The 130512-nt window shown below is 39.6% G+C and overlaps 1 protein-coding gene across 1 annotated transcript; it reads right to left on the reverse strand.

Annotated features, from left to right (window-relative positions):
• Window positions 1–22902: 22902 nt before the first annotated feature.
• On the reverse strand, window positions 22903–118655 carry LOC128744337 (regulating synaptic membrane exocytosis protein 1). The gene is made up of 21 exons (XM_053841245.1): window positions 118231–118655; window positions 107642–108410; window positions 99838–100042; window positions 98612–98731; window positions 98126–98548; window positions 97826–98066; window positions 69108–69673; window positions 59137–59329; window positions 58293–58564; window positions 48659–48796; window positions 48451–48588; window positions 46668–46865; window positions 45739–45873; window positions 39328–39694; window positions 39063–39267; window positions 36188–36387; window positions 35964–36122; window positions 33971–34130; window positions 24061–24247; window positions 23829–23996; window positions 22903–23763 (listed from the first exon to the last, which is right to left on the reverse strand). Exons 2-21 carry the CDS (start codon window positions 107749–107751, stop codon window positions 23557–23559), a joined length of 4392 nt encoding a protein of 1463 aa, XP_053697220.1. The 5' UTR covers window positions 107752–108410; window positions 118231–118655; the 3' UTR covers window positions 22903–23556.
• Window positions 118656–130512: the final 11857 nt, after the last annotated feature.

Consider the following 130512-nt stretch of genomic DNA (forward strand, 5'->3'; position numbering starts at 1 on the left):
CGTGCCACTAAGCATAGACCCTTGTACTTTTTCCACCTCTTTTTCATATCAGATGGTATTTTGATTGTTTTGTCATACTTCTTCATTTTACGCTTGACAATTGGCGAATATTTTTCGATACGAAAATTCGGACAATGTGATGAATTCATATTTTTATCAATAAAATTCTTATTATTCTGCTTATACAACATCCCATAACATAACATAACATAACACAATGGCTTTACAACATCCCTATAATGTTGGTGAATGACCCTCTGGGTTAAAACCACTCTAATAAAAAAACATCCCTATAATGACAAATAATGGCTATAGTGGCAGCTGTCTAAGTCGGACCAAAACTATCCGGGACCTTCGCGTGATTTTGAAGACACTTCCCCTTGTAAAGTTGCCCATCCATACATAGTTGCTCCAGCAATGAAAACCTTCCCTTTCTATTTCTACAAATACAGATGCCTTGCCAAATCATTTGCTCGACAACAAACACATGTCGCTAAAATTGAAACCGTGTCGAAATCGAGACACTTTTTCAAACTGGAGTAATTGAGCATAAATGTGACCAAAATAAACTAATTTTCATTAATTTTCCCACTATTGCATATTTGAAAAGTCCAACAAGAGCAGTTGCCTTTTGACACCTTATGGTGAGGCGTAGTCATACATCAATAAATAGTAATATCCCAGTGTATCTACTTCACGAATGCTTCGTACACAATATATTCACTACAAAATACACACTCTAAACACTCGATTTTCAGCGTAGAATAATTTAGCAAATTTCACAAAATCATTCCGGCATTTTCGCAACGTGGCCGGCTCACCGTAGCTTCGCGACTTTCGCCAGATGTAAGATGGGAACCTTTCCAAGTAGTGCTTGCAACTTATGGTTCATTCGCCTATGCCATTCTCCACTATGCATTTGTAGTCTGCCAAAAATAGTCCGCAACAACTTTCGTTCAAATAAGGCAAGTGCACGAATGTCTTCTATAAGCAAAGTTACCGTCCCAAGTCCGTAGAGAACTACCGTCATCATCATCATCATCATCATCATCATCATCATCATCATCATCATCATCATCATCATCATCATCATCATCATCATCATCATCATCATCATCATCATCATCATCATCATCATCATCATCATCATCATCATCATCATCATCATCATCATCATCATCATCATCATCATCATCATCATCATCATCATCATCATCATCATCATCATCATCATCATCATCATCATCATCATCATCATCATCATCATCATCATCATCATCATCATCATCATCATCATCATCATCATCATCATCATCATCATCATCATCATCATCATCATCATCATCATCATCATCATCATCATCATCATCATCATCATCATCATCATCATCATCATCATCATCATCATCATCATCATCATCATCATCATCATCATCATCATCATCATCATCATCATCATCATCATCATCATCATCATCATCATCATCATCATCATCATCATCATCATCATCATCATCATCATCATCATCATCATCATCATCATCATCATCATCATCATCATCATCATCATCATCATCATCATCATCATCATCATCATCATCATCATCATCATCATCATCATCATCATCATCATCATCATCATCATCATCATCATCATCATCATCATCATCATCATCATCATCATCATCATCATCATCATCATCATCATCATCATCATCATCATCATCATCATCATCATCATCATCATCATCATCATCATCATCATCATCATCATCATCATCATCATCAGTTTTGATCACTGAGCATATGTTTCGTGCCCAAAAACTGCTTCTGTGTTTCGAAAAGTTAATGACCACTCATATCCCCTTAAAGACTCGAAAACAATAAAATCAAAAACGCGTGTCTGAGCCTTGTTTCATAAAATTTGACTCCAATAGGTTGAATGAACTTTTCTGATCGCCGTAATATTTCTTGAAACAGTATGTCAATTCTAAAGCTTTTTCAAATCCATGATAATTCACAGTATCTATTAAAATTCTTTGGCTTAGCACTAATTCGTGAAAATCACGTTCTTAATCAAACTAGTGATTATAATTGAGTAAACTTAGCTATCGCTTTGAAGTATTATGAATGTGGTGTCCGTTGTGGGATTAACACAACTGTACACCTCACCACAAAACCGCAGAGACCACAAACTATCCCGTAACGCTTTTGTCTCCTTTTGTACCGAAACATGAAAACTACGTTTCGTACAAATATCCCTATTAAAGCTATACAAAGTTCAGTCTTTACCTATCAAAAATATGTAAAATCTGCAAAAAATGATAAGTGAATGATAATAAAATCGTAATTTTACCATTAAACTGTCGGTATGTGTAGTAGCATAGCTGCAAAAAAATTGATTTTGTTTTCGTTAAACCACCCAACATCGATTAAAACTACTTCTACGTTTGTTTCACACCGAGAGTGCTTCTACAGTGTTATCAGTTCGATGAACGATGTGATAGACATAAATAGCGATCAACAAAAACAAATGGATATAGGTACGTAGGTAGAGATATTCGACGAAATGAAACGGCTAAGTTTAGTGCTAAAATTGCCGTTTCAAAACCGCTCAATCGAAACATAAACCTTAGAAAGCATAGCCTTCCAGTACCCTTCACATGCTTTCCCACAAAGTTTTCTCTCACACAATCGGCAACGATATGAAATAGCTAACAATGTGGATGGTTCTATTTTCGACATAGCACATATTTATGTGGTTCCGCTGACCAAAACTTGTTAATAAAATATGTATCTAATAGAAATTTTCTAATTGCAGACTCAGATAATCGACAAATTATTGCTTATTTCAGCTACAACAGTCGAAAATATGGCAACTAACACCGCTTTTCCTATAGGGTAAGAAGGGGTAAGAAGGCCCGGCGGGGTAAGAGGGACCACATCGATTTCGTCAAGAAATCCTCAAATTTTCTACAAATGCCCCAGTATGTTTTGTTTATTAGCCTATCTAAACACTTTCGAGACAACCTGTGGCACTCGGCCGTATCCAACGTCAAAACTAGAATCAAAACAAACTTTTCGTTCGCAGTGTCTTCATGCGATATAATTTCAGCAGCAACAAATTTAAGGTTTTTCAGCAAAAAAAAAGCTAAGTATTTTGACGTTTCTCTTACCACTGACTTTAATTGGGCAATTCTTGTTCTGCGTGTGGCGAAAAATGTATATAAAATAGTACGGATTGAGAGATAAATGCAAAATAATGTAAATTGTTAGGTAGGGGTAAGACGGGCCATTTTTCACGGGGTAAAAGGGCCATACGTCATAGTGCTCATAATTGCCTAAAGTTTTTCTGTTTAGTATCTTAATAGATTTTAGAAATATTGAATGAAAAAACCAACCTTTTTCCTGTTAAATTTGACTAACTATTTTATTATTCTGATGGATACGCATTTCGTTTACGACTTGCAGGCTTCATCAGTGTCTTTTTCGACATAGAGTACACCTGTAATAAAAATTATCCCTGAATCTGAGATCTGTCTAACACAGAGCCTCTCACGTCAAAAGAAGCCAACAAGTGCCATTCGAATGACATAATCAATGTAAATTTAGATCTAACGAAATCAAAATTCGATGATTCCAATTCACTTAACGTTGCCTTCTTTACCTTCACCTAAAGTTAATGGTATTCGAAGAGTAAACGTCCTGCTGACAAATCAACAAAAATAACGCCAAGAAAAGAGTAAATAAAAACCAGTAGAGTAAAATAACGTCTACTCTTATTTTCTTAAATTGAACTAGTAGTAAAGTTCCTTCTTTTAGCAGGTGTCTAAATGAAACTATACCTTCTTTTAGCATGTACCTAAAAACCCCTTAAGAACTTGTTCTTACTTAGTTAATAATATTGAAATTGTGTTTACAACTCAAAGAAACCTTCAAATCTGCCACAATCCGCCTTATTCCGCCATGGTCCGTCTTACCCCTTTGGTGGTCCTTCTTACCCCGCCTGATTGTGAACGAGTAATTTTTAGACGTTTCGAAAATTGATGAAAAATCACGGAAAAATAAACTAATTAATTCTTTATATAATTTTTAATGGTAGATAAATGAATGCTTTTCCATGTGTGGAACAAGAAAATGTGAATTTTCGTACACATTTTATGCTAGCAATTTATTCGCTTAGGGGGGCCGTCTTACCCCGTCTTCCCCTAAACGCTTTGCTCAGTTCAAACACACGAGCCAATGTTTGTAACCAACCATGAATTATGTTGCTATGGTAGCGAAATTATAGAGTCGATTATCAATATGTTGAAGCGGAAAAAAGTGTGTACCCACCTATACAAGCCAAAGCGTCTAGTAATTTTGTACTGTTTAATGGAGCATGGCAATATTGTGTCGACATGGAAGCGGGGGTATCGGAACTTTGGACCATTAATCGATAGAAGGCACAATTCGAAAATAGCTATAATGTTAGTTGAACGACCGACTATATTACCCCCAATAATCCGCGTGGTCTCCGAAAAAGGTATTGCTCAGCTTCAAAGCTTCTTCCTCTATATACGGAGTTATTCCCCCTGGAGAACTGGATAGAAAAAAATAAAACCATCCACGCTTCGTTCTAATGTACGAATCGATAAAATTCAATTAATATAAATTGACGGCAAACGAATGCCCTGCTCCTCGTCACACGGAAAAAGGCAACCGCGATTGGGGTCTCGTAGAAAGTGGCACGCCGAATTGACATTATCAATAATTTAATTGAATTAAGTTTCATAATTTAAAAAGAATTTTGTGTTAAGTAAGTCATTCGAATGGCGGTTATTATAATAACCATATCTTACTGATAGCAGGAATATTAAACAGTAAAAGCTACGGGAGGCATGAAATTGCTTTGACTAAACCGTGAGTCACGACTGCGAAAACAGACACTGATGACGCCTGAAGGACGCAGGCGGAATTCGCATCTGATAGAATAAAATAAATAATCAGTAGAATTCTATCGGAACAGGTTTCGAGTTTTCTTTTCTTAAAGCCGTGACTCTTACAGTAACTAGCTCAACTGTGAAGTAAATTATGCATAAAACTGTGGTTTGCAAAAATAGCTACTAATTAACTATTAATAAAACTATCATGACTGTCCTCGTTATCAAAGGTATATGATTAGATTACATTACTGTTGTTATAATAACATTATTTATTCAAAAACTATATTTGCTAGGAAAATCAATGTTTCCACATATGTTGTACATAACTTTCAATGCTGAATTCTATAAATAATATGACATACCGTCATCCGGGGATACTTGCAACACCGGGGTTACTTGCAATACTTCTACGCATCGCGCTTTTGACAGATCTAACGCATTCGTTTGTCAACATAACCATTTATAGCCAATGCCGTTTTAAAGAACGGACGTTTACCTATTGTTTAGATAAGTTTAATCCATTATATCATTGTTTTGCTTGTTTTTATACGATTGGAAAGTAATTCCGGAGTGATTCGCGATAAGGGCGCAACTAACAAAGTGTAAACAATGAGGAATATCACTGTGATAATTTGCCAGTACATTTTCAAGTCTTAATTTAAATAAAAGTTACAAAAACCAAGTTTAAAGACTTAAATTGGTGTAGTTTAAATCAATCTTATAATTTCACAACAATACTGCATAAAATTTGTGCATTCAAGCTCAAAATTTAAGTTTTAAAGTTGAGCCCCTTGGAATAAGCCTCAAGGCATTTTGACAACGAGATTCGCCCAGCCCTGTTTCGCCTTGTTTTGATTTCTTTATTTAGTTTCGCCTGTTTACAATGCGCCTGTGTTTTGAAAACAACGCAGTTTCGCTCTTTACTATCGCCTGTTTACAAAATGATTTGCAAATAAGCCTGTCACTTCATAACAATGCAAGGGGCTAAACTGCAAATTGTCTTTTGTTTTGATTAAACACTTCTATTGCCCATCACTAAAAACTTGTTTCAAATAATTCTAACGATTAAAACCACAATAGACCACAATAGATCTAAATGCTGGTCGCAGTGGTCTAGTCTTCTATAATCAAAAAAAAAACGCCCCAATCGCGAGTCACTCCGGAATTTCACTTTCAGAGTAGGAAAAATGGATGTGCAAAGTTGCATCAATTCATTGACATGAAATTATTTTTTATCGTTCGGTTCCTGTGCACAATTAGTGCATCATATAAGGTAGCAAATAGCAACTTCCAGCGGTGTTTATATTTCGAACTTGGAGAAGAAACGATGAATTCGAGTTGTTACTTCCAATATGACGCGACTTGCAGCACTTGTAAAATAGATAATTATCGTATTAGACAGTATGTACAAAATAAGTTTGCATCGAGCCTTGAAACGGCCATTTGGAGTTCGCCGATGAACGAAATTGGGAAAAAACATGCCTCCAGTATCTCTTGTTTTACTACAAATACACTCAAAATAATCAGAACTGATAAAAATCAGAACAGTGTTGCAAGTAACCCCATTGGCGTAGCTAGAGGGGGTGCCTGGGGTACCAGGGGACAAAAGAGAGACTCCGCTAAGCGCGTTATTAAGCGTGCGACGTATTGCTGTACCTCAAAGGATCATTACCGGCGAGCCACATGTCCTGTGAAGAGGAGTGTGTTCGAATCCGGATGTTTATGCTCTGTTTACCGCTTGGTTCGATCCATGGAATCTGCCAGCTTGGATAAAAGATTGCGGTACACAACTTCTTAAGCATTGCATCATAGACCCTCCCTTACCCCTCATCTAAAACGTGCAGCCTGAGCCACTGATACCCCTTATCTTGCACTCTTTCCCCTTCGCGCCTGATCTTAATCTGTTAGACCCTATCGACTGTGTGTTTCAATACTTATTTCTACAGTTCCCCCCGTTAATTGTAATAAACTACCATTAAACAAAAATCTTAATTTTGAATGTCTGACCTCATTTCAAGGTCAAGACAAAAATCTCGAGGTTGGTCTATGCAAAATAAGAATCAATCGACCCTGATAATTTTATTTTCAACCGGCAAAATGCATTTCTTAAAATATTATAGGTGTATTTTATTGTTAGTGGAATATTTTGTTTCTGTGTAAGTGAGTAATTTATTTTTTTAATTAGTTTACCAGTTGTCGGCGATTTTTTAGTCACCGTGTACTCGCCGTTAACTACTCAGTTAGTTTCGGGGTACGATGCTGATCTAACAAGCCAGTTGTGGTATGTTCGAATCTCGAAAGGCGGTGCTGCTGAGACAGTTGGATCGTTGAACTAGCTACTTAATTTTCCTGTACTCTAATATCCGGTTGCGAAGTCTGTCGCTAAAGGAGGGATCCGGTCAAGTTCTAAAGAGGACGATTATAACCATGGCTTTGCTTTTTTATACTCACCGCTGGATCTCGCTCCATCTGGTCTAACTATCTTACTCGCTGTGTTCGATGCTATCTTGATACTTCCAAATTTTAAAACAAACACAAAGTATAACTATCCGGCATACTTGGAATATGCCCTATCACAAGTTTTAGCGGTTTTTGAAAGTGGGGTTCGTTGTAGAGCTGCGCGGCTTCATCCTCCGTCTTCATCCTCGGGTTCATCCTCCATCTACATACTTTAGGTACTCGTCTATCGCACTCCTGGCTAATCCTCCTCCAGCATTATTCAGTTTCATACCCATAAAGAGCAACCTGCCACTTGCATCTTGTAGAGGCGCTCTAAAGAACCCCTTTTTACCGTCAGCGTACGATATGGGTTTTCACCGAGGTTGGTTACCCGATTGTCACTAAGATTTCTCGAATCCTGGCTGATACCACGAGAAGGGTAGGAAGTTGGTGGATTAGAGGCTGTGAACCACTGTCGTAACTACCCATAGCCAATTTATTTGGGGGTTCAAGTTGAAGTCCAATTTTGAGTTCTAGCCCTAGGCCAAGTTCAAATCAAATCCTTGTTGGGCCCAGCTCAAGTGCAACTTCAAAACCAAGTCCAAAACTAAATCTAAGTTCAAATCCAAGCCCTAGCTCAACGTTCCCACGCCTACTCCCAAAGTCAAGGCCAAGTCCAAGTCCAACCTCAAGCTCATGGCCTGCCCTAGTCCAAGTCGAAACCCAAGCCCAAGCCCAAGCCTAAGCCTAATCCCAAAAAGCCCAAGCACAACCCTATGTCCAAGTCCGAATCTCGGAAAGCACCAAGCCCAAGCCCAAAACCCAAAAATTACCGAAGGAGGAACAAAAGACAGAGAACTGGTTGAAATGTATATACAAAACGGATCATTGAATCTAGCCTAGCAATTACTGACATATAGAGTAAGGAGGGGTAAAAGTGCGATGCGGGTAAAAGTGCGATTCAATGATTTATCGGTGCAGATTCCGAGTAAATTTTCTACATTGGCATGGATGGGTGACTACTTTGGCAGCTTGAATCTAACGTAAATTTTGGTTGCTTACGAAGCATAGTTGCTGAGTTATGTGCAAATGTTATTTTAGGGCGGTTTTGATGTAATTTTTCGTTATACGGCAAATACGATATTAACAGGAGGATATTACTTGTTGAAAATTTGTAGCAGCGTTTTACATTACTCAGATATCTGTTTTGAAAATACGGCGAAAATAATTTACAAAATATATTTCGCTTTTCCGTAATTTAATCCAACCCCGTTAAGCGCCTAGCGGGGTAAAAGTTTGATTCACGGGCGGGGCAAAAGTACGATTCATGGACGAGGCAAAAATGTATAGCTTATTATATACAGCTTTAGGCACTATATTACAGATACTAGAAATGAAAGATCTGCAGAAAACTGTGTGCTCTACAGATGTTGGCCGAAGAAAAACAATGATTTTCCGCTGATGAAACAAAAAACAAACGTTTGGAAAAGTTTCGATCTAACGGAGGCTGCAATACACCAGCGCAAAATAGAAAAGGTGCAAATTGAGAATATTCCTTACCAAAACATAACGCAGATTGAAGATAATATGGTTTTGTTAGCTACTACTGGGCTAATTTCATGGATTCTAGTTTCGAACTTTTGCCCCGCTAGTGGGGTAAAAGTGCGAATCTGCACTTGATCAGAAGAAAGAAGAATTTATTTTGCAAAACACTATTACCGCAGATGATTTATAGTTGAATGTGAAGACATCGAGTTACTGCATCACTATAAAATATATTATGTTGTTGTTCTTCTTTATATCTCACGAAAATTGATGACAACTTCAAACATCGCACTTATGCCCCGCCCTACTCTACTTTGCTCAATTCCACATACGAAGTAGGTTCTCTTGTGTACCTTGTCCATAAAATTAAGACCATCAGCGCAATCCTTTATCGGCGGCAAGTACCGAGCTAAATAAATAAACCCTAGATAAATACTGAGATAAATCCTAGACAAGTTTGGGGAGTACACCGTGTGGTAGTTTACAAATTCACGCTAAATTGACGTTAAAAAATTAATCTTTTTTTCCTCAGGCGATGTTTCGTTTACAAAGCAAAACAGTTACAAAAGTTTTCTCCAAACCAATATAAACAAAACAAAAAATTGACGCTGGACAACGAAAATTTTATTTTAAATCTTGAAATATAAACCAAATAGTTTACCTATCGTTAGGAATGGTTGAGAGGCACATTGTGTTATTTGGTAAAACATTTGAATCTATTTTTTCTTGTTTCAACGAAAGTTTCTCGTGATGATTTTGATATAGGGCAAGGAACCAATTTTAAGCAGTCTAGTCGAATCACTGAGTATTTTACCTTATTATAAGCTGATGGGTTGACAAAGTGTGGGTATCAGCATACCAATCTTCTTGTTAACTTTAATTCTTCAAGCAGTTACCACTAAAAGTCACTTTTCTTAAGTTAAACTTTTGATATTTTGCATTAAAAATTGAGGCGCTGGAACTAATTTTCATAACCCGAACGCATTTTAATCACCAAGCTAGTTTCTTAAGCTGTTCTGAAATTTACTGACATGTTCCAAATTATCACGTTTATAGGCTTTTGGCCATGGCATCAAATGACACAAGCGCTCACATTTCTACCACAATATGGTATTTTAAAATTGAATGTTTGAATTTTAGAAATGCTGTAATCAGTGCTCAAAGTAGCGAGGTGGAGATCCTTTTCAGCAGTAGCGAGGTGGCAATTCGCTTCAACAGGTGAAAAAATGCTGGTTTTTGAAAATAATTTTTAAATCATCATATGTCTTGTCGTAAATACAGTAAATTGTGTTTGTATGAATTACATCTATGGTTAAGTGATTCAAATGATTCTCGAAATATAAGCAAAATACTACATTTTAAGTTCAATTGTGTTCAACTGATTAAAATAGGCGACCCCTGATTAATTGGTTCCTTAGCCTAATACAGTTAAGCCGGTAGATTCCTGTATTGGTAATCCACAGATCGCACAACAGAGCGTGACATAACTAGCATTCTAAGCTCGTATCTATATCAACCTTGGTTTTTGGTTCAGAGTGGCAGTCCACTTCACAGTTTTTCTCCTCTCTTTTTAGTATAACATCAATCAATAGCTGAATGTTGAAATAAGCATTATTGAAATCAAGTCAAAAATACTACAAAATATGAGATTAAACATCTAATTACTATCTTCACTTACCTTCGTAACAATTGCTTTCATTAAATAGAACTGTTCAACTTTAGTAGGTTCTAGACTCGGAAAGTTCACACTGTTCACATTATTTCAATTAAAGTTTTTCCCCACAAACTGTGCTTCTTACATAAACATAAACTCAAATCTTCCAGGTTATTTTCTGCATTTTTCGTCGAACTTAGATGTCCAATACAAACCAGCCGGATACCGATAGTGTCACATATACATTGAAATTCAACCACAATTGCATAAATCTCTAGGATACCTGTCTTAACTATGAATGCGTAATTGGGAAACCAGTCACTATCATTTAAGTTTTTTTTTCGTTCAATAACTTCACCTCAACCACTGTTGGTGACTTGGGTAATAATATGTATCAGATATTCAGATATTGGAAAACTTCAATTTCCCATGTATAGATCAGCATTAACGTAAAACTTTGCCCGTACACCACTTTTAGACGAACGTTCGCAAATGCTGTTTACAATAATTATTTTATAACACTACTTTCTTAACATTCTTATTCTAATGATATGTATCAATTTCACTGTTTTACTTCACAAGTAGTAAGATTTAATTTCGATAATAATGATATGTATCGTTTCGAGAAATTGCAAAAATTTCCCAACAATCCACCGAAGCCCGCTGTCCTGTGTACAGTTTTCTACGATTTGTATGCGAAGGGAGCAGGAGAATTGAGTGATAAAATGGATGAAAGAATACGCGCAGGCTCCGTAGGTGCCGAAATGTCACCTACTCTACCGTTGCTGTCAGGATAATGGGCACACGAGCAACCTGCCCTTCTATCGCATAGCTGTACCCCTCGAGCTATTGATAAGGGGAAGCACGGTGTTTCGATTTTACGTTGAAATTGAAAACAATGTAAGCCGATTAATTTTCTATTACAGTATGGAAATGAATTTTAACCAAAATAAAAAGTTTTGTATAATGTCTGAGATTTTCAGTCTAATATCTTTAGCTTTGCCTACGTCCCTTAAATAGAGATGAGAAAACAGTTTTAAAACCAACTTTGATGCCAATTACATTACATTTACACTTTTTACTAAGCATCAATATTCCTGGATTGTATATTCGTTATCGACAAAAGAAAACTTAAAACCTACTATTTTTGATTATTTTTCCAACAAATGACGACTTCATGCTATGATTTTCCTACCAGTATTGAATATGACGTAGAGAGTCTTCTAATAATAGTTGAAATTTGATGTGAATCAAACTACTTCCATAGTTTTTGTGGAAGTTGGATAGCTCGTGCACACGATTCAACAAATAAATACATAGCTTTTTGTAATCGATTGCCGTCCGTCCATAATAGACGAAAGAAATCTTGCATTTGACAAAAGAAGGATTCGCTGAAACAAAACATAACAAATTAGTATTCATCTCGTGCTTAAAAATTGATAAGTTGCAGGTACGATTTCTTTGAAAAGTCAAAATAAAGTATGTAACTTGTTTAGCTATGACGAAGGGGGACATTACTTTACTTTTCCCTATTATTTATAGATACCGTCATCCGGGGATACTTGCAACACTTTTGAAATTTGACTTAGTATAACTTTCGAAGTATACCGTTTAGGTCCAAGTGTAAGTAGCCAAAACTTGTATAGTGGTGAGTACTTTTGATTTATGATTATGAGAAAAAATATAAACTAAATGAATCTGTATAATGAACCGAAAATAGGGGTGTTGCAAGTTACCCAGTAAACGGGGTTACTTGCAACACTTTTCTGATTTATATCTGATTTCAAACCGCGAATGACTACTTTTAAGATATTTTAAATGAATTTGTAAAACAAGAAATACTGGAGGCGTTTTTTGTTTCCCAATTTCGTTTATCGCTTTTTTAAAGATATTCAGTGAAAACGCAGCATGTCGGCGAACTGCAAATTGCCGTTTCAAGGCACGTGGAATTTTTCACAATTTTAATTTTTCTGGAGATGGTGGTAAACAAAATAACATCGTACAGATGCAAATTTACTTTGTACATACATACATACGTACATTGTCTATTACGATAATTTTCATTTTTTCAAGTGCTGCAAGCCGCGCCATATTGGAAGTAACAACACAAATTCATCGTTTCTTCTCCAAGTTCAAAATATAAACAAAGCTCAAAGTTGCTATTTGTTAGCTTATATGATGCACTTATTGTGAACAGGAATCAAACAATAAAAAATAATTCCATGTCAATGAACTGACGCAACTTTGCGCATCCATTTTTTCTACTCTGAAAGTGTACTTTCCAATCGTATAAAAACAAACAAAACAATGATATAATGAATTAAACTTAACTAAACAATAGGTAAACGTCCCTTCTTTAAAATGGCATTGGGTACAAATGGTTGTGTTAACAAACAAATGCGTTAGAGCTGTCAAAAGCGCGATGCGCCAAAGTGTTGCAAGTATCCCCGGATGACGGTATATAAAACGCATGTTGCATTATTAAGTATATATTAACCCTAATTAGCTTAAATCTATTTTCAAATGAAGTACTCTGCAGTTTGAAAGAGAAGTTGGCCAAGTATCGACGAGCTCGGAATGAGTTGACCACGATCCTGAGGAGAAAAGAGCGCCAAAAAGGAGGACAGAGATTGAGAGGAGCTGGAACAACTATTCCGGGCTAATGACACGCGCAAGTTTTACGATAAAGTTAATCAAACTCGTAAGAGCTACACACCCAGGGTCAACGCCGCCTACAAGGTGCTCTCCCATCTGTACTCTCCGACAAATCCTCCAGAAATGTCGAGAGTACAGCGTGCCCATGCATAATATTTTCGTGGATTTCAGGGCAGCATACGATACAGTTGAACGAGAACAGCAATGGCAGATAATGCACGAGTACGGTTTTCCGGACAAACTGACGCGCTACTCAAAGCTACTCTGGAGGGAGTGATATGCTACGTGCGCGTTTCGGGGATACTCTCGAGCCCTTTCGAATTGCGCAGTGGGTTGCGGCAAGGGATGGACTGTCCTGTATGTTATTCAATATCGCTGTTGAAGGTGTGATCCGGCGAATGGGCATTGAAAGGAGAGAAACGATTTTCAGCAAGAGTAGCCAACTCCTAGCCTTCGCAGACGACCTCGACATCATTACTAGAAACCTTGGGACGGGGGAGACGATTTACGCCAGACTACAAACGGAGGCTAGGAGGGTAGGGTTATATGGTAGGAAGAGGCTCCAGAGAAAGCATCGTTTGCCTCCCACGGACAATAACTATTCATTGATGAGTTCGTATATTTGGGATCTCTGGTCACTGCCGTCAATAATACGAGCAAGACACATTCTAGCGTTACGGGACACTATCCCAATTATGCAGATCGGTTCCTGTTTAATCAAATTCTTGGCATTCTAGTGAAAAATGAAGTACTCTTTAAACAACTATCTTACAAGGTATTTGCCAAAAAATTGGTGAAACGGGAGATGATTAACCCGATAACAATGGGTGCTAATTGTGTCCCGTAACGCTGGAATGTGTCGTAAGGAGATTCAACGATGCATTCAAGCTGAAAATCAAGCCTACTTTTCCCTCCGCAAGCTGCTTCGATCTGGGAGCATACGCCGCCGCACAAAGCTGATAATATACAAAACGCTAATAAAACCCGTTGTCCTCTAAGGGCTTGAGACAGTAACTTTGCTTACGGAGGACATCCCAAGTAACACTTGCAACATGTTTTTTAAAAAAATATTCAGAAAACAGTTGCATTTAAATTATAAATAAGTTTCATGGAAAACAAGATGTTATAAAAATGTTTTATTTCTAACGCCGATGTTTTCAGCCAGAATGACAGGTTAAAGTTGCATTTCGGTTGTAAAGCTAAGTTTTTATTGAACATTTACAACTGAGTATTCGCGACTACGAAAGTAAAAGAGATTTCTAAGTCTGTTCGCACTCACACGAAACCCCGTGCCGAATTGTCAAAACTTACGTGAAAACAAAAGCAAAAATACTTCCTTCTCTTTTTTTCTCACACAAAAATCAAACCAATATCAGCAACTTCGTAGTGGCGAATTGCCGGCATTGAACAGCGGCGAAGCGATGACAATGAGTACAGCACAGATCCATAATTTTGACACATTTTCGCAACATTGCAATATTTTATTGAGCTTAAATGCTCCAGTTTATGAGTATTCTGGGTATTTTTTGAGCGCAATTTAAGTTCTTTCACAAATAAAAATTAACTGTGAATCAGTTGTAAGTTAACGCGAAACAAAATGCATACTGTAAAGCTTTTTATTGGTTTCGAATTTTTCGGTTATCGGTGTGCTCATTTGAACGCAATCTTGTACATGGCCGATGACTGCGCCAAAATATAATGTAATAGATCATTATTTTTGTTTCGTAGAATGATTTTATATATACAAGGGACATATAACATAATTAATATAAAATATCCCGCCGGTTTTCAAAGAGATTAGCATGTTTTGTGAGATTGTCAAAAAATGATATTTATTTCGATTCCACTCAACTTTTGCTTATAAAAGTAAATCTTGAGCGCATCAATTTTTCGGAAGTAGCATGGCAAAGTTCACGATAAATTTAAAATTGCACTTTAGTTTGGGTTATTTGAAGGCTACAATGTTGCTTTGAGTGATTGATGAATTACCGAAATATAACTTTAGCCATTTTATCTTGCGAAAAATGTCTGTCATTATTTGCTTGTAAATGTAAATATAACTTCAGGGAAATATCAGAAAAAAAATTCCTGTCAACAGCGCGATTACGCTTTTCAGTTGGTAGTACAAATACCATGCAACGCATAGGCGTCACTTTGAAATATTTCACAAACATGTTACATTTTAGCTCGTTTCTTGCGCTGTTTCAGTGTTAATCCGGTCGTAATTAAGTATGTGGAAACGAAAGGTTAGCAATTCGATTTGTTTTAAATCCGTTGTCAATTCTTATTTAAAACCAAGTGTGTTACTTGGGATACGTGCACTAGCCGTATTTGAACGAAAAGTGTTACGGACTATTTTTGGCGAAGTACAAACGGAAAGCGGAGAGTGGCGAAGGCGTATGAATCACGAGCCACAGGCACTGCTTGGAGAGATTTCCATCGTACATCTGGCGAAAGTTGGGAGACTATGGTGAGCCGGTCGCGTTGCAAGGATGCTGTACGACTGTGCAGTGAAATCCGTCCTTGAGACGTTTTTCAAAAGAATCACACGCGGCACGCACCTGGTCCATGGGCATTGGTCCATAGTGCTCACTTTATGTTCGCTCTGCTTGGTCTGCATATACGACCATACATAAAAGTCCAGGGGATTAAGATCTGGGAGACCACAAAGTCTTATCGAGAAAATCAGTCAAATTCTCCCGACACCACGCTTGGACGATATTCGCCGTGTAAGCCGTTGCGCCGTCCTGTTGAAAGACGTAATGATCTTTCCCGTAGAGGTCACGAAGAGCCGGGGCCACAACCTTCTCCAGAACCTCGGTCTTATAGTACGCGGCATTGATTTTCACGTTTTTCTCGATAAACATCAGTGGAAGCTTCCCAGGCTTGGATACAGCCCCCAAACCATCACTGCTCTGAAGCCGCGGGATGTTTATGTGGGATGGGGGCATGCTGGCCTACGTCGGCGCCCACAGCCGATCATTTTGTACATTGCTGTTGCAAGATGAAGAATTTCTCATCAGAAAACACGAACCCTGACCAGCGTGCCGCGAAAGCATCAGTTTTGCTCTGTCCAGCCTCTTCTTCGTTGTAGTTTCCGTTACCCTGTGAACCTTGCGTGATGGTGTTGGCAGTCCCGATCGACACATCGAGGTCAACAGCGGTCTACCGGATCGAGCGGTTCATTTTTCGACGAACCCGCTCGACGAACGCGGTCGCTCGGATCTAGCACGGTCCTTGGCCGAGCCCGGCTCCCGGTACCGACGGATGCTGTTATAGATGAAATTCCGCGTCAACCCGTGGGATTTCAACCGCCGAAATATGTCGCCAGGTCGCTCACCTCTCGCATACAACTTTACTACGACGTTACGGTACTCCTTCATCGCGCGCGGTAAACAAATAACAAATGACATTAAGTCGACACCTTACGCGTCGGTTAACCTATATAAAAGGCTAAAGCTGACACCAATACCATAACACAGAATGCACATGATGCGCACTTACACATGAAAAGTTGTATTCGAACTTATTGAACACCCTGTATAACTACTCCATCGGTAGAGAATTCTAGAGCAATTTTTGATTTAGCCTATTGTCAATAAAGTCAATAAAGAAACGCCACTTTTCGCAGCTTCAATCGTCAGTAAAGTGGCTGCTGACGGCAAGAGGGTATACTAACCTGTCATAGTGTTCGTTAAGCATTCTCATGTTTGACTATATCAACTGCCACTAACACTTGTGTAAAATGAGATGGCGACACACAGACTATGATAGTCTAATAAACCCTGTCGCCAGAAGATTGTACTGACGGCATACTTTTTACCTATATATGAGGAAATCAAACGTTGGCATGTCTGGTTCCTTTAATAATCTAAGGTTCCAATTAGTATCTGTTAAATCAGTTGAATCAGTTAGCAGCCTGGGCATTCTGAGATAATCCTGCGAAATCCGGACGTGATTTGGCGAAAAGGTTCACTGCGGCGGCGCACAATACAGCAAAGCGATTCTGTATGCGAAAAGGATTTCGGATGTACCATGCCAGCAAATATACTAACAGGATATGGAAACAGAACTTGGTTGCTAAAAACCATTCAAGGAAACTGTACGACCAAGTACGATGGATGTATTTTGATGGAAGACGGAACATATGTAAAAATGCACTTTCGACAAATTTCGGGTCAAAAATATTACCTTTCTAAACGTAAGAGGGGTTCTCCGGGCAAGTTCGAATTTGTCTTCGTAGATAAATTCACTCGCAAGTTAATGATTTGGGGAGGCATCTGCATTTGTGGAAAGAAATCAAAGATTTTCTTCACTAGCGCTAATTTTTCGAATCATTCGATCACACAAAGATTCAGTGAAGTTTTTCGACCGATTTAGCCAGTTGTCAATACAACAGGGATGTCGTAGAATGGTATAAGCATTAAAATTTTGATTTTATTGAACAAATTCCGTCAAAAAATATTGGGTAATTGTCAAGCGTAAAACATCACCCGATATGGAAAAGCGGTGGAAAAGATGCCAAATCGGGCTGACAATATCACTGTGAAGAAAATGATGGAAGGTATTTCGCTAAAAGTTCGAAAGTTTATCAGAAAAGACGAAGCATAATTTTTCTTGTATTTTTTCCTTAAAACTTAATAATAAAAATTAAAATTGAAAAAATGTGTACTTTATATCGTCATGATGAAATTAAAGCTTTTGTGCGGTCAAATTCTAAATGGAACAGACTTTATTATCCGATATTTTCCTAAGTAGCTCGCAGCTGTTAGTACAACGAGTACTCGTAAGTTATTAGTCATAGAGTCAAATTTCTCGTGTCCAATATCAGACGACAGTGCGTTGAAAAATATAATAAAAAAGGATTGGTTTTCGTGCCGGTACAATATAATAATAAAACAAACATTGATTCATCACTATTCGCCAAAGTCTAAAAGAGCATCACCCAAGTAGACACAAGAAGATGTAAGCCGATCAAAGAGTCGGTAGATACAGCAATTACCAGACTCGATCTTGACTTCTGGATTTTGGAACTCATACAAATCCTTAATCAAACAACGACTTTTCGTTTTTCAATTTTCACAGTTTTATTGTCGTTTCTCGACATTTCCTTAGCCGAGAGGGGATACATTTTTAATATATATTTTCAGTATATTTATATATGGTTTAATAATAATAGAAATTTTAATTTACAATATTCTCTTAAATTATGTTCATTTTTGTTTTTGTTTTTCTTCTTTTTGTTTGACGCTTCTCTCTTCAACTCTAGTTTGAATTATCTTTGTAGTCGCGCATTGTTTCAATTTTTCTGACCATTTTCGTATGTATAAATTATATTCTATTAAATTAATATATTTTGGTTTACTGTCCCCCATTTCTTGCCTTTGTCTGGATTACCATTGCGGTTGAATAGTTGCTTAGTAATACGTATCCCTTACAAAATAAATAAAACTTATCGTTTCCAATTTATACAAATATTTTCACGGAGTTTCCACATGAACTTGCTCCTTACGCTCTCCACCCGGCTAGTTTGTTTTCGTTTGATTTTAGTAACAATCCTAAAAGTGTACAGCATTTCCAGATGTTTTGACATGTTCAACGAGTAAATAGTCGCTCCACTATATGCGTAGAAACTGGAGCTGATTTGCAGTCGAATCTAAGTTTGATAGTCATTTAACAACTTTGCTGGTAGAGTGAAGTGAAATGGTATTGGTTGATGTGCGCGAGATACAGGATAGTGACAAGAAACGTTGAAGGTTTTACTGTTGGGAAAGCAATCCAGCTTAGTAGTCATGCTTCTCGTTCATTTTCCGCTACATTTCCTCAGCCAAAGCTGCGAAATTATATCCCGTTCAAGGTTTAGAAACTAAATTATCTACAATCAATAGGCCATTTGTTATCCGTATATTTCGAATGTTTGTCATCAATACATTTTGCTTCCGTTTCCCCTTCTGTCAACTTCATAACAAGCATACATTCCTCTCTAGTTGTAATTCTAATGAAATCTTTGATTAAAATTATAGTTCAATAACAATAGAGCTAAACATTCAAAGCGAAGTGTGCGCCGTCTCTGAAAAGTGCTGGAACAAATTCGTTTTTATCGTAAATGGTGAACTTTATCTTAAAGCTGGAAATGAACCAAAACAAAGTTTTGTTCTGTAACAGTTTGCGAGAATCAATGGACGGATCCAAAATGCGCATAAATGTTTCCATTTGAAAAGTAACTGATTTTCACATATATGTAAGGATTTCTCTCTAATCTGGTAACAAATTGTTTTCAATTGTAATTTGTTGAGAAGCAATTAGCGAACTTTCGTTGTTTTGATACACACGCACGAGAAGTCTAAACAAAACCACACATTTGTTTCTAAAGGAAATTTCATGTTTCCTGTTTTAAGCCTTTCGATTGTCAATGTGGGTGAGCGTCAAATGTTGTAACCAATTAATTTATTGAATATTGCAAACAGTGTATGTCTGTTTCTGGTCATCCGGTTGATCGGTCGAAACGAGTTTGTTCACGTTTGTTGCGATATGGTCTAGTATAAGTGTTGCAGCAATAATTTGAAATGGTATCTAAAAGATAATTCTAATTGGATGAATATTTTGTTCTTGTTTCAAATTTGTAAACGTTTTATGTTTTATGTTTTTTTTCCTTTTTCCGTCAATGTGTTGTTTGAGATGGTACAGAAAACGTCCACGTTTCGTCGAAACCTTCCTAGAGCGCAATCGCTTGTCGATAATAAAATTCTGTGTCAATTCCCAATAAGCTTTCGTTTAATTAATTACTCAAATTATTGTTGATTACGTTTAAGTTGTGTTGCTATTTTTCAATTTATTTATGTCAATTAATCGTTAAAGATTTCTTATATTAAAGATATGGTTTTGGCTTGTGTTTTGTTTAAAGATAAATATTTTACTTTAAAGTTGTTCGTTTTTTCGTCATTTGTGGAATGCCATTTCGCCCCCCGATCGCAGTTCAATATAATTTTTATAAGTGAGTACTCATGAGATTTGATACTGTTGCCCATAGAATCCTTCAAGTGAGTGTTGGATCACTTTTGGAAAATCTGCTTACGAAGTTCCATCATCAATTGAGTAATATCAACTTGAAATTATTCTATATCGAAGCAATCGATGCATAAAACTAATGGACATGAGCAATTTCATGACTCACTAGAACACTAAACATTTAACGCGTCTGGTTAATTCAAACTTCAGTTAAAGACATCCCATCGAGAAAACTGGGAGCACTTCCTTGAGCCCATATAAATGACAAGCGCCACTAAAAACAGCAGCACATCTCTGCCGACAAAAGAAAGTTGTGAATGTAATAGTGGAAAAAGATGCGCGCGAGCGCAACAATTTATTGCATACAAGTTTGCATGCATTCATATGTTAATACACACAAGCACACAAACACACACACACTACCGTTCGTTAATTTCACTTTCGATCAGCAGATAGCATTGTTACTGTTGACACTCGACTTTCAGCAATGTTTCCAGTCTTCTTGGTGGAATGTTTTGTGATAAAAGTTAGATTAAATTGTAAACTTTGCAAGAAAAAGCAAGAGAAATGAAATATGCGGATCAAACCAGCTTTACTTTCCTTCCTCACGTAGAATGAAAAGTAAAGCAATATTTAAGCTCAAAGAAGCTAAATATTTATCAAGTTCATCCAAATTGTAATGTTCATTATTCAGACGAATCCACGGGGTTCTAATTTTTTTCGGGAAATATTTCGATATCGACCGGATCTCCTGTTCGGTACACCTCAGATCACCAACTATCAATGGGTATTCGTGTACGATGAGTTCCAATAGTTTTTTCAGCTACTCTGGCATTTCTCTCATGCACTCTTCCCTAGAGATTTTATTTTATATTTTTGTAGGAGTCTAAGGCAAAAATCATGTGTATCGATTTTTCAATTTTGTTTTCCCCTCTTTACGATAAATGAGTTAATGAGTGGTTTTGTTTTTTTTTGTTTGCTTTATTTGTTTTTCTTCTCTCATTTGTTTGATTTGATCTATAGATATAAGTACTATTTACAGTTTTCCTTCTCGGTTAGCTGTCGTAATAGATTTACAAATTTGCTTGCTTCATGAGTTTGCTTGCATCTTGTTCGTGAAAAAGTTATGTTTTCCTGTCCTACGCCATCAGCTACATTTGGTGGCTTTCGATTTTCCTCTTTTTTTTTGAATTCTAGTCTTATGAGATTAATGGGAAATAGGAAAGAGAAAATTACATGAAATGCGTGTCAATTTGGCGAAAATTATTTTTGAGTGAACGTATTTGTTTTGTTATATTTGTTTTGTTGGAACTTGAATAAAATGAGTAAGAATGACGTATTTGTAGGAGCATGTGCATTCACAATGTCAAGAGTTTTGTTTCAATAAATTGATTAATAATAATTAAACGTTCCTTGTTTCATAAATATAATGGAAGGCTTGATTATTTGTTTCATTTTTTACAAAGTAGTTGTGACTTTCTTTGTCGTGAATTTTCTGATGCTGCAAGTTAATTTATGAATTGTATCATTACTGCTTTATATATTATTTTTAATAAATTCACAGATTTGAGTTTCATTTTTCCTTAGATGTACGTTTTACTGATAAATACGCGAATCAGAATCTGAAAATTGCTCTCGCTCTTCGTTTTCCTGTGTGTATGTGTCTGTGTTAGTTGATGATTTTTTGTGGTTTTTTGTTTCCTTTCCTTCACTGAATTTTAATAGTAATGTATTACTCTAGTCTCCTATACTGGAACATTTTGCAGTTACGATCTGTTGTTGGCTTCTTAGAACTAACTAACGTGGTTTGGATTGTACTTAAAACAAGGATACGGATCTTGTAAACCAGAAAGTAGGTACGCCGATGAAAATCATTTTGAGGTTTTTCGAGGTTATTATTACTGCAATAGAACGGAGAAGGTGTCAAATATTTTCATTAGGATTTTAACTTGAAAAGAGATAATCAAACTCAGAGTAAACCGGCAATTATTTACAAATAAAGCAAGATATTTTGGCTCAATAGTAAGGTATACAAGGCAATGTTTGGCAAATATAACTGGGACAAATAAAGCAAGTTTATCAAATAGCTTGACAGTGTATACACGACTGATTTAAAATATTTTGGCACAGCCAAAATTTTTATTCGCCGAACTAAAAAAACATGCAGGAATGTTTTTATTAATCAAAATTTGCTCAAACTTAGTTCGTATGGCTGGCACTAAAAGAATGACTTTTAAATTTTATAGACAAACTAGCAAATACAAATTTATCTTGCTTCGTATTACATGTAAATAATTGCCATTATTTACTGTGAACAGACATTTCAAGCTATGAAAGAGCCAACGTAATCTAACCCTACTTAAAGCAGTAATGGACAGAATGAAAAATGTCTGAAGAAAATAAATCAACTTTTCATAAACTAACTCGAAACAATCACCGAGCATAATAACTAAAAGCGCAGCTAGAAAGCGTTATGTTTTGAGCAAACAAATTCGGTTGGAATAATAATGAACAATATGCATAAAAATATCAGTTCGAGAAACGAGAAAATCAGAAAAATATCGAAGGAAATTAGATGAATATGAGATATAGAAACATGCATACGAATGTAACGTACCTATGGTCAACTAAAACACATTTAGTTTTTGTTTTATCTCATTGCATTGCTCTAGCTCATTTTCGTTCTTGGAATGTCAAAATTAATTCAACTATCAGATTTATTTACTCTAATTTCCTTTTTCTGTCGAAAAAGGTAACTAAGACCGGTCGATTATAACACAATTACAATATAGGTTAACAAAACAAAACTCTAGGGAACCGTATAACTAATAGGGATTATATTTGGTCGTACAGTGGTGGTAAAGGTTACACACGTTATAAGTTTTGCCAAATTGTTTTTGACAGTTACTACTATTATGGGTGCACTCTGTAGCACATCATTAGTGACATCGTGATACAGAATTGCTGGATCAAAAACAGTATTTTACTACTATTTTGTATCCTGTTTTGTTAATCATCATCCGTTGTAAAAATCTAAATTGGTTCCGCATGTTTGGTGAAAACATACTCTAAAACTGCATATTGCTGCCAGTGGAGAATTGGACATTAGAAATACTTAACCATTGCAATATACCGTATCCTGCTATAAAACCAATTCGATCTACATCAACTATTTTCCTATACAAAATCAACAATCACTGTAACTAAACTAGCTGTCTAATCAAAACGATAACGAGAACAGAAGGGATACGGTTCCGAAAACTAAACGACGAAATGAGGAAGGAAAACGATACCGAAGGAGAAAAATAAACATAGTGATGTCAATGAGTTTTACAGCTTAAGTGAATCGAGTGATGCAATTGAGGATCGCCTAGATAGACCCAAACTAGGTGGTCCACTGACCAGTGATGTGGTTCCAAACAGTTTGTACCATCCGATGACTATGTGTGATAAGTTTAGGTTGTCCAGCATTATTTGAGCTACACCCATGAACACTTTTTTGCCCTCCATTCGCCCGTAGTCACCCCACACCGTCACCTGGAAGTAAATGCACGTGCAAAATTAGAAGCTGAGCGTTTATAAGACCATTAACCCGATCTTACTTGTAGTATGCAGCCAGCAAATGGTTCTCTAAACACTAATTGTTGTTGATATAATGGATCAAACGTTTTCCTAGCAGTCGTTGTTTTAGCTTTTTCTATACATTTTTTACCGGAAACTAAATACACTTTAACATAAGGCGCTGGAAGTACTTTTGAGCCAGGACGTGCCTACAAATGAAAGTCCATTATTATCTCCTGCCACTGGAATCCGGTTTTTAACTTGCAAACTAACCTGCAATCCTCTCGCTCTTATCACTTCAACTTCTAAGGAACCCTTTTGATAGCACATAGAAAGTTGAATATCACCTAAGGCAGGAGCACCCAGTACCTGGCGTCCAACGAGTTGTCCTGGTCCCAAGCCCTCGATGAAGTCCGATAAAGGTCCCGTATCAGCGGCCACCCGTAGCAATGGTGACCACCTTAGGTTACGGCAAAGCAGATAAAAACAAATGGCTATTAATTGAACTCGATGGCTATAAAATGACAAACATGTGTTGAATTACATTAACACGACAATAAAACAACAGACCAAACAAAGCAAAACGTGCATGCTGGCAGTAAGATGCAATATTCATTTAGCGTTTGATAGGTTGATGGGAATTGAGAATAAAATGCTTCAACAGTGCAGTGAGAACATAGGAGTCATAATATATTTTAGAAATAAAATTCAAGCATAAATGAAGTGCATGAACAATACATAATATTTTAAAAACTTTCGTTTATTGTCTAATTTCCCGCCAATGACATTATGATGATCAGGGCTACTAACTAGCCCTTTCAAATCAGACAAAAATACATTAAGATGAGTACTTTTTACATTGACAATGGTCATCAAATAAATGAAAAAGTGTGAGATCTATAGAACACCAACAAAAATGATCATGATCATGATCAAAGAGCTTTGAGTATGTACATGTTCGATGTAGTAAGTCTAACTAGGTATAACTGAACCCATGGTTTTCGGAGTGCTCGCAAAGGAAGTGTAATCCGTCCTTAGTCGCTGTCGCTACTCGCTATTCGCTAGTTTGGACCCAACTGAACGGAAAGTACTAGAGGACAGTTGGGTAAAGTGGTGCAGAATGCACCGCTTAAGCAAAACATAATTTTGAAGAGCAACGGCGTGTTTGTTCCATGTTTTTCAACTTCTAGAAGACTTTGGGATCTTTCTTACACTTAATCCTGGTGAAATTTCCTAACAGAAACCAGTATTTTTTGTTATTTTTGACGATTTTTGGCAAGAGTCAAAATCATTAGGGTAAGACTGTCCAGAACGCACCGGGGGGGGGTAGAATGGCCTATGCTATTAATTGTTTAAAAACGCGGAAATTATTTGGTAAAATTATGAATATTTTTTTGAAACGATGATTGTACAATTGATGAATTGTACAATTGGGAAAGTAATGAAGAAGGATTTTTGAGAATGGGGGGTAATAGGTAGCTACGCTTAACAAGTTGTCGTTGTGACTCCTATCTTTTGTCCAATGCTGGAAGGTGCATGGGTCGAACCAAGCTATAATCAGAGATTATAACCGGATTTGAACCCACAACACCTGTCAGGGCGTGTGGCTCGCTGGTACCCGTGTACCTTTGAACCATAGAGGCGCTAGACAAAAGAAGTCTGCATAACCCCCCTTATTAACCGTAGCGACATGGGTTGGGCTATTTTTAGACACAAATTGTGCCTCTTCCTCCACCTACTGTAGAAACCACCGACCGAGAAGTTTTAATCTAACTTGTTTTTATTTTCAAGACGACGACACTATGCAGGCCCTTACGCCTCACATTACGTTCTGCCTCACATAATGATTTCGACTCTTGCCAAAAATCATCAAAAATAATAAAAAATACTGGTTTTTGTTAGGAAATTTAACCAGGAGTAAGTGTAAAAAAGATCCCAAAGTCTTCTAGAAGTTGAAAAACACGCCGTTGCTCTGCAAAATGATGTTTTGCTTAAGCGGTGCATTCTGCACCACTTTACCCTATGTGAGGCAGAACGCCAAAGCCCGTGGACAAAACGCACCAAGTTTGCCCAGCTAGGCGTTAAACGCAACCAACAAATTTACATTCAATAACGTGTTGTATAAACTCCTAAAACTAGGCTGCCGAAATGGCGGAAGCATTCGTTATAGCGTTTGTTACAAACGCTTGTTTGCTGGGATACAATGGGTTCATATCTCAACATAATTGGCAATAAAATTTAATCATCTACTTTTCTCCAACTGATGTGTGATAAAATATTGTAAGCTAAACAATGTACAATTAGGCTTAAGACAAATTCTAAGTCCCAATACATAATATTGCTACATTTTTAGTCAATAATCCGAAACAAAATATGTACTGCAAATTAAAAATATTTTATAACTGTTCGATCCCGATGTGATGCATTCTACCCCTGTTTTGTATTTTAAAGTGTTTTGCAATATATGTGAAAAACATGCCTAGTTAATGCCGTTTTTGTGATGAATCATCGAGTATGACAGTATATCAATTAGATAGACTGTATTTATTATGAAATTTGCATACCGACTAGTGGTAAAAGCTTAAGAGGAAACCGTGATTTCTTACATGTGGAATGAGATCGCGGATAATCGCTTGATTTTATAGGATGTGGCTATGTTTGATGCTTTTACATTCTACACAATTATGAATTAACTTGTTTTACACCAAAATAAAATTCGCATTCATAATTTTACCAAATAGTTTCCGCGTTTTTAAACAATTAATAGCATGGGCTATTCTACCCCCCGGGTGCGTTCTGGACAGTCTTACCCTAAACCTAGGAAAACAAATAAACTAAGACAGAGGTGATTTATGCAGGGGTCGACGGTGGATCGTCGGCAACACCCGCGGCCCGCGGCCGTCTCTTCCTAAATCATCTTAAAGACGTTTACACCATATTGCGCGATTTGCTATAGATGGTAGCTTACACCGCCAACAGTTTTTCGCAAAATGGTACTTTCCGCGAGAGGGGTTTCACCGTTGCAATGCTTTCCACTAAATAGTACTTTCCGCGAAATAGTAGGGAGAAGTCCTGTATGACCTTAACAAGCCTCTATGCCCGGACACTAACGATTTCTAAAAAACAAAGAATGATAAAATTATTTGGAAAGAATAGGACAATAGTACCATTAAAGTACTACACCTGTTAAGCAGTTGTCCGGCAATTCTCTTTAAAAGATTAAGGTTCTTCGAAAGAGGGCTGTTAGAACCCTCTGATATTTAGAGAACAACTCCCAACGCAGTAGTGCACTTCATTCGAAGTGCGTCACCGTGCTGGACAAATGCTATTAGTTGAACAATGACGATCACTTCTGATAGTGGTGCGTCATCTTGACAACATAGCTATAATAAAACGGAGGATATATCACAGTAGATCAAACAAATAGTCGCAGTGATAAAAATACCCAATATGAAAAAGTGGTGGAAGCTGTGACGCTACTCACGGAGGAAATATGCGCCCTTGTCACGAAGGAATATGCCCCCCGAGCTACAGACACTGTTTGAAAAGATTCCCGGAAAGATTCGTACATCTAGCGAAAGTCAGAAGGATGTCAGACGAAAGTGCGGCGAAAAAGGTTCTCTTCAACATCCTCACTTGTACCAGGAACAGAGTGCCCTAACGTGCAACAGTGGTCGACCAGGTCGAAAGGGATTTGCGACTTCTGGGACTTCTGAGAATAGAGACAACTGCTCAAAACAGAGCTAGCCCGGTTCTATGCTGATGACATCTGGCACATTCATTTAGCACGAAATTACGCAATTACTTTCCGGGACGCTTGATAAACCGGTACACGCTATCCAAATCCGGGACGTTTGGTCAGCCTACAGTAGAACAAATCGAGGATTATCGTAGAATCCTCTAACGATGAAGTAGCTAAGTGACTTCGACATTTCCTTGGCGACAAAATGCCGAAACAATATACAAAGAAAGCTAGATAACCTCTCTGAGAGCTGGTAGGCAGCAGGTCTTACTAAGACTAATATAATCACGAAGATGAAGAAGGTCAGGGGTGCCTTTGCAGGTTTGCGGCTGCCTGCGATATATCATTCGTGCCTAGTGGTCTGACAACTGGATATCGAACAAAGAACTCCATCGTCGATGTAATTAACGGGAAATTAGCAGTCATTAACTTTTCGTCGAAAAGCCCAATTTCGGAAGCAGTTTTTGGGCCCAAAACAGGGATTCTGTTTAAAAAATATAGATTCTGCAATCTTTTTGCCAATCTGCACACAGCGAATATATTTTCATGAACAGAATTTTTGTTTCAAACAAAAAAACTGCTTTTGAAATTTGCAGAATCGATGACAACTAATTTCACCTTAACAGCCGATAGCAACAGAAATCCGAGAACGTAGGTTGAAGTGGATCGAACACACCTTGAAGAAAGGATCGAACGAGATCTGCAGTGAAGCATTCGCTTTGCAAGGACAACGGAGAAGAGGCAGACGCCGAGACTCATGGCGACGAAGCTTATTAAGGATAGGAAAACTATCATCAACTACGGATAGTTATCAGTAAGCAATAATATCTCTAAGTATCACTATTATTGATAGAAAAATCAGTTAGATTAAACTTATTGGTCGGTAGTTGCGTACGCTAGACGAGGATGACATACCGAATAAAGGGAGTCCCACATCAAATTGCAACACGAAAGAAACGCTGTAGAAAATTACACATTGGGTATTTTCTCTTGACAATTTGGGTAGAAGTAGTTTAGAGTGTATTGTTTACACTGTGTGTTTATCGCGGTCAGTTTTTCGAAAATTGCGGAAAATGGCGTCACCCGAAAAGCAACGCTGCGAATTTATTTTGCGCAAGCACCTGGAAAATTCTCAACTCTCTCATCATGGATGATGAGACTTACGTCAAGGCGGACTTCCGGCATCTTCCGGGGCTACTGATGTTCCGGAGGTAGTAAGGATGTAGAAACTTTCAAAGTTTGCCAAGAAATACATGATTTAGTAAGCGATCTGCTCATGTGGCAAACGGGGAGCACCGTTCGTGACTACCGGGATTGTAAACGGGCAATTCTACTTCAAGAAGTGTCTACAGAAGCGTCTGCTTCCCCTGTTGAAGCAACACGAGGGCCTAATATACTGGCCTATTATGAAACAGGCTCTACATATCGCTTGCTGATGTTCGGTGTACATATTCAAATGCGAATTCTTCAACCTCTTACTAATAAAAATTATGATGGTAAAACTCAACTTTTCTACAAAGCAGAATACAATATTAATCGTATTGATTACAAAACGTAACTCGCTTCGTACTTTATCCACATATTTGTATAAATGCATTATTGACGAAATACACGCACTTGGTATGCGTGTAGGGCGCTATATCTCTGCATATTAGCGTTGGAATGAGGAAATGCTTATCAACTTAGGGAATATATTGGCATGTTTCATTATCCCTGATTGTTACTTTCAGGTACAAGTTCAAGTAGCCCCGTAGTTTTCGATATTAATTAAATTATGGTTGTATATGAGTGATTGGCACCATTGGCATTAGGGTACGGGTGGGTATTTCCAGCCCATTAAGCGATAGCCTGAACAATATTCAGGAATTACGTTGAAACTATATTTATTCGAGACAAGATTTTTATACCAGTTGATAGAATAATATTTACTGAATATCGGCGTGTGTTTTGGTGTTAATAAAACGCTACTAAATTTGAGTTATAGTCGCGAGAAATGGTGAAGTCGCTGCGGCTAAATTGAGCCCATTTTCTATAGTGGTGTCTGTGTTTTTTAAATCCGACAGGCCGACAGGGAGCACAGCGATTAAATGCTTTTCAAAAACAGATCCAAAGAGACTAGAAAAGAGAGACCGATGGATAACTTGTCGCTATTGCCTACATTCCGGGCTCATTGAAGATAATTAGTTTTGCAGTGACAGCTTGCTGCTGGCGCTAGTGTATCATTGAATCGTTCATATATATTAGCACCAGTTGTCACTCAAATACCAGCTATGTCAACACGATAGAAGGCGTTTCAGGCCTCATATATTGGTAGTAGTCTAAATAACGCACCATATGCTGGAATTAAAAACAAAATGCTGCTAATGGCTAGTGAATGAAAATTGATTTCTTTTTTCATATCAGAGGGGAATTTTTGTGTTCTTCCGTGATGAAAAGAAGTCGAATTGTTCTGTGACATCTTATTCACAGCGGTTTAGTTGCTAGAATAAGTAAACGTGATCATAATTGTGTGTTTTCCAAACCATCATCAAGAGCGGATACGCGTAAGCGATTGCTGCTGGTTTTTTCAGCCTGGTTACGGGCTAGTGGAAAAACAGTGGTTTATTGAATAAAATTGAGCGAATTACTTACATTTTTATGAAAATAGTTATAACACATTAAAGCCTATGAGTGCCACATTCGTTTCTGTATTGTTATATAGCGGCAAAGTTTTTATTTGGGAAAGTGTAGCCAAAAAAGGTAATGTATGCCGAAATTAGTAGGGTAGTGGGAATACCCTCCCGTACCCTATATTAAATTTGTTAAAAAGGTTTTTTTCTATATCTTAATTTTCTTAATTACTGTCTTTACAAAAAATTTTTCGAATGTCCAGGTTAGTCTCATATAACTGGTGCTTACATACTTACAATATCCATCTAGCTCCCCCCATCTACTAACAACAATTCCTTTCTCGAAATACTTGTGAAAATGCAGAGGATTCCCTGGTTTTTAGTAGCAACAAGTATTGGACTAACATTCCATCTGTTCCTGGAGATTTGTATGGAGAGAAGCTGTTTACGGCCCCCTCAATCGCTTTACTTGTGACAAGTCTCCGAGCAAAAGCCCATGAGTCTAAGCCACCTAAAACGATTACTGGATTGTTTCGAACTTCAAGTTCCACACAGCCTGGAATAAGGCTGTGCGAGATTTCGCGAAATTTCGTGTTTACCGAAATTTAACGAAATCGTTCGAAATTTACCCTATATTTCATGGTAGATCACCATTAAACAAAAGGTAAATTTCGCACAGTTTCGTTTGATTTCGGCAATGACGAAATTTCGCGAGATCTCGCACAGCCTTAGCCTGGAAAGTAACTATAAAAGAGGCATTCCAGGATTTCATTGTCATTCGAACAGTATTCGCCGTTCGAACTTCGAATGTTATTAACCTGATAATCTTTCGATTTTGACAGTATTTCATTAAGTCGTCTTGCCTCGCCGAAACTGGAAACGTTTCTGCAGAATCTGTGCCAGTTCGTGCGTGCTGAAGATCGTAGAGCCTTTCCTTAGGTTTTTCGAGCCTGCTTGAAAGGCTCCACGCCATCCCTACGACATCTATTCCAGGCTCTTCTGCATCGCTTCCCCGAGCAAGGTTGGATAACAAAATTATACCAAAATTATAATATATTCTGCTGCTGCTGCTGCTGCTGCTGCTGTAAAATGCGTTGACACATTCTCTTTATGATGTAAACAAACCTACAATATTTAAATTAATCTATTTTCACATAAATTTTTTCCTAGTAAAATGTTCAATCCAAATTATATGATGATAGCAATGCGAAGATGATAGCAAAATGACAACTAATGCAGCTTTCCCATTACTATTGTGAAACAGCAAGATTAGCATTCCGTTTGATATTTTCGATAGCAAGAGTAGTATTCAATTTAATTTCATGGTGTGAAATTTTTGCAATTAATTTTGATATTTCAATCACAAAGTCGACCAAAATGAAATTACACTGAGTAATCAAAATCCGTCATATCATGGTATAAAATTTTGTATTCAATTTGCTCTAAAACTTTGCTCGGGTCTTTAGTTCCGCGAGATGAGAGTTTCACCATGGTTCCACCTCTAAATGATTCAAGATGTGACATCTACAACCACATCCAAGTCGATCGATGACTCAATCGCCGGTTCGAATCCTTGAAATTTCGTCGCCAGTTCCTCCTTAAAGAGTTCCCAGTTGGAAAATCTCGGATTGCGAAATGTTGCAGCGTTCAAGGAGACACCCAAATGATCAAAGTATATAATGCGGAACTAAACATATGGATAATTTATTGAATATTGGATATCTATAGGTGTCAAGGAGTTTACTATCGAAGAGCGCATAGTTTCAATAGATGCGACTTGTTTCGCAAGCAAAATCCTTTCACTCCGGATTACATTCCTCATAACGATAAATTCTCATATGAAGTTTAATAAAAAAACTGTCCCTCTTATGTCTCGCCAGTGGTTTGCGGTGTTAATTTCCAGTAACGATTTGAACTGCGAATGTATGCGGGTCGCTCGTTTCGATGTTCGTGAAAGTATAACGTTAACGTAATAATATTCGATTCAACTATTCAAATAGTGAATTTTCCAATGATTATCCCAAATTGAAGAATAAAGTTAATGAACAATGAAATGATTAAACTACTGAAGAAATTTGTATAATTAATGGTATAGAACATTTTTAATTTGTTCAAATTCCAAATAAAACACATAAACCAAAATCCTGTCAAAAAACTAAAATATTGCATGCAAAATTCCAATACTTCTTTGTTTTTATAATGAAATTCTGATCGATATTATAAAGCACTTAGTTTTCTCGTAAAAATCAATTGCATTTTCCAGATGATAATATCCAAAAACAGTACATATTTGCTATATGTATTTCATGAAAAATAAAACAAACGTGACTGTTCCAGTGTTACATGCATTTTACTACTACATACTGCTATTATTTACAGTGCATGCCAGGTTTGATCATGATCACATCCGAAAAGCTAAATGAAGAGCTAAATGATAACCGAAAATGGCTGAATGTATTGTATGTGGGATCGCAATTCAACCAGGGGTGCAGGGGTTTCCATCCCAGAGAGAGGTTTAACAGTCCACAAGTATAGGTCAGTATGTGAAAAATTCCAGCAAAGGCACGGTCCTAACGATAACGATTTAGTTCGAGAACCAGATTCGTAGTAACGGGTTGCCTTATTTTTTCGGAGGAAATTTTCCTTTTTTACAGACTGAGTCCATGTACAAAGATAGTGTAGCATAAAACTGATACCAAACATTTTGTACACACTAGTTTTTTTAATACAGACATGGTGCACTACTTTGGTGGTAGAATATATTCACTTAGATATGCATTGATCCGGGAGTTACAGATAAATTTTTGTTCGATTTCTTAAACTTTTGGATTACAGGGAGAAATAGACAGATTTGCTTTTTGAGAAATTTGCTTTAGTCAGCTTACTATGCGATATTACTACCTATTAGCTGTGATGCATGCAATAGAGTGAGAGAAAGAGTTACTCAAGAACGATACTGAATAGAATTTACAAAAAAAAAAATAACACGGCAGGTTTGAAGTTTAGCTATACAATAAATGAATTAAATCAACAAAATGCGATGGAACTAAATCTTTGTTGTGAAGTTTATAATTATTCGAAAATCTAATCTGTAGCACTCGCGACTTAGCGGTTATATGGTTTTTGATTGAAATTTGTTAATGAAATATTAAAATTGCAATAAAAAAGAGCTAGAAACTGTTAGTTATATTATTCAACAAATTACGAATCATGAAAAAAATGCTTGAACAATATCCTATGCTATAGCTAAAAGTCAAGCAAATAATTCTGTTCCAGATGTGACTGAGCTGAGTTTATTTTAATTTGTCAAAGAAACCAACGTTAGTCCTAATCTAGAATGTATATTAAAAGTAATCCTAATCTAGAAAGGAAATTTTGAAATATTCTTTTCACAAAAAGGAAGAAAATTAAGAAGCACAACACAGTAGGTAAGGACTTGGACAGGAAAATTTTTAGTGATAAAATCGAAGCTGCAAATTCGGACAATCACAATTAAAATTACAGCGGATAGTGTCGTAAACTCTTCCAGTACCGTTCGGTTGGTTCGGCATAATAATGAAGCATGAAGCAATAATGTGAGATTACGACAATATTCCGCGAAAGTATTCGTTGGAAGCGATTTCACACAGAAAGATTGGGCAAAAACACAATTTCAAGAAAGTTCAAACTTTGAAACAGAGTTTTAATATGGTTAGTAGATGCGAAGAGTGAGCCACAAGATACAACATACAAATAAGGGAACACACATCATGTGAGTCGATGGAACAGAGGAAACGATAATAAATGGAAGGCAACACTGATTTAGAGCACCACGATAGCAGCGGGAACTTACGAGGAACCCTCGGAGCTAGAGATTGAATGTAAACTTCCGGCGCCATAGGCCGACGACTGTGATGGAATCGGCGTCACCTCGACCGATCGTTGGATCGAGCCGGCTGAAGACCGCTTGCGTTGCGATGTTGACGACGAGGATGATGGCGATATTCCTTGGTCTGTGAGTGATTAGGCGGTGTATTTACAGGCTTTTGCGACAGAAATGATACGAATGCTTCTTTATGGTTCAATTTAAATAGGCTGCCATGGTTGGCAATCCCTGGAAACATACATTACTGTGGTCACATGTGTCACTGACTTTTCTTTGCAGAGAGGATTTGTTTTAGGATTTTGATTCAATAATGTAAAATATGAGTAACATCATGAAAGACATAAATGGCTATTTAGTGGTCTTTTCGGCAGATTGAAATCTGTTGAATCTGAACGAATCCACATTATGATCGAGGGTCAAACCCGACATTGATTTTAAATGCAAGATTAATGTTAGCATTTTAGCATACAAGCAATTATGTACAAGCGTAAAATCTAAAGTTATACAATCTTTTCATTATTCCAAAGCTATAATATATAATGCACAATAACAGTTTTAGAATAATTTTCAATAAAATTTGACCATTTCACAGATTCTGAAATTAAATGATCCAAAATCATATCAACAACTTAAAAATAAGGTAGTCACTTTAAATGCTTTTGCGTGTACGCTTAAGATTGACTTCAAGTGAATGTCAGTTTCGATTTCAGTTGTTTGAGTGAAATCCACCTTAAAATAGTTTTACATATAGAATCGAATTATTGAAACATTTCAGACTGATGGCCTTTACTTAAAAGATGCAATTTTTTCCAAAAACATAACAATAATTCAAAAAGTAGGCATCTACGATGGAAGAAATAAATAATGGACAAACGATAGACCAATTTTGCCATGTTATAGAACTATCAAATTGTTCAATTTATTTCGTTTAAAACCATTGTATAGCATGACAAAATAAACGGAAATGTTAGAAAGGATTATCCTAAAAACTTATTGAAGCAGAGAGACGTAAAATTAAAATATAATATACAAAAAACACTATTTGATTCCAACCATGAAAATCATTCGCAACTATAAAGCATCTCGAGAAAAATTACATTTCTTTTTCGATAAATTAAAAATTTATTCTTGAGCTCTATATCTCCCCGTAAAACGTCGTTACACAATCAAACGTGCACACCTTCGATTGTCTGCAAATCGTTCTATCTCTGAGACCGATGAAAAGCTATAGGAATGATACGGAAAACAAAATATAATTGAAGTAGAAAAATGCATGAAGAAAACCAAAGCCAAACTGATGAAACTCTACTGGTCCGACTACAGCAACAGTACAAGATGATGATTTTCAACACAAAATAAACTATCTCTAGTGCACACTGAACGGTGGTATATCGCTAATGTAAATGTCGAACAGAGCAAACTAAATGACGACGGAAATAAGTTTTTAGTTCTAAATTATAAGATAGTGGCTAGAGCCGAACCTGTCACCATCAGCGCTTCCTTCACCATCGCTAGACGCTGAAGAACCACGCGAAAGACCTCCGCGAACTTCCCCCGGTAAGACCTCTTCGCTTCGATGCACGGTGAAGGAGTTTTTGCCTCGCTTACCAAACCCCATTCGACGCTTGCGACCTTTTTCATATGTTGGAATAAATTGATTATCAAAATATGATCAGTTCAAAAGGTTTCATGATGGGATTCTTGAACATCGATGCGACACATGGAGCTACTTTCTTCTTCTTCTTCTCTGGTTACCCAATATTTCTTGACATTTAAATCTACGGTTATCTTCCAGCCGATTACCACAAATCAAAATAACATTCGCAGTTTGATATCCTGTTACCTCTCACCTATGCGCATGAAGCGCAGAATCTTACATGATATTTTAAAGTAAAATTAACACAAACTAATAAGATAATACGATTCCATCACGAGAAAAACAAACTTTTAAGCAAGTTACCTGTTGCCGACAACTGCGAAGTAGAGTTACTTTTCTTGCCCATACCGGCACCGAAGCGTTCGCGGTCCCTCGTAGGGGTTTCACTTTTGGGCGATCGTTGATCCAGTTTGCGCCGCGAGTCCAAGCTCTGTATCACGGCCGTATCGCTTAGGCTACCGTCTGCGGAGTAGTTAGCGAAATCTGGGTGAATCGACAATGACACACATTCACGCATACCAGCTTACCTATTTTATCCTCGGGCGTGCCCTCATTGTTAGAAAGACTTCGATCCATATCGGTACGCTCGCGCGATTCTCGTTGTTCTCGGTCACTCAGATCACGGTCCCGCTCATGATCACTACTGTTACGATCGCGCTCACGCCGTCGATACGCGTCTCGTCCTCCGTTGTGCCCGTATCGACCTCGATCTCTCATGTCGTAATCGCTGTTCGCAAGATCGTGCGTTGGCAAGGATTTCGTAGAACACGACGCATTAGGCGAGCGATGTTTCAACGAGGTCCGTTTCGGTTCGGTTTGCAGCAGGGCAATGCCGTTGGAGGATTTGGAAATAGCACAAGTGTTATTAGCGTTTCTACTACTAGACCGGGAGCGAGAAGACGAGGAGGACTTGCTGTATTCAAAATATTCGGGCTTATCATTGATACTAACTGAGCTATGCCTAGTGGTATCACCTTTAGCTTGCGGATTGTCGGACTCAAACTGACTGACATCTTCTAAGCTACTAGCACGGCGACCCACGCCAGATTTTCTATCAGCAAATGTTGAGTTTTCCCAAGGAACGGAACTTTCGAACACGTCATTGTCAGAGGCATCATCTTCATAATCAGTGTAACAAACATTTCTGAGATGCGTCGTTTTAGGGTTCCGTTCAAACGGATGACTTCTACACGTATCTTCTGAATAATAGCCACGTTCACGAGTAGCTTCATCCCTTCTGCTTCTTCGAGATCTTTCGTTATCTACGTATTCTCTTTTGTCTCTGGATATGTACTTTTTATTGTTCTCATTATTCTCATACCCACCATACCGTGTATGACGCCGACTGTAACGACTCAGCTCGCCATCACTAGATGAACGGCTACGAGTTAAACCCAGAGTAGGACTTTCGTCACTTAAATATTTTTGATTGGTTGGTCTATCTAACAACTCTTGGCGAACTTCTTCAATAATTGATTTGATTGATTCGTTACTACTATATAAAGCACCAGTTTCATGTTTTATTCTACTAACATTTGTTTTACCTATCTTTGATTCATCTAAAGTCGAATCAGTATCCTTACTATTCAACCTCTCACCGGATCTGCTGTCACTCTTTTCGCTTCTCGTGGATGCACTACGTTTCCCAGATGCAGCTCTCTCACCACTTTTATGCGATTTACCGCTACCGACCCCATCAGTCTCGTTAGGAATCTTATTTTTACCCGAAACTTTCATTCTTCGGGAACGTTCGAATTGTTCATGTTCTGCCTCTCTCATTTCGTCCAATTTTTTGACAATATCCAACGTCATGCTACCTTTATCCAAACTGGATTTTGACCCAAAAGCGCTGTAGTCACACGCTCGTCGATCCTCCAAATTCAACGATTTAGTTCTTTTGTGATAATTCTTTTCTACACCTCTACCATCAACCATACTCTTACGAGCACTTTGAGTTTTGTACCCCGTATCGGAGTCATACTCAATATCGATAATATGGTCACTAGCAATCAACGAATGTGATCGACCAAATCGGTTCTTCGGTTTGGTCGGTGAACAACGAGTCTTATAACCAGTATCCGAGTCGTACTCAATATCAATAAAATGATCCCGGGAAACCAACGAACGTGAGCGACCAAGGCTGTTCTTCGCTTTGGATGGTGAACTTCCAGCGTATGGATCTTTAAAACCGATTTCGGTTCGACCATAGAAGGGAGGCTCACTGGGTGAATTCAGCACCTCCGCAGGCTTCTTTAGTATTACCACTGGATCCATTTCCAAATCACTAACGTCGTACTCATCAATAACTGCGCCGGCAGTATTGGGTGCTGGCACAGGAACCGGCACAATTTTTGGAAATGAAGATTGTAAATCCGTTCGACTTCCAATGGAGGATCGAAACTGTAAATCTGGGGCCGAAAATTCGCACACCGTACCGGTCTGTGTACTGGCATAGAGAATATTGCTTTCACCTAAATTTTCCGTGCTGCTTCGAATGCAGGTAATTGTTTGATTTTTCATTCCACTATTTGGAACGTATACATTTGAAATGCAAATGTTACCGGCATGACCTGGTAAATTTTGATCCGAGAATGCAGATTTGAGAACAATTTGTTGACTCGAAGAAGAAGTATTGACATTATTCTCGTGAGGTATTGAACGGTTGGATATGGAAATTGATTGATTTCGCGTCTTATTTCTATGCATTCGACGAACTACGTCAATGCTATCGAGACTTGGTTCTGATGTGTTAGATCGTGCAATTCGTTGCGGGTGACGAAATCTGTTTTGTTCATAAGGAGTTGGATTATCGTAAAACGCATCTTCCTGTAGTGATGTGGACATTTGATTGTCGAAGTAGTTTTCGAATGGGACTGATTGTGATTTGAATTCAAGGGATGGTGCTTCAATCGCTGACGTGTTCGAAAGGTTTAGGGATGTAGTCATTGCATTGTCACTACCGGGCTTTACTACGAAGCTCTGGATAGTACTCTGCTCAGGGTTGATTGTGATACATTGCTCACTAAAATATTTAGCCTTTGGAATCTCAGGAAGGGATTTCATGGTTTTGAGACAGGGTTTCAACGGAATTTCTTCTTTAGCAACAGGGGGAATACCAGAAGATTGTTCGTTTGACAATGAAATATTAGCACTAGAAACTACATCGGGCTTGGGGAGCATAACTTTAGATTGAGGAATTACAGGAAGTTTGGCGACATTTTGCTTTTTGCTCTCAGATGGTCCCAACGGATTCTCGCTAGGAAGTGCACCCAAAGAAGTGGTTGCCCAGCCTTTCGGAAGACTTCTATATTGACGACGCCTATCACGAAAATTCCTTACAATTTTAAATATTCAATTTTAAAAGTTATGTTAGCAATTTATGGTAAAAAGTCCCGGTCATACCTTATTCCTTTTGATCCACGTGGTCGTTCCGATTGAGTTGAAAAAGCACTTGAAGAAACACTAACTACCGACTCCATATCAGAGTCGCCAAAATCACCCATGAAATCTTTATCCGGAGATAACGAATTTCTAGGTCTAATTCTACTGTCTAATGAGTGTGTCGTTAGATCGCTGTCAGAAAGTCCGGAATAGTGGCGCTCCCATCCTGAAATTGAAGCAACAGTATCGATTAAGGTTCTCTAGAAAAACGAGATCGGACCGGTACCTCCCATTCCCGTACTCCGATACGTTGGTTGATGGTGGCCCTGACGACCCCGGTGCCGAGCATAACGTCCTCCACTACGCTCCTCAAAGTCCTGTATAAATCGTTCTCGCATTGCCGCATTTCGTGACACGTGAGGTACTTGTGGTAATTGTCGTTTCTTCGGTGAACCAGTTGGTGTCGCTGTAGCTGACCGCGATTGAAATCTTGGCGCGTACTGGTGTAATGGAAGAACTGGATATTCGGTATATCTATCATCTTGTGGCGATAGCGAACCCCGACGATCGTCCCGATAGTTTTCGCTTGGTGCCGCAGACTGACTCCGTTGATTCAGTGCCATTGTCCCGTTCCGCCGGTAGGAAGATGATGTCTAATTAAAAAAAAACAAGCGGAAAATCTTTCTTGAAGAATGTATTTCCAGCGACATGTTTAACAAACACTACATACAAATACTTGGAAGCTTTTCCTGTGGGAAGAAATTGTGTAGAATCTTTTTAAGATAACTGTATTTTTACACCCCAAAAGGTTGTGGGCTCAGCACTGTGAAAGTAAAAAGTGTAGTTATCGGAACAGAAGTCGGTTGTTTTGAAAATTAAAAAAAAAACACGTGGATTTTTTCATCCAGGTAAGTGGCGGATATTTTAATTGGCTATGCAGAATGTCGAGCCTTTTTTTCCCTCCGTAAGATCCGTAGCTTCGATCAAGGAGTATAAACCGCTGTACAAAGCAGACGTAGAAAACGCTAATCAGACTGATAGTCCTCTACGGACTTGAGACAGTAACTTTGCTTACGGAAAACATTCGTGCACTTGCCGTATTTGAACGAAAGGTATTACGGACTATTTTGGTTGAGTACAAACGGATAGCGGAGAGTAGCGGAGGCGTATGAATTACGAGCTACAGGCACTGCTTGGAGAAATTCCCATCGTACATCTGGCTAAAGCACCAGCGGCCACATCGTAAGGATACCGGACGACTGTGCGGTGAAATCCGTTCTCTTCAAGAACCTCACCGCCACCAGGAATAGAGGGACCCGAGGCGCTAGATGGCTCGACCAGGTTGAAGCCGACTTGCGTGTGTCGAGACGCACAGCGAATTGGCAGCCCAGAAGGGAAGTCAAAGCTTGAAGAACTAAGCTTTCCTCTTTCAGGTAGCTTTCAAGAAGCCTGATCGACTCAGTTTAATAAAAAAAATTAAATCCTTCCTTCGTTGTCGATTTGTATTCGAAATACATTCAATTGGTCTATGCAACGACAGCCCATTAGCCATATATACGTTTGCCATACATCTGAATGCCACAAAAGCAAATGCTATAATATATGTTCACCAGAATGAACATGAGCCATAATGTACGTTTGCCATACTTCATATTTTCTATAGATCAGATTTCACATCATCTAAAGAATGGTTTGCAGAACCAATGGATCTTAAACCATAGGATTACTTTGCATGATGTTATGTGTTCTGTAAGATAGGCAGTACTAAACTAAAGAGATCAATTTGGATTTATTCAAAGCATTGACACATATGTCAAAAGACGTCATGCGTGCCGCTACGATGCCCTCATTAAAGGTTTGTGTCTAAGTCAAAGTCTGTCTGTCTGTAGTCTGTTGTCATTGGCGTAGCTAGAATGGGTACCTGGGGGACCAGGCCCTCTCCAGAAACGCGCAGTCGCAGGGGTAAATTAAGCTGGAATCACACTAACCGTCAGCGAACACCAACGGAACGTAACGGAACAGAATGTTAGTGATGGTCGCAAGCATTTTCCAATGTGCGCATTTACACGAGTACCTTGACATTACGTAATGTGGTGTTCGGGACGCGTGTTAAAACCAGGGGACTGGCAACCCTATCTCTATCAACGTCAACTGACGCACAGCTTTTTCTGTGATCAACAGACATTTGGAATAAATAACTTTTATAGAATCCAGATATGTAATTCCTTGTCATGTTAATTTTGCCGACTTGCATGTGTCGAGACGCGCAACGAATTGGCAGCCCAGAAGGGAAGTCAAAGCTTGAAGAACTAAGCTTTCCTCTTTCAGGTAGCTTTCAAAAAGCCGGATCGACTCAGTTTAATAAATGGTTAATGGTCGAACTGTAAATAGTTATGCTGTTATTGTCGATTTATTGCTGGTCCTTTTGAGAACCAGCGATTTAAATTAGAGATTTTGAGTTTCACGATGCTACATTTAATAATAAGGCACTCAAGGAACCTTCGCTGAAGCTTTCATTACGAATGATTCATAAAAAGCCGCTAAAGATTTAAAAAAATTGACAAAAAATTTATCGGTTTGAGATGGCGTCTCTATCTATTACAGTCTCTCTAGTCGTTACTCTATAGACCATTTTATATGACAAGCGACAAGGTAACGTGCTGATATTGATATTGTGCTTTCCCGTGCTGATACTTTGACAATCCACAGATGACCCCACGGGAAAGCAATATCAATATCAGCAATGTTAAAATGGTCTATTGCAGACTCTCCAATCGGTTTTTTGACAAGTCTCCTGTTCGGACTTACTTTTGATAACTGATTCTGTTCGATTGGAATTTTCGGTTTAGGATGGCGACTCTCTAAGGCTCTCTTATCGCTACTACAAAGTTATTGAGATTCGTTTGGTTTTGGCGCGAGAAAAATAAAGAGACAGACATTTTTGCTTTTGTGACGTTGACAGTACATAGTGAGCTGAAAAAATAATATTATTAGGTCTTTAATTCATAAAAGCAGTGGTGAAAAGTTACAACAAAACGCAAGAAGTAAGTAGTGTTTTTACGATATTTAATTTTCTACCCTTTTTCAGAATTTCAGAATCTCCAACACAATAATGAAGACCCAACTCATAATAGCTCCACTGTAACTGATGTTTGTGTGTGTCCTCCATCAGTATCCAGATCTGGTTGATAGAGGCTAGTAAAAGTGAACATTCTGATCTTGGTATACCTGAATGTGGATCGGCTCAACCTCGCATCAACTTTCGAAAAACTTATGCTGGGAGAAAACAGTGGTCATTCTCATCTGCGTTCTACAAAACGTACATTTGGTTGAGAAGATAATTAAGCATTTTGTTTTGTTTGTCGTATGTTTTCGTGAATTTACGAAAACAAAATGAAAAGTTTGCTTGTACAGGATTTTAAAACTGGAGACAACTGGGCGAGAAATTAAGAGCGCATGAGGACACTTCAATACATAAACAATGTATTGAATTTTATTTGTTTCATAACCAATCGCTGAGATCCGGAACTGACCACGATAAATTTTTAACGGTAAATGAAGAACAAAAACAGGATAACAGATTATAGCTAACAAAGCTTATAGGCGTCATGCACTTCGTGTTTGGCGCGGCATGGCTCGCCGCTGCCAGGCCGCTGATAAAGTGAAAATTTCGAAAACCATGGAAATCTTTTGGAGTTTGCTAAACTTCTTGCTAAATATGACGAGCATTTCTCAAGCTACTTGAACTAAAACATCAACTAGTGCAGCTCAACCATCCAAAATAGTTGAAAACGGTTTTTGCTTAGTCAATAGGATCGTAGTACTAGCTTCCCAATTGTCCTGTACTCTAACAACTGGCTACAACGTCTGTCGGTTTTGGCTTTCACGTGAAGATGTGGTCTTGGTAATTTGTCGTTAATTGCCTAATAATACGATGGAGCATCCGTTATGTCTGGTAAGCATCGCGGTGTACAGACGATCCTCAGAGAAAGTCATCCTCAGGTGGTTTATATACATTGCCTTGCGCTTCCACTAAACTTAGCAATTGTGGATTGATGTGCTGTAAGTACTAAGTTGTTCAGCACACTTGACACTGTACATGTATTTTTATCCCAACCTGGACATCATACAGCGTTTAGAAGAGCACTAGGAACAAGAAACACTAACTTACTCAAGCTAGGTGGTGCTGCCGCTACGAAAATTGTCGGGCAGTGTTGCGAAATTATGCGCCAATAAACGAAGCACTCCAAGCAAAAATCGACGATGTAGAACACAAAGAATGTGTACAAGCTCTCGGGATAATAGCACACATGTGTACACCAGAATTTATTGTGTCAATCATTATTTTTCATTGGATGTTGGCAGAGCTCAATGTACCCGGTGCGTAACGAATTTTTGTAGTAAATTTTCAAATAACAATTTCTCATGCTTGCGAAACAATATTCAGATATATCTGGCAGCACTGAATAGCTTATATTGTTAGGTGTCAGTTGTAAACAAACAGTGTTGAGTAAACTGAAAGATATCGAAACAAGAACATAATCAGGCAGCTCTCGTCGTTTTATTGCACGACGGAGCAAGCGTAAAGGAGATAGTTTCGTCGGTAAAGTGTCGGAAAGAACAGTGCACTACCCAATTTTTGTTTACGGGAAGAGTAAATGTATAATGTGACAAATCAAAAATAAGATGAAATGAAAATCATGATCTTAGACTAAAAATATCGACTAAGCGAGGGTGAGAGTGGAACTTACAGCTCTCAATCTCTAGTTGAGCGTGTTGTTTAACCAATTACACTACTAGGCCGTCTGGTATCTTACATTCTAACATCAAGTTTTGCTGCGTTATCAAACTTTGTGATTTTATCACGCATTTACACAACGGGAATATACTGCGGCGATTTTTGACGTAGGACTACGTCTTACGGCAAGTTTTGAGATAGGGTGTCATTCCAAAAAATCAAAAAATTTATCGGTTCAACCTAGACCGTTTTGATGTCCCTGCTTGGGAAGTACGCCAGAGAGAGTGACAAAAACCCCTCGTGCCAACAGATTTCTTACGAACGCGATTAAACCTAGTCCAATCTGATGTCTGTGTTAGGCAAGTGTGCCAGAAAAAATGACACAAGTTCGTTGTCCTAACAGATCGCAAATTCTTTACTGCGTGACGATTAAACCTCGGCGAATTTGATATCTGTGTTGGAAAAATGTGCTACAGCTGTAGTGTTCGGTTATAGTACGGCTCTGTATGAATACGCATGCTTGCCGTTTCATTAGAAGTGTAGTGAAAAGATGTGCTGTTGATAAAATAAGATTGAATTGGTAAAATCCTTTCAACGTGGGAAACCATGGATAATAAAAACAATCTTTAATTTCAGTAAGGTAGAGGGTTGCCAAGTGGCCGGTTTTTCACTTGCAAAGCCGGTGGCCGGTCAATCCAGCAAAAAGGCCGGTTTTCCGACGTATGAAGCCGGATTTGTACTTTTTGCCTGGTTTGTTAAATTTTCTGATAAATTTATTACCAATCCTGAACAGTGGATTATTGAAGATAACTAGTTTTGCAGTGATAATACCTTGCTTTTGGCGGTAATATACATTAAATTGTCCACTAGCGCCAGAAGCAAGTAATTGTCACTCAAAAACTAACTATCTTCAATAATTTACATAGGAAACTGTCTAACGCACGTTACACGTTACAGACAAATCCTCTAATATGCTGCCACAACCACCCCCCCCCCCCCCCGCATTTTTTGAAGGCAGGACCGACCGGCCGGTTTTTGTAATTTTCAGACTTGGCATCCCTACAGGAAAGTAATAGTTTGTGTTCTTGATTTTGTTAAATTGTTTTCAAATGCACAATCTTTTGAGAATTGAACATATGCAATGTAACTACTTTGATAAATGTTACATACAACGCATGTAGCATGTATATATGTTGCATATAGCACGTATACATGAAGAATCGAATGATTACAAGCATGAATACATGCTACTATCACTACAAAGTCTCTCGTCACTCGTCACTCGTCACTCGTAAGTCTCTTACGTAGTCCTGCGTCACCTATATATGCAGTCGTGTCTTGTACACAACCCCTCTGATTTTTTTATAAAATCCAACATGGCGGCCAAATCCAAGATGGTCTCAATGTTTGCTCAAAATTCAACTTTTTTTAAACTATTAGGCCCCTTGGCGAACGAGGGGTCCACTATTTCGAGATATCAAACATGTAATTCTTATTTTTTAACCATTTTCAACCAATTAAGCACAAAAGTTCCAATATTTGAAGACCTCGTGTTAGTAGTGGCCCCGTTTCAGCGAGAATTACTCACTAATTTTTTTCAACAATGGATAATTAATCTCTAATTTCGGTAAATCAGATCTTCTTCGTGTATCTTTGTCTTTTTTGACAGCTTGAGAAAAAAAATTCCAAAATTTTAGTTGCCACCCGTTAGTCTCTGTACACAAGATATCACACAGAAATGAAATGATAATCAAGATATTATCACACAGGTTAATCGGAATGCTAATCCATAAAAAGCTGCGCTGTAAACTGTACAATGAAATCCTTTTTCGTAACAATCAAGAAGCTCATTTTGTTATGAATTTCAACTCCAATTTTTTGTAAAGTATAACCAAATTAATTTTGAACACTGGTTAACAACGTTTTGGAAATACAAAAAACACTTAAGCATTTAGTTACCTCATTACTCATTTGATTGTGAAAACCTTGCCCGACTCCAGACACCGTTCGATAATCCTTTGCTACCATACCAGCCGCACGTTTCCGCCCCTGTGGCGACATATCACGGCGAGATCTTCGCTCCTGTAGGTCAACCTGCAAACAAGCGAGAGTCCGAATAGAAGCTTATTAATTTATAATATTTCACAGCATCTCGAAAGTTTGCTTGCTTTCATAGCATGTTTACTAAGTTTTTCATATATTCGGATAGTACTTGGATGCTGTAGCTACTATTAAAACGTTAGGTAAACAAAACTTTACTGGTGGTTAAAAAAGCTTAGCTGTAAAAAACTTTAACTTTAATGTAAATAGTAACTATAGTGTTGAAGTATGGCGAAAACTATATAACTTAAGCATGTTATTGAAGGAGAACAATCAAAAAGCTGTTAGGTATGTATATATATATTGGCTACAATGTTAAAAGCATTTATCTAAGGAAATAAACCTGCGTTCTTGCGTCATATACAACTCCGTTCACCGTTTCAAGAGAAAATATTGTCAGTTTGACTTTGTACTTTTGTTTTTGTAAAACGTAACAAAATATCAAAAGAAATAATATTTTATTTTTAGCGTGCTGTCCATGAAATTCAAATACGATGTACATATTCCTTCAACTAAAGGAAAATACGTTAGACAGCCTAAGAGTCTGTCTGGGTTGAAAACTGGAAAATAAAATAGTGTTAATTGTTTTCACGAACAAAATTACACAGTTGGAAATTAAATCGATGTGTTTTGAAGTGCATGTGTAAAGAAAAATAATGAACGTGTAGTGATTGTGTGTACTATTACAAGTATGCGTTTTCCTATTTGTGAGAAATGTTTATTATCAGTAAATTATTCCTTTCGATGTGGTATGGAAACAGGGGAAAAAGATGGATGACCAATTTTACCTCTGGTGGAGGACTTGATGAGCTTCCTAGTGATGATACGCTAGCGCCGTCACGTCCAGTCATCAGACCATCTATATCGCATTCGGAAGTCGTGTCTGAGTCACTCAACCTTGAAGTGGTGCTCGGTGGCGATAAATGATCGGTCGGGGTTAAAATCATATCCAATTCGTTGCCTGGTTCTCTATCGTCTCTACGCAACTACGGATAGATTACGAAAAAATGTATGATTGGCATTCTTAGAAATGAAACACATGTAGTTAACGTATCTGGAAAATTATTGGAAAGAATAGTTATTAATGATCGACAGGAACAACATTAAGGGAGAGTAAAACCGATAAATGACCATATAGTGTAAACGATTCACGGAACTAACCCTGGGAGGTTTTTGAAAAGTAAATGCATTTTTACCGGACAATTTATATTGCTTATACAAAGCGTTCATCACATTTTCTGAATAATTTAATAAGAAATTCGACTAGAAATCTATCTAACTTCTACGGAAAATATAAATGCTGCAAAGAAGAGTTATAAGTTACGATTGAAAACAGCTGATCGTAGAAACTTGGGATAAAAGAAATATCATCTAGAACTAAAACAATTCAAATTATCTTCCACTGCTTGTCAATTTAGTAAAAAGTATAACATAGTTTTTCTGTGCTGAAATACCAGCTAGAAGAAAAAAACAAAATTGAAGAAAAAATATGCAATATTTGTCTTCGTATTAGTTGGTTAAACTAACTTCAAACCATTTATATTATATCATGGTTTAAAGCATGTATAATTTCAATTGTAGATTTGCCACTTATAAAAAGAAATAATGGTTACAATTTAACAAACTAAGATGATGTCCGAGATAAAAAGCAATTTACTCAAGAAATTACCTTTATTATGGGCTATAATACAAGTTAGAGGCGAATCAGCTAACCTATCTATCGATAAAGCACTGTTTCAGTACAGTAGGATTTCGAATTTGGCATAGTTCGATTTTGGCATGCCTCGATTTTAGTAACACAAAATATTTTACTTCCGAAAATATGCTTAAATATCAATAAGTTTCCGCATACATACTTTAAATGATGAAAAAATATTGCCCTAAGTGTGTTCATGAAAAAAGATTGCAATCGTTGATTAATAACATTTAGTCATTTTCTAACGCACTTACATTCAATTTTTTTATATCAAAAAAGGGTCTCGATTTAGCACGGTTTCGATTTTGGTAACATAGGTGAAACGCATTTGTTGCGAAATTCGAAAGCCTACTGTACTTAAAAGTGGAAGAAGATGAAACTTCCGATTATTGCATCTGATTAAAATTTCTCCTTGTTAGTTACTAAAAATTTGCAATGCAAGTACGAAGCTAATTTCCAGTTTTAAAACCAATTATTGATTTTTAACTGGAGGAATCGGATCAAATCGTGAAACTCAAATAAATCCGAAAAATAAGTTGTTAAATGTTTACATCAACTTGTTTTAGTTCAAAAGCCGATTTTGGTCGTTTCCATGGAAATAATTATGCAGAAATCATAAAATGGAACTAGCAATTCAACTAGGAAGACTAAAGGATGAACAATGAGATAAACCGTGACAAGAGCGGACAGCTTACGAGCACGTCGAACTTTATATAGGAACAAAGAATATTGGAATTGTGTAGAACTAATAGGAAAGTCGGCAATCTCCGAGAAACGACTCTAAGATACTAGCGTACTACAAACATGTTATAGGCCAAGGTAAAATAATTGCGTTTTGGATTCAAGCAGCTTGAATACGATACCATACTACTTACAGTTTCTCGTATAGACTCCTGGTGCGGCTGCAGTATGTACCATTCTGGTTCATCGTCCAGTGGATGCGTGGCCAAATCGATTATCACTTCTCCCAAAAAGTCGTTAGCACCGTAACGCACGTAGTCCCATAATGTAACCTGAACAGGCGTAACAGAGCGTATGATTCGCTTGCGTAACACACAAAACACAGCAGAAAAAAATACCCACCTCGAAAAGACGATTCTGTAGATCAGCCCTTCGCAGGCCTTCGTAAACAAAGGTTTGGCCCCAGCGAGGATCGTTAGTTAAAGCTAGTGTCTTCGTCCGCCGTTTGGATTTCTCACTTCGATCAGGAAGCAAACAAATCTGCAAAAATCGGAAACAATTTAGTCGGCACATATTGTTACAATGTGTTAATCAAGAATGAGTTTTAATTCCCCGCCTTGGCTTAGTGTCTTATTGAGAATTCAAACTGCAGATCGGAAACCCAATTTATGTGCCGCCCATTGTGAATTATTTTGAACGATGTAATTTCTCGGTAGTTGTCTACACCTCGCTTGTTCCCTTTTTTGTGCGCAGGAAAGGTTTCCAGCAAGACGAAAAAATACCGCTGGAGATGAACTTCTGGAATACGAGCTGCAATGGTCTGTGCAAACAAGACTTAATCAGTTCAAGATCTGGTGCCCGGTTGCCACTCTGGTAGAACTGGGCCTTTTCGCAACGGATTTTCCACATTTTCTCTCCCTTGCGTCAGATTTTCTGTAGCATCTATAATGCAGAAAGATTGGGCACCAGAAGGCTATGCTTTTTAAGACAAAACTTCAATATTGATGATACATATTTTTCTTCGTAAAACTGCAGGTTTCAATTTCTGAGACTTGAATTGGCATATGGGCTATTCCAAGCTAAGTGCCCGAGACCCGTGTAATCGACCGATTTGAACCAAATTTTGAATCGACGGATTTGAACCAAATTTTGCCAGATTGTTTGTTTTCGGTCAGAAAGTAAAAATCCAAAATTTGGTACCGATCGGACATTCCCTCGATTGATGGGAGCACCTCCATTTTTAGGAAAATACCCATTTTTAAGAAAAACTTTGTTATATACTATATAAATGCTTTCCCGATATGCCAAGCTATTTTTACATTGTGTAGAGAATCACTGATTCAAGAAAAAGTTATTTTGCTCTTAATTTTTCATTAAAAATAGGGGATTGCTTGCTTTAAAACGCTGTATCTCGGAATCGCCAAAGAATACCTCGGGACGATGAGTGAGTCTTATTTAAAAAATCTGTGAAACACAGTGGAGTTTTTGAGATAAAATTGTCCTCAATGAAAGAAAAATGTAAATTTAGTTTTCAAATTGAATTTAAAAATATTTGGCAGCACTAGGCTCAAAAATAATATCTTTTTTGAATTCCCTGGGTAGTTTCTTTTTTTGAAAACGTGAAAATAGTGTCTCTTTAAACCTAATATTTCCGGAGATATAAGCAAAAGAAAATAAGAGGTTTTGACAAAAACGGGTATTTTCCTTAAAAATTGAGGTGCTCCCATCAATCGACGGAATGTCCGATCGGTACCAAATTTTGGATTTTTACTTTCTGACCGAAAACGAACAATTTGGCAAAATTTGGTTCAAATCCGTGAAGGTCGATTACACGTTTGAACTTTTTCTCGGTCACTTGACGTGGAATGACCCATATTGCCATACCGGAATATTGGGATACGGGGACATTGGGGTACCGAAAAGTTAGGATGTTGGGATTGGGAACCGGGTTCGGACTGGGATTCGGATTGAGATTCGGGTTGGGAATTGGATTCTGATTCGTATTGGGATTCGGATTGGAATTCGGATTCGGATTGCGATTCGGATTGGGATTCGGATTGGGATGCGGATTGAGATTCGGATAGCGAATCGGATTGAGATACGGATTGGGAATCTGATCCTGATTCGGATAGGGAATCGGACTGGGTATCCGATTTGGTTCCGATTGCGATTTGGATTGGGATTCGGATTGGGATGCGGATTGGGATTCGGATTCGGATTGAGATTCGGATTAGGATTTGGATTGCGATTCGGATTGGGATGCAGATTCGGATTGCGAATCGGATTGAGATTCGGATTAGGATTCGGATTGGGAATCGAATCCCGATTGTGACCGCAATTCGGCATGGGATTTGGATTGGAATTAGAATTGAGATTCAGATTGCGAATTGGGATTCGGATTGGGATTCGAATTAGGACACGAACTGGGAATTGGATAAACCAGTGTACCAGAAATATAATGAATAATATGATGGGTGGTGCTGTGCGCCCACAAAAGCTCAGTTACCAGACTACAAATGAAGCTCTGTGGCTCTGTAGCCGCAAGGTTACCGAGTCTGCTTTGACAAGTGATAAGGTCATGGGTTCGAATCTTAGTAGAATCATGCCATTCGATGTCAAAGTGACTTTAGCATGGGTTTATTCTCTGGCCCCTCATCACCCTTCCTTCATGCTGAGTCCTACATTATCCCGAAGACGCTTCTTATGGTTAGTATACTGGTATGAGCACCTAATGAGGAAATGGTTTTGAACCTCAGGAGGACCCAGCAAACCAGATATCGTATATTCATGTCGAGATTTAATCTTATATAAATAGATATCACATCGGACTCGTATAAACGTACACATGTTGTAAGCACAATGTGTAAATTTCATCGTATGTAATGCACACGATGATTGATATACGAATTAATAGTAAAAATCGTAAATAGGTCGAAAGATAATCGGGTTATGCTTAGCGAATATCGCATATGACGATTTCTTAGATTTAGTTACCAACAATGGCTATCATGAAGATGTAATCGTAGTTAGTAACAGTTTTCATCGGATTATGTTTTGCAAAATGTCTGATATGACATCGTTTTAGATTTATATACAAGCAGTGATAATAATGAGATTCTAGGTGCATTAAAATAAGATTTGCATCAATCACGTTCAAATTTGTTGTTATTTCTTTACAACAAAAACAACAAAATAGAGAGATTTCAATGAACGTATCAGATTAATTAATGCAGATTTGTCAACCAAAAAAATTAACGGTTTCTTCGCTTTTATTTTAAATTTAAATATCTATATTTCTTTTGTTAAAATTGAACTCATTTTTATTGTGGCGGAATATTCAAAAAATATTGTCTGGTTTGAAAAACTTTTACAATTACCTTATTAACTATTACAAAAATGTTAATAATTCAAGTAAGCCCGCCTAAGTATCAAGCAGCAAGCATATAATGATTAAGTCATACTGACAAGATAATAAAAGATCTTATGAAAAAGCACTCTTTGAGGAGTTTGATTGTTTTTTTGGCGTATTAGAACCACGTAACGTAACGTTTTAAAAATTAAAAATGTTAAAAGTCGAAACTCATATTTTTTAGATATTTCTCTGATAGGTAAGTGAACGAACGGAAATCCTAAAATTTACCAAGGAGAGCATTTCTCAGAACTGGGCAAGTCAAGATTATAATCCATTCCGCCAATCTAAATGCCTTAATATCAGTGCATCTTATGGCTTTTCAGAAGAAATGCAAATGTTAAGTGGAATTGGAAAAAGACATTCAGCATTAAACTGGTACAGTAAAAAATAATGTTTGATGTTTATTGTTGTAAGCAATTTTGAGCTGTCCTACAGCATCTAAATGCTCAGCATTCTATTTTAAATAACTTTTAATTTCTTTTTAAGAGTTTCTGAAATAACAGACAACATTTTTGTACTTGAGCTTTAATAATATTATCTCCATGTAATCAAATATGAATATGCATATAATGTATATTTAGAACAATCTGTACCACGGAATGCTAGCAAAGGTACTGCATATCATTCCATGAAGTCAGCATTTTAATTTAATTTTAATGATATTAACGATCAAATGCAAACTTATGTACGACACTGTAATTCAGTCACAATTGACACAAACTCGTATGTCGGATGAGAATAAATCAAATCCGCACTTACATGTTCAATGCATCAGATAAGATCTCATTGCTTACATGTACGATGACTGCGGTTTAAGATGTGCAAAAATATCATTGAGGTACTGATGTACCAGTAGCTAAAAGGTAATGAACAAATACTGCGGTACGGGTGGTTCTTGGTTCTAAACCAGGTGAGTACAGCTTTGTTTTAAATTGATATAGACGAAAAAGTTGAATATTGTGACAGGTCGATAATATCTGGAAGCTTACGAAAAAAAGCTTTCAGCAAAGCTTTTACTTTTTTGTCTCATTAACTTGCAGGGCGAATATTTAGCTATAAATAGCCTTGACCAAACTCGTGACTTTAGTCATGACCTTGAAATGCGGTCAGGCATATATAAATATTTATTTTGAAACGATGATTCTACAATTGATGAAGGGACGGTAAGGGAAAGTAATGAAGAAGGATTTTTTCGGGAATGAAGGGGAAGGGTGGAAAGGAAGGGGGGGGGGGTAATAGGTAGCTATGGTTAACAAGTTGTCGCTGTGACTCCTATCTTTTGTCCAATGCTGGAAGGTGCATGGGTCGAACCAAGCTGTACAGCTGATTACAGCTTGGTTCGACCCATGCACCTTCCAGCATTGGACAAAAGATAGGAGTCACAGCGACAACTTGTTAACCATAGCTACCTATTACCCCCCCCCCCCCCCCTTCCTTTCCACCCTTCCCCTTCATTCCCGAAAAAATCCTTCTTCATTACTTTCCCTTACCGTCCCTTCATCAATTGTAGAATCATCGTGTCAAAATAAATATTTATAAATAGCCTGCTCTGTATGCAATTTTTGACACTTGCCATTTACCATATGGGGAAAGGCGAAGGGTAGAGTAGAAATATTATCGTAACTGTGTCGAAATGCAATCCAGTCAATCGGCTCAGTCGTATAAACTGGTTTGTTTTGTCGGCATTTCAATTATTCTGAAGAACTAAATCATGTATATCGCCTCCACTTTTGAATGTATATGCCGTTTCTGCGCATGATATATGATTTGATAGACCTTATATGCTGACGTTTATCTCATTTAGAATTAAGTTATACAGACCAAAATGTTTGCTGGGGACCCACCAGTGCTAACTATAACGAGGCGAAACAGGTTTGGTATAGTAGGACATGCATGGGTAAAACCCTCAACACATAAGCACGCATAAAAAAAATATAAGCTTATCGTTTACTCAATAACGATAAAGCACAGATATGCAGTGCAGAATACAGCATACACCCGGGCAACATTACAATAGATCAATAATGTTGTGGTCAAAGTGATAAGCCCATACAAAAAAAAATGAAGCTGAGTTTTTGTGTCTTGTGGTTTTGGGGCTTGTGTTTTTGCGGCTTGTCATGTATCAAAAACTAGCACACGCACACGCTCACGCACACGCTCACACACACACACACACACACACACACACACACACACACACACACACACACACACACACACACACACACACACACACACACACACACACACACACACACACACACACACACACACACACACACACACACACACACACACAGAAATTTTTCTTTGAGGAACTTCGTCGTAGTGGTAACGCGTATCCTTGGGGAGATGCATACAGAGTTGCCATTGTCAAAAATTAAAGGCCCTTCCGTACCACCCGAAAGGTGTCCGAAGAAGATGAAAGCCATTATCGACGGGTTGTTTCCGCAACATGAAATAACACCCTGGCCAAGCCCACCGTATGGCGAGGAGGCGGAGCACGTAGAGGAAGCTCGAATCACCAACGAGGAGCTAATCGAGCTGGCGAAAGCCATGAAGGGAAAGAAAGCCCCAGGTTCAGACGGAATTCCGAACCTGGCTTTGAAAGAAGCAATCATGGAGAATTGAGATATGTTTAGGACCACACTGCAGAAATGCGTTGACGAAGGTAACTTCCCCGATACCTGGAAGCACCAGAAGCTGGTGTTACTGCCGAAGCCAGGAAAACCCCCCGGTGATCCCTCAGCGTGTAGGCCTATATGCCTATTGGGTACGGTTGGCAAGCTGCTAAAAAGAGTAATCCTGAATAGACTCACCAAGTACACGGAGAGTGAAAACGGCCTGTCAAACAAGCAGTTCGACTTCCGGAAAGTCAGGTCTACAATAGATGCCATACAAATGGTAGTGGATGCTGCGGAAAAGTCCCAAAAACAACAGAGAAGAGGAAATCGCTACTGTGCGGTGGTCACCTTAGACGTGAGGAATACTTTCAATAGCGCCAGCTGGCAAGCAATCGCCCGTTCGCTGGTTAGCATGACGGTTCCTGTGTATATCTGCAGGATTTTGAAAAGTTACTGATATACGAGACAGACAGAGGGGAGAGAAGGATTGCCATCACGGTAGGCGTTCCTCAGGGCTCCATTCTTGACCCGACGCTGTGGAACGCGATGTACGATGGAGTATTAAAGCTGAACCTTGCCAGGGGTGTGGAGATTGTCGGCTTCGCTGATGATGTGGCGTTGATAGTAACTGGCGAATCAAGAGAAGAGGTGGAGGTACTCGCCATGGAATCCATACATATGGTGGAAGATTGGATGGGAGAGAATAGAGAATGGCAATAGCTCATCATAAGTAGAGGTGGTAGTGATTAGCAACCGAAAGGCAGTGCAGCACGCAAAGATCATAGTCGGGGAATGCATCATCGAATCTAAGCGTGACGTGCAGCAGGTGGGCGTGATCATCGACGACTGACTAAATTTGAATAGTCACGTAGATTATGCCTGTCAGAAGGCAGCAAAAGCGATCACAGCGCTAACCAGAATCTTGCCGAATAATTCGGCGATAAATAGTAGCAGGAGGAGGCTCCTGGCTAGTGTAACCACGCCAATACTTAGGTTTGGCAGCCCTGCATGGATCTCGGCATTAAGAACGAAAAGAAATCTATCGCGTTTGAATAGCACGTACAGACATGAGAGTAGTGAGCGACTACCGCACCATATCCCGAATGTGTCCACGTGGATGAACAGGAAACACGGGGAAATCAACTTCCACCTGACTTAATTCTGTCAGGCCAAGGTTGCTTCAGGAAATACCTGCATAGATTCGGTCACGCGGAGTCACCTCTCTGTCCGGAGTGCGCTGAAGTAGAAGAAACACCGGAGCACGTGGTGTTTGACTGCCCACGATTCGGGGCAATGCGAAACGCAATGTTTGCCACCAGCGGTGAGGACTCCAGCCCAGATAATGTAGTCCAAAAAATGTGTCGTGACATTCACACGTGGAATGTAATCAGCCGAACCATCACACAAATCATATCGGCGCTGCAGCGAAAATGGCGCGAGGATCAACAGTCGAGTCCTTAAATAGAGTCTCGTGTAATCGGTCTCGGGGAATGTGTCACCGCTGGGGAACTTCTCGGCGGAGTAGGGTAGTTTCACCGCCGGGGACTACTCGAGTCGACGATAGCAGAGTGAAAGTTGACAAAATAACAAGAAAAGAAATCCTGTGAGGGTGGCCGTGAAGGGATGGACGTTAAGTTGGTTGCCGTCCCAGCATCAGTGCACGTCTCGACAGGTATCACAGGAGCAGTCAGTGTACAGACACAGTGTACAGGTTATGTTTCAACTGCAACGCCAGTGGAGAAACGACCAGCGAACTATCCATCCCGATTAGCATTGTCTCGATAGACGCATCGGTGAAGTGACGAGCGGGACGGAGCAAACCAAGCTTGGACAGAAACATTACGAGGGCGGCCGTGAGTGGTTACATGTTATGTTGGACGCTCGGTCCTTGGATCGGTGCGCTTCTCGACAGGTGAAGGGGAAGTGCAGTGGCGAACTCGACGGAGTAGTGCTGAGCCCAACAAGAAAGCCTGGGAGGGTGGCCATGAGAAGATGGAAATCATGACGGGTCGCCATCTCTGGATCGGTACACGTCTCGGACAGATGCAAGGAAAGTGGACGGTGAAGGAACAAGAGTAGCATCAAGGATGGCAGAACCCTGAGAGGATGGCTGTGAAGTAGTGGACGTTATGACAGTCGCCATCTCCGGATCGCGACAGGTGTACAGAGCAGTGTACAAACACAGCCTACCGCCGAAGTAATACTCAACGGTAGTTCCGGTGGGGGGGTTGAGGTCAGACGCAACACAGGTCGAAAACGCCCACCAACCCACCCAAACACACACACACACACACACACACACACACACACACACACACACACACACACACACACACACACACACACACACACACACACACACACACACACACACACACACACACACACACACACACACACACACACACACACACACACACACACACACACACACACACACACACACACACACACACACACACACACACACACACACACACACACACACACACACACACACACACACACACACACACACACACACACACACACACACACACACACACACACACACACACACACACACACACACACACACACACACACACACACACACACACACACACACACACACACACACACACACACACACACACACACACACACACACACACACACACACACACACACACACACACACACACACACACACACACACACACACACACACATACACACACGCGCGGTTCATTCATTCCATTAAAAATTTAAAAAAGGATATATGCATTTTATGGTCGGATATGTTTATACTTTAAATATAACAAGGACATATAATTAAAATAAATCCTGAAATTTGTAACAATACGAGGTCTTTTAGAAAAGCATCCGATTTCTTTGCGGAGACCTGGATTTATTAGGCGCATTTGAATGAGTCAACCTTGTACCTTAAACCTTCATTATTTTTAATAGTACTAATAGCACCAGTCATTGACAAGCGACGTTTAAGTGATGTGCACTCGTTGGTTCTTATATATGAAAGCCTAGATATCCGTTCTTGTGGAAATTGCATTCCTGGCAATGTAATGGTCTATTAATTCTGAGGAAACGCCATATTTCGTTACATCAGCAGAGTAAGAAGCCTATTTAATCATAAGAATTGTCGGTTTTCGCAAAAAAATCAGTAAAAAATGCTGAACTTTTTAGGTGCTGGAGGCGCCAATCGACCAATTGACCACAAGTCTGCCCTCCTGCGCCCCACAGTATCACGACGACGGAGGACATCACTCTAGTCTTTCATAGTGCTCTTTGGTGATTGTTTGACTGTGTGGTGCATATTCTCAGTTATTTCGGCTAGTTGATGATCACCCAGAGTTGATGGCTCACTCTAGTACCGATGTGTGACCCAGTTTAAATCAGTAGCACCATTCCTTAACCTGTGTAATATCTAGAATATCATTACGGAAAGCCGTCTAAGTATAAAAGTTTCTCGAACATTTCTTATTTAATTGTCGCTCAACTACTGACAAAAACGGATGTAGCAGTGCCGCGTCAGCAGTTTTGTCAATTTCGAAACATTTACAAAATTGAAAACACATTACATAACTTAAGCGCTAGTTGTCTACATGGGATTGCCGCTGTTATTGACAGTTTCGCAGTAAAGATTAAGGATTCTTTTTTACCAGACCTGGTAGTTATTTATCTTTACATCATATTTTTATGAAATCTCGTAATTTTCGAAAGGTTCAAGGGAAATCTCGTTTGAAATTTTACGAAATTCATTGAAAAATTTTCAACTTTTCACCAAACTGAATTCAGTGAAATCTCCAATTTTACCGAAATCGTACCACATTATTCGAAATCTCCCACAGGCCTAGAGTAGACACCATATTATTCAGCTCAACCATCGCACATTTCCATAAGTATAATTCATTGTTTTTAATTGTTTTGAAATGAGGACAACTTTCACATCTTTTTTTTTGCTATTCAAAGTAGTAAAAATATAACGTGATAAAATACTCACTTTGGCGTATGGATTTCGTGCTGCGCCAGTCAACCTGGTGACGAGTCCAGCGGCGCACACAATTGTCACGATCAGCTGCAGGGAGCTCGGTTCGAAGCCCAGCTTTATCTGAACCCGCCCACCGACGCTATTTTCCTGCTGCACAACTGGCGCAGCCGGCGTCAGTCGGTTCGGATAGCGAAGATTGGCGGAGTAGTTTCGAACGCTATGCAAATCCGGCGAGCCCGGCGACGTTACAAGAACACTAGGTTTATCACGGCGTTCGTAGCTCTCTGTGGAATATAAGATATCCGATTAATGTTGGGTAAATTAAACGTATTCTAAACCAGAAACCACACAGTTTTACAAAAATCTAAACAAAATGAAAAAAGGTATTTTTATTTCTTAGATCCCTAATTTTTGGAGAAATGGTAGTACTTTTGGATAGTTTAGTCCAAAATGTGCCAAAATTTGTAGTTCCACTATTATAATTTATAATGACAATAACACTTTATCGCCAATATTTTCTCGACGGTGTATTTGAACATTAGCAAATAAATTTTCTGCTAGTAAAGTTAACAATTTTTTCTATGCTAAGAAGAAATGTATCTTGATTTTATGCAATTCGAATTTAATGTTCTTTTGTTTGATTTCACGCCAATAAAAGCCAATCATTGTAAGGAAGATTTTCTATGCTGATTAATGAACTTCCAGCAACTTTATTTAAGAAAAATGCAATGTACACTCAATTCTATCATCCCCTGTTGGATTTTGTGTCAATCGTTAATCCCTAAATAAAACGGTAAATACAGGCAATACTTCAAACATTTGCTTCCTAGGCATCAATTGAACGGTGGGTTATTACCTGGCCTAATGTGTCCTTCCTGATCCGCGATTGAACCGCGCTGTACTTGCTCAACGATCGCTGCGTCGCTCGGTAGTACCTGACCACCTCGTACTTTGAGTCCTAAAACGTCTTCGCCGTCAATATTTCTTTGCAGTACCATATGACTAATCATACGACTGCCATCTGCTGACACTTGCCAACTAACCGGATTCTGTGTAGGATTTTAAATTCGGTGTGTTTTGTTCATTTAAAAGTTCAATTGTAAACTCGTTTTTTTTATTACTGAAGGAAATCAACTACGGGGATTTTCAAATCAACATATCGATAACCAGAAACAATTTCGTTCAGTAAAACGCAGATTCTAACGTTTCTAATAGTGATTGTTTGTCTATCGTATGAACTGAAAATATGAAGACATGAAAGTCACTACCAGCAAGTGGATACATTGCAAGAGAAGTGGGAAAACGAAAAGACGTGTTTGGTATATCCAATTTGAAACCTTGAAAAACCATACGATGTATAAGAGGAAACAATAAGAGGATAGCCATGTGACTAAGGTGCATCATCAACACGCGTCGACAAAGAATGAAGAAAGTAGGACAGAACATAAGTACAGCTTTCTGCATATAAACTCTGGCATATAGTGCCTGAAGGAAAAATTGATTTGGTGTATTTACAGCAAAAGTGACGGAAAATCGATTTGTTCGAATTTAACTTAATCACGAAGAGGAAAATTTCAAAAACCCTTCACTGCGACGAACAGAAGAAGGAACAGAAGGCAAGCTTTCTCTGGCAGGCAGAGTCATAGAGAAAACGTTGATCATACAGTTGTATATGATGCATCCAGAAGACAGCATCATTCAAGCAACGGATGGAATATTGCATGAATAGCTAACCTATCGCAAACGCTATATTTAAGCATTGAAACAATCGGTTGACGTGTATATATATGATGGCTTCGAATGTAAGTCCATCGCAGCAGATTGTTTGCAATTTATTTCATGCATTATCAGCAAGCAAAATCGCACGGACCATGGCGCGTTGCACAGCAAAAGCAGAACTAGGACATGCTCAAAGCTTTTCACGTTGTATTTAAAATAAATTGTATCAATCAAACGAAGAGATCACAATATTTCTTAAATATAATCGAAACCGCATGTGGAAAACCTTTTGATTCAAACTTATTCACATCAATTTATCTAGATAATGTTTCGACTTTTGGTTAAGTTAAGTTTCTCATAGAACGGTTTTAAAATCTTTTCGAATTACGCTATGTTTACTGACTTACCTAACGCTGACGTCAGGAATGAACACAATTCACCTATTTGACATCCATCCGTGGTTTGTTTACTATCTGTTAGTCGAATTTTACGATCGCAATTTACATAAATTCGACTAAATCAACTCAAAAGCATATTGCCAAGCAGTTTTTCTCTCCAAACTGCTTGGCAATATGCTTTTGAGTCGATTTGGTAGTTTTTGTACTTTTCCGGCCTGCCGTTGGAGAAATGAATCGTCATTGATTCTATAAATTTCAAAAGCAGCTTTTTTGTTTTTGTTAATTGTGTTCATGAAAATATATTCTTTGTTTTCAGATTGACAAGAAGAATGCAGCGTAAACATTTCTAAAAACAGAGCCTCTGTTTTGGGCCCGAAAACTGCTTCCGAAATTGGGCTTTCCGACAAAAAGTTAATGACTGCTCATTTCCTTTTTAAAAATAATCATTATTATCATTTTAACTCACATTCTAAGTCCCTGTAAACAAACCACCGATAGACGTCAGAGGAGAAAAGTTATGTTTGCCCGTACAAAATTCTACTGAGTTTCTCTAGAACCGTTCCAATCGACCAAACAATTTCCAAGAAGATTGCATGCGTTGCTAAGAAAAGAAACTATAGAGTTCCTATAGAATTTGAATACAAGGGGCGTCGTTATACCTCTGTGATCGACTACTCCAGTGGCAAAAAATTAAGAATTTTTGTTATTACATTGTGACGGCTGATCATGGATTACAGGTGATTTTTTGAAAAGTCTTCACGAATCAAGGAAAAATGTCTTCATTTATCTTCCTTCGGTTTTCCGCCCATTTAAATTGTATGGTGAAGACATGTCTTCACATGTCTTCAAGCGAAGACATTTCACTTTTCTGTAACAAAAATGTCTTCAAAATGTCAAAAATGTCTTCAATGATAAGAAAGTCATCGAGATTGCCAGGTCAGGCGGGGGAGCTTCACATTCAGCACAAAAGAGGTAAGCGATGATGCCAAAAATATGTCTCACCCCAAGTTTCCGAGACTGTGTATTTGTGGGACCAGTTCGATGTTACTTATATGAGCTATTAAAACCAACGGACTGACAGACTGATTGTTTCCTGAAGCCATCACCGTACATCGTATCGCTGCAAGCGCAGATAAATTTGTAAGAACCATTCATACTGCGAAGTGTGAAACGAGCCTCGTATGGTAGTTTTGTCCAAGCATATCCTCTACATAATTAATTATTTATCACTATGAATGTTTCGGTTCCGAATTTTTTAAATTATTTACCTAAATGTATCCACATGAATCGGGCTTAAACGAATGCAGCTGAAGGACATGCTGACAACTTGGACCACTGGACCATGTATTTTGGCTCTACTCAAATTGTACGCAGATGACAGTCTTGCCAGCGCGTTGTTAAAATCAAACGCAATCATCACTGGGGAACGGTATCCAAATCAATTGATGCAATAGAGTTTTGCATGGGTGAACATAACCTTACTTGTTTGACGTCTATCGGTAGTTTGTTTACATGGAGTTATGATGTAATTTAAAATAAGGTTTTGCAAGGTGGCGTCACGAATGAACCGGAATGAACGCAATTCACTCATGTGACATCCACTCGTGGTTTGTTTACTATTTGTTAGGCGATATGCATAAATTGGAGTTAAACGTTTTAAAAGCATATTATCCAGCAGTGTCGTCCTCCAAACTACTCGGAATGGCAGTTCTTGTGCTTTTCTGACTTGCCGTTAAGGCCTTAGGCAATATTCAGTTTCAACATGTTAACCCATGTTCCAAGTCCATGTAAACAAACCACTGATAGACGTCAACGAAGTGAGGTTATGCTCGCCCGTGCAAAACCTTATGATGAAGGTGAATATTGTTAACGGTACAAAAAAACTGTCATTCCACGTAGTTTAGAAAGAAAAACTGCAGGACAATACACTTTTGCCTCGATTTACTTGAATTTATATAAATTGCGTACACAAAATTCGACTAACAGATAATACAATAAACCATGGATGGATGTCAAATGGGTGAATCACTTTTATTCCTGACGTCAGCGTGCAAAACTCCGGCCGAGCACTGCGCGAAAACGCGAAATAGAGCTTTCTGACAGTTCAAGCACTCAAGTATGATCATACGAGCGAACACGAAATACGTGTATGTATATAATTATCGCTCTCAATTCCTAACCTCCAATTTTGTGTAACATCTGGAGGATTAGATATGTTAACAATCCGAACACCATGCCGAGAAACAACGATTAGTTATCTCCGATTGCATTGCACTGTGGAGTAAATATTTCAGCAATTAGCTCATACCGTTTAAATTACAAAGTCACAGTTTGCGAATATGCTAGCATTTCACCCAGCGGAAAAAGACATTAATTCGTACCTTACTAACAAAGGAATGCAACTTCTTTGTTTAACTGCCTTTGTTGCCCTCATTTTCAAGCACATCGTGCAAAAGCACCAACACAAACGTTATTGAAAGCTCTATGCACGCATTGTTACAAAATGAAGTATTCCACCACGCACACATATAAAGATTTTTTGACATTAGCTGGGGCCCTCACTGAGGCTGTTTGCAGCAGGAATAATATCAACAACATCAAATTCTAAACTCCCGGATCCTCTCCTCCACTCTTTGCTCCCCCCTCACTACTACATAAGCGAGCCTCAGCAAATGTCATTCTCATTACTGACGAAACCGCAAATTACTTCATAGTGTATAACATTACAACTGTTGTTGGGTAATCCACATGAGTCCATGAGATGCTTTGTTCACGAATGAACAATAACTACACTGGCGTACCTGCACGAATAAAGTGGTACTTAGCATCTTGGCCAATAACTGCTATCCCTAAAACCTCGTGATCTCATCTGAGGTACGAGAGGTATGTTGATAGAGAAGAGGAAATCAGCATCGTGGTACCAGTTTAATACGGCCGGACGGTACAGGGCCTCCAAGACATCCGTTAAAAATACTAGTACAGAAAACAAATATCGTATAAATACAGACCGGAATAATCAACATTCACCAGGCTACTAAACGAACCTACGATTGGAAACTTGGACTATGGAAGTAAGTTCTTGAGTTTCAGGGTACCCAGATTCTTTCCGACATATTGAGAGACTACAAGTTCGACAATGTATCTATGGTATATACATACAGGAATCGTTACACCATTTATTGGAGACCTGACTGCGTACAGGTCGACACTTTTTACGCGCAACTAGAACCTAAATAACGAATGCATTAAAAAACGGACAGATTTTTTTTTAAATGTTATTTATTCAAAATGTATCTGATCCCCCGTGCCCGTGTTGCCACCTTACACATCAAGCTTTGTAAAACGGATGGGCTGATTTTAGCGATTATTCATGTTATTACTCTGCCACCTGGTGGTGAATCGCCATCACCAGTCGTAGTAACCCTATTGTGCACACCGCTCAGAAAAAATTGACCGCATTGTCAGTTGTTTTACAGCAAGCATGGCGAAAATAGTCCAGCAACTACGTTCGATGCTTTGTTCGTATCAGTCAGCTCTACCCCGGAACGAAGAAGTTGGACATCGTGTGACACTTCGTATCCGCCGATCTAGCATTTACAACATTCTTTCCTTTCTGGAGAAAGGCGAGAGCATTGAACACAAGCCTGAATTCGGCCGTCAGACAATGGTGTGCGTCCGTAAAGCTGAGCATAAACTACGGATGAATGCCGAGATCGAGATGGCCTCATCGTCCGCGGCTCGTGACGGAAGGTAGTCCAAACGGTGAAGAAGTACATTTTTATGCGGAGGTGTCTGTTGAGGCCGGCAGTGCAAAGCAGGCAATCATGAACGACTGAAGGTGCTGCTGAAAATCATCTTTCCGGCAAAACGCCTGTCCGAAGTCCTGGTCACAATGGATGACAAGCCCTACTTGACGCTGGTCAGCAACGACTGGCAAGAAGATAACCAACGACTGGCAAGAAGATGACGTCAAATATATCTCCCACACCAAGTTCCCGAAGAAGGTCTCTCTGTGGCTGACGATTGGTAAAAAGAGAATGTGCAGGTCGTTGTTTCTTCGGGGCTTGTAGTGATCGAGTAGATATAGAGTATCAAGTGCCTGCCGAAAATTGCCAACTTCCGCGAAGGGGCATGTGGTCACTTGTCCGTACCTGGCTTCGGTCCATCATGCCACGAGATCACTGAAGACAATGGATCGAAATTTTGTTTTGAACAAACCTCAAATCGAGGATATACTTCAACAATTTGATGGCCACTAAAGAGCTGAAAAACATTACCACATCTATCTTTCCATCGATCCATAAGGTTCTGGCCAACTGCTGTAAGTCCGCAAAGCAGGTTGTCAAGGTCTGTTTGCAGAAGGCTGAATAAACGTAGGATATAATGAAAATGTGTTTCATTGAATTATCCTTTGTAGTGTTTTTCGCCATCCAAAATTAGTCCAATTTTTCAAATGCATGCGGTATAACAAATGTTCTACGCATGACGTCAAAGTCGTTTAGGTTGACCAAGCCGATTATTAGAATTGGAAAGTTCAGTACACACCGGCTTAGGAACGAAAACTGCTCACTGACTTCGCCGTCTCCATAAACATAACTATGCGAAGCAGCTACTACCATACCGATACAACTGGAGATCATCGAAATAGATCGATTCACAAATCAACCACGCATTGATTGAAGACATTGTGATTTTAGATTTCATCAATCTTAAAATCTGTCATGACATAAACTTAATAGTCCGCCCAGTTAGGATACGACTTCAAGGTTAGGATACGACCAGCATCGGTCTTACAAGCCAGGCCAGTCGTCGTATGTTCGAATCTCGGCTGGACGATGCTGCTAGAGTCAGTTGTATCGTTGCACTAGCCCTGCAATTGTCCTCTACTCTAATAACCAGCTATGTCTTAAAGACCGTTATAACCAAAGCTTTTCTTTGACATAAACGTTTCATCCGACCCTTGGAAAGTAGTGCACCAAATACTTTCCTTTGTAACCAACACCCACCTTTGTAACCGTCTTCCACTACGTTTCAACCTTGAATGACTCAATCTACCTGAAGTCGGTACTGAATATGCGCCGGGTGATGAAGAGTTAACCCAAGACCCGCTCGAGAATTGTTGCAATAGCGTTAAAGCAGCTATCAGCAGCTCGGACAGCGAAAGGTATTAGATTCGTCGAGAGGTATCGAGATAATTACTAGTTCGACGAAGAATTCCGTACGGATCAGAATGCACCACGTGAGCTGATGCTGCAGCAGCAGTATCACTTCTTTCGAGATAGGAAGACTTAAGTTTTTCGCTGTACAGTGAAGTCTTCTATTTTACACGGGGGATACGTGGAGCGTCAAAAAACCCCATTTAAAGAAACCGTGTTAATTCGAAAAATGTTGTAACAAAACCGGTGAAGTTCCCAATGCCGTTAAGTTGCTCAAGAACAACAAGGTAGCTGGCAATATGGAATCACAGTGGAGTTTATCAAAACGGGCACGCACAGGATGACTGGACACGGAACATGTGAAAACTACGTATGCAGATTGCGTGAATGCAAATTTAACCATGAGCGGGCGTAAGTCTACGACAAACCCAATAGTGATCGGTTTGAATTCGGTTAGTACTAGACGAAGCGATGTACAACGTGCTAGGTGGGTGGTCCAAGACAAGTGATCGGTGGTTCGAATCTTAGTAGCATGGTTTATTCTCAGATCCTCCACATCCCTTAAACTAAAATTCTACATTTACCAATAATGAAGCCTCTTGCCAGGGCAAGTTACAGCAGTGGTACTGGCTCGAAGTACGTCATGAAGCCTCTTTTGTCCATGGACAAAATATAACTTGTTCCGCTACCTAGTTCTAGGAACGAGATTGGTGATGTATGTATGTATGAGGACTAGGTATCACCTACCTTGACAAGGAGAATTGTATAAACATAACCATCGGTCACGTTTACCAGATATTTTATGGATGGTCAAAGGGAATCGGTTGGTAAGCAACATCACTAGCACGCAGCGCCGTAGCGTGCGGTTGGCCAGACCGGCCCCCGCCAATGGCGCTAGCTCTTGGGGCACCAAAAGGGCCTGCGTTTCTGTAAAGCAATAACTGCATTGAAAAATGGCTGATTTTAGCGATTTTTCACTCCACGTTATCAGTTGATTTGCTTGCAGCGAAAACGGCTAAACAAGTACGCTCGATGCTTTGTTCGTATTGCCAACTCCACCCCGTAGCGAAGAAGTTGGACATGGCGAAGCACTTCGTACCCGCTGAATGGAGCCAATCTAGCATTTACAAGAAAGGCAAAAGCAAGAAAGGCAAAAGCGTTGAACGGCACGGAGCAGCTGAAGATGAAAATCGATTGCAAGGAGGTCTCTTCGCTGCGCACATTGGGCCGAGAGGTCGGAGTAACCGGCTAAACGATGTAGAAGTACTTGGCTAAACTGGACTTTTTTATACGGAAAGGTCAGTCGAAGCTGGCCGTGTCTGAGCAGTGGGCAATCGCCCAGAGATCGGCTGAAGGTGTCGGCGAAGCTCAATGTCGTGGTGATGAGTGATGAAAACTATTTGACGCTGGATGGCAACGACTGGCAGAGAACCGAGTATTTTACGTCCCTCACCAAGAAGGTAAACGATGATGTCAACGCGCCAAGTTCCCGAAAAAGATCCTTCTAGAGCTGGCGATCAGCGATAAACGAATATTCAAGCCGCTGTTGTATCGTTCGGGGTTTACGGTGAACGACGAGATACGAAGATACTGTACGAAGTATCTACCGGAAGCAGCTGCCTTATTTTGGAACTACCACCCTTTTGGAACCTACCAAGTTGCCGTGGTCTTTTGGCCGGACCAGGCCTTGGACCTTCGTGCCAGGAGATCACACAAGGAGATGAACCGGCTGAAAATAAACGTTATACCGACGATCATCAACTATCCCAAAGTCCCCCAACTGCGACAAATAGAAAATTTTTGGGCGAATCTCAAACGCAGCGTTTACTCCAACAATTTTGTGGTCAAAACGTTGAAGGACCTGATCATCAACGCCACGAGAGAATTGAATATGCCGACGTCTATCTTTTGATCGACCATTTTGGAAGGAACACTAATTTAGTAAAGGAGGGTGCGCCAAATTAGGTTTCCGCCAAGGTTTCACGCCCCAATGTCACGCTACGGCTCTGCTTGGACGTACGAGGGATGTTTTAGAATCGCCTGCCAGAAATTCGACACAAATTAGAAATGCTTAACTATGCTTTACAGACCGTAAAGTTTCTAGACGGGACTAGTTGTACGGATGGTGCTTGCTCGAGGTGCAAATGAAACCTCCTTTTCAAGATAAAATTATAACTTGTCTCCACACTTATTGGTTCTAGAGAACGCAATTGGTTGAAAAGTAGTAAGGAGCTTAATAATGGAAAAAGGCTAATAACGGCGGCGCTTAAGCACGGGGTTCGCTCACTCTATAGTGATGTTGTAGAAATAACGAAGTGCGGAATACAGAAAAAACACTTAGACAATATCACGATGGATCAAAATACTAGCTGCAGTGATAATATCCATACAAAAAAGTAAAGCAAAACTTGAAAGGAAGTGTGGATTGTTCAACAAACTGGAGACAGACAGCTATGAACCGAATATGTTGGCATAATACTATACTGCCTACTATACTCGCCTAACAGCCCCATTTACATAGAAAACTTCATAGAAAATGGAACTGTTATGCGAATAGTGGCAGTATAATGTGTCATTAAATTTCACGCGATAATTTTCGCGATATCATCAAAATAAAATCGGGATCAGTAATGACCCCTTATTAACAATTATCTATGTCAATGTCACCTCTGAAAGTGTAAGTTACTTGTCGATTCTCGGAGGCCGAAAATATCAGACTAACATGTCTTTCTCTCTCTCCAAACTGACTATTTTTGCACTAAAACTCGACTAAACATATTAGATTACACCATGAGAAAGCCACGATCTTTGTTGGAAGCTGCGCTTTAGAAAATAAACCGTTGTAAAATGGTTTATTTTATAAAATTTTTCTATATTATGTAAAATAATTTTCGTACGTAAAACTAAAAATTAAAAATTATCGCTAGATTTGTATCTCAGACATTTTTATTTTAAATTTGGCCAAAACCTATTGTATATTTTTGTGAATTTTATTCATACATTTAAAAAGAAGATTTTTAATTGTTCATATTTTATTGTCTGACCGACATGTGCTCGGCAACACCCGTTTACTATCTGTATAATAACTGGTTAACTACCAGTTAGTTTCGTTCTGCGATATTTGTGCCTTTGTATTATGTAAACTGATAACCTTATACCATCGCCACCCTGACGAGTGGCAACCCCTCAAGAATGGAAACTTGGAAATAGTATCAAGAAATATTGTGATCTCTCTGCGTCATCAACACAAATTACAAATGTGAACACCGTTGAAAGTTATAATTATTATTATTAGTAATCACGAAATGAGGCAGTCGAATTACATTGTTGCAAAGAAGTCACGGAAGCTCATGCAAAAGCAGTACCATACATGCAAAGATAGACCTTCAAATTAAAACAAAATCGGTGCCTAGTAGCAAAGTAGCAAAAGACTGAAGAACTTGAAAAGAAAACAAATTGGATTAAATTGTCTGTATATAGTGTATATAAACAAAAGCTGATCTTTAGTGTATTCAAGTTGTAGAATATGAATGTTTCTAATCGTTAGGGGGTACCTTTGGACCATCGCCTCGGTTTGAGTCTTCACTACTAGTGAATGTGCTGCTCGTGTCGATTCCAGAGTCCTTAGTGGCTGAATCCTGGCTGCCTTGTCGTTCCGATTCCCACCGTCCCCAATCATCAGATTCTTGCCCATCGAACCTCACCGTTTTCTTTCTTCGCTCGGTAAATCGTCTGCTATCTGCCGGATCATCCCAATATGGGTCCGGCTGGTCATTGCCAGCAGTACTAGCGTTGTACCGACTGTTCTGCTGTATATACTGATATTGGCTATTATGAACTTGATTGGTTTGCGGCACTGGCTGGTGAGTATGGTGATGATGACTACTACTGTGGTGGTGATTATTGTTATCGTACGCCGAAGAAGTAATGGTGCTATCGGCAACCACTACCTGCGGTAGCGGCTGCTGACTATGCAAGTGCGTCTGCTGGCTTTGGTACCGATTGTGGTTGGTTCGATTATAGTTATTTCTTTGTTGGACATCCAGCTTTCTCGTTCGATAATCAGTTAGGCTTGGATTCAGTCGAGAGTGATTATCAAAATACTGTCTTTGATGCCCGGCTGCAAGAAGGGTTCAAATCGAACAACGCTCAACATCGCAAGTAATGATCAAGTTTTTTTTTGTGGTAATAGATCTAGTGACTATCATATCATCGAAACAAATTAAAACCTACAAACAACAGTAACTAACAGCGATACAAATTAAGCCGTGTCAACTAAATCGAAAACAAAATAATAACGTGGCTATCCCTAATTTTACCTTTCGATTACTCAATGGAAATGAATATTTGAGAAGACATGAACCAAACCGCATCTGGCTTGTTTTCCAGTTAGAGCGTTGCAGGGTCATATATTTTTAGGTATTTAACAAAATAAAAGTTAAGATATAATTTATGATACAGCAATTTTAAGATAGATAAATGAATAATTTTCCATTAGAGTCGAAAATTGGAAAAAAGGTTGTTGATTGAGTTAAACCTGATATTAATTAATTGACATCATATTCGCAAGCTGATAACAAAGATAATTTGGGACAAGTTTGCAATATATCAGTGAACTTCAGGTCTGCTTAAGCAAGCACCTTGGTGATTAAAATACGTTCCGGCTGATTGAAATTAGTTCCTGCACCTCAATTTTTAATGTGAAAAAAATCAGAAGTTTTGCTTAATAATAGTAACTTTCAGTGGTATCAGCTTTTAGAACTAAAGTTAACAAGAAAAAGATTGGTGTGCTGATATACTTACTAAGTACCCATCGCTTACAAGCTTACAATGAGATAAAACAATCAGTAATTCGCTTAGACTGTTTAAAATAGGTTCTCAAGTCTTTTTACCAAACCTAAGATGAGTACATCGAGTATCCAGGACAATAAGAATCGAATTAAAATTCGATTAGTCTGCAATTGAGACTGTAACTTAATTGTAACTGTAACCGTAAGAGCAACGGGTAAAGAAATCGTTGCTCGTACTTTTTGCTTGCATCTATTTTTTTTTTGTATCTTTTTTGTGCTACGAAACTTATCACGAAACTGGATCATAGTTTGATTAATTTTATAATATCACAAGTTCTCTAGGGAAAAAATGACCATTATTTCAAATTATGCACCAATGGTGTACAGAACCTCGATTGTCACTAAGAAAGTTAGCGAAAATGAAAGGTGTAAATGAAAAAGTAATCAAGAAATTCTGTGAGGATAACTCGTTTGAGGATAAACCTAAAACAGGTCGAAGAAAAAGGTTCAGCCAGCTCTCGTTTGGACAATCATATAATGAACGCTTTGACACAAAAAAAAGAAGTACGAGGTGTGACAATAAAGGTGTGCACGTCGAAATCAAACGATCATCGCGCACAAGAAAGTTTGAAGCTGCGAACTAATGACACATTCCACCATTACGGGATACCATCCCCACTATTCGCGACTACGAAGCTACACGATCTCTTTTACGCTCATGAAAGTGCTCATATCCCAAGTAACAATATGGGTTTTATTACACTCTTATGATGACATTTAAGATCAAAATTGGTCGTGAAGACCACCATAAGAGTACAATAAAACTCACATTGTTGCTTGGGATGTGAGTGTGCGTGAAGAACGGCTCAAAATCTCTCTGTTTCTTGCACTCTTTGACAAATTCTTATCCTTGCTTCACGCATATAGAGTAGGGCGGGGCATAAGTGCGATGTTTGAAGTTGTCATCAATTTTCGTGAGATATAAAGAAGGACAACAACATCATATATTTTAGTAATGCAGTAACTCAATGTCTTCACATTCAACCATAAATCATCTGCGGTAATAGTGTTTTGCAAAATAAATTCTTCTATCTTCTGATCAAGTGCAGTTTCACACTTTTACCCCACTAGCGGGGCAAAAGTGCGAATACCGCGGGGCAAAAGTTCGAATCTAGAATCCATGAAATTAGCCCAGCAGTAGCTAACAAAACCATATTATCTTCAATCTGCGTTATGTTTTGGTAAGAAATATTCTCAGTTCACACCTTTTCTATTTTGCGCTGGTGTATTGCAGCCTCTGTTAGATCGAAACTTTTCCAAACGTTTGTTTTTTGTTTCATCAGCGGAAACACGGCACACAGTTTTCTGCAGATCTTCCATTTCTAGTATCTGTAATATAGTGCCTAAGGCTGTATAATTAGCTATACATTTTTGCCTCGTCCATGAATCGCACTTTTGCCCCGTTCGTGAATCGAACTTTTACCCCGCTAGGCGCTTGACGGGGTTAGATTTAATTACGGAAAAACGAAATATATTTTGTAAATTATTTTCGCCGTATTTTCAAAACAGATATGTGAGTGATGTAAAACGCTGCTACAAATTTTCAACAAGTAATATCCTCCTGTTGATATCGTATTCTCCGCATAACGAAAAATTACATCAAAACTGCCCTAAAATAACATTTGCACATAACTCAGCAACTATGCTTCGTAAGCAAACAAAGTTTACGTTAGATTCAAGCTGTCAAAGTAGTCACCCATCCATGCCAATGTAGAAGATTTACTCGGAATCTGCACCGATAAATCATTGAATCGCACTTTTACTCGCATCGCACTTTTACCCCTCCTTGCTCTACTAAACATATCCAGTGGCAGCACCTTATCTTCGTAGTCGCGAATAATAAGTCCCCTTTTGTTACCTATTTTGCAATAAAGGAAAAAGAAAATAGGAATATAAAAAAATAAAGTCCCCTTTTGTCACCAATTTTGCAAGCTATTTGCGAACAATTGCGTGAAACAGGAACTTATTCACACAGTTAAAATGGTTGCTAAATGTGTCTCATGACGCTGGAATTCTGTAAGTCCGATAAGAAGTGGAAGCAGATAAAACGAACCCCAAAACAAGAAGCATCGATTAGGCCCAGACGACGAAAGCTGTACCATACGATGCTTGCTGGTAATTCAAAGTACACTCAAGTACTTTTTTTACACGGTTTGATTTTTTGAATATTAAGAACGGGGTAACTTAGGGACCATTAATTTATTTCTCAATACATTTGGGAGTGGCTGGACATTCCTCACGTAGATTGCAAATAGTTCCTTAGTGGCACCATTCTCGAGTAATCGAAAAAAACAAACCGTGTAAAAAAAGACTTGAGTGTACATAATAATGGGCTCACTGCTTTACAGTGTGAAACATCCATTCAAAACCTCCCAGTTAGCTTCGAGGTACGATGTTGGTCTAACAAGTCAGTCGTCGTATGTTCGAATCTCGGCTAGGCGGTGCTGTTAGAGAGAGTCAGTAAGATTTTTGCACTAGTCCTGTACTCTTACAGCCGACCGCGAAGTCAGTCGATATAGAAGGGTCAAGTCTTAGAAAGACGTTTAAGCCCTAGGTTTTGCTTTTGGAAACATCCATTCAAGTTAAAAAATTTGGCTAGTTGCTATGGTCTAGAGCAAGCTATTTGTGGCTGCGTAAATTTCGCAAACGTTCATTAAGCGTGATGAACAGCGAAATGTACGTCGAGGAGGTTTTACAAAAATGAATTCTATGCTTGATTCGTAGCAACATGGATCCGGTTGGCTTCTGGCTAGATCTTTTTGGCGTCCATGAGCCTGTCAAAATGAACGATCGTGGTACATTTGGCAAAAAACACGAAAATGTTCGTGTTTAGCTCGTTCTCCGTGCCACAAGATACGCGGAAGAAGTAGGATAAATAATTTTTTGCTAAATTTCAATTTCGTTGCGCGCACCCTTGGAGGAACTGGGCCGCGCATTCTAAGAAATGATTCATTTCATGTCGCCATTGGTCGATTTATTTGCTGATCTACGTGGGTATTTTTGCCTTGCCATAAATTGACCGGGATTTGATCTTCTGGGTCCAGGCGAGTCCCTAAATTCGTTTTACGGAGGGCAGGGTCGTTACAGGCAGTAGTACCAGTACGGGCTAGTACTCTGGTTCCATTGACTCTTACAGCTTCTCTCAGCTGAGATTCGAGCAAGCGACACCTGACTAGTGTCCTATCTCGAGGCCAACTGGGTTGTCTAAGGGTTGTATGTATTTCTGATCTTTGCTATTTGAATTAAAACTGGATGCATCCACACTTTCTGGGATAGCCTTTATGGAACACATTTGAAAATCCTTTGGGTCATTCCACGTCAAGTGACCGAGAAAAAGCACAAACTTGTAATCGACCGTCTCCGATTTGAACCAAATTTTGTCCGATTGTTCGTTTTAGGTTAGCAAAAAAAATCCTAAGTTTGGTACCGATTGGACGTCCCCTCGATTAATGGGTGTACCTCCATTTTTAAAGAAAAGACACGTTTTCGCCTGTAACTCTGGAAACACTTGGTTTAGAAAGACAATTTTATCATGATTCAGAAGGAAATTGCCCAATAATCTGAAAAAAATATTAATTTTTAGGGGCAGTGCTGCCAAATATTTTTAAAATCGATTTAAAAACTAAATTTGCATTTTTCTCTAAATGAGTATAATTTGAATTCAAAAATTTCAACTCCATCGTAATCCACAGATCTTTTTCACATAAGAATCACTCGAAACCTCGAGGTGTTCTTTGCCGATCCAGAGTTATAGCGATTTGAAGAAAGAAACCAGCGATTTTTCAATAATCATAGTAAAATTACATTATTTTTGAATAATCAAAGTAAAATTACATTTCATTGAAGCAGTGAGGCAAATTTAGTTTTCAAATCGAATTTAAAAAATTTTCTCAGCACTGTCCCTAAAAATTAATATTTTTTCGGATTCCTTGGGCAATTTCCTGTGTGGTTCCAGAGTTACAAGCAAAAGAAAATAAGAGGATTTGACGCAAACGTGTCTTTTCTTTAAAAATGAAGGTACTTCCATTAATCGTGGGGACGTCCAACAGGCACTGTCGGCGTTAAACTTAGGATTTTTTCTTGCTGACCTGAAACGAACAATCTGACAAAATTTGGTTCATAGATCGATTACATGGCACTCGGACACTTGACGTCGACCCAGTAAACCACAAATCGTATATCAATATATAAAACTAGTCTTAAATGTCTCTAAACAAGATCGAAATCGTACACAAAGCTTATTAAATCGCACCCCAGTTTATATTCAATCGTACAAAATGATGACGACTGATTTACATACGATTTTCATCACAGAATTGTATAGCATTTTGAAACTAATCATGTTGAGTCGGATCTCATCGTATACAAATACTTATGAATGTGAATTGTTTACGAATAATCTGCAGTGCGTATATCGCCTCCAAAATAGTACGCATATGTTGGTTGCGTACATCTAGCGCGATTTTTCAAGATATATATCGGTACATATATCTCATTTTTCACTTCGATATACGTACGAAAATGTTTACTGGGGAATGACCGCTATACAAGTTTTCGTTTGACGCGGGCATCAGCAGAAAAACAATCAGAAAATGCAACTATTTATGCGTTTAAAAGTTTCTATCCGATCGATCACATGTTACTAAGCTGGTCAAAATATTACCAACAAATAGTGGCTGGAAAATGTTACTACACCTTCCGTATTCAGGAAATAAAATATAACCTCAGCAGAATATGCTTACTAAGTAAGGATTCGTACAAAAATTCTGTAGCGGGCTAGTATCGAATGGCCGAATAACAAACAACTGAGAGCCGAAATCCAAATGACCGAATTTCAACAACTGTCACAGAAGGTGTAAATATATTTGCCTGAATCACAAAAGACCGAACCTTTATTCGGCCGAATCACGAAAGATTGAACTCCTACTTGGCCGAATCATAAAGCCGAACCCGAACCCCTACGAAGACGAATTATCTCTTAATGCCTGAATAACTATCCAATGGAAAAAAATGAATTGGATAGCAGCTAACAAATAAATTTTGTCGAACAAATAACAAACTAAATAATACAACTTTTTACTACAAAACAAAAAAAACATGCTTCAAGAACGCCTTTGTTCAGCGCTTGATTTGTTTATCGCAATTGCGTCCACAAAATTTTTGCATTTGCACATTTTGAATAGATTTTTTTATTTATTTTCACCGCAAATCTGGAACGTTCCGAAGAACCCTTATAAGCTACGAGAACTGTTCACCGAATCAGTAGCAAATGGCTCGGCCACATTCGGCCGGAAATATTCACGGTCTTCAACCTGACAAATGTTGGGTACATGCTGTCCTTACTCGCTGCCGCTCATTCGGACTCAACTAAGGGATTATCCCTACTAGTCATAAACCTAAGAAAATGCAAGCACCCAAATAGAAGTTTCAATGGGGAGCTGTCCCCCACCCGACCCCGTGGGGACCACTACTTCTGACAGCGGGTCCAGCCTTCTCGCCCAAAATTATCTTGGAAACATTTGCTACTGACATGGTTAATAGATGCAAAAATCTATTCGAAAAGTATAAATCCTCACAAATGAGTAACAACAATTTTGTTGACACAGTTGCACATTTATTATTTTATTTTGTTTTATGTTCGATCAAAATGTTAACTGCTTTCCAATTCATGCTTTTTTTTATTGAATAGGTATTTAGGCTTTCTTATGAGGGAGTAAATGTTTTTTTTGTGAAGAACGAACATCGGACTAACCGGGAAAAATGAAATGCAAACTGTGAAAAATAATTGACTGTCCCGGTTTGAGATATTTAGGCATTCCAAGAAAATTCGTATTTCTTGTTCGTATTTTGTTGAGCCTTTCGAGACTAAACCGAGTAGGGGTACAGCCTTTCGTGATTGGGCCAAATACAATTTCGGCCTTTTGTAACAGCTGTCGAAATTCGACTACTTGTTATTCGACCATTTGTGTAACGGCCATTCGGTACCAGTTCGTGGAATATGTCAGAAACTACACAAAAATGGGTACAACGTGTTTTCCGATTTTTATTCAATGCTAAGAAACTAGGGGAAATTACGTTTTGTAATTTATTGGGGGGTTATCAAGCGTTACCTATTGTTACATAGGACAGGGGACCAGAAAACGGAATTTTTGGGTTACGTAATACCACGTCTAATGAACACCCAGAATTAGTTCGATTTAATTCATTCATAGGCTCGAATTATAAAGCTTTTTTACGACGAGGATTCTATCAGGTAGACAGAGATTTATACTTATTAATTTGGACACCACGTTTTTCATGTAAGTCATTAAAATTAAAGAGTATTTTCACGCTTTTTGAAATTCAGTTTTATTTTTATATCATACAAAAGATATACATCGCACACACAAAAAAAGATATTCTTCGTAATGATATCGATAAAGTTCCTTTAAAACAGTCATTTCCAATTTTCCAATTTCCAAGAAATCAATTTCTTTTGTGGAACTTCAACCATAATACGAACCGAACTTTGAAGATCGGTTTTCTACAATTCAAAAATCCGGATTTTATTGCTTCTTGAATGAAAATTTTGTCACAAGTTGGCAATATATAGATAAACATCTAATCATTTATGAAAAATTGAATTATTTATTACAAATATTTGTCTTTTTAGAAACACAGATTTGAAAATATAGAATATAGAACACTCTATTACTACAGTCTTGAACTTTTTAAGCTTTGCAAGTTAAAATTCCAACGTTTTGAAGATTTAAAATGTAAAATCCCCAAAGCAATATTAGACTGCACGTATATTTATGAGTTGATCAACATTTTTCACAAAATATTACAGTATGTAGTATATTTAAAATGTTGAAATTCTCTCCAAAAATATGCAGTTGTAAAAATATATGGAAATTATCATGCAAAACTTGCCTAAATATTCTCCGTAAACAATTTTCAATTAGAAGCAATAATCCTCAATATTTGATATGAAACAAAAATATATATTTTACCTTTTTCTACTATTTCCTATTTCGCCATCATGGGCACAATTACATACAAAAGATCAAAATTATTTACAAAACATTTTTCTTTTGAAACACAAAAAAGTAAATATTTTATGGCACGAAATTCAATTTACTAAGGAATTAGCAACAATCCTGAAAACGGTAACGATTCACTACGGTTTGTAAAAATGGATGAATGAGCTGTAGAAATGTTTACGTACACTGATTTAGGGGATAGAGAGTGTGCTATACTGGAGTACTATACGGATACGAGTGAAAAGGGATAGACAATAAAAGAGTTAAATGATAGATAGAATGTAAGAAGAATCATCGGAAAAAGAGAGATATGCAGCGCATAGTAAATTGATTACTTTGGTGAAGATAGATTACTCGAAAGGACATCATGCCAATATGAAGAGATAGAAAGATCTCAGAAAAAGAGGCTTAACACTACAGGTACAGCCAACAACGACTCGATTTATACGTGGATCTATACTAATCGGAACGGAAAAAAATAGTAAGTATAATTAATATAAATTGGATTTGCTCGTTGGAAAACAGCGCGCAGCTACTACACAATGTTTGGATATAAAAAATTTCAAAGCTTTTTCTTTAGGTTTAAAGGTACAAAGGACAGCAATAAAAGAAGATAACAAAATATCATTGTGAAAAATATCACGGCACACACAGCATCGTAGACAAATTTAAAACAAAGAATTTTTTTGCATTAGATTATATATCGAATAAGTCTAGGTGCAGAAATATAAGACAAATCAAGAATAAATGATAGACAATCTCTGATTACTTGAACAAAATGAGCTACTGTTGAGAAATTGTTTCTGTCTTAACCGGTGGCGATCCAATCATAGCTATATTTCTTTTATGTAACCCTCCGTTAAAACCCAGATTGCATAAAATTTTTGATTTCTAAACTTTATTTAAAAGCAAACATTCTTATTATTAGAGGAAATGCCGTAGTGTCAAAGATAAATAACGCGTTCATTTACCTTTGCCTATTGAAATACCCTAGCTGAAAAGGACGATAGAGTAAATACCAGAGTGCAGTGATGCAATACCAGCACTGCATGTAACCATTTCAGTCTTACTAAAGCTGTATCGACGTGGCCGTAGCATACCTTTCTGCTAGGCCTATTTGACCGTGAAGAAGATAATACGAAACATGTAACCTAGAAACTTAGATATAAGGTGATGTACTCGCGTGTTGTAGCAGCGAGCACTATCTATAGTAGGTAGGCCCTACAGCTGACGTAGCAAAAGCTTTATATCGATGTTAACCCTTACGGAGGCTACGCGAATATTGGCCGCCGGAGTCGTTCAGTTGCGCGAAAGGTGGACACAAGGGCCGAAGACAGAAAAAAAACCGTACAAGTGCTTGTTATTTTTATCAGCATCCATTGCCACAAAACATCGACTGTCATTGAGTTGCATTCAGATAGAGTTATCGGTGAACGTATATTAAGGACCAGAAATTATTTTTACTTACAATACGAACCGAACTGTGGAGCACTAGTATCTAAGGGCTCATTAAATTCGCATGCCTCCGAGTTTAAATTGGTGAACATCACCAAAAGGTACTCTGATCTCATTAGCGTGTAAAAATTATAAGGCGTACAATTATGCCAAGTAGCAAGTTGTACATTCTTTAAAAATTATTTATAATTGTAATTTTTTTTTTTCATTGAAGCTGTTAATTTGGCATAATGCTATTTGGAATAACGTAATTAGACATATTTGCATTTGGTATAATCATACAAGGAACATTTAAAATAAAAATATTTGGCATAATGACCATTTGCCATAATTCCTTTAAAATCATTTTATGACATTTCATGGAAGATTCAGGGCATGGCCACCAGTTAGCCGGGAGTGTTGCCGGCGACCAGCCGTCAAAAGCGTCGGCCATTACAGGGGCAGGCCCACCGCACACATTACCTCTGCCTAGGTTTAATTGTTTTATAAGGTTTCCTGTCTACGAGATATTTAACTTTAGTCTTCGTCTCTTTGCTTCCCAGATGGGCTCGAGGTACTACACTGGTCTTATAAACCAATCGTCGTATGTTCAAATCTCAGCTGGGATCGCTAATAGGATTGTAGCACTAGCAACAAGCCCGCTGTTTTCCTGTGCTCCAACAGCTGGCTGCGAAGTCTGCCAAATAAAAACTGAAGGTAAAGTTTTGACAACGGAATGTAGCACCTAGGCTTTCCTTTTTTCTCGTCTCTTGTAAACAACAAATTAGCGTCAACAACAACTTCCGGCTAAGTTAGCAATTACATCTTCAAAACGACTGTTATGCCAAATGTCGATTATGCTAAATTAATTTTATTCCAAATAACCATTGTGCCTTCCTATTTCAAATCGCGTAATGCGAGATGGTTTTATGCCAAACAGGGAAACTCCCTTGAGCTACGACAAAATGGTGGCCTTTGGTGTCTGCAGTCTAATATTTCAGCAAAAGATCTGACCAAAATTTGAAAGAAGTAAGCATGAGTGGTACGATTCTGCGGAAGCAGTCCAGCTTTACAGCCTCACCGACGACATGGTCATTGTAGCATGCAACGTATATCAGGCTGAAGGCTAGGGCCAGCATAGTTGGATTTTGTCCTTAATACGTGGAAGGAAGACGCTCGAAGGAGACGAATATTAGCCTCCCAACATGATATCCAACTGGTAGACAAGTTAGTATAGGGTGATTTATGTATTTTGGACATTCACATTTCATTTTTCCGTAAGTGTCCAAAATAGAGTATGCGTAACGCCTGTCCAAAATACATAAATCAACCAATTTGGACTCACTGATGGTCCCCGATTATGGCATCTGTAGAGGAATACAAAAACTTGTGTCTTGTGTGTCTTGTGGCAGGAAATCGTGTTTTTTTTTGACTTCAAAAAACGCTCCGATTGAGCAAAATTTACCATGAAGTTGAGCCTCTGTACAACACTAAGAAGACTGGTAGTCTTCGACGACTACGAGGCATGGGTTATGCTAGCAAAGACCTGGCGTGCTATGCAGGTAAGTCACTGAAGGAAAGGCTTTAGGCACTCATCTACGGTGAGATGCGGTGCGGGGGTGCGCGGATGGTTGCAAAACCAAGCAAAGCCTAATTGCTACATTCCGCTTTCGAAACTTGACCTTCGGCTGTTGTTCCACAGACTTCAGAGCCAGCTGGTAGGGTACAGGACAATGGTGGACTATTGACTCCAACAGACTCTCCCAGCCGATATTCGAACGTACGACCACTGGCTTGCTAGACCAGCGTATCTCAAGGCCAACCGGCCTGGCAACCTGGCGCAGATGAATGACGGAACATGAAAACAACGACCAAATCATGAGTCGAACCAGCTGGTCAGAGAACAACCCATCGTTCATACAACGACAATCGGCCAACTGCTGTCGGCTAGACACGTCGTAGTCGTAGTGTATATCGGGTGACAGCCTTGTGAAAATAGTTCTCACAACGATTCTACAAGAACTAATCAAAGAAGTGTGTTACGGAAAAGATGAATTGACCAAGTGAAAACCGACTTCCAGATCTAATGTAGACTACCAGCCGGGCGACAAGCAGCCTTGATCCAAATTTCATGGAGACAATAGCTGTGCCGACAGGTTGGGCTTTGGGTGGTGGCAAAAGTTCATCTCGCAAGTTCCGATAAACCAGTCAATAAAGAACTTACTAGATCACGAAAAACGAAGACGATAGACAGAGTATCAGCAGCTACTAAACGAGGAGATTGCTATCCGTCAGAACGTAAAACATTACAGATAGAAGCAGAAAGATAGCAAACCTTTTTCTTCCTGGAGAAAAAACTCAAGCCGCCAAAAGGAAAATTAGTGTAAGGAACTAGAAGAACTGCTCTATATCCGGGAAACACACATATTTTGCGGCTTTTTTCATGATCCGAAATATGCCAGGATAACGACGAAAGTATTTGCTGAACGATCGTGAGATAACCGATAGATGGGAGCAGCCATTCGGCGACCCCTTGACAGATAGCGTCATGACGTGAAGCTCAAAATACCGTCAAACAGTCAAAGAATAGCAAATCGGCTGGATTGGATGGAACTGGAACTTATCGAGATGGGCCCTTTGAATCAATTGTTTGCATCAACTGATTGTCGGCTTTTGAGATACTGGACATTGGAGGAATGAAAGTTTTGGAGCTTTGAGTTTTGGAGTTAGAAAATAAATTCATGAGAAGCTATCAAACCCATTTCATCTACGGTCGATGTACAATAGGTCAAATATTCGAAAAATTTAGTGAGTATAGTTAGTGTGCAATCTCTACGAGGCCCATTTGTCTTTAAGGTTCGAAATTCATCTAACAAGTCAGTAATTGCACTGAAATGTCAATGTCTAAATTGAGCCAAATAACTCATGATTTCAGGATTCTCGCTTAACTTCTTGCAGTACAACACAACACAAGATCATGAAGTATTTTTAATGATTTTGTGTTGCCTGCTATGGCAGTTCAGTCGTGGCTTCAAAGCAATTCAACGTTAAGATTTCATGGTTTTACTCATAGTGTCAGAACCGGATTTCTACCCGTGCGTATATTCGAATCTCTAATGGAAGAAACTGCCAGAATCTATATGTTCGTAGTACACTCCGTAAACGGAATATAGCACTCAATACTCATCTATTCATAGACTTTAAAGCCACACGTGATGCAATAAACCGAAAAGTCCTATTCTACCGCTACTCGCATAACAGTTCCATTTTATAAAGAATTTACGAGTAGTGAAAGTAGAAGCAATACTTCGATCTCGAAGAAATCCGATGAGAAATCGCTCAGCTGAAGAATAATAGAGCCCCCGGTAAGGACCAACTCTTGGCAGAACTCTACAAAAATGGCCAGGAACCCCTAACAACGGAACTTCACTAGATAGTTCATTGATTTGGGAAAAGACGAAACTGACGGAGACGGAGGTGTGGTTTGTCCCATCTATTTAACTTTTTACGCTTAATACTGGTAATTTGGCGGCATAATGCTATTTGACACAACATCACTTGACGCATTTCCATTTGCCATAATCATAACGGAACATTTAACATAACGACATTTGGCAAATCCCTTTAAAATCATTTCATGGCATTTCATAGGTGATTCATGGCACGGCGACCCGAGATCAAAAGCATCGACCATTGCGGGGAGTAGCCCGAATGCAGAAATCACCTCTGTCTAGGTTCATTTGTTTTACTAGGTTTCCTATCTACAAGTATTTTATCCTTAGTTCTCATCTCTTTGCCTCTCAGGTGGTTTCGAGGTTCGACACTGGTCTAACAAAGCAGTCGTCCAGAGTCCAGAGTCCAGCAGAGACCCACCGAACAGCAAGTATCGGTCAGCTGCGGTGGGTTGGGTATGTAAGGTAAACTGGACGAAATTCCTGTAAAAATGGTTCTCGACAAATAGTCGAAAAGGTGCACAACGGGTAAGATTGATCGACCAAGTGAAAGCCGGCTTACGGATCTTCGTATACTAGAAGACTGGCAACAAGCAAGCCTCAATCAAGTTACATGGTCACAACATTAGTGTATAGTTGTTACTTGGGCCTTAGATTGTGACAAAGCATCAAGTCGCGAAGAAGAAAAGATAAATTTCACGCGCAAGTAGAACATGAAAACGATTACTGCCCAAGTGTTATGTCTTGTTATGAGAATATTTTGCTGGATGATTGTGAGGTAACCATTGGATGGGAGCAGCCATTCGACAAACACATGACAGATGTTCAACAAAAGCTCTAAAAACTAGATTGTATGATCTATCGTGCTATCACCATTCCTAATGCCGACTGCAAAGTGCTTACTCAAATCATATTATATTTACTTTCGTGGCTAAAAAATAAATTCATGAGAAGCTTCATGGTTCACTTCATCTACGGTTGGACTACAGCGGATCAAGTTTTCTAAGAACGCCGTGAGTACAGTTACTCTGCTATCTCTACGATGCACAGTTAGCCTCAAAGTACAACCTATCTATTCACCGACCTCAAAGCTGCATATTATGCAACAAACCTAAAAGACCCAGAAAGAGGAACAGAGCTCGTGAGAAATTCGAACAACTATTCTGAACCAATGATGGGCGCTAGTGTTACGGGAAGGTGTAGCAAGCTCGTTAGCGCTACACATCGAAACCTGACATATGTAGGAACGAGGCTTGTCAAGTGGTCGACAAGCGGAAGCAGTTCTTCGATAAACACCTTAAAGGGCGAAGTTTCAGATAGAGGCGGAACGGAAGGTAACCTAAGAAGGCCCCTGCCCACAGTAATCTCCCAGTACTTGATCTCCAGGAAGTCAAACAAGAAATTGGGTTGCTGAAGAACAACAAAATCGCTGTTAAGGGACGTCTATCAGCAGAGCTTTACAAACGTGGTCGATAAATGCTGGCAACGGCTCTACACTGGGTACTCTTCCAGATCCATATCGACTATCATCGCTAGCATACGGATTCGTAAAGAATTTTCAGGCGGGCTTCCTGGGGGCTGGTGCCACCATGGACCACATTTTTGCCAACCGACGGATCTTGCAGAAATGTCGGGAGTACAACGTGCCCGCGCGTCACATCTTTATTGATTTCAAAGCAGCATACGATACAGTCGATCGAGAGAAGCTATGGCAGATAATGCACGAATACGGTTTTCCGGACAAACTGACGCGACTGATCAGAGCTACATTGAATCGAGTGATGTGTTTCGTACGCATCTCTGGGACACTCTCGAGTCCCTTCGAGACGCGACGAGGGTTGAGACAAGATGACGGTCTATCCTGCATGCTATTCAACATCGCTCTTGAGGGGGTGATCCGACGAGCGGGCATCGAAACGAGAGGCACAATTTTTACCAAGAGTAGCCAACTTCTAGGCTTTGCAGATAACTTCGATACCATTGCCAGGAACTTTGCGACGGCGGAGGCAATCTAAGCCCGATTGAAAGCGGAGTCTAGGAGAATTGGGCTAAAAATAAATGCGTCAAAGACCAAATACATGGAAGGAAGAGGCTCAAAGGAAACAAACGCGCGCCTCCCACGGACGGTAACCGTTGACGAGACGAACTAGAAGTGGTAGAGGAGTTCGTGTATTTGGGATCGCTGGTGACCGCGGACAACAACACTAGGAAGGAGATCCAGCGGCGCATCCAAGCGGGCAATCGGGCCTACTTTGTCCTTCGTAAAACGCTACGATCAGGAAGCATACGCCGCCGCATGAAGCTAACAATGTACAAAGCCATTATTAGATCGGTAGTTCTTTATGGACTTGAAGCCGTGACGCTGCTTACGGAGGACATACGCGCCCTTGACGTGTTTGAGCAGAAAGTGCTGCGGACGATATTTGGCGGAGTACAAACTGAAAGCGGTGAAGTATGAATCACGAGCTACAGGCACTGCTTGGGGAGACTCCCATCGTACATCTAGCGAAAGTTAGCAGGCTACGGTGGGCCGGACACGTCGTAAGGATGCCAGACGACTGTGCGACGAAAATAATCCTGTTCAACAACCCCACCGGTACCAGGAACAGGGGGGCCCAACGCGCACGAGCGCTCGACCAGGTCGAAAGCAATTTGCGACTTCTGAGACGACTAGGAAATTGGCGACGAGTGGCCCAAGACCGAGTTGAATGGAGACGAGTGCTTGAAACAGCACGAGCCATCCCGGCTCTATGCTACTGAAGAAGAAGAAGATGACGCAATCTATCAGAGCTACACTGGGCCGAGTGATGTGCTTCATGCGCATCACGGGGTACTCTCGAGTCCCGGTGGGGATTGAGACAAAGTGACAAGTTATGCTGTATGCATCGTTCTTGATGAGGTAAGCCGACGAGTGACCATTGAAACGAGAAATACCATATGACAGTGCGACGAAAACGGTTCTTTTCAACAACCCTACCGACACCAGGAACAGAGGGGCCTAACGTGCACGATGACTCGACCAGGTCGAAAGCGATGTATAACTTCTGAGATGCCTGGGAAATTGGCGACTAATAGCCCAAGATCAGCCAAAATGGAGATGACTGCTTGAAATAGCACGGGCCACCCCGGCTCTATGCTGACGGCGGCGACAACGATGACTAAAACTAAAGCGCAGAACAGATCTGAAGATTAATGTTTCCCAAACCAAGTGTATATTGAGGTATTTGAATTTGTCTATCTTACATCATTGGTATCTAAGGGAAATGATACCAACTATAAGATCTGAAGGCGCATAATCGACAGAAGTCATGGCAAATACCCTTTAAGGGGGAACAGACAACCGTTCGACGTGTATTATGTAGTCGAAGTCCTCATAAGGGTATATGAGGCATGAGCAAAGCTCGAGAAGAGGTAGATAGAATATGTAAATGAAGGGTAAAGCTCGCGTAGTTTGCCAGTGAGCCCAGGATTCAAAAGTGGCAAAATCTGAATGGATTGGCTGAGATCAAACAGAATCGCAAATCAACCATGTTTTGACAAACAGTCAACACTTTTCAGATATTGTAGTCGCTGTATGTTGTTCAAAGAGTTGCGTAGATTCAAACCACTGTACAGTGATAAAAGCAAAGCATAAAAAGATAAGAAGAATGTCGCATTAGAGTAATTCCAGCGCAACTAGCAAAACGGTTTGGCTCGACTCAAATTGGAATGAAATTTTCATGATGATGTGTGATGTGCAGGGCTTGTTCGTTCACTTTGACTCAATGTTGATTCATTTGACAGTACCGTCTCAGTCGAGTAAAATTTGACAAAGTTATATATGGGACATTTGTAGAACCAGTCATTATCTACAATTTTGCTGAATAAAGTTTTACTGTATGTTTTGTAATTACGGTGATACAATGTTAGTACCTTATTAGTGACTAAATGAATGCTCATTTAGTTACTAATGACGTACTAGCAATATAGCATCGTAACTAGTACAGATACAGCAAAATTGAAGATGATAACGAGTTCTACAAATGTTCCATACACAACTTTGTCAAATTTTGCTCGGCTGAGACGGTACTGTCAAATGAATCAACATTGAGTCAAAGTGAACGAACAAGCCCTGGTGATGTGTGGATACCACGCAAGAGTTCATTTTTCACTAAACTTGATTTTTTTCGTCAAGAGTGACTTTTCAAAAGGGAGTTTTTAGAAATGAGATGACTTCTTTTGAAAAGTTTTTTCTTTCAGTTTAATTTTTTCCTGAAAATACACTTCATTTTTTTTAGAGTGGTTTTAACCCAAAGGGTCATTCACCAATACACTTAATTTGTTTTTGCCCTGATGAAGAGGAAATAAACCCTTGCATCATTGGGCTAGACAGCAAATAAACTATTTTACTAGTAACCCGATGACCAAAACGTCATCATTAAAACCAGACTCAATTTCTAACAAACGTTCTTTTGACGTCATTTCGATTTAATAAGTAGTTTTTAAGATATAATTTTTTGAAAAAATGTAATCTTGTTTCTAAATAAGCCCTATTAAAAAGCTACTCTTGACGAAAAAAATCAAGTTTAGCGGAAAATGAATTCTTGCGTGGCATCCAACATATCAGGAAAATTTCAATCCAATCAAAAATGGCCTCTTTTCAGTGTTTTGCGCTAGATATGCTCATTAGCGATAATAATTTGCCAGATTATTAGTCAGATTCTGTAACAACATAAGTAGACGCAGAAACAACGAAAAGAACCATCAAGGAGAAGGAGGGAGAAGATCAGATGGACATAAGGTGTGAAGTGCTTGAAAAGCTGTATTATTATCACAAGACACGAAATATCTAGCAACAACCGAACAACTTTATACCACGGACCGAAATGCCCTAACTATCTTAACACGAGGCGATTTCAAAAACGCTGGCCATCTTTGATGTGCCACAAGGAACCAACCTAGGACTAATATTTTTAATGTTGTTTATTGACAATGTTGTTGATTCTTCTAGTTTTTTCTTTATTTTTCATTTCGATAATATCGATAAGCTTCTTCTCTATTTTACATTTCAACAATTTTGCTGTTTAAACGATAAACACTGGTAGTACCAAATTTTCATAAAAGTTTTAAACAATAAACTTAGAACTAGGTTTTATTTTCCATGTTTTTCTACTGAAACACTTGAAAAACACGAAAAAAATTGAGTTTGCCATATTCAGGACATATACCCTTCATGAGAAACGTACTACTCGAATCACGAATGCAGGATAGAAGAATACTAAAATTTGTCCATTTTTTTCCAACGGAAAATGAAGCGCCAAAAACAGAAAATATGCACACATTTAAACAAATAAAAACTCTATTGTCATCACAATGATAAAAATATAGCAAAACTAATGACGATTATCCTAAAAGAAAACGTCAAAAATTTGTCTTTCTTCATGAAACGAATCTAATGATTAGTCTCAAATGGTCAACGATGTAATTTAATTACTGCTGTTGTTTTTCAATAATCACTAGTATACTAGTATAACGCTGAGAAAATTTAAACCATAGCAAATGCATAAAAATAGTAATAATTAATTTTGAATTACTTAATTGAATCGATGATACTTCTTAGGCTCAAATGTAAATAACACTTCTATTCTGTATTGCAACCACAATAATTGGTAGTTTTGGCTCTCAATATTCTAAATAAAACCTTTCTGTAACCATCAGTATCAGTGTGTATTCGCGAAAATGTGCGTGTCTAGACATTACAATTGATTGAATTTACTTCGTCAACGGTAGCTTTGTTACCTTTGCTAGCATTTCGCTGCGCAATTTCCTTCCTCAGGTGCTACTCCTTAACATTGATTGAAATAATCGAAAAATTCTACGCAAAAATACCAAAAAAATTAAAAACTTCCTACTGAAAGCAGTAACCTACTCGACTGTATCTAGACAAATGGAAAACTGATTTACGTCATCTAACTATGAGAAAGAAAGTTTTCCAAACTCACATTAGTGTAAATAGGATCACTATCGACATCGTTATCCAGAGCTGCAAAAATTAATCGCACTAACCACTTGGATCTAATCACTGGGCGAGATCCTTCGACGAAGGTAATTGCGTTGAAAGATGAAACCGCATTAATTGTTGGTGATTGTTTTGCTCCCGATGAACGAAGTCCTCACGGACCGTTCTCGCAACATAAGAAAACGGACCAAACCGGTACAAACGACTATAGTAAATCAATAAACAACACTTGTAAGTTACGTTCTGCCCGTTTCATATGATATCGAGGCTATTTTTAGCACACTCAATACACTCACACTGCCGTACGCAAAGTTTCCTCAGTTAAATATAGAATGAGAGTATCCTATCCTCGGAAAGAGAACGGAGAGCGTTTGGCGGTTCAGGACCACCGAAATAAGAATTTCCAACCAAATTATGGCAAAAGCACTATTAAAGATCACATTGGCTGCCGCATTATTTCGTGATAGGTTTTTGTTGTTGTTGTTTTTTTCTCAACCAGCCACAACGACAAATTGTTTCACTTATCCAGATATCCTTCTAGGGTGAATGGGAACGCTCACAAATTGATTTCAAAACACCTATCACACACTTTTCGAATGTGAAAAATCGAAACAACGCCCGGTGTTTACGTGTCCAAAATGGATGGAGAAGAGGTCAACTCACTGACGCAATACAATATAACCGATTAAACAGTTTCGACTAAGGATACACAACGAACACTCCTACCGAATACACCAAAAATTTTCGTTCAGCAGTGAAATAAATTGCACTGGTAGGCAAACGAAACTCTAATTTCAGCGACGGTGGCCAATAATCTGTTTTCCTAGCACAATATTCAGTGTTCAACTATTACTCGAAAATTTTTTACTTTTCGATAACCGTTTCATTTGACTGGCTGGAGCTAACTAAATATGCGAGGAAAATTTACATGAACTGCCCTTTTCTCTGTCCTGGTCAGCAGGATACCTACTGCATTCCGTAGAGGCTTTTCACTCGCGTTCTCTGTGCTTCTCTTCTATTCTCTCTCCATTTTATTTTGCCTATGCTCGGTAGCCTTAAGGCTTTCTGCAGTTTCTCGCATCTGCGTCCCATGCCGGGAATATCTGGTGGAAAATTCAAGAACTCACACCCGTGCACGTACACGTGAGACACTCACGTGCCGCCTGCTGGCTTGGAACACCGAGTGCGATTTTTCATGAATACCGCAAATAAGCATGGAACCGAATCACAGGCTGTCCCCAGCTCGTTCTCTCGTCGTCTACCGATGTTTGTAAATGAAACTGATGAATATGGCAACTCGAGAAGTTTGACCACTTTGCGCATATTGTTAGTTGGTCATAAAATATAAAGCCTAAAAAATCGTTAAATCGGATGAATAAAACCCGAATACCAATATTCAAGCCAGAGCTAGTCTTTAAATCCATTTGAAGAGCTTTTGTACAGAATAAACGAACAGTTTACACACTAACTGCAAAAAAAGGAGACGCGTGATAGAAGACATAATCAATGAATCAAAGACTATTATTTTGCCAACCCCTCCTTTCAAATGTACACATATTTTCATCAGTCACTCACGAGCACTAGTTGTAAGTATATCAAGCATACCTTTCGCTCTTCTTCTTCTCGCTACCAGTTGTTACAGCATATCTTGCGCTCCTCGACAAAATCTTGGTTGCAATCAATCGCATAGTTAGTTCAGAAAAAAAAGATTAAAACATTATGCTTGTGTCATTTGTGTGGCAGCCTATCAATATCCAAACGATCTAGAAATATCAAAAGAGCGCACCCCCACTCACTGGAGAAAATTGGCTCTCTCGCGCATTGATTTCAGCATCCCTTATCCAAGGTCATTGTTAAACATTCATTAGCCTTGTGCTCTGTATGTAAAAGGCACCGCACCAACACCGACATTGCTTGGAGGGAAATGATTTGTCAATGAGCGAGTTTTCCAGCCTTTCGCTTATGGATCATCTTCGTCTGCTCGCTAGTAAGTGGTCGATAAACATGTATTGCGTGGACACGGTTAGGTTGGATTTATTTGAGCTCAACCACAAATCACCACGCGTTCCCACCTATTCCGAACTGCGCTCGGGCTAGCAATCGTCCGGCAGAAATGGACGGCATGGAGCACATTTTGCAGTGCTCATTCATTGTTTCACTGCATCGTGTATCCTTGTCTTTCTTTTGTGTTGAACCTTGTAAAACATAAAAGAGAACTAGTCTGCGATAACAGCGAACTGATCAGGGGGGACGATAAAAATGTACCCGACAACAGCATGCCATTCGGTGCATCGACAAAGGCAACCCCAATCCATGCCAACGGTTGATGCAAATAATAACGTCAATGCTGAAATTTATAACGATTCATAATTTATGAACGATTTTCAGATATTGCGGTATGATAAAGGTTGTTTCATCGATGTTGTGCATCGGAGAGGTCAGTACAAACTAGCCTCAAGGTTGTCCGGTCGATGCCAAATGGACAGCACCCAGTACTAGGTCAACAATGAGACTTGTAATGCAATGTTTTTTTTTGTTTTCTTCAACAAGTCATGAAACATGTAACTATTTATCCTATGGATAAGTATTTGTTGTAGCATTTTTTTTTTCAAAATCTTAATTTTACTCCTTATACCTTTAAAACGATAAAATAATCAAGCAGGCATGTGCCAATTTTAAGTGGTATTTAATAAGCAACTTGTAAATTATATACACAATTATATAAAATAACGAAAATAAGACAGACTATTTGTTCTGCTTACTTCTATGGATGGCTAATTTATTTACTACAGTAATTTTAAACAAAAAGTTATGACGAATTTGATCACTAGTTTTGCTATCATTTTGCAAAAAGTCCAAAACAGGAACATATACACATAGGTGAGTGTCGTCGTGGTTGTGCCACGTTTTGAAATTCGACCATAACTTTCGGTTTAAAAGGAATTTTGGAAATCTAAATATATCGTTGCAAAGGCCAAAGAATAAGATATATTTCCGGAAAGCTTTGAGCTGATTGCTTGAAAAATAAAACATTATAGGTATTTACGTGAAGACAAAAAAATGTTGTCATAGTCGGGCCATGTTGTACAGGTTGGGCCACCGCAGAAAATCTAAGACATACGTATTGAAATTCTATATAGGGAATTGAAAGGAGTGAATTCCGTGAACAACGGCTTATATAGGTACAAATACCCTATTTTAAATTGCATTTTTGCGAAAATTTGGCGATCTTGTAAAATCAATATTGCTACAATCGCCTTTTCCGAAGTGTACAACTACAATGAAAAACAAACAACAAAACTCTAGGTTTTTATCGTACTAATTTCGCTTTATTTCATCACATTTTACGTGACTGACATTCCCTAGCGATTATTGCGCTTAAAATTATGTTGGCCCAACCATGACTACTCAAGTGGCCCGACCTTTACAAATAGCGCTTTACTAGTATTTAACCTTTGCCTTCCCAAACACCTTACTGGAGGGGATTTTTCTATAGCCTTCGTGTGCAGCACAACACACTTAATACATTTTCATAATTTGTTTCGATAATTGCATGTCATGAATCATTTCTTGAAGAAAAGTTCATTGCGCCTGGAAAACTTTTTTTGTAAGATTTAGTCACTGAATTCAGTATGGGTGTTTTGAATACACAATTGAAACTCACAATATTGTGAAAAGTTAGTTATCACAGTAGTTTTACAATGGTTGTATCATCGATATCATGAGTTACTAAAAGTGTAAAATCGTGATGGCCCGACCATAGCAGTGGCCCGACGATAACGACAATACCCTATTCAAAAGAAAACTTTGCACAGTAAATTTTATACTCTACACCAATGTGACGTAAGTGTTTGTAACATGTATGTGTCTCAAACTATTTTAAAAAAATTCAACATTTAACAGAGGAGGGAACGGTAGAAGAAAAGAATGAAACAAAGTTGTTTAGAGTGTCCAAACAGAGTGTGTCAAAACGTGAAGAAGACAGAGCGGAAAATAAAGTAAGGGAGGGTCATTGAAATAACGTTTATAAAGTATGTGCATCGTTCCTCTTTACCCAGGCTGTTTACAGTTTCGTCGTCTCGTTAATAAAAACAAGTTAGACTAAAATTGTGCGGCCTGGAAGGAGAAGTTGAGTTCGAACCCGAAAATAATTGGCGATTATTATCCATTATAGCTTGGTTCGATACCCGCGGATACCCAAGTTTGGGTTAGGAGACAAAATTAATAAACGTTGTTTCAATGACCATTCATTACATAATTTTCCGCTCTTTACTATGCACGTCTTGTCCCACTCTGTTTGGTTACTATAAACACCTTTGTTTCAGTACTTGGCTGATAAACGCCTGGATAATGCGTACCGTCAGTGTAGGCATAAAATAGATCCTTATTCAGCAACTCCTGTCCCTACCTCCTCGTGCCAGCCGGGATACGAGCAATCTTAACGGAGATCGAATAATTAACTCCGGTGGAAGCCAAAATCGTATGCTGACAGAGAAGGAGAATCAAAGGCCGGTCTTCAAGATAAGCATCATCAACGTGCACAGCCCTCACCTCAAAAGTACCGATGACGACAAGGATAAATTCTACGCTCAGTTGAACAGTGAATACGACCGTTATCCAAAACGTGATATCAAGATCGTCATCGTGGATTTCAATGCTCAGGTCGGCCAGCAGGAGGAGCACAAACCGGTGATTGGAAGGTTCAGCGCACACCACCTGACCAACGAAATGGGCCTAAGACTTATCGACTTTGCCGCCCCCAAATAGATGGTCGTCCGTAGTACCTTCTTCCACTACAGACCAAATCAGACAGAATCTCAGATCGACCACGTTTCGATCGACTGTTTGCACTTCTCAGACATTATCGACCTCAGATCCAATCAAAGCGCTAACGTCAACTCGTACTACTACCTAGTGATTAAGATGCGCCTAAAACTCTCCGTTGTGAACAACATTCGCTACAGACGTCAGCCTCGGTTAGATCTCGTGCGGCTGAAGCAGCCAGATGGTGCCGCAGACTACGCGTACTCGTTCGAAGCTGCGCTGCCGCAAGATGATGAGCTAGACGAAGCCCCTCTCGAGGATTGTTGAAACACCATCAAAACAGCCATCAGCAGTGTAGTGGAGAGCTCCATCGGGCATGTGGTAGTGAATCAGCGGAACGATTAGTTTGACGCTTAATGTAGCAGGGTGATGGATGAGGAGAACGCTACGCGGGTGGCCTTGATGCGCAGTGCCACACGTCAGAACGTGGAAACACACAAAACTTCTTCTGTTTGTGCGGCGAAATCAAATCTTCCGGGAGAAAAAACGCTACCTGGAAGAGCAAAAATATGCTAAGTTTGAGCGGCTGCATGGTTCTTAGGAAACGCGAGTGGATCTCACGAAGAATGGCAGTATTCTGATGGACGATCGTGAGGTGACGGATAGGTGGAAGCATCACTTCGATGAACACCTGAATGGCGTCCAGGCGGAGAACCCTGGCGACGGTGAAAATGAATTCGATGGTGCAACAAACGGGAAAGAGATGCCAGCCCCAACGATAGGTGAAGTTACGGAGGCCATCATGCAGCTAAAGAAAAATAAATCTGCTGGGAAAGATGACATCGGAGTGGAGCTCATTAAAATGTGACCAGAAAAGCTGACCGTTTGTATGGCTAATTGCTAGAATTTGGTATACGGAACAGCTACTGGAGGAGTAGAAAGATGGAGTTATCTGCCCGATCTACAAAAATGGAGACAAGTTGGACTGTGAGAACTATCGAGCGATCACCGTTCTCAATGCCCCCTACAAAGTGCTGCTCCAACTAATTTTCCGCCCACTATCACCAATTGCGAACAGATTTGTGAGAACTTATCAAGCCGGCTTCGTCGAAGGTCGGTCTACAACAGATCAAATATTTACACTGCGGCAGATCCTCCAAAAAGGCCGTGAATACAGAATTCCCGCACACCATTCCTTCGTTGACTTCAAAGCTGCATGTGATACCATCGACCGAAAAGAACCATGGAAAATCACGAGAACAGTTTGCCCAGAAAGCTTATCAAACTTATTCAACCTACGATGGATGGTACATGGTGCTGTGTTTGAATTTCGGGCGGATTGCCAAGTTCATTCGAATCGCACAGAGGGCTTCGTCAAGGTGATCATGTCAAGGTCTCTCATGCCTGTTGATCAACAGAGCGCTACAAAGTGTTATGAACCGAGCGGATATCAACACGTGGGGCACGATTTTCAACAAATCTAGTCAATTTGTCTACTTTGCCGGTGATATTGATATTATCAGCAGAACATTTGTGGCGGTTGCTGAACAGTACACCAGACTAAAGCGCGAAGCAGAAAAGATTGGGTTAAAGGTAAATACGTCTAAAACAAAGTACATGCTGGCCAGCGGAACCGAGGCCGAACGACCCCGCTTGGGCAGTAGTATTTTGATCGACGGCGATGAGTTTGAGGTAGTCGATGAATTTGTCTACCTTGGCTCACTGGTTACGGCGCACAATGATACCAGCCATGAGATTTGGAAGCGTTTAATCAGCGGAAGTCGTGCTTACTTACTATTCATTAGCAATTGCGGTCGAACAGACCAAGCCCTTGTACAAAGCGTACACTGTACCAGAAGCTTTTTCTCTACGGGCATGAAACATGGACAATACTCGACCTGCGAGTGCGCGGAGTTTTTGAAAGACGAGTGCTAAGAACGATCTTTGGCGGAGTACAGGAGAACGGAGTATGGAGGCGAACGATGAATCATGAACTCGCATAGCTCTATAGTGAACACAGTATCCAAAAAGTGGCTAAAGCTGGACGGACACGATGGGCAGGACATGTTGCAAGAATGCCGGTCAACTACCCTGCAAAGAGGGGGTTTGTCTCAAATCCGGTAGGAACAAGACGACCAGAAGCGCGGCGTGCAAGATGGTTGGACCAGGTGGAGCGAGATCTGGCAGAGGGTACTCGGTGTCCGATGAATTGGAGAGCAGTAATCCACAACCGAGTTAACTGGGACAACCTTGTTCAACAGGCTGTGTCTTAGGACGGCAAGCCAAGTAATAGAGCCGGAGTGACTCGTGGTGTTTCGTCTCTATTAATTTCGATGTTGGGTCACTCGTCATCAATTCGATTTCTGAGACGTCAGGGAAGCGTCAGAAATCGAAAATCGCTTTCGACATGGTCGAGCCATCCTTCACGTTAGATGTTAGGCCTCTGTACCTAGTACCGGTGTCCAGTGGAATTGTTGAAGAAAACAGTTTTCGTCGCACTATCGTTCGCCATTCTTACGACGTGTCCGGCTCACCGTATCCTACCTACTTTCGTCAGAAGTACGATGGGAATCTCTTTAAGCAGTACCTGTAGCACGTGATTCATACTCCTATGCCACTCTCCGCTTTCAGTTTGTACTCCATCAAATATAATCCGCAGCACTTTGCGCATTTGTCGTGCGTGAGCAGCGTCACAGCTTCCAGTCAATAAAAAACTTCCAGTCTAATAATGGTTTTGTACATTATCCGCTTCGTACGACGGCTTAATCTTCTTGATCGTGTCGTTTTACGAAGGGCAAAATAGGCCCGATTTCCCGCTTGAATGCACCGCCGGGTCTCCTCACTAGTGTTGTTGTTTGCGGTCACCAGCTCTTCCCATAACTCATCTAGCACTTCCTTTGATCTTCGACGCGTTTATTTTTAGCCCAATCCTTCTAGACTTCGCTTTCAGTTTAGTGCCATACAATCTATTAGCTACGTGAGCCGTAAAATTTATGACAGCTTGGCTTACTGAGAACATGGTCTTGAGATTGCGAAGCCATGCTAGGTTGCCAAACAGAAAACTTATTCTTCCGACGGTGTCCTAAAACCATGAAACTTAGACGCCTAAACAGACTGACTAGTTTTATTACGCAAAAAGCTGATATTATCAAATTGATAGATCCATGCTAGTTACAATGGATTGGTCACGTATTGAGAATGTCGGGCAACCGATCAGTAATGACCCTTTACTACTTCCCTGAGGAACCGGGACAGTAATTTTAAACGCCAGAGGTTCCGTTTAATTGCGATTGATACAATAAATACAATTTCGGCCTTCTGTGACAGTTGTTGAATTTCGGCCATTTGGATTTCGGCTATTTGTTATTCGGCCATTTGTGTTTCGGCCATTCGGTACTAGCCCCAACGAAGAATGCGGATAGTTTTTAGAATTGAACGTCGAGCTTAACCGTTGTTAATAGTGTGACAAAAGTACTAACACAGACAAATAGACATAGTACTTGGAAGAAAAATCAACAGAAATTATCGCAACACATATTTTGCCTGAACACTAGTACCATCTATGATCAACATTCCCAAATATCAAATAGCAAAAGGAGTATCCCTCGAACTAGCAAGTATTTTTTATGGGGCGTTCCCCTTCTTTCGTTAAAAAGCGCCACTTTGACGAGTAGGGAGACTTTCCCAACTAAGTCCAAATTTGAAATGACGATTTAATCGGTGCGAAAAATGTAAACCGAGTGTTATGTCTGTTTGTCTGTGGTGCTAATAATGTTTTGCGGTATACTCAACTACTCCAACACCATTGCTCCACCGCATGAATACCGCATTGGTTTTAGATTTTTTTCACATGGCTCGAACTGTAAATCCGTGATTAAACTTCGCATGAACCGTAAACTAAAAAATGATACATTTATAAAGAAAGCCAGAAACTTAACTTCACGACCCATTTCCGCCAGTGAAAAAATGCGCTCTTTTACTTGCTTTAAATTTCATTTCATTTCATTTCATCCGATCCCGCGAAACGAAAATTCCATATAAAATTCTTAATATATTTGGAACTGTATACTATGCTTGAATTGATCACATGCGGCGTTCAATATTCAATTTGTGAATGAACATTGAGATCATTCTTTTGAGAACTTTTTGTGAAATAATAATTATTACTATAGAATACAAATCAATGGGTTCCTAGTTTTCTTATCCATTGCATTCTGACCACAAATCAAACCCCTAATAATTCCAGATATCGATAATAATTGGTACAAACACCAAATTGTCTAACGTTGTGGTCGTGGATAATATGAATATTATGCTGAGTTTAATAGATTTGAACAGTACTTTGAACTGACGTATAGGTTTACAGGTATTCGAAAGGGAATACTCTCAACCCATTCTTTAACTTTCAAATTTTATAAAATCGATAAAATATTTTAAAGTTTTGTGTATGCATCAGATTTCAAAAAAAAAACTTGCAGTTACTTTTACTACAATCGCTATTGTCTCCTTCAGAACAACTGGTGTTTACAACCGTAAAGCATTGCACGAATAGTACAGATCGCACCCGTTTGCCTCGAGGCACCTCTTTTTGGGAAGCAAGCCCCCGGTCATATTCGATTCAGGTAAAATTAGGGATTAAGAAGTGAAACTTGAAAATCAGAGATTAGTGAAGTGAAATACTAAACATAACCAAAACCAAACTAATAGCAATTGTACAGAAAGGATCAAACAAACGGCAAACATCGCACTGACCTTCGTATTCCGGCGTTGATCGGATATCCTCATCGGAACTGCTGAAAGATCGCTGTTGTGGAAGGTAGGGCCCGCCCATTGGGCGCTTATGTTTCTTGATGGGTTCAGCCGACAGTACGACACCACTGCTGCTTCCGCTGCCATAGCTTGGGGCAGCAGATTGCATCGACTCAGCATAGTGTTGCTGCTGTCGAGGATGTACCAGGTGTGGATGCGCACGCATTAGATCTTCAATTTCACCCTGATCGACAAAAACAACTCAGTCTTTCTGCTAGGAAGCGGCATTAGGATTAAATTTACCTGATAATAGCTCGGATCCTCCTGGCCATACCCACCTATTCCCACATTTCCGGTAGAACGCGTTGTCTGCAATTGGGTATTCATATGCGCTTGGTGTCGTCCGTACGGAGTCGTTTGTACCGGTGGTTGTGGAAGGCCCGGATGTTGTGCATACTGACCGTACGGACTTTGCTGTTGCATAGCCTGTGAATGCATACGTGGTATAGGTAATCTCGTTTGATGAGGACCAGTAGAAATATCCACCCCACTGTCGGACTGCGACATTCGCCGCGGCGGTACATCCTGCTGCGAATACTGGCGGCGCAGTTGTCCTCCAGCACGCATCATCGGATCGTTCTCCTTCTCCGCTGCGCTTCGTGCGCGCTCTAGTTTTGGTCGTTTGTCGGATGGATCGAGTGGATCCAGGCCCGTATGAGAAAGACTCTGAAAGATGTTGGAAAATGTTAGCCTAATCAATTCATCATTCACTTTTGATGCTACGCGTACCCTTGGGTCTCCCTCGATTCGACGAGCAACACCATCTGGACTGGTGCTTTTGTTTATCCATTGGCCGGTTTTGGATAACAGTTCCTGCTTCTTTCGACACACGATACACACCCATATCACCTGTACAAAGAAGTAGTGTTTAAGAAACCATAACTATAACTTTGCGATGTATATTTTTAATTAAATTACATAAATTGCAATAAAGCAAGGGCGACGCATGGTACTTTGTATTTAACAGCAAGAAAAGGGATAACTTTGTCATGGAAAGAAAAGTTTCTGTATTTTCCTTTTAAAATTACTTCAATCATATCCAACAGATCACAAACAAATTGCTTAGTTTTTTAATTTATTTTTCTGGAAAAAAATCAGATCTCATCTGGGGTGCTGCAGAGCTTCCACTTAGGGCCTGTTCTTTACTATTCAACGTAAACGACGCTGCACTCACGCTCAAGTATTTTAGACGTATTTTAAGAAAATCCTATCACTATCTTATACTTAAAATGAGCTTTGTGGTCTCAGATTTATACAGTAATTACCTAGATCCTTATTATAATGATCTTGTACTTTCGAATCAGGAAGTTTCTTTTTTTGCCAAAATAGCGTACATTTTATGCGGTCAAACAAAATTGCTTTCGAAAGTCAAAAGATGTGCAATCACCGCAAAGCATATCGGTTCTTTAGACGCTATAGCGTATATTAAATATTAACGATGCAACCTGAATTTTAACCATTCATTCAAAGTACAATTCGACATAAACACTATGTGTGTGTGTGTGTGCAAAACCAATGATATAGTACAAGTAGACACTTTTTGGGTCGTGAGCGCGTGACAGAGCATAAAATTATTTTAAAAGGATGTCGGCCGTCCACTAGCCATATAAAAAGACGTTTCGAAGTAATGACGAAACGGTAAAACACGAATGGTGTCTGGTGGCAGCGCAAGGCTGTCCGACGAAACCATTTCAATCTATTGTTTTGATTGTATTCAATCGTCTTCAGCATCCAATCTTAGTCAAATTTCGTCGACCAAGGCGCCTAGACTTCTGGTGCCTACTGCTACTTTGAATGAACGTTAGCTAGACGCCAACAATGGAGCAAACCCCCAACAGAGCTTTCTTTTCCCTTTGAGTGTTTTCATTTTTGCCTGCATCATCCGACGATATACCTACATATGTCAAACAGTTTATAAAGCAGTTTGTCCATCAACGGTTACAACCATTACTTACCTTGTTGTTGCGCAGCGTCACTTTGCCTCCACATTTGGCACAGCAACGAATGTTGCAATAATTGCAGATGTGTCCGATGCCATCCGCAAACTTTGTTTTGAGGCAAATATGACAGGTCGCTTCCAGCTCGACGCCTGCCTTCTTCTGCTGCTCAGACTTTTGTCTTATCGAGTCGACGAGCGTCGCCACCTCGTCTTGTTTTCTCCTGTGCGAGAAGAATTTAAATGACATAATATTAATTTGATGCTTAGTATGAGAGAGAGAAAAAAGAGTGCTGTAATCCCGAAACTATCAGTCATAAAAGGTTTTTTGTTCTATTTAAGAGTTTCTTCTAGCTGACTGATGTACTGGCCTAACACGCAAGTCGTCGTACGTTCGAATCTCCGCTGGGAGGTGCTGCTATAGAATCAGTCTAAAAAGCCCCGTAATTGTCTTATACTCTAATAGTCGGCTGCGAAGTCTGTCGATAAAAAAGGGTCAAGTTCTCAACAGGATGTTTATACCCATGGCTTTTTTCTAGCTGGCTGAAATCTGACTGCGTCAAACTTTTAATTAAATTGATATACTTAATTGCACACAATTAAAGACCAACACCAACGATAATCACAATAACAACAATAGGTTTTACCTCGAGGTACTTTTCATGAAGTTCCAACTCAATTGTTTATATCATTTTAGTCTATGACCTTATAATGAAAAATACATATTTTTGAGAAAAAAATCATTCCTTTCTATTCTATATACGAGAATAGTTTGAAGTTCGTGCGAGAGATGGCACCACAGGTATTTTGTTTTAATTCAGAAAGTCGCTTGATTTTAAGCAAGTGGATGAGTGAGAATTGATAAAATTCATAATAATGATCATTCGAGGAGAATATCGAGGAGAATGATCAAAATTGCAGCAGCTGTAGGAATCTCTCCATGACATTGTGCATTGCATAATACAAAATTATCACATTTCGCCAAAACAAGTAGGCAACTGAAGCTCATCGAAAATTTGTATAAGATTGTGCGAACGCGTATGTGGTTGGGACCCTACATATACCTGCTTGAATTCAGCGTATGCAAGAGAATTTTTACGTCTGGCATTGAGGAACCTTACTCTGATGTGATGGTACTTGCCAAAAATTGAGATTTTTGTATTTTTGATTCCAAAGAGATATTCAAGTGCCTAATATTTCATTGAGTCTGGTGCCTCTTCTAAGGTAAATACTATATCATCATGTCTATTCCATTTTCGCAAGCGATAGTAAAGATAGGTGTGATAAGCAATGAGTTTTCGCCAATGTTCCAGCGTAGAGCTACAAAATTACAAAAAATGAAAGAAGAAATCGATCTGGATTATTGGCAACGACCTCTGTCATGAAAACACGGACATGAATCGTATCAGTATACCTTTGCCCAGCAGGGTAAGCTGGCTCAACTAGCAAGAAAAGTTAGCCGCCCGAAGCTTGAAATCCTTGGGCTGAGTGAGGTCCGCTCACTCTGGTCCGCTCACTCATTCTGGTGAATACAAGACACCGTCCGTGTCTTGTTCTACTATGGCATACGAAGAAAAAATGCTTCTCGAAAGAGAGGAGTTGAATTTCTACTGAGCCCAGTGGTACATGCGACCCTGATAAAGTAGGAACCAATTAACGGAAGAAAGATAGCGGCCAGATTTAGAACATGGGTTAGGAACCTAACTGCAATCCAGTGCTATCCGCACACAGATGATGGAGAAGGAGCAGTATCTACAGCCAGCTAAACAATATGATTAAGGCAATCTTAGAGGAGACTTTCAATTCCACTTAGGCGACTTTAACGCGAAGATTGGCTCAAACACCGCGGACCTTGAACACATTGTGGGACCCCACGCGTTACGAGAGATGAGCGAAAACTGGAAACTATTTACAGGGTTTCGTATTAATAACAATAGAGTAGGGCGGGGCATAAGTGCGATGTTTGAAGTTGTCATCAATTTTCGTGAGATATAAAGAAGGACAACAACATAATATATTTTATAGTGATGAAGGAACTCAATGTCTTTACATTCAACTATAAATCATCTGCGGTAATAGCGTTTTGCAAAATAAATTCTTCTCTCTTCTGATCAAGTGCAGATTCGCACTTTTACCTCACCAGCGGGGCAAAAGTTCGAATACCGCGGGGGAAAACTTCGAAGCTAGAATCCATGAAATTAGCCCAGCAGTAGCTAACAAAACCATATTATTTTCATTCTGCGTTATGTTTCGGTAAGGAATATTCTCAATTTGCACCTTTTCTATTTTGTGTTGGTGTATTGCAGCCTCCGTTAGATCGAAACACATTGTTTTTCTTCTGCCAGAATTTGTATTGCACACAGTTTTCTGCAGATCTTTCATTTCTAGTATCTGTAATATAGTGCCTAAAATTGTATATAATTAGCTATACATTTTTGCCTCGTCCATGAATCGTACTTTTGCCTCGTCCGTGAATCGAACTTTTACCCCGCTAGGCGCTTGACGGAGTTAGATAAAATTACGGAAAAGCGAAATATATTTTGTAAATTATTTTCGCCGTATTTTCAAAACAGATATCTGAGTGATGTAAAACGCTGCTACAAATTTTCAACAAGTAATATCCTCCTGTTGATATCGTATTTGCCGTATAACGAAAAATTACAGCAAAACCGCCCTAAAATAACATTTGCACATAAAAGTGCTGGAAAGTGCTGTCATACGAGCTTATATTTGGGAAAAGAGAGCCTTACTTACCTACTTATTTTACTAGCTGAGAGCCGGGGTGGCTCTTGCCGTATCGAGAATTCCAACAACAGAGAACTCGGTCCTGGACTACTCGTCACCGATTCGTTGCACGTCTTTAAACACGCAAGTCGGCTTCAACCTGTTCGAGCCATTTGGCACGTTGGGCCCCTCTATTCCTGGTGCCAGTGGCGTTCTTGAAGAGAACGGATGCGACGTAGCCGGCCCACTGTAGTTTTCCAACTTTTGCCAAAAGTACGATGGAAATCTCTCCAAGTAGTGCCTGAAAAATGTGGTTCATACGCCTACGCCACTCTCCGCTATCCGTTTGTACTCCGCCAAAAATAGTCCTCAACACCTTTCGTTCAAATACGGCAAGTGCACGCATGTCTTCCGTAAGCAAAGTCTCAAGTCCGTAGAGGACTACCGGTCTGATTAGCGTTTTCTATATCGCCAGTTTTGTGCGGCGGCGTATGCTTGATTGACGCGTCTTGTGGAGGGAAAAGTAAGTTAGCTCGAATGCGTCGTTGAGTCTCGTTACTCGTATTATTGTCGGCGGCGACCAGAGATCCCAAATATACGAATTCATCGACCACTTCCAGTTCCACGCCGTCAATAGTCACTGTCCGTGGGAGGTAAAAGTTGCATTCTACAATGTATTTAGTTTGCAACGCATTGATTTGTATCCCTATCCTCCAAGCCACCGTTTTTAGTCTGGTGTAAATCGCCTGCGCCAAGACTTCTAGTAATGATGTCGAGGTCGTCTGCGAAGGCTAGATGGTGGCTACTCTTGTTGAAGATCGTTCCTCTCGTTTCGATGCCCGCTCGCCGGATCACACCTTCAATAGCGAAATTGTCCATCCTCTTACCGCAACCCACTGCACGATTCGAAAAGACTCAAGGCTGCCCCGAAACGCACATGTAACACATCACTATGTGTAGTGTAGTGTATTATCTGCCATAGCTGTTCGCGTTCAACTGTATCTTACGCTGCCTTGAAATCCACGAAAATATGATGCGCGGGCACGTTGTATTCCTGACATTTCTGGAGGATTTGCCGGAGAGCCAAAATTTCCGAAGTAGCACGGGCCCGCATACAGCTCGCCTGGTACTACCCTACGAATTCTCTTGCTATTGGGGATAGACGACGCAACAAAATCTGGAAGAGCGTCTTGTAAGCATCGTTGACCAGCGTAATGCCTTGGTAATTACCGCAATCCAGCCGATCGCCCTTTTTGTAGATGGGACAGACCACACCTTCCATCCACCCCTCCGGTAATTTCGCCTCCTCCAAAATCTTTGAAATTATGCAGTAAAGCGCCGTTGCTAGCCGGTTCTTGGCCATTTTTGTAGAGTTCTGCCGAGAGTCGGTGCTTTCCGGCGGCTCTATTATTCTTCAGCTGACCGATTTCTCGCCGGAACTCTTCGAGATCGAGAGCCGACTCCTAGAATCACTTCCTTTGTGTTTCTTTCTGTTAAAATGTTTTTGAGATGCTCATCAAAGAGCTGCTCAACTACCTCGTTTGTGATTAGATCCCCTCCCTTGTCCAGAATAGTTGTTTCAGCTCTTCACGATCCCTGTCCTCCTTCTGGCGCTTTTTCAGGATCGCGGTCAACTCAATCCGCGCTTGTCAGTACTTGGTCAAATTCTCCCTCGTAGATATGCTTAGATAGTTTTTCGAAACTCTTTTTTTCTCTCCATCGCTTGTTGGCATTTCGCGTCAATCCAATCATGTCGTGAGCTCGGGCGTATCATACTCCATCCGTTTTCGAAGGTCAAAGCAACTAGCTCTACAGAGATCGGAGGTGAGGTATTCGTCAATAAATATAGAACTGAGGGTGACGGACAGGCTGTGCATTCTCCCACTTTGGACGAAGAGATGAAAAACGAAGCAAAGCAGGTGGAAACGATAATACCCTTGCTGAACTTTTGGAGGTCAGAAGCAAGTGTGGTTGAATTGTACAATCTGCGGGTATGGTTTATAAACAGAACCAAAGACTCGATTACAGAAATTATCGAGATTTAACAGAAAAAAGGGAATCCCGCATTTTGTCATGGTTTTCAAAAAGGAAGCTCCACAAAAATTCCCAAATATTCATCTCACGAGCGAGCTTCAAAAAAATTCGAGAATTCAATTTACAGATCGATTTCGGCAGTGTACAATTCTGTAAGCCGAAATGAGTTATGGTGGATTATTGAAAATGGTTTCCCGATTAACCTGAACTTGAAGCGAGATAGTGACTGTCGAATCTGCTGTTCAACATTACATCGGAAAGTGTACACACCCACATGCTCGAAGTATTTGCGGATGACATCGACCAAAATCCAACCAAAAAGGCTTTCAAAGGTGCGACGAAAATTGACTTCGTCAGAAACTCTACTCGATGCGCAAAGTGGCCGGCTAGACGAGCGTGATAACCCTTCGCGTATTGGTGCTATGAAAGTGAAAAATGGAGATACTTTCGAATTTGTGTGAGCCGTGAAGTAAACAAGGGAATAGCAGCTGCAAACAGGGCCTTCTGCAACTTGCATGTTTATGCGAAACTCGCAATATACAAGACTTTAATTCCCCCGGTGGTACTACCATGCTGTATCATGCTATCTTTGTGCGCCAGATCCTACGATCAATTCTTGGCGATAAACTTGTGCCACGAGTTATACCAAGTGTATTAAGATGTAGATGTTGTCCAGCGAATAAAACAGGACAGGGTACAATAGGCTGACCACATAGTGGGAATGCCGGATGAATGACCAGTGAAAATAATATTAAGCAGGGAACCCGAAAGAGGTAAGCAACTTCGAGACAGACCGCTCACCCCATAGATGTTCGCTATCGACGAGAATGCTCAAGCAGAGGATATTCGGAGCCACAAAAGCAAACGTCCTTCCTAGTTGGCTTCGAGGTATGATGCTGGCCTAATAAGCCAGTCGTCGTATGTTGGAATCTCGGCTAGGAGAGGCTGCTAGAGTCAATAGGATCGTAGCAACTGGCCCTGCAATTGGTATGTACTCTAACAGCTGGATGCTAAGTCTGTCGTATAATAACAGAAAGCCAAGTTTCGATAACGGAATGTAGCACCTAGGTTTTCCTTTGCTTTTAGAAGCAAACATATTGTAAGAAAGTGATAATAACAAGGAAGTCACCAATTAAAAATTCATGCAAAAAATTACACAGTCTCTAAAAACGTAACAGTGAAACTTAAGACGATAATGGTCTTAGAAATATTTACTAATAAAAACGTCTAAATCGGTTAAATCGTCTAGGAAAACTCTACATACAATATTTTCATATTTTTATTCTTAACAGCCCTATTTTAAAGGTAAATTTTCTCGAAAACTTTCTTCATGCTATACCTATACTGCCGTTGCTCGCATAACAGTACCATTTATATAGGAAACTCCATAGAAAATGGGAATGTTATGCGAGTAGCAACAGTATAGGTACGTGTGTATTAGTATAGAGCAATTCCAGCTCGAAACGCTGAAAAAAAGGCAAATTTTGACTCGACTAGTTTTGATTGGAATGAATTTTTTCTGATATGTTGGATACCACGCAAGAACTCATATTCCTCTAAACTTGATTTTTTTCGTCAAGATTAACTTTTCAAAAGGACGTATTTAGAGATGAGATACCTTTCGCTAAAAAAATCATATCTTGAAAACTACTTATATGATCAAAATGACGTCAAAGGAAAAGTTATAAGAAATTAAGTGTATTTTCAGGACAAAATTATCACTGAAAGAAAAAACATTTCGAAACCATGATAAAAATCAAATGTCAATTATCTCGAAACCTTTTCCTCCGACTTGCCTAATATTTTTAAATAATTTAAATAGCTTAAATTATGCCCTAAAATCTGGTACCGTGAGGTGCCCTAATTCTGTGCGGCTAATTTTAGCTCCTGATTCCGAAAATATTCTGCAAACGCCGCAAGAAAACCGCCAACTTTTGAACATATGCACGGAATTAATCGCCGCACGGAATTGGGGCTCCTTACGGTAAAAACTATCGATGGACACTCTTTCGGATTATTTTTTTTAAATTATTTTTTTTAAATAGCTGGAATTGCTCTTAGTAAAGTTGTCGTTAAATAGGGCCACAATATGATACATATGATCAAGCTGTAGGTTTGTGATGAATAGTGATGGTCCCTTATAAGGTTCTCCAAGGGTTTGGGTGGTAACTTAAAGCAAATTTGTTGCGTGGCATTTGCCAAAAAAGTTAAAGCATTTCCGGAATTGTTGGTAATATCAAATCTTAGTATCTTAAAGTCAAAATTCAACTTATGAGGAAATATCTGACTTTTATTTAAGATTTTGATCCTAAGACTTTTGTTTTACGAGTTAATTTAGCATCGATGATCGCAAAACTGCTTCAGTGCCTATTAATGTAATTAATAATACAAATCGACTTGGAAAGGTTTATTTTTGTTGGATTATATGTACACACTAGAATTGCTTTTTACGCGAGGGACACTTTCCAAGATTTACATGAAAATCCAAAATGAAGGATTTACATTTCTGTATTAATGCCGTTAGTTGTGAGTTTTTGAAAAATAGATACATGATTACTTTTAGTCTAAAACAAAAAATGGCGATTAGAATAAACGATGATAAAAGGCGGGTGTTGTGGGTTCGAATCCGGTTATAATCTCAGATTATAGCTTGGTTCGACCCATGCACCTTCCAGCATTGGACAAAAGGTAGGAGTCATAACGACTACTTACTTGTTAAGCGTAGCTACCAATAACCCCCCCCCCCTCACCTTTCCGCTCTTTCCCCTTCATTCCAAAAAATGTATATTACTTTCCCCTTCATCAATTGTAGAACCACCGTTTCAAAAAATATCAAAAATAAGTTCCGATAATTCAATGGAGACGCATGGTGTTGTTCCTAACTTCAAGGAAACGCAAGCAAGAATTAACATAAACTAAAAATTTCTGAATTTTCACTAGTATTCTTACTTTTATAGAATAGCTATTCAACAAGAGTATCTAAACAAACGATGATCAGGTTTTCTAAAAACAGTTTCCTGAATAGTTTTTCAACAACCTGTGTGAAGTAAACAAAACGTACTCACCGCATAATCTCATTCTCCCGCTCCTCCTCCTGTCGCTGCCGGAGCATAACATTTTCTATTATCGCTCGTTCCTCCTGTGTCAGATGAGACAAATCAGGCATATCGGCCATTTTGGTAATGTCCTAGTTGTGAACCGAAATACGATATCTAGCGTATTTCACAGATTAAGTATCTTAGCCGTAGTTATCACTATATGTTAATTTAAAACAAGCTGGTTTTATTCTCAATTTATGTTACCGCCTAACTCTCACTATGCGCTGTTGATTATGGACTACTTCGCAAAACATTAATGAAGCACTATTTTGTAACTATTACTTATGAACTATTTCGTTATTATTCCGCAAATGCTCGGCTGGCACTACTTCGACCAGATCCTCTCAACTTCGCACTATGTACACACTAAATGCGACTACGCCTATTTCCGGTTCAGGAAACTATCGTTATAGGAAATATCTACGGTTTTTTGCGCTTTTGTTCACTGTGTAACTGCCGTCATTGATCACGTTTCCCGCCGATGGGTATTCATCGGAGTTTGTCACTTTGTATTTTTTCAGTTTGGTTTCACATTTTGAAAATTGGTATTCGCTGCTAGCGTTGTCATTGTCTTCACCGTTAGCTACACTTGAGAAACGAATATCGCGGTTGGTTTTGGTGAACATTTTTACCGTTTCCCCGAATAGGTGCATTCGAATGTGCTTCTTCATGCATGTGTTCTCCTCTTCACTGGCAAAGTGGTGCAGCAGCATACTGGTACCACCAGTAAGGTGGCCTGTAAATGATAAAGTGAAAAGAAATACATTAGTTAACGTCAGATAATTTTACATGCATGCTAGAATATTTCGTGCTTTTGGGGTTTATGATCGATTTTACACAGTGCCTTGTGAAAACCATTTTTTCCAATCGATGTTAATGATTCTGGCTTCAAGTGTAGGTAAAAAATTGAAAAATGGCCCGATTTATGAAAATTACTTTTGTTGCAAAGTTTAGCTGTCCCATTTTCCATGTGCATTAGCGAGTTAGATAATAAATTATCGTTGAACACAAAAAAAATCAAAAACATTACGGATAATAAAACATATTTCAAAAAGATTATTTAAATAAATTTTCCGACTACAGGGCACTCTATCGGCCCAACAGCCGATCCCGATATGCGTTATAATGACGGCTCGGCTGTTTGCTGCATGCTGATGGTTTCCATTTCATTGTGTTACAAGAAGAAATTACTCATGACAATGTGCTCACTTTTCATCCATTCAGCTATCGCGATTCCCGCATGTAGCGGACGCTCCACGAGGATCTCTCTCAAGGAAAAAAAACTTTTTTTTGCTTCCCTCACTATATCACTTTCCTACGTTCACTGTCTGACAACTTGGTCGAAACGGTTCGCGGATGAGAAAACACATCTTTCGTGCTTTTCCGACGCATGCGCTTAACGGGGAAACTGAAAATTATCAGACGAACCGATTGAACATTTATTCCCGTTGTCACTGTTCTTCGTTGCGTCTTTCGCATAAGTTGATCCTCATAAAAAAATGTCAAGCGTTTATTTTTCTCCTGCAAGCTGATTGAGGAATGAGGATGGAAAAGTTTTTGAAATAAATACCATAATCAACTATTCTTCGTAACTTGAACGGACGACATGTTTGTTTTTAATATATGTACAACAAAATAGTCTCAGTCTCAACTGAAAAATCAGCAGCTAAAAACCAATGGGGAAACAATTATATCCATGCACATCAAATCACAAAGCCAATTAGTTGATGACCAGTTAAAATGAGCAGTCACGTTAACTTTTCGAATTTTGGAAGCAGTTTTTGGGCCCAAAAGAAAAGCTCTGTTTTTAGAAATGTATTCGCTGTATTTTTCTTGCCTATCTGAACACAAAGAATATAATTTGATGGACAGAATTTCTATTACATACAAAAAAAAACAAATCGGCGTATTGTCCTAATTTTAGAAATCGAGATGTACCGTCAAACGGGGTAACTTGCAACAGTTCTCAACTATGAGTGCAAGTGAAAACTTATCTGTAGTACATTTGAGGACATTTAATTAATACAAAGTTATTAGGTCTACCATAGAACAATTTCACATATTGAGAAAAAATATGCGATCAATATTGGCTGTTGTAGAATTTTTTAACTAATTTTTTACTAGCAACTCCTTAAACGGGGTAACTTGCAACAAGCAATATTTTTTTGGAAATTGAACGAATTTAAAGATTTGGATAAGTTTCTTTTGACTTGAATATGCAAATGATAATCCGACTTGCAATTTTTAATACTTTTGCTATGAATATACTCAAAAATGTCCTATGTCACGTTGGTGAAAAAATTTTATGAGCCCCGTAACGGAAATTACAGAAATAACTTTTTATATTATTCATGCAATTGATATTCCTTGTCTGGATCCGATAGAGCTGCCTTCTTTAAGGACCATTCACATATTACGTAACGCACTTAGATAAGCGAGAGTTGTGTACACGTTTACACGCATTACACGTCGTATATCCATTATGCAAAATCGCGTCATGAAGTGGAGCGGGAGAGTTAAAAATCATCGATATCTCGGTTACGTAATATATGAATGTTCATTACGTTACGAGTGATCGTAATTAGACACTGTTATATTGCTGGTCGATTCTCTCAGTGAGGTTATTTTCGTTTTGGCCTCTTCTATGACCATTTTCAGTATATCTAGAGAAAAACTGGCATTTTTCCGACTTACCGAAAGTATCCTACACTCTTCAGGTGTGCTTTAGTATTGTTTGATGCAAAATTAAATGATAACGTGCCTCTTGAAGGTAACGAAACACAGCTTTTTATGTCTATCAGCTGTTGCAAGTTACCCCGTTTAAGCATTTGTTTTACGAATAACGTGGTAACAAGTAAGATAAACAAAACTAGTCATCATAAATAAACTATTTTGTTTTATTGTTGTTTATTTTACTATAAAAAATGTATGTTAGGCTTCTTTTATTTGAAGTGCCTGTGGGCGACACAAACGTTTCACTGACGAAAAATTGACGATGAATTTGACACCATCTTGTGGGATTTTTTAAAAATCACCAAAACAGCGGAAAATCAATATAACAGTATCTAAGGCTTCTTTGAACTGTTAACAACAAGATTCAGTCACTGATATAGATTAAAAATTGAAGTAACAGATCAAAAAGGATAGTAAATTGGATCGATATAGCGTTGTTGCATGTTACCCCGCTGTTGCAAGTTACCCCGTTTGACGGTATTAATTCAATATATTTATTTTGTTAAAACAACTACAGTTACAGAAACTGCTGAAAATTTATTATTTATTCTCTCAGATTTTTTATTTTGGCCTCTATAAACCAAATCGATCAGATCATAAGGATAATCTGGCAGAAAAACTAACTTTTTTTTCAAGGATATATATTTTCACGAAGCTAGCTGACTGATCTAGCCTTTTACCAGAGCTAGCTCCATGTTTTATAGCTTTGTAGAACAAAGAACAAAGGTGTCAAACAGCAAAAACCATGTTCAGTTTTATTGTTGCTTTCAATAGAGCGTAATAAGACTTCTTGAACTTATAACCTGATTATTAAAAAGGTTATAAAAACCTTTTAAAGTGTGGGTCACTCGGACAAAAACCAGTTTTACTAGCGGTTTTATGAAATTGGTCAAAAACCACTAGAGGAACTTAATCAAAGTTAAATTGCTACTTGGAATACCCACGAAATAAACTCGCCGAGAAAAATATCCGAGGCTACAATAGCCCTCCTATAGGAGCTAGTTCCATTAATTTTTAGCGTAAAATTGATAATAAGGGTTTTGTACATTTCCAGCTTTGTACATCGGCCTATGCTTCTTGATCGTAGCGTTTTGCGAAAGAACTTCCCGCTTTAGTGCGCCGCTGAATCTCCTTACTAGTGTTGTTGTCCGCGGTCACCAGCGATCCCAGATACACGAATTCCTCTACCACTTCTAATTCGTCGCTGTCTGCTGTTACCGTCCGTGGGAGGCGCGCGTTTGTTTCCTTTGAGCCACTTCCTTTCATGTATTTGCTCTTCGACGCATTTATTTTTAGCCCAATCCTCCTTAACTCGGCTTTCAATCTGACGTTGGTTGCTTCCACCGTCGCAAACTCCCTGGCTATGATATCAAAGTCACCTGTACAGCCTAGAAGTTGGCTACCCTTGGTGAAAATCGTGCCTTTCATTTCGATGCCCGCTCGTCGAATCACCACCTCAAGAGCAATGTCGAACAGCATGCAGGATAAGCCGTCACCTTGTCTCAACCCTCGCCGCGTCACAAAGGAACTCGAGAGTGTCCCTGAGATGCACGCGAAACACATCACTCGATCCAATGTAGCTCTGATCATCCATGTTCGTGCATTATCTGCCATAGCTGGTCTCGATCGACTGTATCGTGTGCTGCCTTGAAATCAATAAAGATGTCGGAAGGTGAAAATTCAGCCCCCTTTGAAGCCCGCTTGATAATTCCATACGAAACTTTGTGCTGTCGGTGACAGCCGGCGTAACATGATCTGGGAGAGTACCCCGGAATCTGGAATTCGTAATTCTAGAGGTTCCCAATTGTCACCAGGTACGAAACTGATCTAATAAGTCTGCCGTTGCATGTTCGAATCTTAATTGGGAAAGGCTGTAAGAGTCAATAGGATCGTAGCATTACCCGCGAAATTGTCACGTACTCTTACAAGTGGCTGTGAAGTCTGTCGAATAAAAACAGAAGGTTTAGTTTCTAGGCTTTGCTAGTTCTAGAAGTTACAAAAGTATCATTTTCTCTGCTAGAGATTGCTTACCAAACGTGGAACTTTTTTGGGAACTTCGACCAGGATGTAATACAAGCAGAAAAATTAGAAAGAGAAGTCAAAATTTTATTTTTTTCAACTGTCTTTATTCTCCATTTTGCTGACTGGCTGCGTTTCGTATGACCAGTTCAAAAGTTATAGTCTTCTCCAAATTTCTACCAACAAAAATAGAAAGAAATGCTCCAAGAAAAGGTCAAATGAACGAAACCTCGAGTGCACGAAATGATTGGTTTGACGAGGAATGCCAAGAAGCAATAGAGAGGAAAAAAGAGCTTGGGAAAACTATCTGAGCACATCCACGAGAGAGAATTTGGCCAAGTATCGACGAGCGAGGAACGAGTTAACCACGATCCTGAAGAGGAAAAAGCGCCAGAAGAAGGACAGAGATCGTGAGGAGCTAGAACAACTATTCCGGGCTAATCACAACCGCATGTTTTACGAGAAGGTGAACCAAACTCGCAAGGCCCAGACACCAAAACCTGACATGTGTAGGGACGAGACCGGGGATCTAATCACAAATAAGAGCGAGGTGGTCGACAGGTGGAAGCAGTTCTTCGATGAGTACCTAAACGGCTATATAGCAGCAGGAGACGAAACGAGAGGAACGATCTTCAGCAAGAGTAGCCAACTCCTAGCCTTTGCAGACGATCTCGACATCATTACTAGAAACCATGGGACGGCGGAGGCAATCTACGCCAGACTAAAACTGGAGGCTAGGAGGATAGGGTTACAAATTAATGCATCGAAAACCAAATATATGGTAGGAAGAGGCTCCAGAGAGCCACGTTTGCCTCTCACGGACAGTCCCAAGTAGCACATCTCAGGTCCATTTAGTTATAGCAACCGTTTTACGACTGAAACTAGTCATATTTCGGTTACCACAACAACTTTGTAACAACCGTGCTAGTAGGTGATTTTTGATGGTGATGAACTGGAAGTGGTTGATGAGCTCGTATATTTGGGATCTCTGGTCACCGCCGATAATAATACGAGTAAGGAGATCCAACGACGCATTCAAGCTGGAAATCGAGCCTACTTTTCCCTCCACAAGACGTTTCGATCTAGGAGCATACGCCGCCGCACAAAGCTGACGATGTACAAAACGCTAATGAGACCGGTAGTCCTCTACGGACTTGAAACAGTTGCTTACGGAAGACATACGTGCACTTGCCGTTTTTGAACGAAAGGTGTTGCGGACTATTTTTGGCGGAGTGCAAACGGAAAGCGGAGAGTGGCGAAGACGTAGGAATCACGAGCTACAGGTACTGCTTGGAGAGATTCCCATCGTACACCTGGCGAAAGTTGGGAGACTACGATGGGCCGGCCACGTCGCAAGGATGTCGGACGACTGTCCGTTCTCTTCAAGAACCCCACCGGCACCAGGAATAGAGGGGCTCAACGTGCACGATGGCTCGACCAGATTGAAGCCGACTTGCGTGTGTCGAGACGCGCAACGAATTGGCGACGAGTAGCCCAGGACCGAGTACAATGGAGAGGAATTCTTGATACGGCAAGAGCCACCCCGGCTCTCGGCTGAATAAGTAAGTAAGTAAGTGATTTACTGAAATTAAGGATACATTGTCCATTGTTAACACTAAATATACCGTGAAGTGGTCATTTGGCCCCTTGCTTTTTAGACTCATTTTCACGGTGTTATAAAACTATTCCGCCTAACTATTTTTATTAGAAAATATATCCAAAACATAATGCAAAGCTTGCTGTTCTAATATTTCTCCTGTGAATGTATTCATATGATATTTCTCTTTTTATCGAGAAAAATATTAACGCTAATCTATTGACAATCGCGGCATTTTCGGTCCGGCAGCGAAAACTATTCGTACAGTACAGTCGGTATGTTTAGTGTTAAAAAAAAAAATGAACATTTAGATACGGTCCGTAGTCGGCTGTTCGGCGGAGCTTCCGTTTGATGTCGGAACAGGAGCGTTGTACGGCCGTCATGTCAATTTAGAGAATGCATCTCTCAATCCTACCATTCAACTATTTGCAAATCATGGTTCTCCAATTATTTTTGTACACCAAAAAGAGCTCAAAACCGCGAAGAAATCTTAAATTGGACGACGCTGAGGCAGATTTGTCGAGCTGTGGGGTCAAAATGGGTATTCAGGAAATGGGGCCGAATGGGTATTCAGGAACGATTGTGTTTTTTTTTTGACGTAATGCGATGAAGCTTTATCCGGCCAAAACACGTATTGTCCATCTGCATGATGTTTTCGTAGAAACGGGATCCAAGTTTTCTTCAAACATTCGTTCTGGTACACATCTTGATTGATAGCCAAACCAGAGGGCTTGAGCCTCGAGCCATGAGCCTCGAGCTCTCTCGAAAATGGCAATGTACAACATCACTTTCTGTTCAAACTTATGTTTAAACCTTTATTTTATGTTCGGAGATGCAGTAGAACTATCCATGGAATCCATGGAATAAATTTTTATCAACCAGCGGCATTGGGCTGTCAGCGTCGAAATCTGTCTCTCAGTGTATTCCGGGACTTAATTCCGACTTTTCTCAATATTTTACAGATGTACTGATGGTAACAGCTGAAGTTTTTTGCGGCATTCCGTTGGACCACGGAATATTTGTTGTTGAAGGCACAAGAAAGAGAAGGAAGTCCTTCTGCGTCCATAATTTTCGCAGGTCTTTCCTTACGTTGCTTGCGAGTAGTTGTTGGGGACCTTGGGATACGGTAAATAATTGAAACTGCAACATTTTCGCTTTAAAAATGTTGTACCGTATACTTTTTGTCGAGATCTTTGTGCAATTCGTAGAAGTGTACAGCGCGGTCGTAAAATGTTTCTTGTTTTGACGCCATTTTAAACAAAACTTGGCAAGCATAAACAAAACAAAGAATACTGGCAGAAAGAGGAGAGAAAGAGCTAACACATACATACTCTCCTTTCTCTCTGAGCTTGCTTGTTGTTGTGTATAGAGGCCTCGAAAGAATTTCAAAATTTTAGTTGGCACCCGTTATTGGGTTACAAATCATTGTTTCAAAAACCAAATATATGGTAAGAAGAGGCTCCAGAGAAAACAACGCGCACCTTCCACGGACTATTTGATCAAAGACCATACGCTACCGCACAAAGCTGGCGAGGTACAAAACGCTAATCCGACCAGCAGTCTCTACGGACTTGACACTGTCACTTCAAGTACGAAAGCATAAGTGCTATTACCGTACTAGAAAGACAAGATGCTGAGGACTATTTTGACGGAGTACAAATGGAAAGCGGGGAGTGGCGCAAGCGTTTTAACCACGAGCTTCATGCACTGATTGGAGAGACCTAGGAATCTAGGAACACGAGAGGTCGTACACTTGTCGAAAGTTGAGAGACTTCGGTGGGCTGGGCATATCGCAAGGGTGCCAGATGACTATGAAGTAAAATCTGTTTACTTTAGGAACCCCACCGAAACTAGGAACAGAGGGACTAAACGCGCTGGGTGGCTCGACCAGATCGAAGTCGACTTTCGTGTGTCGAGACGCTCAACGACGAATGGTCCAGGTAATGGAAGGGAATCCTCGATACAGAAAGAGCCACTCCGGCTCCATGCTGCTAGATGAAGAGCAAGGTGGAAGGAACCTTTGTTACTACTATAACACTTATTATTTATGTAAGATAGAAATTAAACTGTTTTCGAAACTATCGGTTTAAGTCACTTACACGGAAAGACTCATAATGGCTAGTAAATAAATTGTTTAGGAAAGTTTATGTTCATACCATAACTAATTTTACCATTAAAAAGCATTATTAATTAATTAACACTTTAAGCATATAATCAAAGAGGCTCATTTCTTAGAGACGTACGTTGACTCATACGTAGAGACGTATGTTGATAACATATGGAGCACTATTATGCTCTCAAGCTTTTCTTAGGCAACGACTAGTTTATAAAATACAAATTCGGCAACGCATAATTTCTGTAACATGAGTACTCCAACGGTTTTCATACTATTAATTTATAAATTATCATCATAAAAGACAATTGAATCTTCATAAAAGTTTGTATGCAGAGCATTTTAAGATTCTACTTAAGCAAAGCAGTAGCTAGAATTGTCAAATTCAGAACCAAATTGGTCAGCATCAAGTGCTAGCTGTTTTTACAATTATTAAGCCACTTGTTTTTAATTTTTTATATTTTATTTTTTAACGATCTGTCAACAAAAATGAACCTATCAACAAACTCGCTAGGTTTTCCATGTTGTAGAGCTATGATCACGTTACTAAGTAAGAGAATGGAATTGTTGTATTTGACAAAGTAAATAATTAATAATGATTAAATTGAAGCAAATCTACAATGCGCTCTCGTGGTAATCCCCATAGCCCTATAGTTAAAGTTGTCAGTCGATTACCTCCCTCGGTACTGATATCGGGTTCAATTCACACTGAGTCACGGTATATCGTATTGTCTATCATGAACATACAAAAAATTACATCGAAATTCAACTGTCATGTTTAGCTGTTAGATGCCGTAATAGATCGTAGCCTAAAACATACGATATTGTAATAGTACACTACACACCGGCCGGATGAAACGTTCAAGTACTGCCAAAAACTGGAAATCTTGGGTGTAGAATATTGATTTTGCAAAGCACCATACAATGATAATATTACAATTGTTTCACTGGTATGATTATACGTATCATGTACGTTTCTCAGAACTTCATTGAGCGCTCTTTAGTGACATACATGTTAGTGCGTTATTTCAAGTGGTTTATAAATTAGAATTGCAAAACAGATGTGAAAATACGACGCCAGAGAGGCCTTTTCGTATTTTTGAGTACCATTACCATCTATTCCTTGTTTTTTGTCTAAGTTGCAAATACTCTACAATTGCACTTCATTACGAAATTCCATTGCGAAAGTTAAGTTAATGGAATAGATACGTCTTTGCAGTTGATGTAGAATAAAACCATCAAATTGAGTTAAATTGAACAATTCGGCACCCATTCGGTAACATCAAATTACAAGTACAACATAAGGAAAATTAAAGTCATATCTGGTGGAAACACTAACCATGTGCGATTATCTTGTTAAACTAGTATCCATCCTAAAATCCATATCCACCACCAGACTAAGCAAAGGAGAGTAATCTTGCACTCTTGGTTTTTCGTTTTCCTCGTATAGTCAACTCATAGTACAATTAAGCTTTGAATAATTTATTGTACTGCACTTTATAATTTTCCAACTAACATAAACGCTGATTTTTTCTTTTCATTTTGTCACGCAGCACGCAAACTATATAGCTATCAATTAATAACCGTAATGCCTTGATAACATCCTGCTTCACTTGCAACCACCATCAAACTGAACTCCAGTGTGTATGACATTTCCGGCCCTAACCGTAATACATGACAATCACAGCGGGTGAAGTAGGAAACTAGACAATAAAGGAGGTCACAGCTGTTACTGACTGGATCGACCAAAAAGGGACACCGATTCATGTTTCTGCTGGCCTGTGGAAAAACTCCAGTGAAAATATCTTAGTTTCAGCAATTCATACTGCTTTCTTCAACAATAATATCCCAAACAGGAGATAACGATATTAATAATAATTATCATCCATTTTCAACATATTGATTTTTCACTTGAGTTTTCCTTGTTACCCCTCCTATCTTTTCAGATGGTGAAGTTCACTTACTTTCCTATTTTCACTCACCAAGGCAAAGCAGCAGCCTTCATTTCTTGTATCGAATTTTTTCTCTTCGACAACGAGAAATGGAACCCCAATCCTATTATCATCGAAAAGATAGTGACTGAATGAAATTTACCATTGTATGCTATGGTGGATAAAGCTTCGATATCAGTTCCATTTCACAGCTGGTTTTGGATTCATGACTCAATTCCAATATAGTTGTCAAATACATCTTCCATAGTCATGTTTAAATTTGGGTGCTGAACGGCAACTCGAAGCAATCGTATTATATTTTTCACCATTATTTTATTCATTTTCCGAAGAAAAAACACATGCAGATCAATCCTTTCCTCTGCTCTCCATCTTTTTTCTTCTTCGACACTCGAAGATCGAACTTCATTTCATTTCTTCGATGTTTTAACAATTTTCCTACTAGAGTAAGTCACTTTTTCCATTCAGGACACGCACGGCACATTTCAATCCGTAATTTTTCTGAAAAATTTGTTCACTTTTCACATTTTTTCTCCCGAAAAAACCAATTTATCGGGACACACGTTTGGATTCCGTTTCAAGTATGTTGGTGAAAAACCGAGAAAATTTTCACGGGCTGCACACAAAAGCTTTTCTCTGCCCCACCAGCCGACACATTGACACTCACACATTCCACCACGCTACACACTACCACACGTCTTCATTCCGCGGATCCATCAGCAGAGCAGCGCGTCGTAATCGAATGCGAATTGCGAGTTCACCAAACTTTTCGACAATGTTCTACCCTCAGTGATATTCGAAATCAAAATGAAATAAAAATCTTTGAAATATTCACCAGTTCTGACACCTTTGTCATCAGTAGGAACAGTATATTATCTCACTAATCACATAAAAGTTGCGAATATCCTGATTCTAACACGTATTAAATTTATTTTTCTGCAGAGACCACACGAATGGTCTCTGCCTTGCCCGCAGACGTATGATCCTTTTCTGCGATTTCGTCCCAACTCATCGAATGAATGCTGGTGGAAGTACCAGCAGCGAAAATCATACTAGAAAGAGACAGAAACCGAAGAAACTGTATTAGATGAGCCTTCTACCATGACGCTGCTATTGCTCGACTAGCAAGGGGGTGTGGGTGGTGGGTTGCTACCGTGCATGCGGTATCTATGCCACAGCCACCCTTATGGAGCGAGCGCACAATCACACTTAAGAGTAGATACTCTCCCACACATACACCGCGGGCTGGATAGCGAGAAACGAGTTCACCAGGTATAGGAAGGCTCCACACACAACGACGACGACGACGATGACGGCGGCCGATCGACGAGGAGCAACATTAATGTCAAATAATTAACTATCGTTATCACACGTTCAAATTAATGTAATACTCTCCAGCCTAACCTAGGGATATCACCATCAGCAGCACTAACACCAACAACAGTGTGGAAAGAAAAAGGCACAAACGGTGCGTAGGAATTTGGTAAGGTGCCTTTTATAGTGGGTGACTAAAGAAAGAAAATGGGCATATTTCGTCACATAGAAGTCAAACAAACATTTGAAAAATCACTTCAGAAATTCATTGCGTCAAAACACAAAATGTGTATGAATTATGTTTGTTTCCTAATATTATTGAACCAATATGTATTGAATCTTTTTAACTTTTATGCATAATTATACAAATATCTAAATAAATATTGCAAAGCGCTAATGAATTGATAGGATAATGCAACATAATGAAACAAGTCCAATTCTGGTATCTCTATCCGTGTTATGGCTGGAAAGTACTGTGCCAACATTCAAACCACGTGGAATATCTTCACTCAAGAAGACAATAGGTCTAACAATGTCAGTAAACATCCGCATAGGCACTTGAAGCAGAATTTGGTAGCCAAGATGCATGCCAGACGTTTGTTCGACAGATCTATTTGAACGGACAAAGAAACCCACATAAAAATGGATTTCAAGCAACTTCTCGGTCAAAACTAGTGCCTACAACTATTTTCAAACTTAGAATTAGTGTTTGCTGATAAATTCGCAAAGAATGCCATAGTTTGGCAAGAAATATGTGGCTGTGGGGTGCGCGACGTAAGGCATGTTATTTCACTTTCCTACGAATACACACTTGAGTCAATCATCATTGCATTACTGTACAAAAAGAACTGGAACATTTGACTTTAACCGCTTAGTTGGTTTCGAGGTACGATGCTGGTCTAGCAAGCCAGTCGTCGTATGTTCAAATTTCGGCTAGGCAGTGCTATTGGATAGAGTCAGTAGGATTGTTGCACTAGCCCCGTAACTGTCCTGTGCTCTAATAGCCGACTGTGAAGTTTGTCGATAAAGAAGGTTCAAGTCTTAGAAAGGATGTTTAAATCCAAGGCTTCATTATGACATTATGCTGCTTGGTATAACAACGTTTGCCATAAAAACATTGGCATAAACATAAGGAACAGGTTGGTATAACGACACGTAACATTTGGTAAAATTCCGTGAAAAATGTTTTATGACTTTTCATACACGATTCAGGGCGAGACGGGCGCAGGCCGCGAGGGTTGCCGGAGACCAGCAGTTGGAAGTGCTGTTCACTGCGGAGGTAGTCGCCTCCGCAGAAATCATTTCTGTCTAGGTTTATTCGCGTTCCTAGATTTACCCATTCTTGTTAGTTTTCCCTCGCATCGATTCACCGAGTTGGTACCGAATGGTTGAATAACAAATAGCCGAAATCCAAATGATCGAATTTCGACAACTATTACAGAAGGCCGAAATTGTATTTGGTCGAAGCACGAAAGCCCGATCCCCTACTTGGTAAACTATTTTCTTGGATAATATTCATAAAATTAATGTTTTTGAGGTCAATGTTAAGCTGGTTCAGTTATTATCAAAATAAGATCAGATATTTTGGCACCTTAGTCTCAGAACAACAAGACACATACACGCTCTGCACCATAACTATTTGTAATGCAAACAGTAGAGTATAGAAGATTGATGTTTCTTACTTTCTCTTTCTTAAACGCAAATGAGTTATGCTCATTACGCGTTACGCTTGTGAATTGACATTAGATCTACTATGCTATGTGTTGTTTCGTACATTTGAGTGTCGACCATTCGTGATTCGGTCAGGCTATCCGACTCACCCTACATGTAATGCAATGCTCCAACTTGCTTCTTTGGACAAGTATCAGCATAATTGTAAATTTTCGCTTTTTGAAAATCTCTCCGTTCGTAGTAATGATTTCTGCGACGATGTTCTATTTACCGTTTACTTCAAACCCGCAATCGAACAACTTAGATTTTGCTTTTAATTTCAACGATGCTCAACACCTGTTTCACCGCCCGAGTCACCCTTGTTCATCTCCGGGACGCTCATTGGACTGCGTTTTGGCAGCTCCTGGTTCCTCTAGGTCAGTCCTGCTATTTCCCGCCAGTACTCAGCTAATTCGTCCCGGAACCGTGGCTAGATGCGGATCAGGATTCTTCCAACTTGCCTCCTCAGGCAAGTATACTCAAGAATTAGTTCATTCGCTGCATGATGTCGAACCAATGCACAGCACTGCGGGCAACGTTAATCTCAGCGATAATAGCTCCGTCTCCGTCAGACCTTCTCCTGGCGTGAGCATAACGCAGCCCAACGACGCTAGCGACAATCCCTCCACCGTTGCCAATGGACAGCACTCATCCAACACATCCATAACTATTAAGGAAAATGATCGTCAAATCCAACGTCGGCGGAATGAATTCCGATATTAAAGACTACCGCCTAGTCGTATCGAAACGTGGTTGAACTCTCAGACGATTTCAGCCAAGCTTTTGGATGCGATTACGAAGTTCTCCGTCGTGATCGGAACCCTAACAACAGCCGCAAATCTACTGGCGGTGGTGTTCTGATAACTGTCCGTCATGGATTAGAAGCGAGAGTCATGGAGACTGACTCATGGAATTGCGTAGAGGAAGTTTTGACGGCCATCAAGCTGAGTGATCGCTTATTCTTTCTATGTGCCTTATACATCCTACCCGATCGTATTCGTGGCAACGATCTAATTGACGCTCACTACAAGTCAGTTTACTCAGTTATGAGGAACGCTTCGCCGTTTAATGTAGTTTTCTTTATCCTGATTCTGAAAACTTGACGGGCGATGCCAGTGCAATGAATCTTCTCGACAACTATAGTGCTGCAATTTTCATCAAGGTAAACATGTCGTCAACGAAAACAACCATTCCTTAGATCTCTGCTTCGTTAGCTCACAGGACAAGGCCCCATTCGTTTCAGTGGCTCCATGTTCTTTAATGAAGAGAGTTCCACACCATACTCCTCTGATCGTCTGCATTGAAGATAATCTCCTTTAGGATTTCGATGGATGTTCAGCTGCTATCTCATATAACTTCCGTAAAGCTGATCATCACAGCGTTATTGATTTATTGTCCAGTATTGACTGGGCAAACATACTTGCTCCTGACGACGTTGAATCTGCCGCGCAGACCTTTACACTTGTCTTGATATAAGTTGACTGAAGTTTTTGGAGCGTCTTAGTCTTAGCGTCTTAGCGATATAAGCTATCAATCGACACGTACCGAAAAGGAGTCTCCGCAGTACTTCTCATCCATCTTGGTACACGAATGAGCTACGCAGGCTAAAGTAATAGAAAAGTGCAGCATTAAGGCGATTCAAGAACTTTTGCACGCTTTCACTAAAACTCCACTAGGCGACGATAAACAATTTGTACAGGCGAATCAGTCTCCAATGCTTTTCGCGGTATCAACATAGTATTCAAGGAAGATTGAAGACCCGAAATCTTTCTGGAACTACGTAACCGAGCAACGCAAACGGCCCGGGCTCTCGTCATCAATAGAATACTACGGGGAAGTTGCTGCCGCTGCTCAGGATTTATACCGTTTCTTTTCCAAGAAGTTTGCAAATATTTTCACCAATGAGGTATTGAGCGCGGACCAACCATATTACGCCAACAGCCAAGAATGTCCCATTATATGATCATACGCTGTGTGCCATTAATGTCAATGTCGAGATGATCTCGAAGGTCGTGACCATGCTTAAGTCGTCCTTCAATCCTAGGCCCGATGGAGTACCTTCCGTATTCCTGAAGAAACATATAGCATGCTTGCTGACACCGTTGCTCCGTTTATTTAAACCATTTAGTTATTCCATCTCCAGTGGGATCTTCCCGTCGTGTTGGAAATTTGCACTTATGTTCCCTGCACACAAAAAAGGAAGTAAACTATCAAAGACAACTATCGAGGTATCACATCGCTAAGTGCAGTCGCGAAACTATTTGAGCTGGTAGTCATGGAATATCTGCTTTCTTACTGTAAGCAATATCTAAGAGACAACATGGCCAACATGGCTTCACTTCCCAGCGCTCTACCACTACTAAACTGCTGTATCTTACATCATACATAACGGAAGGTATGGCCCAACGTGATCAAACAGACTTTTCATACATCGACAACCTTTGACAAGATAAATCCACGCCATCGCAATTGCAAAACTGCATAAATTTTCACCTTTTGCAATGGTTTCGCTCGTACCTCACCAATCGACAGTTGGTGGTTGCCATTGGAGATTATGGGTCCGATAGCAATCCAGCTTCGCCCTCAATATACCTCAAGGAAGCCACCTAGGCCCTCTGATTTTTCTGCTTTATTTCAACGACGTTAATCTGGCCCTTAAGGGCCCACAACTTTTCTATCCAGATGATCTTAAAATGTACTTCCGGATCCACTCGACTAACGACTATCACTTTCTCCAAAGTCCAAAATCAACTCGAGGTCTTTGCCACTTGATGCGACGTGAACTGTATGATAGTGAACCCAGAGAACTAATTATTAAACCACAAATTAATGTAAACGCGATAGCACTTGCAGTCAGAATTTCATAGAATAGAATAGACATAGCAATGATTGATCCTACCGAGGGTCACGATTCTGAGGGTGCTTATAGTTGTTTGAACTCAAATCAATTTAAGCGTGAAGGGGCTTACAGTGAGAATTTCATTGGACACACCAAGGCGGTAGAGTAACAGAAGGCTGTCCGATTAGTCCTGTCGAAAGCTACGAGTCTGAGGGCGGATGGTTTTCTGCGAAACATATGCATCACGTAAAGGGCGAAGGATTTGTTCGAACTATACCTCACTATAGCTTTGAGTTAACGAAACGAGAATAACAATTGGATGCAGAAATGTTTGACATGATTTCGAACCATTGTCCATTGTCCTTTATATTTCTTTAATTCGGAATTATTGGCCGCCAATCAGCTGCATCATTATATACTGCTACACTGGCAATGCCGCAGGCGAAAAGCTTCGCCGATGGAAGTGTCAAAAAGGCCAAACAATTTTCTCCCATTATGTGCACTTCACATTATTCAATTTCCCCCGCACGGTTAAGAGGGTCCATCCGGTGCGTTTCTCTTGCGATGCCCGGCACGTCTCTCCTCATAATAGTGTTATCCGTTTCGCCACATCAATGCTAGCATATACGGTTCTATCTGTCCTACCTATCTATATCGATGCGGCTTTGGATTCGAAAAATTTCATCACTACTCGCCGTTCACAGAGATATGCAATAACCTCACACCTACGTATACTTGCAACGTTCCCGTTAACCCTACTGCTGTAATGATATTCGCAGATTCCGCCTGGCAATGGTCGGCAAATGCAGCTTAATATACGATTGACGTCATGGTTGCCCTTATGGAGTATTGACTGTTTTGCCAAAGCAAACGCATAGTCAGTGATAAAAAGTATAACATATTCGACTCTTCTGTATTGATTTTCGTTTAATTTTCTGCCTTCGCACAGTTGATATAGTTGTACCAAGTTTTTAACTGCTGGGATGTGGTGAATACGACACGAAAATGATTCACCCTACAGTGTGCTGATAAGTTTCTGCTGTCTTATGTAAAAAGATCCAATGAGTCACTTGGTAACTATACCCGCCCCGTCTAGTTGAGTTAATTTCAGCAAACATCTCAATTTGTGAAAATTGCAAATTTCTAAATAAAAAATCATTTAAGCACACCGGCTTACAGAGAAAGAGAGTAGTATTTACGAACATTTTTAGCCGCCTGGAATTGTTTAAATTCATTACCCATCACCGGAAATTCTTTGGATAACCTTGAGGCGAAAGCATTTCACCAGTAAAATACAGGTAGAAAGATTGTATAAAATACGGACTAAAGATTGCAAAAAGTGGCTACTCGTTATGAGTAATCCAACATTTCCCGCTATTCCGCATTTAAATAATAGACCAATGACTTTGGTGGGCATTAATTCAACACTATGCTTGCAAATGGATTTTTTTGACGAAAGTTGTTTTGTTCTGATGAAACTTGCAAGTTAGAAGCGAAATGCGTATCTGTCTGAATAATCAATCAATAGTTGAATTAAGTGTCTTTTCTTGCGGAAAATATGTGATCAAAACTTTTTTCTTTAAAATAAAAAAATAAGATAAGCTAAACGTTTTAGATATTGCTTTCGAGACATTTATGTTCCTGCCCAAAATAACATGGAAAACGAACAAAACAATGCGGCTCCACTAATTTCAATTAGAATGGAGGCGCATAGTTGTTTTTTAACTTGCGCACGGAGTTTATTAGAGAGGATATCTTGTGGGTAATTTACCGAAATACCTTGTAAATATTGGCTGTCAAAAGCAATTACCACTTTAGAACAATTGGATGAGGCAATCAAGCATAAAAAACTTACCATGGCAAAGAAGATGGACACTTTTTCATTAAATAATCCACCGAAAATTTTATGGTTAAAGATTAGAATTGTTTGCACATCCCCCATATACAGTGTGACGCAAAAGTATTCGAACAAAACCAAAGTCATATATGTTTGTCAATAAAGACTGAATTTCGAGTTTTACTTCTAGAAGTTGTTTACCCACAGATACAGAACGCAACAAACAATCACTTCTCTATTGAATCGCCTTTTGTCTGGATAACACGCTTCAAACACTTTTTAAAGTCGTTACATGCGGTACGCACTACTTCCATCGGAATATCATCCCATATCTTGTTGATAACTAACTTAAATTAATCCAAATTATGATATTTATAATCCGTGAGCTTCTGCTGCATGTACCCCAGTTACAAAAATCCAATGAGTTCAAATCAGGAGAGCTTGGAGTCCATTCCTTTTTCGATATGAAATCCATCGGATTGGCTTTGCACCACGTCTTCGCAAGATTTGCAGTGTGGCTGGATTTCTATCCTGTTGAAAGTCGTAATCTTCTTCACCATACATTCCCCGCACGTAAGGTATCAAATTTTGTTCTAAGACTAGATAGTATTTTGCATTAACTTTCACACCCTCGTCAATAAATACAAGAGGAAGTTTGCCTTTCTTTGAAATGCTTCCTCATACCATGACCATTGATGAATTTTGGTATCGTGGTACATTCCGTTTATGCTTTTGAACGCCCATGATCGAAACCGACCACAACCGATCATTTTGAGCATGATGCGGTGTTTGAAGAACAAACAACTTCTCATCAGCATATATTACTTCTGAAACACCGTGCAACAGAGCAGCAATTTGCATCTTTCCTGCGTTTTTGTTTTGTTACTTCCGTTAATCCATGGATTTTACCTTTTTTGAATGCTTCCATACCCAGATCCATTTTCAAAATTCAACACCGGTATTCCTTTTGGCTGGTATACGAGCTACCTCGATGGAGATCGGGTAACCAACCCCGGTGGAAACCAAGGTCGTATGCTGATAGGGGAGGAGGGCTCCTTCGAGCTACGTTGGCCCTCCGGCGATACTGTGGGGTTGGTTGCGGGCTTTGCAAACCTGAACCACTAAACAAATCAAAGCAATTGACTCCGTAAGTAATAATACTAACTCCCAGGTGACGAAAACGGACTAACGATTGGAAATTAGGAACATGGAACTGTCGGTCTCTAAATTTCCTCGGAAGTACCCACGTGCTTTCTAAAGAAGTGAAGAGCCGCAAGTTCGACATCGTAGCGCTGCAGGAGGTATGCTGGAAAAGAACGATGGTACGTACGTATAGAGATGGTCATACCATCTACCAGAGCTGCGGCAATACACACGAGCTGGGCACAGCTTTTATAGTGATAGGCGAGATGCAGAATCGGGTGGTGGCCGATCAACCCCTGAATGTGCAGATTAAAAATCATGGACCGATTCTTTAATATAAGCATAATTAACGTGCACAGCCCTCACCTCGGAACTACCGATGATGACAAAGACGAATTCTACGCGCAGTTGGAGCGTGAATACGACCGCTGCCCAAGACATGATGTCAAAATTATTATCGGGGACTGTAATGCTTAAGTTGGTCAGGAGGAGGAATTCAAACCGGTGATTAGACGGTTCAGCGCTCACCCGCAAACGAACGAAAACGGCCTAAGACTTGTCAACTTCGCCGCCTCCAAGAACATGGCCATACGTAGTACCTTTTTCCAGCATAAACTCTACCATCGGTACACCTGGAGATCACCTAATCAGACAGAATCACAAGTCGACCACGTTCTGATAGATGGTCGGCACTTTTCAGACATTATTGACGTCAGAACCTATCCGGGCGCTAATATTGATTCGGATCACTACCTAGTGATGGTAAGGATACGTCAAAAACTATCTGTTGTAAACAACATACGATACCGGCGCCCGCCACGGGATAATCTAGCGCGACTGAAGCAACCGGAGGTCGCCGAAAACTACGCGTTATCTCTCGAAACCACGCTGCTGGAAGAGGGTGAGCTGGATGAAGCTCCTCTTGAGGACTGTTGAAATGCCGTGAAAACAGCCAGCGTAGCGGAGAACGTCATAGGCCGTGTGGCACCGAATCGACGTAACGAATGGTTTGACGAGGAATGCCAGCAGATATTGGCTGAGAAGAACGCAGTGCGGGTACAAATGCTGCGCAGAGCCACCCGTCAGAATGTGGAGCGATACAAACAGAAGCGGAGGCAGCAAACCCGACTCTTCAAGGAGAAGAAGCGCCACCAAGAGGAGAGCGAAGAACTCGAACAGCTGTACCGCTTTCACGACACACGGAAGTTCTATCAGAGACTCAACGGATCTCGCAAAGGCTTCGTGCCGCGGGCGAAATGTGCAGAGATAAAGATTGAGGTATCTTGACTGAAGACCGTGCGGTGATCGAAAGGTGGAAGCAACACTACGATGAACACCTGAATGGCGTGCAGGTGGAAGACCATGATAACGGAAGAAGTGACCACATTGGTGTAGCAAGCAACGAAGATGTGCCACCCCCATCGATAAGGGATGTTAAAGAAACCATCCAGCTGCTGAAAAACAACAAAGCAGCGGGAAAGGATAGCATTGGAGCGGAACTTATTAAAATGGACCCGGACTAGTTGGCCGGCTGTCTGCATCAACTGACTGTCAAGATTTGGGATATGGAACGACTACCGGGGTTATCTACCTTATCTACAAAAAAGGTGCTAAGCTAGATTGTGAGAACTACCGAGCAATCACTATCCTGAATGCCGGCTACAAAGTGCTGTCCCAAGTCATCTCTCATCGACTATCGCCAATAGCCAATAGATTTGTGGAAAGTTACCAGGTCGGCTTCATGGAGGGTCGGCCTACAACGGACCAAATCTTCATCCTGCGGCAGATCCTCCAGAAGTGCCGCGAATTCCGAGTCCACACGCACCACCTGTTCATCGATTTCAAAGCCGCATATGATAGCGTAAACCGACAAGAGCTATGGAAAATTTTGGTCGAAAACGGCTTTCCGGGTAAGCTTACTAGACTTATGGCTGTGTGAGAATCTCGGGTGGATTGTCGGACCCATTCGAATCTCGCAGGGGACTTCGACAAGGAGATGGTCTTTCCTGCATGCTATTCAACATTGCGCTTGAAGGTGTTATAAGACGAGCGGCGATCAAAACGCGGGGCACGATTTTCAATAAATCCAGTCAATCTGTCTGCTCAGTCTGCTTTGCTGACGACGTGGATGCTATCGGTAGAACATTAGAGGCGGTGAAAGATCAGTACACCAGACTGAAACGCGAAGCAGAGAAGATTGGATTGAAGATAAATACGTCAAAAACGAAGTATATGCTGGCGGGCGGGACCGAGCGCGACAGAGCTCGCTTGGGCAGTACCGTGGTAATCGACGGGGATGAGTTCGAGGTAGTCGACGAGTTCGTATACCTTGGGTCACTGGCAACAGAGGACAACAATACCAGCCGTGAGATTAAAAGACGTATTATCAGCGCAAGTCGGGCCTACTATGGACTGCACAAACACTTGCAGTCGAACAATTTGAGCCCCCGTACAAAATGCACACTGTACAATACGCTAATTAGACCGGTTGTCCTCTACGGGCACGAAACGTGGACACTGCTAGAAGAGGACCTACGAGCACTCGAAGTTTTCGAACGGCGGGTGCTAAGAACCATCTTGGGCGGAGTGCAAGAGAACGGTGTATGGAGGCGAAGAATGAACCACGAGCTCGCGCGTCTCTACGGCGAACCAAGTATTCAGAAAGTGGTTAAAGCTGGACGGATACGTTGGGCAGGACAATTATCCTGCAAAAATGGTTTTCGCATTACATCCGGTAGGAACAAGACGAAGAGGGGCAGGTGGAGCGAGATATGGCGAGCACCGGGTGCCCGCGGAACTGGAGATCAGTTGCCATGAACCAAAACAAATGGAGAAATTATACTGCGTAGGTCTTGTCGTAAGACATTAGGCCAATTAAGTAAGTAAGTAAGTATTCCTTTTGATATTCAGCTAAACTGCCATTTTCCATGCGGACCGGTCGCAACTGCGATAAATTCATTCTCGAACAACCTTTTTGACCTCTGCAGTTCTAACACTTTGTTTTCTTTCGGTTTCTTTACAGTTTTCAACAGATCCCGTCTCGACAAATCTTTTTAGTGTGTAGTACACAATTCCTTTTTTTATGCCATAATGTTTGAGGTCACGAAAAATAGTGCCGCTTGTAGCACCGTCTAACAATTTATTTATTATCAACGACCGTTACTCAAACTCTGGTACCTGCACACCGAACGAGACACAATACGAAAATGAAACTACGTTAAGTAAGACTTAAAAGTCATGATACCACACACACATGGTCTTATTTTGTTTGTATTAATTGTATATGCCGCTGCAAGGATAAAATGATTTTTCTTCGAATTTGTGTCACACTGTATACCAGATTTGGTACGATCTGACATCTACTTGTTCACAAAATTCAAAACGATGCTCCGAGGATTAAACTGCAACTATTTCAAAGCCAAAAAACAGTTCTCTAAGCAAAGGTGTCGTAAAATAACGAGTGGCAACTAAAATTTTGGATACTTGATGAAGATTTGATTTACTGAAATTGAAGATACATTCGCCCTTATTCTGCGAGGCGAGTGATGTGACTATTTTGGAGTCGCCGTGAATCAGGTGACAAT

The sequence above is a fragment of the Sabethes cyaneus genome, chromosome 3 (genome assembly GCF_943734655.1).
Source record: "Sabethes cyaneus chromosome 3, idSabCyanKW18_F2, whole genome shotgun sequence".
Lineage (NCBI taxonomy): Eukaryota > Metazoa > Arthropoda > Insecta > Diptera > Culicidae > Sabethes > Sabethes cyaneus.

Bases quoted from the DNA above. Each gene is read 5' to 3' on its own strand.
- LOC128744337 (XM_053841245.1), bottom strand. From the start codon at position 107,751: ATGGCCGATATGCCTGATTTGTCTCATCTGACACAGGAGGAACGAGCG. The intron at 98,549-98,611 runs GTACGCGTAGCA...AACATCTTTCAG, and splicing joins GAATCGAGGGAGACCCAAGG to AGTCTTTCTCATACGGGCCT. The intron at 36,123-36,187 runs GTAAGCTGGTAT...ACTACTCCGCAG, and splicing joins CACGCCCGAGGATAAAATAG to ACGGTAGCCTAAGCGATACG.